This window comes from Microtus pennsylvanicus, chromosome 5 (assembly GCF_037038515.1).
Source record: "Microtus pennsylvanicus isolate mMicPen1 chromosome 5, mMicPen1.hap1, whole genome shotgun sequence".
In the NCBI taxonomy this organism is placed as follows: domain Eukaryota; kingdom Metazoa; phylum Chordata; class Mammalia; order Rodentia; family Cricetidae; genus Microtus; species Microtus pennsylvanicus.
In genome coordinates, this window is record NC_134583.1 from 71,355,547 (window position 1) to 71,499,725 (window position 144,179).

Consider the following 144,179-nt stretch of genomic DNA (forward strand, 5'->3'; position numbering starts at 1 on the left):
AGCATTTGGGTTCCCTGTAGGTTAAATATTTTCTCTGAAGCATTATTTATTTTTGCAGCTTTCATCGGCTTTTGAGAAAGTTGGCATGGGTTCAAATCTTCATGTAGCTGATAAGCAGAGATGAGTCTCAGGTTCATAGATGGTAAATGGGCACAACAGCCTCTGCCCCAAAGAATTAGTAAAATCAGATTAGGTAATACAGCATCAGGAAGTAACCACAGCCTAATGTCGCTAACCAAGACAAGCAGCCGCTGTCTAGTGTCTCGGTGCTGGAAGTTTTGGGGGAAGTTCCAAAGACAGTGAGGTCTGGGCAGTGAGAGAAAAATAGAGCTAGAGAAGAAATAGTCTATGGCTGAAAGAAGTGTCAGCTGAAGAGAGCTTCAGTTAGATACTGGCGCTCCAGCAAAATCGGCCACCTTCCTCAATCCTGAGACACCACCTGGAGCTTGGCTGGGCAGTGGAAACAGTAGCCATAGAATACCTTTCAAGTTGTCACACTTAAGATCACAGCCAGACTCCTCATGGAGAATATAAGGTCAACCTGTCTTCTTTGGCAGTCAAAGTTCTCCTCCGGGTGGACTAGAGAAGGCCATGGCATCCATGCTCTATAGATGGGGAACTCTTGTTCCAAGAAGTGTGAAAGGTTCTAGGCAGCCACATCCCTATGAACCATGAGATAGCAGTAGCAAGACTGGAAATGCCCATGACCACTGTGGGTCAAGCTAACTCACCAAAGGCAAGTGCACGCTGTCCCAAACAAAACAGTAGGAAGATTATGTTGTTTAGGATCCCTAATATGGTCTTCGTTGTTTTAAAGGGAAGAAGCTAAGTTCCTATTGGGCAGAATTTTGGGGCACTCTAGTGCAATTTTTATTTTTCTAGTTATCGTATACGTATTAGGCATCTAAAATGTTCAAGAACTTCTTGTAGACAGAGAGAAAGAGAGAGAGGTAGGAGTGGCGGGGGATGTGTGTGCCAAAGCAGGTAGAGGAGAGAAACAGACTTCCAACTAGTTGCAGATGGAACAGACTCATGAAAACAGTTTGTTACAGTTTAGTAAAGACCCAGAGATCATAGACAGACACTAGGAAAGACAGGCCAGAAAATGGCAGGTGCCTGTTCAACCGCTAGGCAGTGCTGGGCATGTGCCTTCGCCTTGACCATGATGATCCCTGGTTAGTTCTGGATGCCCCGGTGAAGAGGAAAAGAATCGAAGTTGCCCCTCTCTGAAGCTTCTCACATGGATGGGACTGTGTCCAGGACAGAGAGCTCCCCATAAGAGGCTGGGAACATGTTAAACACTAAACCACTGATGTGTTTTTAGTCACAATAGTCATGTTGTTGGTGTGTCTTTTTTTTTCTATTAAGATTTTTACCTAGGGTTGGAGGCAAGGGTTTAAACAAGCAAAGGAATTACTGGAGTTGTTGGTGTTGTTTAGGCATCTCTAAGGCAGAAAGCAAGCCACTGTTGTGGCCGCACAGAGACCTAGACACTCCTGAGGCACTGAGTGAATGAACTAAAGAAGGAATAAGCGAAGGAGATGCAAAGCCCTGACACCTCATGTGCTCAGGTACCCAGGCAGACATGGAGTTGCTTCTCAGTTGGCCTCTGAGAGTCCAGTGTGTAGCAAGGAGACAGAAAAGTTGGTCCCAGCCTTTTCCACAGACTCTGGGTGACAGTTTGGCTCATTCTACACAGCGGAGGACAGAGATTTGCAGGGGGATCCACACCATGACAGACGACAACAGAGGCAGGAGAACAGGCAGCAGCAAGAACCAGTCTCCTGAGGGCAGGGGCCACCAGGGGCAGCAGGGGCCCCGGAGAGAGATGGTTCTGGAATACGAAGAAGGTGAAGGGACTCAGAAAGGAGTTCTGCCCTTGGAGATCATGTGGTTTGGGAAGCTAAAACAAACTCTCCCACTTAGAGACTTGAGGCCTGAGCAAAAACAACATAAACACCAAAAACCAATGTCTAAACACCAATTGACCAAGAGCTGTGCCCAGTGCACATGTTCCCAGGACACAGAAAGATTCCAAATGCTATTTAGACAGAAAGGCATGCTACTACTCACTTACAGGGTCTCTACCTGGAAATCTCTGGGCTTGACAAACATCAGTTTGAATTGTTTCTAAGTTTCCTCCTGTATCCCTGGACACATCATTTGGAAGGGCTGATGTAGAAGGTTCAGTATGAAATCCAGAAATGGTATTGGAAAAGCTGCCCGGTGGGGGCTTTGTGTAGACAGACAGAGGGGAATGTTAGTGTCCCAGCAATGAAGAGCTTCTGAGGGCTTTCATGAGGGACAGCAAGGGCCAGATGGAAGACATGTCTAGGAAAAGTAGACGACAAAGGACCCCAAAGTCCAGCTGCCCATTAGACCACTCAGTACACCTGTTAAGAATGGAAATCCTAGCTTCTTCCCAGTGAGCGGGGCAGTTGTTCAGAGATGATGCAGGACCAATCTAGCTTTGTGCGGTGAAGACGTAAGTCATAAACAATGCCACACCAGTTTGGAATTATGATTAATAGGGTGGTATTTATTTAAAGGGGAAAAAAACTTACAGATCACTGTCAGCCCTCTGCATAACCAGGAAGGAAGTCTAGTCGGCCGGCGGAGCAGGAAGTGAAGAGAGAGAGGAGAGGGAAGTGGCCGCTTTTTTAAAGGGAGAGAGACCACGCCCCAATGGGCTGGTATCTTAGCGGTGATAGGCTGGAGGAGTGGGAGGACCTCCCGTAACAGTGCGGGTGCTGTAGTTGGCTTTGCAAGTGCCCTGCTTTCTGTCTGGAACAGGAAGGACTGGGATGGAAGGAGGGTGGCTTGAAGGTTAGACAATGAACTCTTGTTAATGTTGGGGTCAGCATCATCTAACGCCCCTCCAAGCTCTTAGTGCTCTGAGATTCAAAGCTGTAAGCGGGGGTGTGGGAGTGTGGGGGGGAAATCTGTGGTGATGGACAGAGCATATGGTTCTGGTACCTTCTTCCAAATCTAGAGTATAGTGTGTACTTACGGCACATTTTGACCCGTGTTAGCCACAGTCTTAATGCTGACGGGCCAGCTGGGACAGATGCAGACCATCCCTGGACCAAACCAGAAAGACTTTCCATTACTAAAGGAAACTTGATCAGTTTTCCTCCAGCACTGAAGCGACTTCCCGCTTCTTCAGCTGAACACCACAGTGAAGTATTATTAATAGATGACTCTCATTTAGGTCCAAGATGGAAAATTACCTTTAAACATCAGAACTGCTTATGAAGCAATACGTATATATGCTTTCTAGAGACACCCCTGGATCTGCTGGGGAGTGACGGAGCTTCCACCACGCCCCACATGCTCAGAATCCCCCGAGATTTAATGGGCAGGTTGCTCAGTGTGTATATAGAAATTAAATGCCTAGATTATACTCGTTTACCCTAAGTGTGTATCATAGCTTATTTTCTATTGCTGTGTAAGACACCATGGTGAAAAGCAACTTAAAAAGGTAAAGGGTTCCTTGCTCGTGCTCTCTCTCCTTCTGCTCCTGATTTGGACCTTGAGATTTCTGTCCAATCTGATGGCCAATGGAGGATCCTTCAATTGATGTCCTCTCTTCCTAGATGACAAAAACACTAAACCAGCATAGTGGGGGTGAAATTCCAGCTCAGACAGTTCAGTTGAGTGGCAGGACACCTTTGCAGACACTAAAGAAAATCCAAACCCACTCATATGCCAACCTAATTCTAAACAGTGTATAGGTTCTAGAGACTTTGGACAGCGTTCTAATCTGTTTGTCAAAAGTGTTTCACTTCCAAGAAAGGTAAAAGTTTAAAGGATAATTCCTCACCCCAAACACACTTTTTCAACCACTAAGAAGAAAGTTATCCTGGGGCAAGCTTTATGAAACACTTGACAAAGACAGGAAGAAAATCCGCTCGGGCCTGCAGTGTCTTGCCTGCCGGCGGCGGGCACACAGGAACGGCTGCAGCTGCACTCCGCACTCCGGTGACTCTGGCGTGTGGGGTTTCAATGGGCTAGGTCCACGCCTCTCCCCGAGGAAAGAAGCTGGCTTTGTGTTTCTGATTGCACTGCACCCTGTAAAAGCAGTGCCAAGAAGCAGAGTGCCAAACAAGAGAACATTTTGCTGGCTGAGACGCTGGGTCTCCTCCCACCTCTCTGGCCCCCTGTGACCTGCAGAGCAAGAACCTCCACCTGCTCAGGAGGTGCCGTTCTCTGAATCTGTGTGGCGACCCACAGTACTTTGCAGGGGAGTCTAGCCTGAGCTTTGTGGGATGGCCTCTAGTATCCCTAACCCCCACTGCCACTAAAGATCAGCCCACTGTCTCTGCTTGTGACAGCCCGAATTATCTCCAGACATTGCCGTGTCCCCTGGGGAACAAAATGATCCCCGTTAAGAACCTTTGGTCCAAGGAGGACCAGAGCAGCCTGTGCTTCCTATTTATGGGGTGAAGAGCTGTGGGGAATTCTCTCTGCTTTCTGAACCCCAAAACTTATTATCCAAAGCCTGAGTCTCTCCCAGCTTTTCCTTCTCTATGGCAGCAGAAGGACTGTTCAGTTTCGAAAAAGTGACGAAGAGCGTGAAACATCCTGGCTGTGGGATTTCTGAGCCAGATTTGGCCTTCCCGGCTTCAAAGATCATGAAACCTCTCATTTGTACTCCACAAAGCAGCAATTTCTCACAAGGGTACGGTTTTTTTTTTGACTCTTTTTAAAGTCAAGTACAGCTTGGTAACCACAGAGTACAGAAAATATAGGCTTTCTGCAAGAAGCCTATTCAAAACCCCAAACCAAAGACAAAAAAAAAATTAAAAGAGCATGTCGAATCATGTCAGTCAGAACACACAAGACAACTGGATTTCTTCACTCAGAAGTAACACACTGCTCCGGGTTGAGTTTCCCTCGTGACTTTGATTATCTCTTAGAGACTTCGGCCAAGCTGTCTTCAACAACCGCTGACAGTAGGTGGGTGACCTTTTCAGTAAAAACACGAAGGTCTAGGTAGGGTATGCGGGATTTTGCTTGAAATATTCCATGACCATTACATCCATAATTAGCCCCTGTACTGGAATGTACTAGAATCTGCCTCCCGGATCACTTACAGGGTCTGGAGAAGCCACAGAAAAACTGAAGACTTCAGCACTGGTAAGATATTTCTGGGCTGGCACGGGAAGACTCAGCTCATGGAATACAGATCAGCAACCGTACACTCTAATTTCCACCCTTCACATGGAGCTTGATTATCCACCCGAGCTGTGGAAGCATCAAGTCAAAACTCGAGGTTTGCTTGCCAGGAGGAAGCCAAACCTTCAATTCTGTGGCTAATGCCACCTAGGGATATAATTACACCAGCTAATATCATCTTTCTACTAGAAAGGAAGGAAACACATCCTCGTGGCCAGCATTCGTATAGCTTAACCATTTTCGGTTAAGAACAAATGCCTAAGATATTTGTATTTAGAAGCCCAAAAGGGAAAACTTAAGCTTCAGGATGCACAGAGGACATCTTCTCTTGCTTAGTAGATGTTCATTTCAGAAATGGTCTTGAAACACTGTATTCTTGTTATTAAAAGATTTTCGCTTAAAATAAACGAACTCCTTTTATCCCATTGTATATGCAGCAAGTTCGGGGAATGATCAAACATTTGGTAAATTATTTGTTCTCCTCATGAAGACTCGGGGATCAATAGCACTGTATTCAACTAGGCAGGCATGGAAATCATTTTTGTTAAAGGTTGAATGAGATATTTATTGAGAAAGATTTCTGAATGGGATAATTGCTTTCCAATTCAAAAACTAATCCCCCAAAGTAACTTGTACATCTAGAATAAGATCAGTGCATGAATGGTGTCAAAACAAAGATAATTAGAATCTGAAGAGAAGGGGGCTGGCAAGATGGCTCAGTGGGTAAACACACTTGCCACCAAGCCCAAGGACCTGAGTTTAAAACCTGCGAAACCACACTGTGGAGGGAAGGAAGTGATTCTGTGATTCCGTGAGTTATCCTCTGACTCCCTTACATATGCTGTGGAATGCATTAACACACACACACACACACACACACACACACACACAGACTCTCTCTCTCTCTCACACACACACACACACACAGACTCTCTCTCTCTCTCACACACACACACACAGACTCTCTCTCTCTCTCTCTCTCTCACACACACACACAGACAGACTCTCTCTCTCACACACACACACAAACTCTCTCTCTCTCTCTCTCTGTCTCTCTCACACACACACAGACTCTCTCTCTCTCTCTCTCTCTCTCACACACACACACACACACACACACACAGACTCTCTCTCTCTCTCTCACACACACACACAAACTCTGACATGCTGAGTGAACCCTTGCCCCATCAATGTGCAGTGCACAAACATTTGTAGACAGTGTCTTAAAAGCTAAGCAAAGTAACCATATTACTCAATAATCCGCCCCTGGCATGTGTGTTCGTGGAGACAAAAGCAAATATACATCTGTCTTAGTTAGGGGTTTCTGTTGCTTACGAAACGCCATGACCAAGGCAACTTGGGGAAGAGAGGGGTTTATTTCATCTTACAGTTCCAGGATACAGGCCACCAACTAACGAATAGAAAAATAAAATGTGGCATATATGCACAAGGAAATATAATTTAGCTATAAACAGGAACAAAGATCTGATCTACACTAATGCACACACAAACCTGTAAAATAATGTCTCCCATGTTATTAAAATGCTTTTGCTCCAAATAAACCATTTTATTGTAACCTTCATACATATAGCAGATTCCGGGAGCATTCAAATACCTAGTGAACAATTGGTTCTCCACTTGTGGACTCAAGGACTCAACATGAGGCTGTTTCACTGAAGGCCGGCATGGCAAGGGCTTTCGTTAGAAGGTGAAGCACAGCACGTAGAACCCAGATGTAAAAGGGCCATATACTGCACAGATGACGGAGAAAAGAAGCCAAGTGTTAACAGTTTTCCCAAGAGGGACTATTATAGAAAGAAGGGACAAAGTTGGGAAAGGGGAATAGAGAGTGGTGGGCAAGATAGGCTAGTTTGGGGTAGACAGAATCAAAGTTGGTCTATGAATGTGTGGGAACATCACAGTAAGGACCGCTAATTTTACAGTTAATATGAGTTAACATATATCACTTAAAAACCCACAACCAAAAAGATAACAATTTTCCTAAAATAGAGTTCATTCACCTATTTCTTCCTATTTAAGTGTAGTGCCAGGCCTAAGATCGTGGTTTAAACTCACTTCTTACCACACATTATTTCCTTGAGAACCACAGCGTATTTACCAGAATCTACACAACAAAATAGAGCTGTGCCGCACGGATGCCCCATAGGAAACTCCAAATGTTGCAACAAAAATACAAAAGAAGATGTTTCAAGAGATAGGAGCACCACTAACTACTGTATTCTGAGCCTTTGTTCCCAACCCTGACAACTCTCACCTTGGGACTCTTCTTGCACGCAAACCAAAGAAACATAGCATCCCAAAGACTTTCAGCATCATCAAAGAACCAAAAATAAATCCAAATTGCTCTGTAAGTGTGAAGTGTGCTTTTTTCCATTCTTGGTTGAAAAATGGCTGCCGAGATTGTACTCAGATTTTCCAAGCTATAAATCTCTCTTGAGCAAGGACTAGCAAGGACATTTTTAGCCCCAGAGAATATTTTTGTCAGAAAGATGTGACTGAAAAAAAAATCAAGGAGTCATGATGGCATCTATGTTCTCTGTTGGCTGCAGAGGTCACCACTGGAAGCCAGGTCATCACCAAAGGATCAAAAAACAAAAACAAAACAAAACAAAATTTTTTGATTGAATTGACTCAATTCAATTCAACTCAATAAAAATAGCATGCATCGGGAACTATAAAAGTGCCCATGTTCTTAGACTCACTCATCCTGTTTTTAGACACTCATCCTAAAGAAAAGCAAACCACAGTAACATGATACAAAACGTGAAGGAGCTCAGCACTGAAGAAGAAGACTTGATTAATCAAATTACCATACATCCATTTGCTGGAAGGTTACATCTCTGTAAAGACATGGAAGGCACTTGTGTGGTAATAGATTATGGCTTATGATATAACAGGGAGAGGATTAAAATGTAGACTATTATAACTATGCAAGCCAGTATGTCTGTGTGGAGAAGACTGTGTAAAAGTATAACTCTTGGTGGGCTGTATTAGTTACTTCTCGTTGCCATGACAAAAGTCCTGACAAAGAGTCACTCAACAGAGGTAGTGTTTGTTTGGGAAACGGCAAGAAAGTAGAGTGGTGGGAACATGAGATAGTATGTTGTGAGTCATCACCCATCAGGACGGTGCTCTGTCCCCTTCCTCCTCTTTCTTTCAGTCCAGGACCCCAGCCCATGGAATAGTGATGCCCATAGTCAGGGTAGGTTTTTCTTCCATAGGGAACAATCTCACAGACACACCTAGAAGTGTGCTTCCAAATGCAATCAAGTTGACAGTGAAGACAAGCTGTACATAGGCATGTTCATGTTTCCATGTTTGTAAAATGCAGAAATATTATCCATTGTGGAGTCTAGAAAAAAGTTAGACACCATACAAATTTTATGAGAAAGAATTCCACTAAGCAAGGTATGCTGTCACTGCCAACCACACTTGTGCTACTGATGGCAAAGCCATGGTCATCAGAGAGGCCCGGTCAAGAAGGAAGGAAGAAGACAAAGCTATAGTTAAACCAGAATGTGATTCTCTATGACATTCGCCATGAAAATAATATTTAATCAACAGAGATAACAGCAGAGGCTCCTAAATCCCATGCACAAACCCTAGATGCTGCTGCTAATTTCCTATTCTGTCTTCTGGGAAGAAGTTGCAGACAGATCGGAAGAGCCCTCTGTTCTAGTAGCCTATCTTGGCAAGTCACCCGTCACTAAGATGGCCAATCCTCAGTTCTTCGCTACACCCTCCCTGAGGATGACTGAGAGGGAGCCAGCCTGACTAACAAAGTGAGCCACAGTCTAGAGTGGTTAATTTCACGGGTCAACCTGGCTGGAATGTGCTACCCATTCATTTGGTCAAACGTTCTAGATGTTTCTAAGAAGATACCTTTTAAAATGAGATTAATACTTTCATCAACAGACTTCTAGTAAAGATGACTCTCCACAATATGAAGGGTATCACTCAAAATGGCACTAGCAGTAAAAAGACTGACCCCTGGGAGAAGAAGAATCCTGCCAACAGAGGGCCTTGGGCATGAGCTGAAGTACTGGCTCCAGTCTGATCCCAGCTTGTTGGTTTCTCTGCAGTTTGGCCTTGCCTGCTGCCAATTCCTTTAAAATCCATTAATTGGCCAGTCAACTAATGGTTTCACTCTCTGTCTTTTCTGTCTCTCTGAGTGTGTCTCTTTCTGTAATGTTACACATGCATATCACATGCATATATACACAGGACACATATATGCCTTAAACACACACACACACACCTTATATTTTCTTTCTTTTTCTCTAGAGAACCCTATCAAGACAAAGGCCTACATCCCTGGATGTGTGTGCACTAGCACCAGGCACAGAGGAGGTGCTGCCAGAAGACATCTGTCAAACGAGAAAGGGAGAGGTTCTAGAATGTTCTCTCAGGTCAGTTCTCATCCCTCCAGGAAACCCATATAAATTAAATTATCTGCAAAATCCTCAGCAGTAATAACTCACAGACAAGGAAAAAGGCACACTTGGTGGCTCATACCTGCATCTCCAGCACTAGGAAAGCTGAAACAGGAGGATTTCTGTGAGTTGAGGGCAGCCCAGGCTACACTGTGAGTTTTAGACCAGCCTAGGCTACAGAGTGAGGTTATAAGAGCTTTTCTCAAAAATCCAGGAAGGGAAGAGATAATGAATGTGAGAAAATATGTGGTATACATAAATTAAAAATTGCATAACAAGGTCCATTAATCTACACAATGAATATATGCTGAAAAAAACCACCAAAATATAAATTAAAGGAATTTCCCCCCCCAAAAAAAAGAAAAAAGAGATCACAGGTGGCGTTTCGTTCTCACACCTCTCACCTGCATCTGAAATTGCCAAGCACACACCTGAGCCCACTACTGAGGTCTCACTGTTGCAAATGGCTTGAGGACTTGCCATGGAGTCGCACTGCTCAAAGGACTGAACTGTTCCCGACCGCCACCTTCCCTGTGAACATTCACGGGTGGAAAACAGTGTGCCCACTGTTTTTGTATCTTACCATGAAGTGCTACAGACAAAGACCCACTATCCTGGGGGTGACGTTGTTAAGGAATTCTCACCTTTCTAGGCATGTATTGAACAAGACGCGAGGTTAATGCTCACCTGCAGTCCTAGTACTTTGTGGGCTGAGGCAGGAATACCACGGCAAATTCAAGGCCAGCCTGTGAGCTCCTGTCTCAGAGAAGCAAACAGAAAAGATACATATCTATCTGCATGTCTGAGTTACTAACTTGATTTTCTCGTCCCTATTTTTGTTTAAAGACTTCGAATCCTTTATTTAGTCCGAAGAGTGTTTTTAAATGTGTTAAATGTTTTCTTTTTAGGGGTTCACAAAAGGCCTGGTTTTAAAACCACCTTTTCCACAACTGTTTTAAATCAGTAGAAATGTTCTAGTTGTAGACTGGTTGGCTCTTCTAACACGTTTTTACTGAAATGGTTAATCTTTGACTTGTGCAATTAAATACCTGATGGGTTTAGTGTCCTAACACCAACCAGCTTCGTAACAGGCACGAACACTTTGGCCGCCAAGGGGGCAGCCATATAGGCTGGGAACTAAGGCCCCTCTTGAAGCTCAGAATGTGACTGCTTTCGCAGGCAGAAAATTAAAATCTCTGCTTTTTGACACTCCCCCCTCCCATTCTCTTTATTTCCTCTTCAGCAAAACTATCCTGGGACTCTGTCTTCAGGAGCAAGGTCAAGGGTCAGCCGGCTCTGAGACCCTTGCTGTGGGATGGAGCAAGGGAGAGCTGGTCTCGTTTACAGTTGTGTTCCATCTGTGCTTGGAGGAAGCCTGTCTGTTGAGGACAAGCAATAAGAAACAAATCCCTGGGGGGCTGGAGAGATGGCTCAGGGGTTAAGAGCATGGCCTGCTCTTCCAAAGGTCCTGAGTTCAATTCCCAGCAACCACATGTAATGGCTCACAACCATCTGTAATGGGGTCTGGTGCCCTCTTCTAGCCTGCAGGCAGACACACAGACAGAATATTGTACACAATAAATAAATAAATATTTAAAAACAAAAACAAAAGAAACAAATCCCTGAACCACGGAGCACAAAGTAGGTAACACCCACATCCATCCTCAGTTATTCTTACAACACATCCTTCTCAGGAGGCCTGAACTCCACTCAAGACATCAACCAGCTGTGCCCCACTACTGGATTTGCTTTGTTTCATCTGGACCTGAGAGCCTCACACATAGAGGGCAAGCTATACCCTCCGCCTTGTGCATGCATGTGCGTGTGTATGTATGTATGTGTTCTTGTGTATGTGTGTGTGTGCACATGCATTATAGACCAGAGGTCAACCTCAGCTGTTATTCCTTAGTCAGAGTCTCTTACAGGTTGTCAAGTAAGCAAGACTGGCTGATCACCATGTCCCAAGAGTTGGTCTGTCCCCTCCTCCCAAGTGTTGGTATAAGAAGCTTATGCCACTGTGCCTGGTTCTTCTCGGGTCTCATGTCCGTGTGACAAGTACTTTACCAAATGAGCCATCTCCCTGAGCACTGGCCTTCAGTCTTTTTAAATTTTTCCTTTAAGACAGAGTCACCATCACAAGTGACTGGGATGGCAGACATGAACCCTGACAGGCTTGTGGATCTTGATCCTAACTGCAGTCTGTCCAGTTAAAGTCAGAGAGGAGAAGGCTCGCATTCCAGATGCCGAAGCCCCACCCTGGACCAGTTAAAGCAGAATGGACAGGGCGGAGCCTGGGCTCCTTGTATTGAATCCGGTAGAGCGATTGCTCAGACTCACGGGACAGACAGGCTTCCTAAAGAGAGTTCTGAGAAACAGCCCTGAAAGCTGCCATTCAAAAGATTCCAGGCCATATGCCTCAGGCAATCGAGAGGCCCTAGGCTCCAGGGCTTCACTCAAAGAACGCTCACTTTTCTAAACCGACAAGCCCTCTAAGGCTCCCCAGAGATTCATGTGTCCAACAGTTGAATCTAGTTTGTGTTGGGGTTTCTCCCCCCACTGGAAACACATGTGTCCTTTTGTTCCATGGTCTCACTTGGCACTGAGTCCCCAATTCATGTGCCCATCAGATTAGCTTGAATTCCATGCTTTCTCTGCTCTGACAAGCTAATGCAGAGACCTACAATTACCTGTGGGCTGGTTTGAGCCCTAAATGGAACTAATGTCTGCCCTGACCGAATGCCTCAAGACCCGCTCTTTTTTCCCCTCCTGTAAATTGCTGTTTTAATAGGCTGCCTTCCAGAAGCAAAGCCCCAATACAAGGTGGAAATGTAAGCCTACTAGATTCTGCGCACACTGCTGTTGAGTCTTGGCCACTCACGCCCGTGTTCGAAAGCTTAGCAAAATGAACAGTATCATTCTTACAATGGGAGAGAGAATTACTACCTCAATATAACCTCATTTCCTATGTTCCAGAAGTGAGGAGAAACCACTAGTTCCCCTCGCCTTCCATAGGAAGGCTCTCTATATAGTTGGGCTTTAGGAAGATACACCCCTGCCTGTTGGTACCTGTATCCTGAAGCACTAAACTGTCTAACCAAGGAGAAAGAAACCTACTTAGCACTCACACTGAAAATACCAGCAATATTAGGAAATTTCAACTCCGGTTTTTCAAATGATGACATGGCACCCAAATTTGTCTCAAGTTTTGCAAACTTAGGAAGGGACAAAAAAAATGAATATATCTTAAGTCTCAGGTCTTACTTATGGGCTATTAAATTACCTTCCATATCCATCAGCAATGTGCTGTGTGTCAGTCCCGAGAGGGACAATCAGATAAAACCTTACCAAGTGTCTGTGGAATTTGCTGCTCTTGGCGTCAGGACTGAAAGGGCAAGGGGGAGCCAAGCAGAGCCAACTGTGCCTGGGGAGTGTGAGGGTGGGGTGTGTACACCTACCTGGCTTCAGGAGATGATAAGGTTCCCTTCCAGCTCAGGCCATCTGCTGTCATGAAGCCCAGTGAAGGCTCTCGGTAGTGAAAACGGAAGAAGTGGGAGCCACGGTCCTGCTCTTCCGTGATGCCGAATGTCCTTCTTTTGTAATGATCTAAGTGAAAGAATAGCCATTGCTTCCTCAGTAGTCAGAGTGGACTCCCATTTCCCTGGGCTCAGTCTTGTTCTCGAACCTTCCATTGTGGGTATATGCCCAAACGCTAGATTGCATAAAAATCAAATATCCCTTTGATTCTTGGGAGATAAGCACCTTTGTGCCACTTTGAGAGCATCCATTCCCCTCTCATTTAGAATTGCAGTGTACCTGATGGTCGCTCCCGATCTCCAGGGACCTATGTCCATAAATGTAGTCTGTGTTACATGACATTGCTTTCACCTCATAGACATGACTGCTTTTCAAATATGGGCGGATAGTGTTCCTAACAGCACCAGACAAATTCATGTAAAAGCACGTCTTAATTTAAAGTAGCTTCTTGGGCATTGCGCATGCTGTCATTTGACACTAAATACGCAATGACAGTCTCTAGAACTGTTGGGCATCATGAGTAAGTCCACCATGTTTGGAATCACTGAGCTAGGAGGTCATCCGAGTTCATTAACATCATCAAAGTCACTTTCAAGATCCCCCTAAATATGATTGTGAAAGTTTGAAAAACAAGATTCAAGATGCTGCAACTTTATTGCTCCCATTCCATGCATTGGAAGTGCTCTACCGTTAAGACAGCAGTGATAACACCTGGGACAGCATATAGAAACAGCGACAGCTGGCCCAGTGATGAGCAGATCCCCACCTGAGGAGCTCAGGTCTCCAGCCTTTCGAACACCCCTTCCAGCTCCACATTGTTCTGATAGGATCGAACTCAGCTTTGATTAAGAGCTAAGAAGGCAGATTATACCCACTTGAATTAATACCTCTCCCTCTCATAGCTGTGCCGTCTTCCTCAGCTAACCCTCTCTCAGCCTGAGGACACTGGCACAATAAAAAGGCCCCCAGTGAATTCCTGCTGTGAGACGGGGCGGGAGGCCAGGGCTCAGGGGTAGCTTAGCCTCAGAGCCTGACAATCACATTGGCTGTTCTTAAAATTCCAGCCCCTCTGCTGATCAGGTCCTTGCACATTCCGGCACAGGCCCGTTTGGAAACACCTGCTCCAAGTCAGGTACTGACCCAGAACACAGCTTCCAGAACCTTCCACATTTCAGTTTGTGTGTGTGTGTTCATGCATGTGTAGGTATATATGCATATGTGTATGCAAACATGCAGAGGCCAGAGAACCACAATCTTCCATGCTGCTCCTCAGGAACCACCCCCCTTGTCCTCTGAACAGGTTTCTCATTGCCAGGAGCTTGGAGAGTAGACTGGCCTGGCTGACCAGGGAGCCACATGTCTCCATTGCCCCAGTGCAGAGACTATAAATGTGTGCTGCAATGCCTGGATTTTTTTAAATGTGGCTTCTGGGAGTTGAACTTGGGTCCTCACGCTTACGTAGCAATCACATTACCAACTGAGTCGTCCCCCAGCCTTAAAAACAAACAAACAAACAAACAAAACCTATTTTTTGGGGGTATCCTCTATGTATTTCAGCTTAGTTACAGCCTTAGGGTCCTGATCTTTACATAGAAGCCCTTCCTCCTCCTGCCAGGTAGAAAATGGGGTATGTGTTCCCAAGTTCCCCATTAGACTGCACTTAGGCTTAATCATGCATACAAACACGTATAACACCTCCACACACACACACACAGAGACACACACACACAGAGACACACACACACTGACACACACACAGAGACACACACACACTGACACACACATACTGACACACACACACTGACACACACACACACACATCCTCATCATCACCACCACCGCCATCCAGGTACAACCACAGTCCTGTCATCAGGTGATTATCTTCCTGCTACCTTTGCTCTCCAGAGTTCCCTTCCTGTCCTTCATGCAGCTGCCCCTGACTCGGGGAGCCCCCGGGGCAGCAGATCTGCCCAGCCTTTCCATCCTGCCTCATCTTGCCCCTATAAAGACATGCTGCCCTGAGCTATACAATTTCCAGAACAAACATGCAAGCTGCTTTACAGCCCAGCCCAGTGTAGGAGCAGAAAACTGTCTCTCTGTTCCGATGACTGTCTTGGTAACTGGTATTTTATCAGCCCAGCAGGACTTGCCCGGACAAAGCGGGACTATTTTTACCCAGGCTGTCATTGCGCAGGTGTGGCCGACAATGCAGCTAGGGTCTCGGTCATGCCATACAGCACAGGATGCAGAGGACATTCAGGTGTGCTTAGCTGGGCGCAAACACCGGTGTGATGGCCACTGCCCCTCTCTGCTCCGTGTTCTTCATACCACAGGGGTGAGCGATCCTGGGCGGTTAGTAACCGAGCCAGCAGCAGAGGTTATGGGGTCAGGAGTCCTGGGAAGAGGGGACCATTAAAATGTGCACTTCCTGAGGATGGCAGAGGGAAAAGTAAGCTGGAGGGGACTAAGTGGTTCTGCAGAGCCGGGCCCATTCCCAAGGAGGGGCCTCTCTGGGTCACCAGGTCACTGTTCCCACTGCTAACCAAATTGTGCCAAGGTATTGGCCCCTGCGAGTCATCCTTCACTGTTTGCACATGGCTGGGTGTCTCCAAATGTGACCTTGCTGAGGGAAAGTATGTTCTCATTTGTCACTTTGGGAATAATAAACAATTTCAAAACGGGTGGGAGGGCACTGCAGCTATTTTGAAACAGATAAAATATTATACTAGAAATCATATTTTGACGAAAACAAGGAGGTGACTGTTTCCCTCTCTCTCCGTCCTCTTTCCCAGTCCTCAAAGAGCCAACCAAAGGAGCACAGCTATGTTTGTTTTTGTTTTTATTTTTCATGCTTTCAGAGATCTCCACTAAAAAGCTCAATGTGTGCTCGGGACAAACACACTCTTGTGGCTACTTATAGGAGAAACAAACTCCAGCACGAAAACACCAAGGCTCTTCTCTTTTCTTATGTAAATAAATCTCCAGATGGCTCATTTGTAGGGCTCTGTTTACCGATTCTTGTTTTCTTTCTAGACAATCTGTTCCCAGTAACCATCTTATTGTGAATACTCTGGAGGTAAGGCTTCCAAGTTCATTCAGTGGAACATCCTTCTGAAGACGCGGCCAACCTGAGTACCACATCAGTGGTGCCAATGCCACACAGACAGCGCGCATGTACCAGATACATACATCACACATACAGTACACACACACACCACACGGATATCACACACGCATACTACCACACACATGTGTACACACAACGCACATATACCTATCATCTATACATCACATACATAACTCACGGACATGTCACAGTTACACACATTGCACACACATAACACACATATCACACACAAATACCACACACGCTAAACACAAATCACATACATACCACACACATGCATATACTACACACAACATAGGCATGCATCACGTGTGTCGCAATAACCACATGTTACATGCAAATGAACATACAACATATACTACACATATCACATGCATCCCATCACACATCTGTCTTACACACACACACACACACACACACACACACACACACACACACGGTACCTAACAAAGGACTAAAACACTTGTGCTATTGTTGTTTGGGGACCTGCTTTATATTTAAATGTCAGACAATAATTTCATATTCATTTAAATATCAAAACCAGTAATAGGTGTGTCTAGTTTGGAAGTGGAAATGTGTGCTCCAATTTCTTTCCTCCCTCCCACCTAGCGCCCACTGAAGACATCACAGTCATGGATGTTATCCTTTCCATGTAGGATCATGGTGATCGCATGAGCGTTTCCAACAGCCTCAACCAAGTCACTCCCAATGGACCGCACTTGTGTGTGAGGTGACACACATCTGCCACCCCTGAGCCCTTTATTTTACCATGGAGTCACGGGAACTGGGATGGGAACGGTAGTGTCTGTGTCTCCCACCCACTTGAGAGCATTCATCATTATGGGACCTCACACAGGGGTCTCTGGTGTGAGAGGGGAAGCTATGTCTTCATTTTAACTGCTCTTGACTGTGGTTCTATAATGTGGCCTTTGTTTATGAAGTCAAGTGGCGTAGCACCAGAGTGTTATTATATCTGGCTTTGTCACCCATGGAAATCATGGTGCTTCCATGTAACATTCTGTTTTTGCAGGATTCTCAAAACTGTCACTTCTGCTTACTGCTAACTCTAAATTATAACAGCAACCAGGCCTGCAGCTCAGTCTTGTCTTTTGATGCATCAAGAACCTATGTTACTGCATCATAATTTAAAATAGTACTTTGCTAGTAAATGCATTTCAATAGATTTGATTTCCTTTGTAGGTCTACATCTTTCATTTACGTGCTTAAATCATCATCCTCAGAAGGGATCCAAAGACTGTGCTGCTTCACCAGATAGGATCTGTGGAACAAACATGCAAAGACTAAAGACCCCAAATAAGAGAAATTCAGGTCCTCTGAACTCATGCTCATTCTTCAGACACATAAATGGCCTTGCTGTAAGATCTGCCATCATAGACTAAGCCAACATTTACCTCCATGCTGATAAGAGATTTATTAATTTAAAAATTATTCATGTAAGAGATAAGACAAGAAGAAGATGCGGAGAAAGTCAGGTATATGAAGTGCAAAGAACAAATTCCTATGTTCTTATCCCCAAGGTCACTATTGGGATGAGTTTTGACGTACAGCTTTTACACACCGCACTCCTTACATAAAAAATAAACAAATACACCGGGTGGTGGTGGCGCACACTTTTAATCCCAGCACTCGGGAGGCAGAGACATGTCTGTGAGTTTGAGGCCAGCCTGATCTGCAAGAGCTAGCTAGTTCCAGGACAGGCTCCAAAGATACAGAGAAACCCTGTCTTGAAAAATTAAAAAACAAAACAAAAACTATTTATTTCCCTACAGCTAATATTTTTTTCACTTAATAAAATAGACTAGAATGTTACCATGGACATCCTTTATAAAAGTTTGCCACATTCTTTTTAGTGACTAAAATATTCCCACAGATGAAGATACCCCAATGCACCTATAGGAGAATCTCCTCAGGCATCACTTGACCAAAGCTCTAACAAAGAGGAGTCCTCACTGGGGCCTGAATATTAGACACTTGAACAGCTCTGGGCTGGACAACCACGGCTGAATCAGTGGCTGAGACGATCATTAGCAGAAGAGCTCCCCAACTCTCCAGACACAGGAAAGGTCTCTCTGTTCTGGGCAAGCAGATGTGGCCACTGCAGGGGTCACTGAACATTTGAGGACAGGCTAGAGCAGAAACAACAGGCTTGGAGCCCTATCTACTGACCCCTGAACCTGAGCAAGAGGGTTCTAGCCAAGAGTAAAGCCAGGCTCTGGTATTCACACAGCCTCTGGGCCCCTCCATTAGTGTTACTATTGATACTCTGTGGGACTAGCCACAAGCCTTTCAAGTCCTCCCAGACTCCACGGCATGGAAAGAATGCCTATCTGAACAGTGGGACCATTTCCCTCCATGCTCAGATCTATCCCTGCTATAGCTGGCACACCTCTGCTACAAACCCTTCTCCTTCAGAGTCACAACAGATGTGTAGCCACAATAGACATGTTCATGCACAGTGAAACATGTTCATATAAAGATGTACACACTCTGTGAAACACACAATCACATGTGAACATATATGTATATCGACAAGTACATGCACATACACAGACCATAAGTAACACATTCCCGTAAGTGTCTGGTCACATGCAGACACATATTAACATTATTGACCCACAGATACATCAGCACTCACACAGACACACATTCCCCTGTGCACACACAACAGAATTGCCAAAAATCAGAGTTTAAACTCTGACTCAACAGCCTAAACCTGTTGATATCACCATGCCCAGCACCGTTGCAGTTAAACATGAAAACTTGGGCAAGGCCAGCCTAAGGCCAGAGGCTCCAACTCAAAAGAACATAGGGAGATGAAGCAGCTGGTGGCAGGTCGAGCCTCCAAGAGAAGGCAGCTCTCCTGTCAGCATTGTATATACTGGGACACTGGAACCTCAGAGCTGGACTCCGAGAGCCAAGCACCAGTCACAGGGCCCCAGGCTCCTGTAACACCAGGTGGTAGCCCCTCCTGGGTCCTCCTCTCCCCACCCATCATGAGATTAAGGGTTGCATATGAGAAGCCTGCCCACTGCTCTTTGCTCCTCTGCTGTTTGTCTTTGAAGCCACAAACCCTCAGCCAGGCTGGCCGTATCCAAATGAAGCAGGATCAATGAAGAGCCTGGCTCCCCAAGAAAGAACTACCTCTCTTTCTTTTTGAGCTTCTGTACTACCTGAAACCCTCTCCCCGCTCCTAGCACAGAGGTCAGAAGGTCGGCCTCCCTCTCACGTACACGGTCCCCTTCACATCTTACTGTCTCCTTTCTGCTTTGGGTTTCAGCAATTTTCAGTTCCCTGGCTCCGAGTCAGCTCTTCTATCAGAACCACCAAGGCTCCAGACTTTTCTACCTCTGTGCCGTGCAGGAAAGAAAACAAAGCCGGGCTTGTTCCCAGTTTGATAGGCTGCAAGTTTAGGGAACTGGGGCTTCAAATGTTTCCACTATTTTGTTTTGGCACCAGAGTGTCTGTGTTTAGTTCCATGTCTCCTGCCAGACTTGGGAAGCCAAAGTGATAATATCAACATGTGGAGGGATGGAGAGCGCCACCCGCCATCATCTCCATTCCAGGTTGGCATGGAGTAAGGATGGGGAATCACAGAAGTGCACAGGCCTATGTTCGTACACAGGGAAACGTGTCCACATATAGACGCACACACTCTGTGAAACACAATCACGTGTGAATGTATATGCGTATGGACAAATACACGCTCATAAACAGGCCATGCAGAAACACATTTCCTTGTGTGTATGATCACATGCAAGACACATACTGACATTATTCTCCCATAGATACATCAGCACTCACGTGGACACACATTCCCGTATGCACACACTAGTATATTTCTTAGCCTATATACACAGTCAAATGTATGCGCAAACATATATTTGCTCATCTTCCTGGTTTTGTTTGTAGTATGATAATAAACATCATGATCAAAAACAACCTGGGGATGAAAGGATTTATTTGGCTTATAAATCCCACATCACAGTCTACTGCTAAGGGAAATCAGGGCAGGAGCTTAAGAGAGGAACCTGGAGGCAGGCACTGAAAGAATCCATGGAGGAACACTGCTGACTGGCTCTCTATGCCTTACTTAGCCTGCTTATACAACCCCGGACCACCTGCCTGGGGATGGTACCACCCACAGTGAGCCTCCCGTATCAACCATCAATCCAGAAAATGCTGGGTAAACATGTCCAGAGGCCAATATGAAGACAGCCAGTCCTCAGTTAATATTCTCTCTTCCTAGATAGGTCCAGGTTTGTGTCATGTTGACAAAACTAACCTACATACTCATGTATGCATAGACACCTTCCACATAAACACATATATTCACACCCAATACATATACACTCACATGTATACACGTGGGTGCATACACTAATACACGTATTCCCAACCACACATAGACACCCTGTCACACACTTTCACATAGAAGCAGGCACATGAACATTCTTGTATGCACACTGATGCACACACGTGGGGCCAAGGGAGGTGCACTCCCCGGCAGACTCTAAGCAGGCTGCAATGATATTAAACTATGAAAATGTCATAGAAAGCTTCCTCTTTTGTGCATTAACTAAAAGGTGTTTTAAATATATAAAAGATAATGGCTAGCTCATAGAATGGCTTCACCAAGTGGTTGATGCTCTCATAGTTTGTGATGTCCCGGCTATATGTCCCGTGAGGAGAACAGGTCCTACACTGAAGGAAGGGGGAGATCCAACACCCTCGGGAGAGGGTATGGGGAAAGGAAACCTGTCAGAATAGGATAATCCAGAAGCCACTTAAACGTCCTTCCTTGCAGGTTCCATATATAGAAATATAGGAAGAAGAGCGTTATGAATACATGAAGAATAAGCTTTGTGGACACAAGTCTCCTGACTTTTCTGAGCAAGGTTCAGTGCCAACAGACACACTGCTAGCCCTCCTGAATAATGCAGGCAATGAGCCCTATGAGGAAAGGGCAACTTCAACCTGCTCCCCTAACAGCCTCCACTGAGCTCTCCTCTGCCTAACAGTCTAATGGGCATCTGCTCTGATCTCTTGACGGCTCTCAGAACCTCATGGGAGTGGAGAGCTGCCCTGAACTCCAGCCTCCTGTGATCCTTGCTGTCAGGAATGCCAAACTGTTGAACAGGGTCTGCTTATCCAGAAAGTGGTGCCTAGCACTGATCCTGGGTTCTGGCCAACCCTTAACTAAATTCCACTCAAGCGTTTACTAGATAAAGACTGCAGGCAACTCCAGCATCACTACCAGCCTCAGTATCCTCATGTCTACAAAGGGGAAAATCAAAGAAAGTGATGTTGGAAAGATGCTGTGAGGACGTGACAGGGTGGCGCATGACCCGTTCTCTATAAACGTTCTCTATAAATTCATCAATTTGCTTGTGGTCCACCATTTTGCACAATATAGATGTGTGTGTGTGCGTATGTGTATGGTGTGCACATGTATGCACTGAGCTGGGTGAACAGACAGGAAACGAAAGGAATAAATAAAACTGATCCTAGCATCTTTCAATGACCCACAAGCCATAAACGCAGCCTATCCTTCACAGTGTCTGCATTCAAGACATAGCAATTGTTTAGTGGCGAGCACATTGCATTTTGTTCTAGGGAAGATCGGATTGGAATTTCTTCCAGGAGCACACTTTAAAGAAAATTATAAATACATCCCAGTCAGTGCCTTCTGATCAAAATGGAATTCAAACTCCCAGTCTCGCGGTGGTGACCTAGAGCTTATTAATCACAGTAAATTATTTTGACACCCAAGTGGAAAGCCCTCTGTAATGCTTTTAGGATCCCATTTTTATTCAACACTAATTAAAGGCTACTAAGTGTAAAGTATTAATGAAATCAAATTCCCAAAAGGAGCTCCCAGTACACAGACCCTAGCTAGCTCTGAATGAGATAGGGACCCAGAGAAAAACCACAGACCATAATGAGTTTTGAACCATGGAAATGCAATCAGCATGGCCATGATCAAGGGAGGGCTTTGCTGAAGAAGATAATAGATATTCCCAGTAATAAATTTTATGATCACCGTTAGCCTCTCTATAGCAGTTTGTGGCTATTATGGCTATTGAGCAAAAGCTTTCCTAATCAAACATCCTTGCAGAGTGGCCCTCTGTTTGATTGCCCCACAGACACTGGGCCAGGGTTTATGCTGAGCCTTGGGGTAGAGAAGTTAACCCTGTAGCTTCCAGGAGGGGACTCCGAGGCTAAGGCCACAGGTAATCCCTGGACAGAAGTGAAGGCTGCAGTTACCCCCTGAGATCATGTCCTGAAAAGAGAAGTCTGCACTTGTCTTCTTCCTTAGAATATTTATTAGCATATATTAACTCTACCTGATAATGGGTTTCATTCTGACCTCCTCATACATATATAGAAAATGTATTTTGATCAGATCCATCCTCATTACCCTCCCCATTTCCCTCCCACCTCCACTGCTGATTCCCCATCTCCCTCCCCATTAATTCCCCGTCTACTTTCAAGTCTTCTCCCCCACCCCACCCCACCCTATCCCTCGCCCTGACATGTGTGTTCATTAGAATTCTGGCAGGAGCACCGGGGAAGGGTTATTTCCAGGGGCATGGCAACTCACTGGTGGCTAAAGAAAATGCCTCTCCTCTGAAGAACCATGAACTCCCCACAGACGGTCAGGGAGGGCCAGGGACTCCTGAGACCCTCCCGCAGCTGCCCTGCCTCCCTTCTTTAAGAGACAGTGGCTGCCAGTTTTCCGCCATCTCCTTAAACTTGTCTTCAATCGGATGATGACAGCACCCACCCCTGGCTCACCCACTAGTGACTAGATGGAGAGAGAGCTGGTCTGCTTTGGTGGCCATTTCTGAGGTTATGTCATGGGGCCATTGTGGCAAAAATCACAGAACTGACAGAGAAACCTCTGGAGAAGTTGTGTGTAGAGGTTCAAGCGCATCTGCTCAGGTTTAGTGAACTCTAGAAAGGGCTAAGCTGTGATTTTCCCGAGTGTTGTCACCTTGAAAGGAGGCGGGACCTGGAAGAGTTGGGGCCGTGAGAATGAAGAGGTAATTGGGTCATTAGGGTTATAACTCAAGCTTTCTTCTACGTCATAGAGGTTGTCCGTGAACTCTTGACCCTCTAGCCTTTGCCTCCCGAGTACTGGGATTACTGACATGCACCTCCATACACAGCTCTGAGGTAGTTCTGCGGGACTCTGCGTTAGTGCCCCCCTGAGAACAAGTCTAGCCAGCCACCAGCCTGAGGTTCTTTCTTTCTAGGCCATAGTGTCTCCCTCTGTCCTCCACTCTTGTCATTGCGCTATCACCCATCGCAAGTTCCTACCACAGACAAGGTGGTGTTGGTGTGTCCTGGTACCTTCGGAGCTGGAAGCCACGCAAACCTCTCTCCTTTACAAAGTTAAACAGTCTTGGGTATTTCATTCGGGCCTCAGGAAATGAACTGACAATCTTCAACACAGTCATCCCAATACTTTCCCCGCCCTTCCCTTGGGTAACTGAATGGAACCCAGAGAGCTTTAGTCCATGTTTTATGATCTAGCTATGGTGGTGCATCTTAAAGCATTGCTTGCTTAGCAATTGTCTGCAATCCTAATGGTTTACTAAAACCAAAGTTGTTATAAAGCTAAGAGCCCCCAGCCTAACCTCACATTTAAATACGAGGAGTTGATTATCGTTGATAGTTCTCTTCAGCTATGGGAAACCCTCTCTCTTTGTGCCCTGGTAGCTTACCAGTCCTGTGATCATCTAGTCAAAAACAGTTTTAGACTTTCCATTCCAAATAGGGGCATTATCTGAACTAGAAGCAACCATCATCTAAAGACCAGTGTTTCATTTTAGCAGCTAACAACCTTCACCTGCAGCCCACAAAAGCCGGACACTTAGCTTTAGGGCCACCTCTAGAGCTGGGGAGGGACAGGATTCAGACATTCTAGACCTTGACACAAGATAAATCAGAATACAGTGGACAGTGAGTCATGTGTCAGCTGGAGAAGAAACAGACCTGGTCATTATTCCTGGAAGAAGGAAGGCTAGGAAAGCTAGTAAAAGTTGCAAAAGTCATCCAAAAGTCCCTGCACCCGCAGCATCACCCCCCAAACATTACAGTCTCTTTTCCATCATTGTCCCCTCCCCAAAGAACCATTTATTAAATGAGAAACCTCAAGAGACCATGAAGATTCTCCGTGTTCCACAGAGAGCTCTATCCACTTTGGTGGGCGAGGAGATTCCCCAGTATTGTGCTGGCAAGCTCAACCAGCTGAGTAGACAATAAAAATAAAGAGCAGATGGGTAACCCCATCTGCTAGCAGAAGCGATGACAGGCCGGGCTTGGGGGGGGGGGGATACCAAGTCACTTGAGATGGGATGCTGTGGTCACGTGACTAGTATTTTTACAAACCCATCAGGACTCATCCATCCAGATGAAGGCTGTTCTCGGTAAGATCACCTTAAAAGGAGGTGTAATTGCCCTTCTCTTCATAACCACTTAGAAATCCACTCAGTCGAGTCCGTTTCCAAGGGATTTGGTAACAAGGAATCTTGAAGACTAAAATGAGCGGATGAAACGAACTGGGCCTCAAACATACTTACCACGGCGCTAAGTGTACGATAAGCATGTAACGGGTGGTGATTTCTATCAGGGTTAGTTTCCCAAGTTCTTAAGATGTGGTTAGCTTCCCTTTCATGAGTAAATATCAGTCTCTGCGAGGAGAGACTGTCCGTCACCCAAATTATTTCTCATCTTTTTTTCCCACGAGGCACCAGGAGCACATGCTGAGCATGGAAGGATGAAACCACAATAACGCTGCTGTGATATGGAATACTGACCAGGCAAGCTAGGATCGATGTCTTCGGGTGCAAAATGGAAATTTCTAGTTCTGAAGTCTACTTGGCTGTACTAGGGCTCAATGTGTGGCTCCTGCCTCTGTTTCCCTGAAGCTTGAGGCAGTTACTGTGGCCCGGATAATTCATATTCTCGTCAAGCCTGTTCTTTCTTCCCTAATACGTGGGAAGACTGCATTCCCAACATCCTTTGCAGTTTGGTTGATACCATATCATTTCCAGTGCCATATCCTGTGTTCACACCCCTGCCCTGCTTCTTCTAGGCCATAAGCATAGACTTAGAGGTAAAATGGGAGGAAGGAGGAAGCATAGTGTGGCAATGAACACACACACTCACATAGACGTAACATAAGCATAATGTGGCAACGAACACACACACTCACGTAGACGTAAAATACGTATACTGTGACCATATTATTTTAACAAACAGACAAATAAAACTTTTTTTATGAACCTGTGTTAGTTGACCAACTTAAAAATCCCCGTGTAGGTAGACAGCAGAAGCCAGGGAAGCAAGCACACAGGTGGTCCCATTAAGGACCAGATTAGCAGCTGCTGTAAGAGGGAACAGAAACATAAGGACGGAAGAACTATACGGTTTTAGGGTGGAAGGATGGGGAAAAACAGATCTGGATCCATTGTAGAGAACAGTGAGAGACGAAACAGCTAGAGAAGCAGGGAAGGGAGCGGGGGAGTGGGGCCGGAAGCACTGCATCCAGAAACCATGGCTTTTGGAGCCTTGTTTGCTTTTACATTAGATGTTAGTTAGCCCCAATTTAAAAGGATTCTTGTAAAAGGCAGCCCAACAGCATTTGGAGATCAGGCTTTGAACTGCAAGAGCCCATTTTAGAAGTCTATGCCAAATCTTGGGACTCAAGCCTGTCAGAATGCATCCATCATGACAAGGCTCTTGAGTCAGAAACAGGGGGTGGGGGTGGGGAGGATCGTGAGAAATGAGTGGCACTCAGTCCCACCTCAGCGAGAACTGTCTCACTGCTTGTGTTGGGCACCTGGCATTACCGTGACTTTTACGGGATATCCCAAAAATCCGCAAACATAAACATAAAATGGGTCCCGGACCCTAGAGGCATGTATTCAAAAGGGAGAACTCACCAAGACGAAGTCAATCTTAGCCTGGTGAAGAACATGCGCAAGAAGGGCGTTTTCCAACATGTGGCCCTGGACCCGTGGAAAAAAACAGCCCTCCCCGACTATGGGCCCTCCAAATGTTAAGTATTTTCTTACCAACAAACCTCTCCGCTGACACAAATAATACCAATCAGACCAAATCAGACTGAATTAAGAGATACCCAGGTTTAATGGGTGCCAGTGCTCCAGGCGGTCTCAGGAAAACACAGAAGGGGGTAGAAAAACCGAACCGACCACCAGAGAGGAAAGAGGTGAAACCACCGGGAAGGGGGTCACCGTATGGCGGGCTTTCTTGGAGGTAGAGTTTGGACTGAGGCAACTCCCAGGGGATGGAGCTTATGCCAAAAGCTGGGGTGAAGCCCCCAGCTAACTATTCCAGACTTTTTATATAAAGGGGTGCCAGGGAACTGAGGTGATGCTTCTGCAAACATTGAACTCTGGTAATAGTGTTACCATATTGTGAACTTCACTGTTAAAAGGGCCTTGACAATAGTTTTTACTATTTTACCATTTTTTTATAAGTACAACATTTCTCACTTCCGTTTTTCCTGTAAGTCCTCATATACACCCCTCCACATTTTCCATCAAATTCAAGCCCTCTTTTTTCACTAATTGTTGTTGCATGAATATACATATATTAAAAAGTATGCATTCTTTAATATAACCTGTTTCAACCATATACTGTTACTCGCATGTATGTTTTCAGGGCTGATCGTTTGGTACTGAAGAGCCATTTGGCATGCTCCTCCTGGGGGAAGGCTACCCCTCCCACTCTCAGCTTTCCTCGGTTGCTGATAGTTCTTTGTGTAGGGTTAAGGTCTCATAGGATTTTCTCCATCCTCTTTGATATGTCCAACGGTGTCATCCGTATTCAGCTAATATTTGGGCAGTCATACTGGTGAGACTTTATGGGTGCAGATTCTGGCACTACTAGGTGGCACTATCTCACAGCAAACTCCCTGATCCTCTGGCTCTTACAGTCTTTCTGCCCCCTCTTCCACAATGTTCCCTGAGCCTTAGGTCCAGAAGTGTTTTGCAGATGTATCCATTGGGACTGGGCACCACAACTCTGCATTTTTGTTTGGTTGTGGTTTTCTGTAATAGTCTCTGTCTGTTACAGAGAGAAGTTCCCTTAATGAGGAATGAAGACTACAGTTACCTGTGGGTATAAGGATAAATGTTGATAGATTGCTATTAGGAATTATGCTGGTTTCCTAAATTAGTGGTTATAGAATTTCCTCCAGAAACCATGACTGCTCTAGCACTGAGTGGTTATCTAGGTTTCCAGTACCAGGCATGATCTCTCTCTTGTTGAGCGACTCATAAGTTTAATTGGAGAACCATTGGTTACTGCCAAGGTCTGTGTGCCATTAATGCTCCCTTAGGGTTATCATGCCATGCTGGTCATTGATACAGTTCATAGGCATCATAGCTGGGTAGGACTGTTGGCTGCCTCCCTCCTTTGGAAGCTTGCATGGTTCCTTCTGGTACCATGAACACTAGTCCTCTAGGAGGGGGCATTGGGGTGAGTCCCAGCTCAGGAGTCTTTGGGTCCTATTTCAGAAGCACTTGGTGTCTTCAGCCACAGGGACTTCTACCTCTTTGGACAACTAGAAGCAGTAGCAATAGGCTGTAAGTGTTGTGACTGTTTGTTTTTGTACTATGCTGAAACTTTTTAGTTTTATGGAGTTGAAAGGGCCTTGATTTGACATGGAACTAATAAGAATCATCTTAGGAAAAGAAAATGATGCTGTTATTCCATCTGTGGTGAGGTGAGTTCAAACACTGAGGTAAAGCAGACACTTTTCACGCTGTCTCTATGGAAATAATTAACATGTGACTCAATAATGGCTTGCAAAGAAGGCGATATTTTTCACTTATACATTCACAAGTAGTAGCTAGTGCAGGCATCCCACATCCTTGAGGAAACACTTCCTCTGTGCTAGAACAGGCAACACATACTGCAGAAAAAGGCACAGAAAAATCTGGTGTCCATCTCCACTTCATTTTTTAAAAACATATGTTTTTAGTTGAAATAGAATTACATAACTCCCCCTTCTTTTCCTTCCTCCAGCCCTTTCTAGGTGCTCCCTCTCAAACCCCTCTCATACACTCTTCTCCCATTAATAGAGCCTCTTTTCTTTACTCTACACACATACATGTACATATATATACATATATCCTGCTGAGTCTATTTGTGTTTATGTGGTTTCATCTCCCTGCATTGGACAACCAATAAGAGATTATCATTCAGCCAGGCAGTGGTGGTGCACACCTTTAATGCTAGCATTCAGAAGGCAGAGGCAGGCGGATCTCTATGAGCTCAAGGCCAGCTTGGTCTACAGAGCGAGTTTTCAGGACAGCCAGAGTTACACACAGAGAAACCCTGTCTCAGAGAGAGAGAGAGAGAGAGAGAGAGAGAGAGAGAGAGAGAGAGAGAGATTAATCAAAAAGAGGGGAAGGCACTCATTTTCCTTTTCTAGTTCCTTAGTTTGCCTAGGAATAGGACCCTGAGAACACTTTCTCTTTCCTTGTTTACAATGATATTGATTCAGTCTTGTTTTTGCAGCCATTTCTCAGAACAACTGTTTCATAGAAGACTCTCTGGTCTTCTGGAAGTGCATTGTAAGCAACTTCCAAAGTTCTACAAATGACAAAGACATCTCGCTGCCTGGACAGCCACCCAAAGTTCTTTTGTAACATTGGGGCAATCCAACTTCAGCCTACAGGCCCATAGTATCTGGCAGACTTTTCAGTGAAGCAGGATATTTGAAGATCTGTTCTGCCTTTTACTGACAAAGTTCATCAGTTGCTTACTTCCATGTCCTGCAGAATGTCTGGCAGTTTCTTCTGTGAAGCAGGAACCCTGAAGGACAATTCCATCGTTTAGAAAGTTCAACAGTCACTTTTCTGTGGGTCCTGCTTGTCCAGTTCATAAAGCATACCATCAACAGTCCAGGAAAGAGCAGTTTCTTGCCCAAATGGCTAACCTTGTTGCATTGAAGGCAAATTCCATAACGAGTTTCTTCAGTCCTCAACAACCTCTCTGAAGTAACTGATGCTGCCAGACACAGACATGTCTCACTATTGAGAATAGTATAGGTTCTTAAAACTTTTTAAATGCCATATTTTGTAGGTTTTTGAAATGTTGACGATTATCTAACCGAAATATATCTCTGTATATCTAGAAAACTTAACTAACATGATTAAAGTTTGGTTATTATAGATGACTGTCTATTAATCTGTAATTTTAATTATACATTACATTCTTAAATGAGCTGCATAAACATAATATCTCAAATAAGAATATATATAAACAAATTGACCTAAAATTTGTATCAATAGACCTTAATCCACACCGATGTGAAGTATTTATTTCCATATCATATTCCCCCTGTTTTTTTCTAAAGAGAGATTAATTGTGACCATTAACCATTTGTACCCAACCCCTTTTTAATAAAAACAAACATTTATAAACAACCATTTTGGGAGTTTGGGCATAGTTTTCCCCCAAACTACTTCTTGCTGTTTCTTGGGCAATGTATTTTTAAGGTTCATGGAAACCTTTTAGGAAAGTCTTGTTCCATCAAACCAAATTAGACTGGAAGGAATCCACATGTTCCCATCCACTGTGGAAACAAAAGCAGAACCTTTCCAAAGTAACATATCCTTAGATTCAAATTTTGAAGTCAAGATACCTTTAAAATATATATGTTGCTTTAGCTTAGCATCCCCCAGAATCAAATATCTCTCTGCATTTAAAAAACTCATAGAAAACACAACAATATAATCCAGACTCCTTGTGTATTTTTCTTTTTTTCATGGCCCATTATATTATTTTTAACTCTATTTTTAAGAACCTCAGTTTAATATCCTTAAATTATTTCTTTTTATCTATGGCTCTATCTATCTTTTATCCTCTCTCTGTCTTAAGCTCATGCACATTTATTAAACATCCTGTCGCCCATGTAGAGGCCTTTTTTAAAAATCTGAATCTGTCTTTTAATGTGTATCTGAAATCCTTTTCTGAGCAGTTTTTAAAATACTAAGCGGGCATGTCTAGGACTAACGCCGCAGCTTTGCCTGTTGGCTCTATGCTTTCAACATGGCAAAGGTATTTTTACTGCCTCTGTGAGCCATGCTCACTGTCCCAGCTCCAGGGACACAGCGGGTCTATGTTGCCATTAAGCAACGAGTAACACAAACCTCATTTAAGCCCTCTGAAGCAGGACCTCCCAAAAGAGCCACAGTGGTTCATGCTGCCAGCACAAACCAGGAAGTTGTCTCTAGGCTGAAGATGGATGCCCCAATGTTACAAAAGAACTTTGGGTGATTGTCCAGGCATCAAAATGTCTCTGTCACTTGTAGAACTTTGGAAGTTGCTTACAATGCACTTTCTGTTTCCTTATGTAATATTATATCCTTCTGGGGTCTTTGAATTGAAGAGTAGATAGTTACAATTATAGTTTTCCTTAGTTATGATAAAAGATAAATTAGATATAAAACTTTAGACTCACAAAGATAGAAGATAAAGTATTTTTCTTAAGTTGCCAAAATGCAAATGGCTAGACCTTGTTGATATATTTGTTTCTTGTTTATATTGTATATTGCTATTGTACTTACTGCAAACAGTTTTATTAGTTAGAACCTTCTCTTTTAGACAAAAAAGGAAAATGTAGTGATATTTCATTTGTATTTTAATAAATAAAGCTTGCCTGAAGAGTAAAATAGCCCCCCTGGTCAGCCTTGCCACCAGGCTGTGGTGACACACACCTTTAATCCCAGTAACCACACTAGTTTGCCACAGAAACCTTGCAGTAGTGGTGCACACTTTTCATCCCAGCCTTGGAGAGGAATTTAAGACGGGAGGAGACCGCTCTCACACACAGTCTCATTCTGAGATTCCTGGAGGCAGGATCACCAGTTTGGACTGAGGTAGAGGTAAGAGCCAGTGGCTGGCTGTTTTGCTTTTCTGACCTCCAGGTTGAACCCCAATATCTGTCTCTGGATTTTTATTAATCGTGCTACAGAGTGTGAGACCAGCTTGCCCCTGATTGTGTACTTGGCAGAGCTCAGCTCCAATCCACCAATAGCAGGAGACTGTTAACCCCGCAAATCTCATTTGCTCCACCTGACTCATTGTAGGGGAGCTAAATAATGATCTCCCCCAAAATAATGATACCCCCCAAAATCATGAGAGGATAACCTTCTGTTATTTAAGTCCCCCTGTTTGTGGTTATTTTTTGTAGTGGTTCTGGAAACAGATACAGGGGTCTTCTGGGAAAGAGAGTATCGAATACCTGTAAACATCCTCAAACCAGTCCAACACGGCCCCTCTCCCTCTCTGAGTCAGTAGGTATAGTGGCTGATCCTCATAGTCAACAGAACTAGATTTAGAGTCACCATGGAAACACAGCTTTGAGTATGTCTATATGGTGTCTCCAGAAAGGTTGCAAACCTACCCTGAATGTGGGTGGCACTATTCCACCAGCTGGAGTGCTGGACTGAATAACGGGGAGGAAGTGGGGTGCACACCAGCCTTCAGCCAGCCTCCCACCGACAGAGCAGTGACCTCACACTCCTGCCTCCCTTCTCCTCGGTGATGTACCTGATCTCCTCTTAGGCTGCAAACCGAGGGTCAGTTCTCACGACCCTCCCTCCCTATGTTCTGCGGAGTATTTGGTCACAGCTACAAGGAAAGGAAATCACTCACACTTAGAGACACTTTCCAACGACAGCTTACTTAACAGCTGATTGATTCACTCAACAAACAATCATTGGCAACGATGCCCCCTCCCTTCTAATGGGGAAGGGCGGGATTGAGAAAAAAAAAACAGAAGCACTCTATAGCACACTCATGGGGAAGACAGACTGTGTCCCTGTTTCCGGGGGTGCCTTTCAAAAAAGACGAGGCATGTGTTTGTCACCTGAAGTACAACTAGGAGGATTTTTGCAACCCAAGGGCACCAGGGTTGTGAGGGGTGTGGATCCTACATATTTCCCCCTTCTCTTTCCTCCTAGCCCCAGGCAGGACAAGAGGAAGTACCATTGGTCTCAGTGAGAGGCGAAGGCTCCTTCGACTCTCTCAGATTCTCTCTGAGTCAGGTTGAGACCACAGTTGCCACTGACACGGACATTAACACCTGCTCCCTTTCACACAGGGGAGGTATATTCAGTCTGATGATGTGGAGACCACGCACCATCAGAACAGGAGTCCATGAGAAACAACCCCCTGTCAGCAGCAGCCAGCCTGGTCCTCCCTCGGCGAAATACCCAGGCAAATAGCAAAAGAAAGAAAATCCAGAAAATCCACACATTCCACTTGAGTTTCTCTGAGATTGTAAAATGAAAGGTTTGTTATAATCTGCTAAAAATAACCTGCTGGGAGAATTTACAGAGTATAGGCATGGAAGGGCAAGCGCGACAGTCAAGGGAGCAGGGTGTTTAACCGGAAAGGAAAGGTTCACATCACAGAAAGCTCAGAACCCACTGAGTCTGCGCTTTCGTGACAGGAAGCCTCCGAGTTGAATGTTGGAAATGTTCATTCAGGAATCCAGCCTTGGTTTTTAATGGCTCAGATCCTTCAAAAATAACAGCAGGGGCCTGGAGAAGCAGAGGAGAGGGCGCAAGGCCGAGAGTACAGAGGATGTGGCCGTGGTGTGGGCAGATGCCCACATGACCTCCAGAGTCAGGGTCAAGAATGGCCTAGAGTCGGTGACCCCACTGAGATCGCACAAGTGGTCAGCAGCCCCTGACTAAAGCCAGTTCTGGGAAAGCAGCAATCTCCCTGGAATTGTTTATAACACACGCTGGCTCCGTCCTTTCCTGCTCTCCAAGGAGGACTGAATCCATTTTGCTCAACACAGCATTTTTAGACAATGTGGGTTTTATGGTTTTTGTGAAACAGAGGGAGGAATGAATTGCAAAACCAACTATAACTAGAAATGGCTTTGTAATTTTAAAATAAAATAAATGAAAACATTTCAGACCAAGGATCGCCCTCCAAGAATGGAAACCCAAACACAATCACTTTTTGCTGAAATATAGAAGCAACAGCAGAAATAAATCTAAGGGGACTGAGATCCAAAACTGAAACCCAATAAACTCAATGGCAGAAATTAAAGACAAATTATTAAAAAAAAAAATTGTACCAAGCCTCCAGGCGAAGAGTACATGCACAAAGAAATCTATTGTCCTTCCACGTTTTCCTGGGCAAGCATCAAATTTAGACTTTGAAAGCTTCCCGCTGCTTGGGGAATCCAGATATTTATGTTGTGATGGGCATGCCGATTTGAGTGCTCCTGTGTCTGGTAGCAAATGAAGCAAAGGGTTGACAAATGCTTTGTTAACTCCCCCACAAATACCAGCCTTAGCACTGTCTGCACCTTTGCTTCCAGAGGAAATGGGAGTAGAAGACTATTTTTCTATTTCCTCAACCTGTATGAAGGTCCAGGAGAACAGCCGGAAAAACACTGAATAGCCACTCAGGAGAATAAGAGACAGCCCCTCAGAAGACGGCCGAGGAGGCTGCATTGCATAACCGGGGCTTATTGTGTAATGTTTTCAAGTGCAGAGTGAGGTTTAAAAATCCATGTGCAGTCCTGGTAAAGCCATGCTAAGATGCACTGGGAAAGGAACCAAGCCGAAACGTTAATGGGAACTCTTGACGGGGGGATGGTACGTAGCTTGTACCATGAACAGCTTTGATTTTTCTCGCTGTTTTGTCTCATTTAAAATATGCAATTTTAATGACAAACGTAATGGGTAGCCAGGTAGATGACAGACACTTTTAAATGTCTAGAGCACATCCTTAAATTGTCCTAGTAGATGGCCCTTTTAAAATAAGAATGTCAGGCGGGAAGTGGAACAAGACAAACACAAAGGTCATTTCATTGCACCCTCCCTTGTTCTGGTCCCTAGGAGACAAATTTGGGGGAAACTAAGTGTCTAAGTGTCTCAAGCACTTTGGGCCTAAGGTACCTAGGAAGATTTTAGGTCAGTTGAAGGGCGGGGCTTACAAATCTTTAATAAAGAAGGTTCTCTTAACATTTTAAATATCATGATCAGGAAACAGTCTAGGGGGATATTTTCAATCCTCAGTTGATGGCTCCTTTGGTCACTTTAAACATGGGACAATAATGTGGCGTGGAGAGAGGCCAGCCTTTCAGATCTCCGTTTGAAGGCACAATGAATCACTCTCAGCTTCCGTTCATCTGAAATTCTGTATGTCTAATACCACGTTGAGCCAGGATTATACTTGCTGGTAACAGAAACCAGCAAGAGCCATCCTCAGTAAAAAGACTGGGAAGAACGGAGCCCACAGAACTGAAGAAGCTGGCGGCACAGTGGGCGCGAGGGTGGAAGAGTCTGGGAAGCAGGAAGTGAGACCAACTTCCTTGATGGGCAACCGCTACACAGAGTCAACACAGATGGCTTCCATCCTCAAGGTCTGAGGCCAGGTTTCCGGGAGAGGTCATTCCAACTGGCCTCATGTGGTCAGGAGCTCCTCCGTTGAGCCAAAAGGGAGCAGGGCATCTTGATTGACAGCGCATGGAGACTACACAAATGTAGCAAAGAGGACCCTTAACATGAAAGAAAGAAGCAGATGCCAAGAGAGAAGATGACTGACAGCCCCTCGTCTGCCCAGCCCAGGAGCACGCACTCCAAGTACGGTGTGCTCTGAAGGTAACCACTGCTGTGCTGATCAGGCTGTTCGACCGGGCTGGAGCGCACACCACCATAGCTCACAGCCTTAGAAGAACCAAAGAGAAAATGCTTAACAAAGACAGTGGCTTTGCAGTTCTAAGTCCAAAGCCAATGAGGCAAACAGGGGAGGCAAGGCCGTTTTTCAGAGTAAAATGCATTAAACAGTCAAATTAACAACAGAAACCTCATTGCGCCACAAGCCTCTTCTATTGATTTATTTTCTGACTCCAATTCTGAACACAAGGAAAGCTGTATGTTTTTTAAAAAATAAAACAAATATTGTTTTTCCTTTCCCAATACTACACAGAAACCTCCCAGGCAAAGCAAAATAAAGCTTCATTATACCAGATTCCACTCATTCCAGAATTATAATAATTTGGCCTGGGCTGCATTGAAGCCTGCCTGCCTTTGTACTCTTTCTGAGGAGTGGTTTTCCTAAACAAATCAATATCACACGCCAGATTGCTGGAAGTCCTGGGGAGGACTGAGCAAGGGAGGGAAGTTCAGCACACAGCTTACCACCAGCGACATCACTCTGAAGATGGGTCTTAATTATGGTCAAACAAAGCTCCACTGGAAGACCTGGTGGCAGCCAGCCCCCATCTCTCGAGGCCCCTGTATTTCTCTTAAAATCTGCACCCGAAAACTTCCACCCATCGCCATGGGTCTCCATCCTGTTGGTCCCATCCCATGTGGTTTGAGCTGAGCATGTTCGTACACACAGTCAGCCGCTCAGAAACATGGCAAGTGTATGCTATGTAGAGAGTCTCTGTCTAAAACAGTCATTTGCCCAGGCCCAATCCAAAGAGAGAGCATGTAGAACCTTGTTTGCCTCTTGGTCTTGGAAGAGAAAGAGGTGAAGGAGGGGGAAGAGGAGCAGGAGTGGGAGGAGGGAGGGAGGGAGGGAAGGAGGAGGGGGAAGGGATGGAGGGGAAAGGTTGGGGAGATAGCATCATTGGTAAAATGCTTGCTATGCCAGCTGGAAGACCTTGGTTAAATCCCAGAACCCATATAAAAAACTAGGCGTGGTGGCTTGCGATGTCAGCGCTGGGGTGGGAGGCAGAGACAGCAGGTTCCCTGGGGCTCACTGGAACAACTAGCCTCAGCTATCTGGGGACTTCCAGTTCACTGAGAAGCCCTGTTTCAAAAAGCAAGGCTAACCACTGAAGTATAGGCAACCTACCACTTCCTCGAAGAAAACTGAATTCCCTCACCCCCGCGGGGGTGGGGGGCTGGGCTGGGAGGAGTTAGAGAGAAGGAAGTAAGAGATTGATTGATCACAATATAAATTGTACTTTTTTCAAATTATACATACATATATTTTTTCAAAGCAAATTATATATATATATATATATATGAGGGGAGTAAGCAGTGGGTAGAAATAATGGTAGCAAGTGACTAAAATGAGTTCCAAGGTTGACTTCTGATGTGGACATATGCATACATACGTGCATACTCACACGTGCGCACGCGCACACACATGTGGGGGGATAATGGGGAGGATCTTGGAAGTTGTTTTTACTTCAGATAGAGACAATATTAGAAACAGTGAATTATATAAAAACAGCAACTCTATCTGAATAAGCCCATCTTGGATGGACTGCAGAAACAATACGATCCTGCTACATACAGCATAACTCACAATGTTCTTTAACATGTAACCTCATTTGAATATCATGGTTCGTTCGCACAGAGACCCATGAGGTAAAACCAGGAAGGAAATCAAAACCAGGAAGCAATCCGTGAACTTCCCTGGCATTTCCCAGCACCCCCTGCAGGACCTGTAGTGTGAGCGGCAGATAACAACAGGAGGTGCGCTGCCTCCACCTCCACATGTGTTCCTGTATGAGCTACAGATCCCGGGGAAGACAGCAATCATTAAAGTAAGGGTGCTCACCCAGAGCGACTTTCTGGAAGATGGGCTCTAGAGAACAATACCAGCTTGGAAGACTCAAGAGTGAAGTAGACAAGTTGTGCCCGAGGGGGAGATTAGGCACGGTGACTAAACTAAGAAGACTTAGAACTGACCACTTTGCGGTGTAGCTCAGCCTACTCGGGTGATACGCCACCTAGGACTTCCCATCTCAAGGTTGAAGGCCATGCTGAGAGTTAAGTGTCAGGCTTCAAGCTCTCTGAACCCAGTGAGCTTTCCCTCAAATCTGAGTTGTTTTCTGGGTGCACATGGCTAGTTGATTTTCAGTAACCATCTATGCAGCAAAACCAGAAGAAACACCGCTCCCGATCGCTTGCCTTCTGCAAAGAGTCGTGGTGCGCTGCAGCCCAGCGCAGGCTCCAGCCCTCTGCCGAGCTGTATCCTTCTCATAATGGCTGCTTCACGGAATCAAAAGAGTATTGTGAGAGGCGTGAGCAGTGAGAACAGACTCGGGAACCAGAAAAAAATGTAAATACAAGTCCAACTTTTCATTCTGCCAAATTCAAACAAACATCATTTTAATGGCCTGGCAGCCCCCACAAAGTCAGCAGCCACCAGTTAAAGAAAAGACCATTCATTTAAGAAGAGAAGTGTCAACACAGGCATTTAACATAAGTCAGGTTTCCACAGCAGAGGGACCCTATATACGGTGACAAGCAAATGCGGACTGGAATTAGCCAAACAACATCATCACCCAAAATAAATGCAAGGGGCATGTTGAAGGCCCCTTTCCCACTCCTGGACCCGTCTTCTATTAACAAAGCTTCATGGGACTTCTAAAGGTCCTCACAATTCATCATTCAGGGAGGCCGCCCTCCATCAGAGCTCACAGGTAATAAAAGTACCAACTACCAACTTGTCTCGGTATGAAGTTCAAACTGTACTAGCTGTAGAGAACAATCCAGCATATGTCTCATAAAAATACAGAACTCATGGGAAAAGGCTTGCAAATGCATCCTTATGACCCTGGGGGAGGCAGAGATCAGAGAGGACCCAGAAAGCCATGGACATCAAAGAGGGGAATAATTGTTGGGCAAACTCAAATATTTACCTTTTTGCTTGTTGCTAGCTAGATACTGCAGAATAAGGAAGCTAAGAAAGCCCCAGATGTGAATAGACCATTGGCCGCACGTACAGCTGGGAAGGCTTGATTCTAGAATGCGTAAGAATCCCTACAAATCAATGGCAGAAAAACAAACAACCCAATAAAAAATGGGAGCGAAAGATTTAAACAGACATTTACCGAAGAAAATATCCATATGTTCAACAAGTATAGGAAAGTGCAATTGTCATCAGTAGTCCCTGGGGAGATGGAAATTAAAACTAAAACAAGGGGCTGAGTAGAATGCTCGGTCAGTAAAGTGTTTACCATGCAAGATTGAGGACCCAAGTTCACACCCCTACATCCCACATGAAAAAGTTCAGATTAGTGGTGCAAGCCTCTACCTCAGCACTGTGAAGAGGGAGACAAGGGGAATCTCTGGGGCTCGCTAGCCAGCCGCCTAGCTGGATCAGTAAACACCAGGTTCAAGGAGGGACCTTGTCCCCCCCCCAAAAAAAAACAGTGTGGAGAGAAGTGTAAGCCGACACTTGACAATCCCTGCCCCCATCAGAACACATGTAGAAACGACACTGGGACACGGCCGCACACCCGCCAGGACGACTGAAATGAAAAGACTTGGTGACACCGCGTGTTGGAGGGACCATGTACTGGTGGCACTCTCCTACCCTGTCAGCCGGAGTGTGGTGTTTAGAAACAGTTTTATTAGACAGGTTTACCTTTCTTAAACTTAAATTTGGAAGTTGGGGTTTCAGAATTGTTTTGGATTAGATGTGTTCAGCCAAAGTCTGTGCAAATGGTAAAACAAACAAACAAACAAAAACCCCAACCCCCCCCCAAATCTGAAACACAGCTGGCCCCAAGCCTCTCAGATAAGGGATAGGCTGAGCCTCCATCCCTCCTAGGACCAGCGCTTTCCCAGGTACAGGGAAACGGGAAGGCATCTCCAGGAAAACAAAGATTTGCTCATAGCAGCTTTATTCAGACCGGCACAAGCTGGACACCACCCAAGTGTCAGTCAGCAGTAATAAGGAAGTAAATTGGGCTAGGGTCATACAATAGAGTACCACACAGCAGCAGAAAGGTTCAGATTGCAGGGGCACGAGAGAATGTGGGTTTCTAAGACAGAATGCTGAGTGCTGAAGGGAAATATCATACTGGATGTAACCAGACACAGAACGGTGTGTATCAGGTCATTCCATCTGTATATTTAGACATAGCTTCCACATTAGAAAATTAATATATGGTGATAGAAATCAGACTAGTGTCCCTATTAATAGACACACATACACACACACACACACACACACACACACACACACACACGCATGCTCGCGAGATGGGGGAGGGAAGGACACTGAATTGGTGATTGCCTGAGAAGAAGCAGGCAGGACACCTCTTGGGGTGGTTAACCTACTCTGTGCCTTGCTGGAGTGTGGGTTCTGCAGTGGTATGCATTTGTCAAAACTAATGAAACAAAACCCTTGAAAACCTGTAATTTTACTGTATGTAAAGTATATGTCAGTTTTTAGAAAGTGCTGAGGAAGTATCTTCTAAATTAAGGACAGAACTGTAGGAATTTACCGGAAACATCAGAATGCAGAGACTCCCCGACACACACCAGAAAATCAGGATCTCTTCCAGACCAGGCGAGGTGGCAGGGTGTTTATGTTCAGTCAGTTTGAAGTCTCGGGGAAGGCAGGCTGTTTCGGTGACAGTAAGTACATCTGATGGTATTCATTAGAGCGAGGGGAGTGTCAAACACTCCTGTACACGGGTAACTTCAGATCTTTTCTGTCACACGCCTCCTCCAGACTCCCCTTTGACAGGCCTGCTTGGTCTGGCCTCACTCAAGGGCAGCCTGACCTAACCCCGACCTCTCACCTCCTGCCCTGGAGCGTCTCTGATGCCCTGGTGTGAGATGCAATTGATCCACAGATAGCCAAAATGTCCGTGAGTTGGGGTCCGATGCAGGAGGGAGCTGGTGGGTCTGTCTAGTCATCCGCATCAGCAGATGCCCTCCCGATGTCCCCTTCCTAAGGCTCCCGGGAGCTCTCTGGGGATGGAGCACAGTCACCTGCCTGGTGATCAGCTCAGTGACAAATCCCTCTGCCCCTCTGCTGGCCTCTCCCTCCTCTGTGTTCCTTCTATCACTGTCTCTTTTTCTGGGACCATTTTTCAAATAAAGCATTTCCATGCAAACCGTGTCTTTTTTTTTGTTGTTTTTGTTGTTGTTGTTTTGATACAGGGTTTCTCTGTGGTTTTGGAGCCTGTCCTGGAACTAGCTCTTGTAGACCAGGCTGGTCTCGAACTCACAGAGATCCGCCTGCCTCTGCCTCCCGAGTGCTGGGATTAAAGGTGTGCGCCACCACCGCCTGGCTGCAAACCGTGTCTTAAGCTCTGCTTTCAGAAGAGATGACGCTGGGGCAGGAGGCAGTTGCGGATCTATCCATACACAGTGGTGTGCGTCTGCATACAGATGTTTTCCTGAATCTGGAAACTTTATACAACACAGATCCCTGCTCAACTGGCTGCCAGCCTGGTTGCTATCGCTTGTATAAAAGTGGAAGAGACTGATGGCCTCCTGCTACCAGAGTCGGCTCCGGCTAAGGGAAACCCCTTGACGGGAAACATAGCTACGCAACTTCAAATCCCCTCAAGATCCACTGCTTTCTGTGTCAATAAGGAGCCTGTCACTAAACTGAGTTCAGTCCCAGGAGCATCATGTGCTTTCAGGCTACCCTATGAACTCCGTTCTCAGTAAGTAGTCACCGAGAGACAGGTCAGAGAGTGTCACCTGCCTTAGAAAAGACAAATCAATGATAAAAGTCACATTCACGTGGAATGACTATTACCTTACACTTGGTGAATTATGGTGGAATGACAAAATAACATGGAAAGAACACGAGCCGGTGTGTGAGCACTGCTGTGTCTGTTGTGATTTTATTTCTGGGCTCTGTGATCTGGCTGATCCTCAACCACTTGAGCGCTGCTGACAGACAGGGAAATCTGTACTCCAGGCTCACGCGTCCTTCTGGAATAGTCTTTGAGTTCAGGGCCTTGATCCTGTGTGACCTTCTTTGGAATCTGAAGGGTGGCGTTGGAAACTGCTTATTTCCTAATGACTCCCAGATCCTTCAGGGTCTGTCCATTTCTTCCTGTCTCTCTTCTGTTTACACAGCAAGACTCACTCAGAGACAGAGCATTTACCTCCAGCAAAATGCAGAGGTAAGAGAGAAGGACCAGGTAGAGAGGCAAGAACAGAGTTTAGAAATACCTTCCCTCCTGTGTGAAGAAATGGGCTGCTATTCGGCAACATGACAAACTACGCTCCTTGAAGTCAACAACAGAGGAGGTGTCCATCACAGCTTTGGCTTGACAAACTCCCAAAGGCAATGGGAGCTGTCTCCCAGCAGGCTTCAGGATGGGGTCTAGCTAGCTGTGCACCCCACAGTGAGAGAGCTATAACAGCCAGAAAAAGGTGGAGTCTAACAGTTTGGGAAGGATACGTGCGGACAAACTAGCTAATTTTAGCTTCAGGTACGGCTGGGCTGACCACTAAACTGTGACCTCACGTAGCGCCTGTCACCGAGAAACCACAATTATCCTTTTGAGCGTGTTTATGAAAGCACAGGGAACTCGTGGCATTGTGGGTTAAGACAGGTAAATGGAACCACAGCTGAGGATCGCCACGTGTGGATTCCTGCAGAGACAGGAAAGGTAAGCCTGCTGGAGCGTGCCAGCCCTGACTGGAAGGGGACAGCAGAAAGAAAGCAGAAACAAAATGGAAGTTCAAAGATGAATAGCAGAAGGAAGCCCACGTCAGTCACTAACTTCTTTACACTGGTTGGTCACTGAGGCCTTTTCCCCTCCCTCCCAACCTCTCCGTCTCTCTTCCTCCCTCCCTCTCTCTGTTCTCCCACCAGTTAATTTCGCGTCACCTTGGCACAAGCTAGAGTCATCTGGGAAGAGGGACCCTCAATAGAGAAAATGCCTCCATTAGATTGGCCTGGAGGCATGTCTGTGGGGCATTCTTTGGAGAGATGATTGATGTTAGAGGGTCCAGACCACTGTGACAGATGCCACCTCCTGGGCAGGTGCAGAGTTGGGGCAGGCAAGCTGAGCAAGCCCTGAAAAGCGAGCCAGTGGGCAGCATTCCTCCACGGATTCTTTCAGTTCCTGCCTCCAAGTTCCTACCGTAAGTTTCTGCCCCGACTTCCCTCAATGACAAACTGTAACCTGGAATTGCAAAATGAAATCAGCTGTTTCCTCCCCGAGTTGATTTTGGTGAGAGTTTCACCACAGCAAAAGAGGACACACAGGAAAAGCTTCCCCCGAGCTAATCTGATTCTCCCCTCCCTTCCCAACTTCTAAGCCTCGGGCCGGAACACCTGCAATTTTATCTATAGCCGGATCCAATATTCAACTGAAACTTCAGAATATGCTTTCCCGACTCTTGCTCCAATGTTTCGGATTGTTAGAGATGCTGAATAATTTACATTCTATAAATTCTTTTCAAACTTCTCCAAAAGAATAATTCATGGGGACAGACTCCAGTTTGGGAAGCCGCTGAGCACACCCCCTGCGTCTGGTGGTCCCCAGTTGCTCCCCATTCCAGGTTTAGAAAGATGGTTGGGAAGTGATAGGCACTCTGTCACTTTCTCCATTGTGCGTGGCCTTGCCTCTCATCTTCCCATTTAGAAACAAATCCTGGTAAGATTTTGCCTTGATCATAAATGCAATTCAGAAGCAGTTTTTAATGACCGAGGATTGATACTCCAAGACACTGGTTTGTTTTGTGCAACCTGGACAGATTTGTATTTAAAGTGTGTTTGAGGGATAGCAAAAGATCCTGGTGACGGCGTCTATAAATGAAGCCAGATATTAAATCTATATACTGTCAGACATTTTAAAAAAAATGTCATGTTTGGTTGATATCCCTGGGAGGCCTGCTCTTTACTGAGGGACAGCAGAGAGGGAGCGTGGATGAGACAGAGAGAGAGAATGAGGGGAGGCGAAGGAGGGGAAACTGTGGTCAGGATGTAATAGATGAGAGAAAGATAAAAAGCAAAAAACAAAACTCGCTAACTAGAAGATAGGTAAATTGTAAGAATGGGCTGTGAGAATGTATCCTAGAAAGTCAGCTGGTCTGCAGAACACGAGCGATTTCTTCTGAGGAGGGAGGTGTGGAACGAAGCAGGAGAAAGAAGCACAGAGAAGCTGGGATGTGAAGTCACAGACTCGGGAGAGAATGAAGCAGAGGGCTGCAGCGGTAGCCAGGGGGAGTTTCCTGCCTATGTTGAGAGGCCCAAGGTTCAAGTCCTCAGCGTTTCCCAACCTCCCCTGCCCCCACGGAAAAGAGATAGAGAAAATGAGGCAACACCAACACCAGGTCCTAGAGCAAGATGCCTCAAGCAAGCACAACAGTGGCCTCTCCCTTACTTAGGTTCTATTTACTTCTAGAGAATTCTGCTCCAGGGAATAAGACTCCTCTTGCAGCACAAGGTCCAAGAAGCCAAGGGAATTCACTTGTATGGTAATTTCCTTTTCTATTCTATAAGTCTTGGGATGCCTGGGTTCTCATTTAAGACAACAAAATTTAGCTAGCTTTCTGCTATCCCTCTGAATACAGTCTAAGATACACAGTAAATGGCTGAACCCGCACACAGTGCCAATCCTACCTATAATCTGTTTTTCCTTTGTATAGTTTAATTTGCAAATTATGTGCTCTAAGGGATTAGTAACAGTAGCCAGTAACAAAATTAATCAATTACTACAATAAACAATAATAGAAGTTATATGTATCTAGCCCCCCTCTCTCATGGTGCTACAGACCTCAGCAACTTCTACGTATAGTTTTCCCCCTTTCCTCATAACAGAACCCCTTTATGGCTTCTTTCCCAACGTACCCACACTGCTTTGTGCTTCCTAAAAAATGAGAGTGGCCCGAACGCACAGCACTATGACACCGTGACAGCTGATCTGATATCCCAGGCAGCTTTTAGGTGACTCATGGGGCAGCAGTGTATGAGGCATGGACACACTACACAATGGGAGGATGTGCGTCCTGGGCACGGAGAGGGATACTGTGAGATTTCATCATGGGACTCAGAAGGACGTGCGATTTACAAGCTCACAGAGCGCTTCTAGAACTTTCATTTCATCTTTTCAGATCATGAACTCAGGTAACAGAAACCACAAATGGGTAAATGGGGGGGGGGAATAACTACTGAATTGTTCTTAAGATGTTTTCTCTCTTAAATGGGACAAGAGAAATAAAGCATGCCAACTTTGATCCCTCTTCCCTTTTCTCAGCTGACAAAGCCCCTCGTGTTTCTCATCCTCTGTCACTGGTGCTGAGGATGCTTTCCCAGGGCCTGCATGCAGCAGAATCACCCAGGAATCTGTTGAATATACATTCCCAGGGCTCTCCCTACCCATGCTCAACCCAATCAGGAGTTCTGCAGCTAGGACAGCAGTATACACCATGAGCCCTCTCAATGTTCTGACACTTGAAACAAGCGAGAGGACCACTGACCTGGCTGACCCCTTCCCGTGGGGCTGACTGCCCCACTATCCCTAGACAAAGGCAGAGAAGATGCCGGGCTTGCCTCTCAACAGCTAGCTGCCCTTGTTCAGACCACAGGGTCGTTTTTTTTCCTTCCTATGTGTTGGATGGGTATGTGTTTAACTTACAAGACTGTTGCTCTCCAAACAGCATGAACATCGTGGAGTTGTTTTTATTTTATTTTATTTCAGCCATTTCAGGTAAAATTCCCCACATGGCCTGTAACCCCCAGAACTCTGGTGAATGTTCGGATTGTTTTGCAGACAGGAAGTGACTGCGGCATTAACGCTATCCAGAAATGAGCGCTGATAAACTCTGGTGTGGCTACAGAAAGGAGAAACCAGGCCCAGAGATGCAGACACTCAAAGGCTGTGCACTAGAGAGGAAAAACCCACACAAACTCAAAACAAAGCCAGTTCAAATAAACCTCGTCCTTGCCATCTATAAACACAGGGAGTTCAAGAGAGAATCTTTTGGCCCCAACATGAAGCGAGGAGCGAGATAAGATGTGTTCTTTTATTTTTGTGTGCGGGCTACAGGGGAGCCCCATTATAAAGGCATTTCAAATATCTGTTAATGATTTAATTGACTGAGTCTCGTTCTCCCCATATTGGGTTTATCTGGGCAGAGTTTCCTGCTATTATCTGCGTCTGTGGGGGCTTAATGAAGGCTGTGTGTCAGCAAACACTGTTTAAAAAAAGAAAGAAAGAAAGAAGCCCGCGAGGATAAACTAACTAGGAGCTGACATTCTATTAGATATGGAGGGGTCAGTCGTGCCCCGACTTGACTTGGATTCTGACACAGCTGCATCAAGGAGTCTGCGTGGCTGGAGGCTATGGAGCTGTTAGACCGTGTGCGTGGCAGCCATCCTTCCGGCTTGAAACACAATCTAGCTAATGAATTTACCTTGTTCGTACCCCAGGTCCATGTCAACATACCCCAACCTGAAAGCTTCATGCCCTAATGTTTTCAAATCCACATCCTATCAAATTCCTGCAGGAAGTCAACGCTAGGTTTTGTTTCTCTTTGAAAGGGCATGCTTGCTTCCAGTGTATTGTGAGAGAGCTGAGCGGAGCTGTGAGACCTGGCTGTGCTTTCCAGAACAATCACTGGAATTCACTCTAAACCAACCAAACCCCTTTTAACGAGTTCAGGAGAATCTGTGTGTTTGTATTGGCCTGCCTGGCTTTCGAGGCTCACAGAGCTAGCTGGCCAGCTTAGGCCCCATCGGCCGCTGCGGAACGCATTAGTCTCCCCAACATTGCTACCCTGCAAGCACCGTAGCCAAAGGCGGTGCCAGGGAGTTCAAGCGATTACTTGCTTTAGGGAAACAAAAGCCGGCAGCCCGAGAATCAACGTCCCCTGGAAAAGGTCAATAATCCACTGTACTGCAATGGATGTAACAAATATTTAAACAAGGATAAAGTGAAAATGTGTTCAGTCATTTTGATTTATTTCCAATCACTTGGCTTTCGTGCTACTAAGTCGTTCACAAATTCGGGCTTGATTTCTGCTGACTTGTTCAGCCACACCGCTTAGATTTTCCTTTCTTCCATGTGCCTTTCAATCACAGCTCACAGTCTCTTCCAAAACGGACCGCAGAGTCTAGCACCAGAGATAGTCTCCGTCCGTCAAGTGGCTACATACCGTGTGGTTTCTGCAGCAGGAGCGCCGAGCCAAGCTTCCGTATAACGCAGGGAGAAAGCCAAGCCCTGGGACAGACAAATCTGAAGCCTTAGAGAAAGGCCAGCCCTGGTTGATTCCTCACCCTCAGAGTGGTTTCTTCCGTTTCCGGAGCATGAGGACCGTGATGGTGGAGAAGGGAGAAGAACTACCGTGACTTTAGAAGCAAATGCTTTCATTGGAGCAGCCACCAGTATTTACTACGGCAGGCCCAGGAAGCAGAGGCTGGAGCAGAGGGAGTGGGCTACCCAAGATTCTAAACAAGTCAATGTGGGGAGACAAAATACAGAAGGAAGAGACCTGGCTCGGAATGTTCCTTCTCTCCTCGCCTACAGGGCTGGGCCCAAGTGTGCTCACGGACAGAGAGACGCTGCTAAGGCCCCTGTTGGGACCAGTGAACTCCATGTTCTTTCTACATAGAGTGATATGTGTAGGGCGGGAGGGGAGGCCCCAAAGAGAAGTCTGAGCTTCAGACGTGGAGTTGTGCCTACCTCCACTTCAGTACCCAGTCTCTTCCTCGGGATATCAACGCCCACATGTACTTTTCTCCTAATATCTTCTTCAGGTTTGCTGGTATCCCCCTTCCAAGGTCACAGCCCTTTATTCTCTGGGCATGCTATATGCCAGGAAGTACAGAACTCTAGATTTCCCACGACTGAGCTTGGTACCATTTATCGAGTAAATTTTATAACTCCTCTACAGAGCGTTCTATGTTACTGCGCCACATTTATATTCAGCTTTTCAATTTACTTTAAAATTGCATAGAGATTGCATGTTTCACTGTGGACTTGACCTTGCCCCTCTTATCGACAGCACTATTCCCTGCGCCTATAAAGGGCACCTCACACTGAGAACCTACTTCACCAACACTTAGTGGGTAAGAAGAAGCCTCCGGTGGAGGAACTTTATCTTAGGTAAATGGATTCATCTCTTCAAGGCCGTTCAACTAATTAGAAGAAAAGTTGTCCTTCCAACACAGACATTCATTTTGTAAATATGATTAGACTCAAAAAATGGCCTTATGCTAAGGGGACTAGGAACTCTCAAGATTCTGTAAGGAGTCTAGCAAAGGTCGGGAGAGCACACAGGTTTGCTCCACCACGCCCTCTGACCTCCTTGGCCCTTGAGACGTCACAAAGCTTTAAGTTCTTGCTAGAGGGAGCATTTTACCTTCATGGTCTATTTCAGCTATTTTGGGAAGCAGCAACTTGCTGAGCAACCACATCTACTACACACTTGGCACAGCAGAGGCGGAAGCAGCTCCAAACCCACAGGAAGAATGCTGGGTTCTTCCGAGACACTCGGCCCCATGACAACAAGTTCCACAGGCACCCGCAACGGTGGTGAGGTGAGCAATCAGGAAGTCTGCCCAGGACCTAGAATTACAACCTTCCACAGTAGTGTTATGGTTAGACATGTTGATATAACAGAAATTGATGAGGGAGGGAAATAAAGACTGCTTGGGGAACGGTTAATAGGCTTTGAGTTCATGAACATTTATGGAAGAAAGGATGTTTTCCAGATGTAGTGTCTTCACGGGACCAAGTCTTAACTGGAACTGAGCTCTGCAGCGTGGAGAGCATAGGGTTGCAGTAAAGTAAAAGCTCCCCCTCCAGGGACCACATTGCGTGGTGGGGAGGGGATGGGCATTACATCCCAGAATTATAGGAAAACAAAGCCAATCCACCAAGAAGCTGTGTCTACACTAGCGGCAGACATTAAATGAGCTAGCTCATCGTAGGCACAAGCAATTTTTTTTTTAATTTAGGAGAGGTTTATCCTTCTGAAGACAAAGTCTCTGGAATTCATATAATCTACTTTATACTGTGCTAAAAAATAAAATCTAATTTAAGGGATCTAACAGACTCTTAATGAAAAAGAATAAATCTTCAGAAGTTATTACCTGCAAACCCTGGACATTGTCTGTGGAGCTGGTTACCTGTGACAACCTATATTTGCCAGCTGGGATTGCCAGGGGGTCAGATATCAGCCCATAAAGTTGCTACCATAATTGATCAGCCCAACGGGAAGCAAAGCATCAATCAGAGTTAGCAGTCAGCGCAGGCACCACACAGGTGGGGGTGGGGGTGCGGGCTCGGAAGCCCTGATTCTGAAAACAGACCTTGTCCCTGGAATTTTCCTGTAGGCTACAATGGGAGGGCCGAGCAAAGCCAGGTGTTCGGAGCAGGTGACGAGCACCAGCCTGGACTCCTTCCTGTGAAGGACACAGACAGCCCGCTTCCTCCGAGTTGCAGCAGCCAGAAACAGAATGCTTTGTTTCAACAGGAACTCCAAAGTTTAGAAACCTCTTGGTGCAAGTTGTTCGTGTTTGGTGGCAAACACTGGAATGTGTATGGACAGACTGTAGAAGCTGTGTTCTGCCTGATGTTGAGGATTCCAGAGGCAGGGGATTTAGCCTATTCCTGGGCTCATTCATGGCCCAATGCCATCATCAGGCAGGCGATCGGATTGACCTCCTTGCCCCTCACAATCCACACAGGCCTAACACACTTAATATAGAGCCTGAAATTTGTAGGCATTCCCATAAAAACATGATTTTGTGGATATGCTTATATTCTAATTTACATTGGTGGCCTTGAACTGAAACTCTATTTTTTTTTCTCTTAATTTCCTAATTTTGTTATCTCTCTGTGCCTATGTCTATGTACAGGCATATGCGTGCCACAGTCCACATCTGGAGGTCAAAGAACAACCTTGGGGGGCGGTCCTCGCCTTCCGTTTGAGCCAGGGTCTTTGGCTCAGTGCTGCATGTGCCAGGCTAGCAGGCCCATGAGCTCCTGGAGGTTTTCCAGCCTCCACCTCCCATCTTGCCAAAGGCTGACTACAGCCACCTTCTACAGCAGGACCATCTTTAAATAGATCCTGGGAGCCCAAATCCAGGTCCTTATGCTCCTGCGGCTAGTGCCTTACCCATAGGTCCACATTCTCCCCTCTTCCACATTCATCTTCATGAACCAGTTTCCTCCTTCTACCTCATGGGTCCCGAGCAGCAAACTCAAGTTTGGTGGCAAGCCCTCTTACTTGCTGAGCCATCTCCCCGACTCCATCAATGGCTTATTTAACCATGTTCTCTCTGATGGAAACACATGACTCCATTTCTTCATAGCACAGGTGGTAGGCAGCAAGCATTTGCATCCGTGCTCTCCTTTAAACCAAAGGCTCTTCTGAGATTGTACACAAGCAGGGTTCTTAGATAACCCTGGCCCAGTTATTCCCCCTTGATGCTGAATCAATTCCTTCCCCCCACAAAGTACAAAAGGCTCCTGTTAGCCAAACACACCGCCGGCCCCCTGGATAGAAATTAGATATAATTTTGTCAGTTGAAGTATGTAGAGAATTTTTTCTCGTTCCTGTTTAATTTGACCCTCTCTGAACATTGCTGAGTTTGGGAACCTCGTCATTGGGTGTGTGGCCGTTCACATTTCTCTCCTGTGAGCTGTTATCCATAGCGTTTGTCCGTAATTGTCTAGAAGCCGTTTCTTTTTATCGACTTCTGGCAGAATCCTTAGCATACTAGTTATTTGGTCTTTGATGGCTTTCATCTGGGAGTATGATTGTTGGTTGTTGGTGTTTTTGTTTTCAGTGAAGCAGGTTTTACTATACAGCCCAGACTTGTTTCTACTTGCTGTCCCCCTGCCTCAGCTTTCTGAACACTGGGTTGACAGGCCTGCTTTATTCTCAGATCTTACACTGGCCCAGGAAATTGCCAAGTGCTTCCCCAGGCCCTCAGCTATGTGATAACTTTATTTTCATTGCCATTTGTATGTTCGTGTGTGCTTGTGTCAGTGTGTGAAAGCATGCTGGCCGAAGGCATCCTGATTGAGTAGGCTGGCTGTCCAGCAAGCCCCAGGGGTCTGCCTGTTTCTGCCTCAGTCCTGGCATTGCAAGTTTGTCCCATACCTGTTTTTTTTTATGTGGGCTCTGGGACAGGAGTTCAAGTCCTCATACCTGTACAGTGAACACTTTACTATCTCTCCAGACTGTCTTTTTACAAACAGCTGTAGTATGTATATCACAACCGTCAGTCACTGTTTGCACGTAGAGGGAAGAGGTCAGCATTGAGAGATGTCTTCAATTGTCTCCCCCTTATTTGGGGGGAGAGGGTCTCTAATCCTGGAGTTCACTGATTTATCTACGTCACCAGGCCAGCAGGTTTAGGTCACCTGGTGTTCTGCTAAAGAAGCCAGTCTTAGCTCCAGGTCCGCTCTTCCCTCTTGGCGTTCCAGACTGATTTTCCATCCATCCAAGGTCACTTCGTACATGGTGTAAGCCATGGCTTGGGTTTCTTCTCCTCTCTATAGTGAGTGGGTCCATCTTCTCAACACTTTCAGTTAAGTCATCCCCCCCTCCCCATTATCCGTTGACCTTTGATCAAGTTATTTAAAGACTAAGTCTCTCAGTTGTTTCTGTTCCATGGGCTTATTTCTGGTTTTATAACAAGATATCTTTTTTCTTTCTGTAGTTCTGTACTGTTTTAGTACAGATCTGGGTTCTGGGAGTGGAAGGTTGATTTTTTTTCCCACCTTATGTCAAGGTAATAGAGCTATTCCTGAACCTATACTTTTTGTATATTGACTAACTTTTCCATGTTCTTCCAAAGGTATCCACTGTTGTTTTTTTTTAATCCACCAAAATTGTGAATTTGTTTTGAAGCTAATTAAATTTTTTTAAATGCCAAAGCCTCCCTTTCACAAGCATGGAGTGGCTCTCAGCTTGCTGCTGTTTTCTTAAAATCCTCTCCTCACGGAGGCATAGCAGCAAGGACCCTCTGTGAAGCCTCGACAGTGTTTGAAGTTTTCTTGCCATCACTATGGCGCCGTGTTTTACACTGTGGTTTCTGCTTTCTCTGGTGGTGTTGGGAGATGCGACTGGGTTTTCAGAGTTGGGCTGTCTCCTGCAAATTCCCTGAGCTCCTTGTGCCAATCTTCTGTTGATTAAGCCAGGTCTGTGTTTATGTCACGGCATCAGCAAATGCCCCCCTCTCAATCACCAAACCGTCATTGTTTATTTTGCTTTCATCCCACGGAGCTGACCAGGCCCTTCTTAAACATGTTCGCAGTGGCGGCAATGGCGGCAGCAACATATGTTTCTTAAGGGAAACTAGTCCAAAGCCAAATTCTTCTTGTCTGCTGTAAGCTGGGGACATAAATCTTCATCTTTACCCCATTAGAAGGACATGAATTTCTATAAGATTTTATTTTGCGAAGTTGGCATCAAACTTTACAAAATGCTTTTCAAACATCTTCTTGTGAGTGTGTAGTATATGTGTGTTTTATATGTGTGTATATGTACCTGTGGATGACCTGTGTGTTTGTATGTGTGTGCATGCATGTGGAGGAAAGAGATCAACATTGGGAGATCTCTCCAATCTGCCTCCATCTTATTATTTGAAGGAGGGTCTCTCCCTAATCCCAGAGTTCACTGGTTTGGTTAGGCTGCCTAGCTGGTAGGTACAGGGACCCTCCAGTCTCTGCCTCCCAAGCTTGCTGGCATTAAACCTCCAGTCTCTGCCTCCCAAGCTTGCTGGCATTAAAGAAGTGTTCCCCATGTTTATTTGGGTGCTGGGGATACAAACACAGGTCTTCATATTTGTATATTGAACACTTTACTAACTACTGTTGCCCTAGCTCCATTTTCAAACTTCTCCTAAGACAATCTGCTGACTTTTTCTTTTTGAATTAATAGTAATACGTTCTCTGGGGTTAGACCATCTTTTCTTTTCTAGGCTGGACTGTCTAGGATCATCTATTCCTTTCACATGTATATGTATCTATGTATGTAGCTAGGTAGGTGTGATGTATGTAGCTAATATTTCCAAGATGCCTTTATCTGACTGCCCCTAACAGAACTCGGAATCAGCAACAGGTTTTACAGAACGACTTCTAAAGTTTTCACCATTTGGATGTCCCAGAGTTGTCTGTTTTTTAATGCATTTACTTTTATCTTGTATATATGAGTGATTTGTCTGCGTGTATGCTGTGCCCCTGGTGCCTTCAGATGGTAGAAGAGGGCATTGGATCCCTTGGAACTGGAGTTATCAAGTATCTTTGTGTTTGTCATGACTAGACATTATTATTACATTGCTATGTATGGGACACAGCTCTTTAACCCTATGTGAGTTTTGATTTGATTTTATCAGATAAGAATATTGCTATTCCAGCTTCCTTTGGTTCAAGTTTGCCTGCTATGTATTTTTTGTCCTTTTGTTAATATCCCAGTGGAATTCTTATCTACCGTCACTCTTATCTTTCTAACAAGATGTTGCTGGTTCTTATCTTCTGTATCCCATCTGGGTTCTCCTGTCTCGATGGTGATGTAAATATATTATAATTACAGTTACTTCAGGATTTATTTCTGCTCTTTTGTTTTACTCTCTTTTTTTTTTTGCCATCTGTTAAACTTTTGTGACTTTCTTCTCTTCTCCTGTCTTCCAATGGATTAGCCAAACTCATTGCTTGCTTGACGCTTACATATTGTGCTTTTGTTTTCTGATAGTTGGTCTTAACTTATCAAGATCCCTAATTATGTTCCTGCCCCACCGACTTCACAGATTTATGAGTACTCACACTTCACTCTGAACAAACACCTCGACGTGCCCTCACTCGCCTCCTCTCACATCAGCGTTCCCCATTGGCTCCTCGCTAGAGCCATTCTGTCTCGGCGTTCTTGCTTGTTATGTACATCAGTGATGAGGACACGCATGGGTTTCCCTTCTGGAGGTGGAAGACTTTGAAGAGGCTTCTCCGGGCTGCTCCTTCTTGAAACAAATAAACTTGAAAGCATGCAGGCCAGGGAGTAAACTGCTTTCTCCTTGTAGAGTTGTTGACTCACAGGCAATTAACAAATATAAAGTTACCACATGAATGGACATCAAATCATCACAAACAGCATTAGCCTTGGAAGCCTCCTGGGTGAGAAGAGAGAATCTCACCATTCCCAGGAGACAAATATTCCACTGCTCCGCTTCAGCTAAAGGTGTTCATGTGACCAAGTCCCAAACTGTGACCTTCTGAACACCCAGCACCTGTGTTCACAGAGGGTCCCCAGGGAAGGTGCCCATAAAGCAAATGTACCTAAGCACAAATGCACCCATCACCAAAGACATCAGGCTATGGGAAAGGGCATGATTGGGAAAGCATGGTCCAGATGCAGCCCAACCCTGTTTCTTGGTTTAGACCCGGCTCGAGCATTGTCTGTACAAGTGACTATTCTTTTTGTTTTGTTTTGTTTTGTTTTGGGGTTTTTTTGGTAGTTTTTTTGTTGTTTTTTTTTTGTTGTTGTTTTTTTACAGGTGACTATTCTTGTTCCTCCCTTTCTCTGAAAACTTTGTGTATTCCTTTTTTCAAGATTTGTTTTTATTGATGTGTATGTGTATATGTCATTGTGAGCATGGGTAATTGCAGAGGCCAGAAGAGGGCATCAGATTGACCGTAGCTGGCAATTGTGAACTGCCCAAGGTGGGTGTTGGGAACAGAATTCCAGTCCTCTGGAAGAGCAGTACACTCTTTTATCCCACTAATCCATCTCTCCAGTCACAAATTAAGGGTATTCTGAGATACGCATTTTAGTCAACAAATATTTCTAAAGCTCTATCATCAGATAGGAAGGGGTTCCCTGAGATAGAAGCATCTGTATTCTTTAGTAACAGCTTACTTGTTGGCTTTCAAAGCTGCAGTACTCTTTAGAGCTGCCCAAAGGTATTCTGATTTGCCTCCTCTTAGGTACCCAAGGGATTGTCCCTCGCCTTCCTCATGATAGTAGCTACTATGACTTTGTGTCCTCCTTTGGCCAATGAAGCGTATGAGAGTGTGATGAACCCTGCTTGGGAAACGTTTGCATCCATGAGGGTCAGCAGCAGTCACTCCACTCTGCCATGAAGATGGCAGCATGCCATCATGGAGTTCCCAGTAATCAGAGAGCAGTGTCATCTCTCCCCGCAGGACATGGGACATGAATGGGAAGTAAGTTGGTCATATCTTTATCTACTGAGACATAAGGGTTATTTGTTACCATGGCATGACATTGCCCATCCTGACTGATACAAAGAAAGAGATGCACAGGAATGTTTCAGCTGCTATCTTGTACAACTCCAGGTAGAGACATTCATGCTACGTTTTTATTCTGTGGAGTTTGCATGCACAGAGAATAGCCATTCACTCTGTGGGTTGTGTCGCTCAATTTGGGCAGCACTTTGATTTAAAATTAACAGAAAATACTTCCTGCATTATATGTCAAGGTTAACTCATGAATAGGGGCATTCTTACTGTGGTATAATAATTTCGTGTTTAAAATAAAAATATTTTAACCTACTCTAGATGTGTGGTTTTTTTTTTAAGAATTTCAAAGTACTATGGTTACCAATAAGGTAGTAGTTCTCAACCAGCACGGAGGTAGAAGAAATCCCCCGCCACACACACACACACACACACACACACACACACACACACACCACTCCAGAGGACACCTGGAAATGTCTAGAGACACTTTGAGCTGCCGTCATTAACAGAAGTTGCTTCAGGCTCATGGTATACGGGGACCATGGATACAGGATGCTGAGCAAAGTACAGGTGGCCCTGTGACAGTGGCTCACCTGTTCAAAAGTCTCAGTGGTGTCACTGTGGAGAAGACTTGCCTGAAGGAAAAGGAACAGTCCTCCTCGGTAGCTCATCCTCGTTTACATGGACCATTGTGAAGAGAAGGGAAGGGTGACGGTTAATATTGATCGCAGATTGGCAGGATCTGGAATTACCACAGTCAAGCTGCTGGGTGTGTGTGGGAGGAGGGGCAGCCCCCACAGGCTGGGGACCCAGTCTGCATGAGGAAGAAAAAGCTAGCAGCGCCAGCATGCGCCAGCATGTCTATTTCCTGACTGGATGCAACACAACCAGCTGCTGCCTTACCTGTCCTGCTAAGATGGACTGTGGCCCCTTGAACTACAAGCTGAAATAAAGACTTCTTTCCTGGCCTGCTGAGTGTTAAATCTCAACTTGACAGAGTCTAGAATCACCAGGGAAATGGGCCTATGCACCTGCTTACGGGAGATTGTCTTAATTATACTAATAATGTGGGAAGACATATCTGAATTGGAGGCCACGCCATTCCCTGGGCAAGAGGGTCCTGGACTGTAGAATATGGAGAAAGCAAGTTGGGTGCTACCCTGAATGCAGCCCTCCCAGTTTCTGGTCCAAGGGTGTGATGTGACCAGCGGCTTAAAGTTCCTGCTCTTGTGAAGGGTTTGTAAGCTTGAACTGTGGCTAAAATAAACTTCTCCTTCAAGCTGCTGCTGTCAGAGGAGTTTGCCATAGCAACAGAAAGAAACCAAGAAACATCCCTACGTTGCTTCTTACCAGACACGCAGGCACAGCAACAAGAGCAACACAGACAACCAGTACAGGATAGGGAAAGCTAAATGAGGAGCTATCACCCTGTGGGGTCACGACCCTTTCACAGGGGTAACCTGAGACCATCAGAAAACATAGATGTTTGCATTATGATTCATAACTGTAGCACAATTGCAGTTATGAGGTAGCAATGAAATAATTTTATGGTTGGGGTCACCACAGCATGAGGAACAGTATTGAAGGATTGCAGCGTTAGGAAGGTTGAGGACCACTGCTCTCATGACACAGAGCTCAAGACGTCAGAACATACTTAGGCAAGGTTGACTGTGCTTCCTGACTGCCTTCCGTGGGGTGAAATGGGAAAAGAGCCACCAGCTTCACGGTGGCAAAGGCTGACACACATTGCTCATTCAGGACACGTGGTTAACATCAAAAGTGACCAATCATGTGGGAAGAATGATACGATATGAAAGGCAGTTCATCTCCTCAGGAAGAAAAGGCCAAGAGTAAGATAATCCACAAGGTGCCCTGATGCTATCTATCCCTTCGTGCTGCCAAAGTCATCCAAAATAAGGGAAGTCTGAGGGCCATCTCAGCAAAGGTAAGCCAGAGACGTCTCGGCTAACTGGCCTCCTGGATGGGACCTGAACAGGAAATATAAGACGACAGGTAGGAATTAAAGGATTAGGCATATAAGATAGATTTTTCTCAATATTAATATATCAACACAGACTGCCCCATTGTGGCAAATGTACTGCATTAATATAAGATGTTATTAACAGGAAGGAATGGGTATGGGAATATAAAAACACCGTGAATTTTTGCAATGCTTGGGAAACAGGAAAATAGCATGAAATGAGATTCTATTTGTCCTTGTTTGTTTTTGAGTCAGGGTCTCTAGCCCAGGCTGACCTGGAACTCCTTATACAGTCAAGATGACCTTGAATTTCTGATCTTTCTGCTTCCACCTCCCGAGTACTAAGATTACAGGCAGGTAGGTGGAGAGCTGATCTTCCCCAGGAAAGAGTACACCAACTGATTGCCCAGTGTTAAACAATCAGCCCTGAAAATATACACAGGAGTAACATTATATGAATTCAACAGGTTATATTTGGGAATAAATATGTACATAGATATCCATATACGTATGCAATAACCAATGATGACAAAAGAGGCCTTGAATTTGAAGGTGAATGGGGAGGGGGGAGGGGTATAGGAGCATTTGGAGGGAAGAAAGGGAAGAGTGAAAAGTTGTAATTAAAATGCAATCTCAAAAATAAAGACAAAAAAGTTACAAGCATGTATGACTGCACCCCTTTCTGCAGTGCTGGGGATCAAACACAGGGTTTTTGGCAGGCTAGTCATGCATTCTCTAAACTGAGCTACCTTTCCAGCCTACAGAAAGATGGAATGGCTAATGCAGGAGAGCGAGGATGGATTTTCTAGCAGTTACAAAGGTCCCAATGTAATTGCTCATAAGGAGACATTACAGAATTGCATAAGGAGCCGGGCAACTGGTCATTCATCTCGCTCAATATGCAGCCATTCTTTCTGAAGACAAGACAGACAATAAGCCTCTCGTGTTAATCCGACTTCCATTGCCGTGATAAAATATCTGAACAAGACAACGTACAGGAGGAAAGGCTTCTTTGGGCCCAGAGTTTTGAGGGTTCAGTTCATTATAACTGGAATGTAGGGTATGGCAAGACATAGCATCTGAAGGAGGCCAGGAAACAGATAGGATGTTTTCTTCTTTGTTCCTTTGTACTAGATCAGGGATCCTTACATAGGGAATGAGGTCACCATATTCAGAGAGGATCTTCCTCCCATAGTTGACTCTCTCTCTGTAGACATCCTCAAACACACACCCAGAGGAGGAGTTTATAAATAAATCTCCTAGGCATTTCTCAATCCAATCACATTAACAAAATATACCATCACACTTGATTGACCAATACACTATAACATGAAGAAGAGGTTACCTAACCTCTCTGCAGCTCAGAGAGGAGGGCCCAAGGATCTCCCTGGGAAGGGGAAATAGAAGGGATCTCCTGGGTGGAGTGGGGTGGGTAGAGATGGGAACTTGAGGGATTGGGCTGGAAAGTGGGTGGAGGGGGAGAGTGCTGAGAGAAAGGACTGGAAAGGGGGAGAGCATCTTGGTAGAAACCAATGCAAGGATGACCCCAGCTAAGACTCCCAGCAATAGCAGCTACATGGCCTGAACTGGCCATCTCCTGTGATCAGATTGGTGGCTCTCCCAATTGTCATCAGAAAGCCTTCATCCAGTAACTGAGAGAAACAGAGTAGACACCCACAGCCAAACATTAGAGCGAACTCGGGGAATCCTGCTGAAGAGAAAAAGGACGGATTGTAGGAGCCAGAGGGGTCAAGTATGTCACAAGAAAACCCACAGAAACAACTAACCTGGCTCATGGGAACTCACAGAGTCTGAACCAACAACCAGGAAGCCAGCTTGGGACCGACCTAGGCCCTCTACATATATATGACAGTTGTATAGTTTGGTCTACTTGTGGGGCTCCTAGCCATGGGAGCAGGGGCTGTCCCTAATGACTGGCTCTTGGGGCCCTTTTCCTCATACCGGTTTGCCTTGCCCATCTTTAATACAAGGGGAGGTGGTTAGCCTTACTGCGACTTGATGCGACACACTTTGTTGCCATTCACGGGAGGCCTGCCCCTTTCTGAACAGAAAAAGAGGAGGAGTGGATGGAGGCGGGGGGGGGGGATGGGAAGAGAGGAGGGAGGAGAAACTAAGATCAGGAAGTAAAGTAAATAAATAGTAACAACAACAAAGAAATGTGGGCTGTAAGAAGATGGCAATCTACTTGAACACTGACGCAACAGGACTGAATAAAGCCAAATGATAAAATAGTGTTGCTGGACGGTGGTTTCCAAGTTGCCTTCTGTTGAATTAATGGTCCAAAAAGTCTGGACTGTATGGGTTTACATCTATCTCAGGTGGTTTCTAAGCTATGATTAAAAAGTAAAACAATCTTTTAAGTCTCCTTAAAGTCGTGCATACCAGAGGCTGGGTGGTTCAGTGGTTAGAGCAGAGGACAACCGTCGGATTCCCCAAGCTAATTATTAAGGCTAGATTAGCCATATTGGCAAGCTCTGAGTTTGGTTGAAAGACCTGCCTCAGTATATAAAGTCAAAGAGCAATTGAGGAAGATTCCCAACACCAACCTTCAGGCCTCTGCATATACATACACATACACAAATATACACACACCTACACACATGTACACGCGCGCTCACATACATGGAAACATTCAGATACATGCACACCAGCCACACATGTGAAAACGGTCAAAGGAAAACTGTTTTGAATGCAACACAAAGGATACCAATAACACAAACGATCACGCAAAGTTTCAGAGCAGAGTCTCCCACCGTTTGTGAACATGTGAACAGTACAGAAAGCAGCATTCATGGGGAAGGAGGGAGTTTCAGGCTTGCCTTTTGCAGATGCCCATGGCTATGTGTGCCGTACAAGTGAGCAGATACACAAACACCTTTCTCTCACAGTTGCTTTACTGTGTGGTAGGGGGAGCACGGGTAGTGGTGGGGGCGTGGATTCTGGTGATGGGGGCATGAGTGGGGAGTGGGGGCGTGGGTAGTGGTGGGGGCGTGGGTAGTGGTGGGGGCGTGGGTAGTGGTGGGGGCGTGGGTAGTGGTGGGGGCGTGGGTAGTGGTGGGGGCGTGGGTGGTAGGGGTTACTGGTGGGAGGGCGTGGGTAGTGGTGGCACAGTGGGTTGTAGTGGGGACATCAGTGGTGGTGGGGGCAGTGCGCCAGGGGTCACAGATGGTGGTGGGGACATGGTGCGGGGGCCATGGGTCAGAGCATTTGGGAAGGTTAGGATGCGGCCTGGCACCTGGCAGGTTCTATGGATGTGTGTCTAATGCGTTTTGTTTCATAGGGTCTGTTTCTCCATGGTACTAGCTCCAGCTTGTCTGTCTCACCAACCTTACAAGATGATTCATCCCAGAAACAACCCAGGCTGTCATCTCTTCTAGATGCTCATCCTCCTCCACACTTTTTACTTCAGGAAACTTCTACACCTGTCCCCTCCAGCACATCAAATGGGGGATGAATCTTTATTCGTGCCCCCAAGGTCTTAACCACATGTGTCTCACAATGTTCATTAAGCCATGAGTAATTGTTGTTGTTGTTTCACTGAAGTATTTTTATTGGGGCAAAATTGACACTGAACATGAATCATTTCAGATGTATCATTCAGTCCCACTAAGTACATTCGCGAGACTGGTCCTCCATTGCCACGAATTCTAGAATATTTCACCTCTCCTAAAGGATACCCTGTTGCCTCTCAGCGGTCCCTCCCCCTTCCCCCATGCCTTCTTCCCTGGGTAATTTCAACCTGTGGATTTGCCCATGCACGATATTTTGTGTAAAGAAAGCCATCCCGTTTGTAGCTGGTTGTTGTCTGGCTTCTTTCAACACACTGTAGCGAGTGTTGGTGCCGTATCTTCTCTTTGGTGAAGTGATACTCCACTTGGCTATGCCGCATCTTCTTCCACTCATCTCTTGGTGGGTGTTTGTCTATTGTATATAGTGCCACTATCAGAGAGAGAGAGAGAATGAGAGAGAGAGAGAGAGAGAGAGAGAGAGAGAGAGAGAGAGAGAGAGAATATTTTCAGTTCTTCAGATAGATCCAGAGGAGAGCTGATAGGTCACATGCCAATTCTAGGTTTTGCTTTTGAAAGAGCCTTCATATTTTTTTCCATGGTGGCTGCACTATTTTTCATCCTCATGAACAGTACATGAGGGTTTTAATTTCTTCATATCCTTGTCAACATACGTCATTTTCTACTTATATTGTTGTGGTTGTTGTTATTATTACAGCCCTCAGAGTGGGTATGTAGTGGTTTCTAGTGTGCTTTTGATTAGCATTTCTTTAATGATTAAATATGTTGTACATCTGTGTGTGTGTGTGTATGTGTGTGTGTGTGCATGCGTGTATGTGTGCGTTATTTATATACCTTCTTTGGGAAAAAGATGTTGGCATTGGGTGTTCTGGTCATCTTGCCCTCCAGATGTCAGTTCAGGGTAGTATAAAATGTTCCTCCTATTTGGGTCTCCAGTGCAAACATCAGTCTTAATGTAGGTGTGACCTCAAGGTATGAGTAAAGAAAATGTCAGAGGGACCTGCTAAGGGTATGTATGTGAGTGTGTATGTGTGTGCGTTTGTGTGTGCGCACGCGCTAACTTAAAAATTAATTTTAAGACTTTTTCTCTAGATTAAAAAGAAGTTCCCCAAACCTGGAACAAAATGTACTGAGCAGAATTTGCTGCTGAGTGCACATCCATCCCCAGTTGCGTCTCTATTTGCTCACGGGTGCAGTGACCAGGTCCTGAGCTCACTCACTAGGATGCCCACTAGACACCTGGGAACGCTGCTGTGTACTGGGATGAGGGTGCCAGCCTCAGAGACCTCACACCTTTCTCAGGCTCCCACCTGGAGCTGCTCAGACTCCGGTGGTGTCTCTCCTCCCTTCCCCTCTCCTCCTCTTCCTCCTTCTTCTCTGTTCCCCCCGCCCCCGTGAGACTAACGGGACTCTAACATGTGGAAATGAAAACAATATGGGAGTCTCACAAGATTCTCCTATGAGATTCTAAACATCAGATGTCCGCCTGCGGAGGATGGCTCTTCTCTCTCTTTTTCCTTGCCTTTGGTTACACTTGGCCTCCCACCATCTTCCACAGCCAGTCCCCAAGACGTGGGGCTGAAACAGTCACCGACTCCACCTTTTTCCTCTGATTGGTTAATGAAATAGCCACAGGGACCTTTTTAAAGCCTCTTGGGGTCCGGTATAATGACAGTGAGCCTCAGATCGGGGCTATCAATAAAAGCACCCAGTCATATTTCATGCATGTGTCACATTACAGGGCCTTTCACAGAGGTGATCTCTTTCCATGAGGTGTGCAAAACCAACTCTAGTATACAGACAGTGAATGAGGGGACACGGAGTGAGATGAGCGGTGGGGAGGGGGGGCGGGATCCCTGGCCTCATATGAAGACTGGAGTTTGAACCCCCAGAGCTTACAAAAATGACGCGGGGCTAAGGAAACAGCAAGAGACAGCAAGCTGAGTACGGGATCAGCAAGGGAATCTGCCTTAACACATAAGATGGAAAGTGATGAAGAAAGACATCCTGCTTTAACCTCAGGCCTCCATAACACGAGGGTGCACACACACACACACACACACACACACACGAACACAGAGACACTCATACAAGCATCCCACATAGAGATACATACATACATACATATCCAAAAAAGAAGAAAAATGTCTTGCCCAAGTTCACATCACTTCGAAGTAACGAAGCCAAGACTGCATCTTAGCCCTTTGATCTTGAAAGCTGCCCAAGCATTCACTCACACGAAATCATAATATGAGACCAAATTTTGGACTACAAACAAGAGCAAGTCGCTCGGTTTCGCTAGTCTTTAACAGGTTAGAAATAGTTAAATTTCGCTGAATGAAACGCCCTGCCTTAGTTTCCAATACTTTCAACATATTTCATGTTTAATTTTAGACTTCAATTTCTTGGCAACTAGTCCAAACAAAATTTCAAACCCAAGCTGCACCCTTGATGAAATGCCTCTTCCCTTCCCCCCACCCCAAAGAGTCCGTGGGCGAATTGTTCCACGTTGTGCTCTATGACCGGGGACCCAGCTGGCAGAAGGCACCACAGAAAGTTTTTCTATTTGTCAGGATGGTTTTCTGCTTGATCCTCGTGGATGGCTCTTAATAACTCAGTCACGCACTGCTCGGCAGTGTATTGCTTCCACAATGCTAATTTAAACCATGTCAGTGTGCTTGCATTGGGACTGACAATGGCCAAACAACAGGGGGAAGAAAAAAGTTCATTCTTCAAATTAAATATGCGCTATTCATCTGAAAACCTCCTGCTTGAGCTGCTAGTTAAAATTTTTCTTTGTCCTGTCTCTTTCTCTCCTTCTTTTCCTCCCTCCCTACTTTCCTCCTTCCCCTCTCATTTCCTCTGTGTCTCTGTGTCTCTGTCTCTGTGTCTCTGTCTCTCCCTCTCTCTCTCTCTCTCTCTGTGTCTCTCTCTCCACATGTTGGATAATTTCCAAGCATCTAACGTACACTTTACTGAAACAGGCTGCATAGACCACACACATACGCAAATGGCCTGAATAAGTCGGGCGCATAAGCAACAGCCACTCGAGTGCAGAGAATGTTTAAACTTGAGAGAAAAAAACAATAAATTCGAGCAGAGCCTTTCTTCTCAAGTGATTCCTTATTGAGGCTTCTGCTCTGAATTAGAAGTTTGTGTCAGGGTGGTGGTGGACGTATCTGGGGCCCACCCTGCACTCTCTCTTTCTCCTGAACAAGTGACGCCATGGGAAGGGACAGCCCTGGGAACAGCCTGCCAGGGTTGTGCAACGAAAGAAAGGGTCGGAGTTTAGCCTAGATCATCTTCCAGCTTTCCAGAGCGGCCTTTAAGTCCTTTGAGAAAGGCGAAACTCTGGGGCTTAAGGTTGAAAGGTTTGCAGCCTACATCTTACAGGTTTTCAAAGGAGATCGCTCTTCTGGCATTACCTGCCAGCACGAAATCCCAGACGTGGCAAATTCTCTGCCATTTTGGCCTTGTGTCCTGCAAGGTCCACATGGTCAGGAGCCTGCCTGGGTCCCCGAGGCTCCTCCCCTGCCCCTAAGCTCCAGCCACCCTTGCTTTCTGCTTCATCTACCCCAACTCCACCCCTGACATCCCCAGATGTGCCCAGTCCAGCTGGGTGCCGCCTGCCACTCTTCCTCCAATCACTCTCTCTGTTCAGACCTCAGCTTAAATGTCACCTCCTCTCCTTAGCGTGTAGTCCTACCCCCAACCCCAAACCAGCTCTCTAGGTAGCCTTGATTGCTTATCTCAGTCCTTGTTCCCTGGCAACAGGATTACACGTCCACACCCTTGCCTGGTGTCTTTGCAGGCCTCTCACTGTGAGCAGACACGTCCTTCTGTTGACACCGCTCATCTGATTCTCCTTGGCTGGAGATACATGGGTGTTGGTGGCAGGAGACCAGGCCTAAGTTGAAGCTCCAAGAGCAATGGCCTGTTTACACTCACCCTCTTGCTCTGTTGAGATCCAGCAAGAGATGTCCGTGCTGAGAGGATCACCCATTACCATGGGTCCAAAGCAAACAACAAAGCCACAATAAAAAGGAGCTCTCAAACAAGTCTGTTTTCCTGAGCCCCTGATCTTTAAACATGGCTTGTTACCCAACAAAAAGCTAATATACTTCACAATTAATAACACCCCCAGGATCAGCCATGTCATCTTGATTTCATTATGACCCTCTTATTCCTAATATATAATTTCTGATATATTCACTCATTATTTATTTCTCCCCACCATAATGTGAGTTTCATGCAGTCACTATATCTCCAGTCTCTTAAGCACAGGCTCATAGTAGATACTTAAAAAATAATTGTTAATGAGTCGGATCCTACTTCTAATCCTCAGAAGGATTTGTACGGCTTTCCAGTCTGCAAAATCAAAGAAATCCCCAGTGTCCTGAAGAAAAACACTTTTTCTAGAATTAAAAAAAAAAATAGGGGTCAGCAAGTGGCTCAGCTGATAGAGGTGTTTGTGGGACAGGCCTGGGGGACCTGAGTCCAGGCCTCAGAATACACAGAAATATAGGAGAGAGATGATTCCACCTCCACACACGACGGCAGCCCACAAGGCTACGCACACATCACATGCTTGTACATACACAATCATGAAAAGACAAAATTAATAAAGCTGGATGTGGTCGTTCATTACCCGTCATCGTAGCACATCGTGACCTGAGGTGGAGGATTGCTGCCAGTCCCAAGCCAGCCCGGCTACAAAGTGTGAAGTAAGCCCAATAAAATTCGTTGGTTTGCCAAGTTGGACTTCGGTGATTTCCTTATTTTGATCTGTTGTTGTTTGCCTATCTGGGGTAAATGGATGTTTACTCATGTCTCCCCACGGTAGATGTGGTAAGGAGAATGACAGTAAGGGGGTACGGAGGTGGTAGAAATGGTTGTGGAGGTGACTGTGGTAATTGTCAGTGGCAATGGTAATACTGGTGGTGAAGGCGGTAATAATGATAATGGTGATGATGTTGAAGGTGGTGGTGGTGAGTTTGGTTGAAAGCATCACCTCAGCTCCCTGGCACCCCTTTATACAAAGAGTATGGATTGTTTAGTTGGGGGGCTTCACCCCAGCCCCCTGGCATCCATCCTAAAATGTTGGGTGGGAAGCTCTATCTCAAAGCTCCCTCCGCTGGGAGTTGCCTCAGTCCAAACTTCACCAAATGGTAACCCCTTCCCAGGGAAGGTCAAGACCATTTCCACAGGCTATTTAAACTGCCCCCCAGAGAATGAACACGTGGTCTCCCAGTTTTTCATGGTCTTTTGGTTCTCTGTGTTTTCCCAGGGGGGCACTGGAGAGTGTTGCCATCCATTAAACCTGGGCATCTTCTAATTTGATCTAATTTGGTCTGACTGGGATTATTTGTGCTGGCAGAGAGGTTTGTCAGCTAAGGAAAAAACTTAACAGTGATGATGAAGCTGATAGATTTGGTGATGGTGCTGATACTGAAGTAGTGATGATAATGATGAAGATGGTAGAATTGGTGATGGTACTGAAGTAGTGATGATAATGATGAAGATGATAGAATTGGGGATGGTGCTGATGCTGAAGTAGTGACGATAATGATGTAGATGACAGAATTGGTGATGGTTGGTGTGGGACAATAGCCTGTATTCTGTCAATTATATTTTAAATAAACACTGATTGGCCAGTAACCAGGCAGAAAGTATAGGCAGGACAACCAGACAAGAAGTAGAGGTAGGTCAATGAGAACAGAAGAATTCTGGGAGGAAGGAAGTCCTTTTCTGGAGTCCTGACCCTGCCACAGAAGAAGCAAGATATGACCTGCCCTGCTGAATAAGGAAGTGAGCCATGTGGCTAACACAGATAAGAATAATGGGCTAATGTAAGTTATAAGAGTTAATAAGACCTGAGCTAATGGGCCAATCAGTTTATAACTAATGTAGACCTCTGTGTGATTTCTTTGGGACTTAATAATTGTGGGAACTGGCAGGACAGAAAACCTCACTCAACAGATGGTGCTGATGCTGAAGTAGTGGTAATAATGGTGCTGCTGATTCTGAAGGTAAAGCGAGTGACAGAAATGGATATGAAGATCATAATGGTGGTGATAATAATGGAGGCTATAGTGTTGGTAATGACAGCTGGGACCAGCATCTCCAACCAGGTTTCTGGTACGGACGCTATCATGCCCTCCAAAACATGCAGGGAAATTGATATCCACTGCCTGCTCTAGCGGAGTGCCTGTAGTCAATCTAAAATACCAGTTCCCATGCTGACAGTGAGAGAGGAGCAGGAAGAGCCCTTGGGCCATGGGCTAGCAGGAGACAGAGAGAGTAAAGATACAAGCAGCCATTTCTGACTGTAGCCATGAGGCCTCCTGTGTGGCAGCATTGTGCTGTGAGTCTGGAGGAAGGGATTCAGCTTGGACAAAAAGGGGCCTGCACAGCACTGAGAAATGGAACTGACTACAGGGGCGTGACTCAGCCAACCAGCTGAGAAACGCAGAGACTGCCAATGGAAGGAGCAGGTACAGGAAGGTGGTGTGCTGAGCTGAAAAGGGAGCATCCTGGGCTGAGTGATGAGAGCATGGGAGAGGATGGTTACTGCAGAGATGAAACCACGAAGAAGAGAAGGGGAGAGCTCACCAGAGCCCTACAAGGAGGGAGCATCTGGGACATCAAGGAAGGACTTTCACTTATTTCTAAATGAGACATCCACTCAGGTCCAAGCTCAGTCTCCAGGCTGGGGAAGAGCAGAACAAAGTCCCTTCCCCCTGTCAGAGGTGCTTGCTGATCAAATAAAGTGTTCAAAGGCAGAACTGGCTCAAGTCATAATGGTGTGGAGTACTGAATGAGCTCGTGCACCAGTAAAAACGGTTCCCTCCTAGGGTCGAGATTTGGGAGAACAGCAATGGGCAAGAGGAAGTAGAAAAAGCCACGTGTGCCTTCAGTACATCTCAGGCGGTTCCTTAAGGGCTCTTTCCCATCCTCTGGAGAGGTCATTTCCCAGGTTCCGGTGTGAGCACAACGTGGAGAGATAAAGGACAGCTGCCACTGGGGGCTGTCCTGAGTGGGGCCAACGAGGTGCTGACTCCAGACTTCTCCAAGCTGTTCAATAGGAACTGTCTCCTCACTCCAGGTCACCTGGGCACCTTCATAATTCCGAAGGAAGTGAAGTTCTGCACCGGGTAAGCAGGTGCCAGGATGCTGCAGGACTCTGTTCTCCATCCTCCACTATAGGTCACCCCAACAAGAGAAACCATTGATTATTCTTCTCTGGTAGGAGAGGCTAAAACCAACAACTAAGTGTGTTTCCAAAGAGAGGGACCAGTGGAACCAGGGAGACAAGCAGGAGCTGCCAGTTCCACCTCCTTTGTGACCCTTTGTAAAATGTGGACAACTAGCTAAGCCAAGTCGATCTGTCTCAGTGACTCTTGCTGTGCCCTTTGGTTGGCTTATGACCAACTGACTGCCTCTCCCAAGGACACCGCCACAAGCTCCATGAAGACAAGCAGAGTCTTGTCTTACTCGCAAACAGATTTTCAGGACAGAGATGCCATAGGTATTTAGGTCAAAGGAACAAAGGAACAACTAGGTCCTTTGGAAGCATTAATCCTATTTCACAGGATTAATTTGTAGCTGCACTCCGAGGCTGGGAGAAATGAATGGCTTCGTCAAGGTCATGCTCAGAAGGATAGAGAGCAGAGATTCAAACCAAGCCCACAGGCTCTCCAGGACACTTCTCACAGGCCAAGAGGAAAAGCTGGAGCCTGAATGTCCGTGACAGGTACAGCCTCTCCCCCTCCGGGAATAAAGAAATTCATGCTCCAACATGGCCTGCAAGATTCTGTTTGTGTCACCATTACCTCCCTCTCCAAGTCACTGCATACCCAGTTCTTCACCCTAAGTCAAATCAGCCACATTTGACCTTTGTTCCCTTCTGCACAAAATTCACTGCAACGCAGGGCCTTTGCAATTGCTCTTTCCTGGGCCTCCAGCACTCTCTAGGGTCTTCCTGAAGGTGCTGTTTGCTTATCCCTGGGATCTAAGTGCAAAGGGCAGGTGGGAGGGACCCGGCAGGTCAGAAGCTGTAGCTGAGAGCCCATCCTCTGAGTCTCTTATCTCCACCTGTCCCCTTGAGTCATTCGCTAGTTCCCCACCTGTTCTAGCTTCTTTGCAGTTGTTTATCAAGTCCTGCACTTATCTATTTGTCTCCACGTGTTCTGGTCTGCGACTGCTGCCCCGGAGAGAAGTCAGGCTCCTTAGAAGCCAGCATGTCCGCCTCAGGGAGCAGCAGCTGTCAGTCAGACTTCGGCCTTAGTCACTGTGTGCACAGCACATATCATGGCCCTGCCATGACTATTCAGGCCAAATCCCGCACTAGAGTAAAGGAGACAAGATTCTCGTTCTCTCTTGTTCTCTCTCTCTCTCTCTCTCTCCTCTCTCTCTCCTCTCTCTCTAAGGTCTCTCTATTCATCTCTAGCTAGCCTGGAACTCACTATGTCAGTAGTTCTTAACCAGTGGGTCACAAATCCTTCGGGGGGGGGGGGTGTCAAATGACCCTTTTATCTAAGACCATCGAAAACACTTTTTATAGCAGTAGCAAAATTACAGCTATAAAGTAGCAACAAAAATAATTTTATGGTGGAAGGGAATCGCAATCATGAGGAACTACAGGCAGATGTTAAAGGGTTGCAGCATTTGAAAGGTTAGGAACCACTGCACTAGGTAGATTGGCTGGCCTTGAACTCATAAAGATCTACCCACTCTGTCTGAGTGCTGGAGTTAAAGGCTTATGCCACCATACCTGGGGGCTCTTTCTTTTTTCAGATGCAGTCACTCCAACTAGAAACAAGGATGCATTGACCCAACATGTTGTTACAAGAACTCAAAGGAAACAACAGTACATTGCATGTTTCTCCAAAATCCAGATGTAAACAACATCCGTCTGTGGTTTTATTTTTAATTATTATTAATTTCTTGTACACTCCCTATGACGTGGAATCTAGACCGTAGCAGTGAGGTGACAATTCTCGACCTCGGACACTAGGGAGTCAAGTTCAGACAGCCACGCTTCAGCTTCATTGTAAGCACGAGATGACAAGCCAGCATAGTGAGTACATGCTAGGCCAGCACAGCTCTGGACCCCTAAAGCTAAGGCAGGAACCAGGGAAGGTAAGGACACTTAAGCTGACCACAACATGGAGAGGCAGAAAAGGTCCCTTCAGCCAAGGGACACCAGTATGAGGTGGAGAATACAAATGGACTTAGGGGTCCAGCAAACAAAATTTAGGTGGCCACCAAAGCCGAACCCAGGAACGACAGCACGGTTCTTGCTCTGTGGAGCGATCTGGGAATCGGTCACTAGCTCCACTTTGGCTAAAGACGTGAGTACAGAGCCATTCTTCTCTACTCTCTAAAGAGCAACAGTGCTGTAAGAAATTGCACAACCTCAGAGGCAGGAAGCCAACAGGTAACGGTGAAGACTGTGGACAACTCCAGGCCCTGGGGAGAGATAGTGTTGAGAGCATTTTTGCGATTTCAAGAGAAGATAGAAATTCAGGTTTTTGTTTTGGTTTGGTTTTAAAGCAGAGTCTCTTTATTGTGTCAAATCGTAAGTTAAACGATCTATAAATTAAGTAAAGTACCCAAGGAGGGTCAGGCCCGTGCATTCATAAAATGCAACGGCTCCAACAGAAACGAAGACGTCTACATCTGCTCATTGTAAATATAGCAGAACGCATGCCATGTGAAATTATCATTCATCTTATAAGTGCCCACCAGGCAGTCATAACAGTAACTACTGAGCAGGTTAAAGGGTGGAATTCCACTAAACGCTTTAGAGAGAAACATCACGTTGGTGATCTGGGTCTCTTGCAAAGTCCTCCAGTGCAGGATCAGAGACTGAAGCTGCCGTTTAGAAGACTTCAAGAGCAGAGCACATGTCTCCAGGTTTCTCACTACGGAGGTGGGCATCTGGAGGAAAACACCTCCGCAAAGGCTGTGGGCATCAGGAGAGCATCGTATAGTTAAATACACTCTGGAACACCTTCAAGTCAACACTGAAGGCCCCACCCTTCCTTCTTGGAATGGGGTGCTCTTTTCCTTTTCTTCCTTGCCCCCTCTGTTTCGCAAGATGAATTCCACGAAGCAAGTGACTTTTATTTAGCCTTCTAACCCCAGCACCGCTGCTGTCCCTCAACAAAAGTTTTATTTAGAAGTTCCCAAAGAAGGCAAGTGGGGAACTCGGGTTCTTAAAGAGCTCCATTAATACAGCTGCTGGGCCGGCAAAGTCAACAGAACTCGATAATGTGTTTTATTTGGACCTGTTCTGCTTAGCGCACAATGATAAGGAGGCCCTTGGAGCTCACACACTCACTGTACTGTGCTCACTCGGCCCCTTATTGATTCTGAAACAATGCATGCTTTCAGATCACACCCACGTCGGTGAGTAAGAACAAGGCCAGACAGGGAAGCAGCGAGAACCCGATAGAGTGCTCAGAGGTGGCACCCAGGGATTGAGCTTCAAGGGCTGCCCCCTCCTTGTGCAGAGTTTTTGCGTGTTTATGGGTCTTCACTCTAGCCTTGGTTCTCTTTGCAAAATAGGGCTGAGCCAGGCTCTGATATGAGAGAGCCAAGCATGATGGCCAAGGCCTTTAATGCCAGCACTCAGGGGGCAGAGGCAGGCCAGTCTCCGTGAGTTCCAGGTCAGCTAGGCCTAAAAAGTAAGACTTAGTCTCAAATGACAAAAACAAACTGCAAAAATAGGGCAGGGGCATCTCCTGGAAGTCATACAACTTAAAAAAAAATACCTCATTGAGTATGATTGACCTCAAAATCATTGCATATATGTAATGTATATAACTTAGTAAGTTCATGCATAAGAATATATCATGGTCAGATGTCATGTTGCATGCCTGTAACACCAGTGCTGCAAAGGAGCATCACAAGTTAAAGGTCAACCTAATCTAGATAGAGAGACCCTAAACTATACCAATAATAGCATCAAAGAAATCACGAAACCACTACTAGCCATCAAGGCTATAAATATATCCATCACTTCCCACCCTTGAAGCATCCTCCAGTCCCCAACTGACATTATCATCATTATCCCTATCCATCCCCTAACGAACTCCCTGCAAGTCTTCAGATCCCAGTGAGCAGAAATCTTGGTGGTCATAATCAACACGACCTTTGTGGGTATCACCAGAGTCTCCCAGGCAGATTTAGAAGGGATCCTAGCAACCTTGGGTCCTACCTCCACAGCAGCAGCCAGTAGAGTCCATTGTTCTGCCTCATCTATCCCATTCCATCCAACCCTTCTGTAGCCATAGCAGGCTTCTGTGATCCTGAAAACTCCTACCTTTGCTATTCCCTGTGTATGGAAGGCTACCGTCTTAGATGTCACGGGGTTTAGCTCCATTTCACTCTCCGTGGCTTCCCCTGGCCATACCAGGCAATGTCCTTCCCGTTCCCATCCATAACATCATCTTTTACAGTTTTTCTAGAAACATTTCTCAGGAATTACCTTGGAAATTATCTGTGGAGATGTTCGGCTTCAGTCTGTCCTAGCAAGAAAGCTTCATAAGGGTGAGGGTGTTGGCCTGTGCTGTTGCCTCCCATGACATATCCTCACTGCTTGGAGGGGTGTGATGCAAGATCTCTAATGCATTTAGGAGCTAGGCAGAAAGCAGCCATAGTGAGAAGGACTGGATATTCCACAGGGGGGAATATCATGATCTCTGAGTCTACGTTCAATTCAAGCTAAGCGCAAGGCTGACTCAGCGAAAACACCCAGGGGTAAAGGCCCCCTGTGTCCTCAGCTCCAGCCCAGACAAGCTCAACCCCAGATGGAGCTTCTGCTAAGTTCATGAAGAGACTAGTGAGCCAGGGCAGGAGCCAGAGCAACCTTAGGCTTTAGGTTTGGGGGTCTCATTCTGTTTTCAGGTTCTCCAAGAACAAATACATTCAACCAACAGAACATTTGGGTTGTTTTCAAACTTGCCCCATCTCAAACTTGCCCCAAATGTGGCTACCTTCTTTCAGAAATGCCAGCAGAATTATAAATCAAATTTTAATCAAGAGAACAAAGGAGTTGGAACGTAAAGAGGCTCAAGAATAGCAGTCTATTAAAAATAAATCAGTGGCGAGAGGCAGAGAATATATTGCCTGCTTTGCCCTTCGACATGATTTATCCTCCGAGTCCCTCTTGGGTTAGGCTTTCAGTATCGAGAAATTTCTTTCCTAAGTCTGTGAACATGCACTGACAAACGTGCCACTCGGACGCACAAGAAACTGTGTCGCCTGGGATTAGCACATTCTGCTCTAGGTCACCCCAATCAGGGCAGTCGCCATGGAGATCTCCAAAATAAACTTGAATACTCACCAGGTGAACACATTCAAAAGGGAATTGGGGGAGGAAGGATGGGGGAAGATGGCATTTAAACTGAGACCACAAGGACGAGGTAGGAAAGGTTTCTGCGGGCACAAGAGGCACAGACAAAAGTGCCAAGGTCAGTACTGGGGAGGGCCAAGTACAGAGCAAAGAATTATACATTCTGTTAAGCATGTGGCCCTGTGTTTCTACTTTTCAAAAACCTCCATGTATATGCGCATGCACACATGTTCATATACATGTGTGAGTGCGGGTATAAGCGTGTCATGAACACGTGTGGTGGGAAGAGGACAGCCTCCGGTGTTGGGCCTCATCTTTCACCTTGTCTCTAATGTTAGACACTTTGTACAGGACTGCTGGCTTACAAGATCCTGGGGATCTTTCTGTCTCTGCCTCCTATCGCCTCATAGGGCATTGCGATCACGGATCTACTCCGCCACCCTCAGCTTATGTGGGACGGGGTCTGGGAGTTGGAGTTCAAGCCCTCTCACTTGTTCAGTAAGCCCTGGGCTCACTGAGCCCTCTTCCTGGTCCTCTACCCCCACTTCTGATATAGACAAGCAGACAAAATGGAAAGATAAGAAATGTGTCGTCCTCGGGTGGGGCTCTCAAACTTTGAACAGATCTGAATGGAGATGTTCTTTCAAGGTTGGAAAATTTCTCTAGGTTGGGGGGGAAAAACTGAGAAGCAGAAGGATACGTCATCAGGAAGACTGTTTGCTCAAGGTTTTCTGTTTAGCCTAAACCCCCCAAAAGTTATGGAAACACATCAGAAACAGGACTATATGTCTCCTTCCAATTTCCACTGCGGTCCGGCCCTGTTTTGCAGACACAGACCTTCAAAGTCTTGAGGTCTGTGTGTTAAGCCTCCCCGGCTCTCCCACTGCCAACCAGTATAACTCACAAGTGGAATTCATCTTGCGCTTGGGTTTTCCACATTTCTCAAATCAGAAATGAATGTGGAAGGAGCAAAGCTAACTCACCACAAACGCAAACACCAACAGCCTAACAGGAAGGCCCGCCCTCCCCAGCCCTGTCTGGTGGAGAGAGACTCAGGGTCAGCTCTTTTGTCAGAATGAGGGATGACCTGGGTAGTTTTGATCTTTGTGCTTCTGTCTGCTTCAGAGTGACGCCGTTCAGAGCCTGCTCTGGCCACTGGGCATAGGCAGGGCTTTCAAACATCTGAAGGAATCAGAAGCCCCTGGGATCAGGGCCACCACTTGCTGGCAAAGCCATCAACCCATTTCATGGGGCCTAACATGGATCAGTCTACAAGAAGCCTCCCCCTACCCCCACCCCCACCCTCGGCACCGCAACAACTTCCTTCCATCTGGAAACAAGGCTTTAAGTAGGAATGCAAAATCCTTGGGAGAGCTGCTTAAATTTTGGCCTCCTTAGAATTCCATTGTTTGGCCCAATTTGGAGAGGTCAGAGGAGGAGGGTTTAGAGGGGCACAGGGGCACAGGGCTCAGAGTTACAAAGCCCTTGGCCCCATTGTTTCCAGGGCTGGCTCCCTCCCTGCTCTCCTCTGAAGTGGCCAATCAGTCAGTCCCCCTCGAGGCCTCTTGGTCTCTGAAAGACTTGGCAGCCACTCCACATAATGCAGTAGGAGGAATATTTAGGTTTCCTGACACAATGGTCCAAACAGTTTCTCTCCAGGACTGGACATCAGACAAGAAAGGGGACCAGCATGCCCCAAAGCCCTCTTCCCAGCAGCAGACCTTTAAATAAAGTCCTCTGGTGTCCCTAGGACTTTGCACTTGTTTGGTCAAATGGGTTAAACATTAGTGGTATCTTTATTATGGCCTTAGGCTATCCTAAAGAGCCCCCTGTGGTGGGGCGGCGTGGGGGAGGTTGGGGTAGAGAAATACGCACTGCATAATTCACTTTACCTCTTGGTGGTAGAAAAGGACAAGGGGAGGAAGGGGGAGAGGGCAGCATTGTCCTCATTGTCACTTAGAGGTTTATAAGAGAGTGGGGGGAAGAGGGCTTTGAATGGAGTGAACCAGCCAATAGGAGACAAACCAGTGCAAGGCTATAAGCTTTTCTATGGGGCATAGGTCACATCTAGGGGTCTCTGTGGAAGGAGCTTCTTGAAGATTTATGGTGGGTTTTGGGGCCATGTTGGGAGTTGGATTGAGTCTTTGCAAATTTTAAGATTGGAAAGAGTTTCTAAATCTTCAAAGCTTACCGGCCTCCATTGCAAACCATGAAGGAATGTTGAGCTTTTCTCTGCCAAGGGAGGGTTGCATACAGGGAAGCCTGTATCTGCACGCACAGTCCCCAACCTAGGATGGCTCAAACGAACAACTTTGCAGCTTTATACCAGTGCCCATCAGTGAGCGCCACCATGGCAAGAGGACCCAAAAGCTCCTTTGGAGAGCCCTGCCGTATTGCCGGGGTGGTTAGCAATTTAGAGGTAGTCAGCTCATGTTTGGGTTGACATTTCAAGCTTATGGTGTGCGTTATCAGAACGTCATCCCAGGTTGAAGGTCAAAGGCTAAGAACCATATACATCAAATTACAAAATTCCCACCACACAGGAAGAAATATTATCATTTGACTGATTAGACCGAAAACTAAGGGGTCAGGTAAGAGCCCATGGCGGGTCCCATTAAAGACATTTACTCCCTTGCTGGAATTGCCAACTCTTTGCCTTATTTGGAATAAATTCTTAAGACTGTCCTGAGGTACATTGTCCAGGGGTGGGGGCCACAAGTGACCCAGAGGCAGACAAAGTCCTGAGGGGCCTTTACTATGCCTTCCTTGACAGAGATGTTGAATGTGAATGGTCCCTGGTGCCCAGGTATGGCAGCAGCTAGATGGTAAAGAGAGCCAGGTCAAGAGGAGCCTGTGGCACCTCGGCTGCCAGGACGCCCCTGAAACTGAGCTGTGAGCCTGTGGATTGGGTACAGAGACTCAGTTCAACAGGAGAGATGTCAGGTGGGAGAGATCAAAGGCGGGAGGGCTTTGTGCCACAGGACCCCAGTAAAACAATCTGAAATTCTGACCAGAACCAGGAGCCCCGGGGTATCTAAGAGTCAAGATTTGCATGCAGCTGGAATCTGAGAGGCAGCCCACAAAGATGGAGTGCCCCTCCAGTGGCCGCGTTTGCAGTCTGCCAAAGGACAATGGCTTTGTTAAAAAAAAAAAAAAAATCCACATGGATGTGTCGCTTTTAATACAAGAACCATCATGAAAATATAACCTCTTTGAGTCTTTCCAGGATTTCCGCATTAACCCTACATTTTTAAATACCGCAACATTACGGTGAGGCAGGCGTTTGAATTATGGAAGTTGACCCCGTGAAGCAAACATTTATTTTATTTTGAACTATCTGATTATCTCAGGTTCTCTAGAAGGGGCAAGGTGGGGGAGGGATCGTGTGTGGGAAAACCAAGAGCCCTCACTCCCTCAGGACAGTTAAGGTTGACCCTGTTTGTAGCCAGGCCGCCACTTCCGGGGCAACAAGCTCACTCAGCCATGTGAGATGAATTAACTGTTTACTGCAAGGAACATGATACTGTTAGTTTCTTCTCACACCAAAGTGGGCTGTCAAATTGGAGTCAAGAGCAAGGCAATGGTCCATGTAATTTAGAGATGAGGGGGCGGATGGCTTGGATATATATTTATGCCTAAATACCAAAGGAAGGCTACTGACCAAGGCAGCCTGAGGCAGTGCTACTCGGAAAGATAATGATGTCTTGAAGGAAAACCTAATCTGTTGACTGTAGACATCAGCACTTGAAAATGTTGACTCAGCCTGCTAATTTTAAGACCATAATCCATTTCTGGGAAGACAAACAGGTCTTCCCTTCCTTGGGAACACTGTTGTCCTTAAAAAGCAACCCAAGGAGAAGTCAGTCGTTTCTCAATGTCATAAAGACAGCACTCTGGAAGCAGAATGTGAAGTATGTAGACACAGGCACCTGGATCCCTCTACGAGGTGGGCTGGCTCGCGCGCCATATTCTAACCTACACGATCTGGTACTGCCCTTTGGTATGTCTTAGCTAGCAAGAGGAACTGCTGCAGGCTGCCTCTCCATGGGATGAGGCCCATGTGACTCTCCCTGTAAGTTTCGGGGCTGCTATCCTTTGAACATCTTTCTAGACTAGTTCTGTTATCTCTTTCTACACATAATGATGGATACCCTGCTCATTACAGCTCTTTCTGCTAACAAAACAGGCTATTTTATCTCTCCTGACCTCGGTTTCCTCATTTGTTAAATGGAGACTATGCTTCATAAAAAGATACAAAAAATCCGCATGGAAGAGAAAAATTAGTGCCCAGTGTGTATCACCCATAGGTCTCCATAAATTATAAGCTGATTGGCCCATTAGCTCTAGCCTCTCATTGGCTAACTTTCTTGATTAACCTATTTTTTTTTGGATCTATGTTAGCCATGTGGCTCAGTACCTTTTTCAGTGGGGCAGATCACATCCTGCTGCTTTGGTGGTCTGGACAGGAGTGGGAGAAATCAACTTCCTTCTTCCCAGAATTCTCCTGTTCTCATTACATCATTTCTACTTCCTGTCTGGTTTTCCCGCCTATATTTCCTGCCTGGCCAATCAGCGTTTATTTATAACATGATTGACAGAATACAGACAATTCTCCCGCACCATTTCTGCTAACAAAACAGGCTATTTTATCTTTCCTGACCTCGGTTTCCTCATTTGTTAAATGGAGACTATGCTTCATAAAAAGATACAAAAAATCCGCATGGAAGAGAAAAATTAGTGCCCAGTGGGTATATGATAAACACAGTTCCTTCTTCCCTTCTATCTATGTTGTCTTTTATAAAATGTATAAGGTTGATGTGGTGTGTGTGGGTGTGTGTGTGTATTTGTGTGTGTAAGAGAGAGAGATACAGAGACAGAGACAAAGACAGAGGAAGAAAAACAGACAGGGACAGAGATGCACCAGGTAGCCCAGACTGGTCTTGAACTGACAAACCTGCCTCTCCTCCCCAAGTGCTGGGATTCCAGGAATACACCACTATATTCAGGTTAGAATGTGTATTTTGCTGTGTTGTTTTACCTGTTCCTCAACATCAGTTACTGTCTCAGGGAAACTCCTTATTCACTTTTGTAGCAACAGAACCCAGCACAAAGCCTAGAAGAGAGGAGGACATACAGCTCAATGAAGGATCTACAAAATGATACTGACTTAAAAGACCAATGAATATTTATCTGACAGTTACCATGTCCTAGACAGTTTCCAAGGTATTGGTCGTACAGAGTGAATCAGAACCCTCAGGAACGCTTTAGTCTAGATGACATGTTGGACTGTGGGTAAAAGGAAGAAACCAGCCAGTACTCCATGGTGCTTTCATTTGGGGAGGCCATGATCATATACAGTGCTCAGAGACAGGTGGTGGTAGGTCCATGGGTTGACTCACAGATAGCAAATAGGAATTTTTTTAAACAAACCTACCAAGAGGCCCATGTCATCAAGGAAACACTAAAAACTAAAAAGGAAACACTAAAAGTCAAGTCTTTTCTTGCCACTTACTGATACTTATTGACCCCTTCACTTGGCTGTCTTTGAAGACTTGAGGTTCCCTTAGGAAACAGCAAAAGGCATCCAGTGTGACAGACAGCCTACTTCCCTGATTGTCCTATTGTTGACTAGAGGACTAATCTCCTACCTGCCTAGCCTTGAAGTGGCCTTCTGCGTGTCCATAGGTTTGGAGAGGAAAGGAGAGGAGGAGAGAGGAGAGCAGAGGAGAGCAGAGGAGAGGAGGTCCCCAGTGAATATGTATCATTGATACAGCCCAACCATGGGAAGGACCCCAATACCTCATACCCACAGAAAGGGCAAAGCCCTTCCCCTGGTCCAAGGCCCAGTGTTGACAAATGATGGCCTTTCATTAAAAAGGGCATACACAGAAATCATCAACCACAGCCTGCTCCTCCTGGTGAGAGCAATCTAAACCTGCTCCCTGACAAATGCTTCCTATTGAGATGAACTGAACCTTCTTCCTCATTCAGCTATATACAATAAACCCACTCCCTCACTCAGCAGTAGGTATTTAAAAAAGTGCTGAGTTTCCCAGCTGCTGGTGTGTGTTCATCAGATCATAAGGCCCACCCCATTCCCGCTTTTCCATATGCATGTCTGCCGTTTCTTTATTCCCCGTCACCTCAGATAGGTCAACACCTAAGCCGTTCAGGTTGTGGCAACTGGCCGCTCCTTCCTACTCTCCTTGCTCAGGCATCCCTCTTGCTCTTCATCCAGGACCTTTGCTGGTCTTCCGTGTGCATCATCCCCCTATCCAGTGTGAAGGATACAGCTGACACTCCATCCACACAGAAGAGGCTTAAGATGAACGTCTCTGGGTGCGAATGTAGCTCTCCCCTGTTTGGCGCAAAGTCACGAGGACACCGGAGAACGCACTACCAGGGAATTGTCTGTTTCTCTCAAGTCCCCACAGAATCACAACCCCAAATAAAATGAGAAGGGCTTTGCTTTATTTTTTAAATAAAAGAAGCGCCTTTAAGTCCAAGATTTCCAAGTGCTCTTAGAAGGTGTCATATTTATCCCTCCATGTAAGGATTTTGTTGTTGTGATGGGTGGACAAGAAAAGCAAAGTGTCCCGACCAGGAGGACAGCTGGTGTCCTTAACAGATGCAGGAAAAGAAGTAAGACTCAGGGTGTCCCACTCAGTACAGAAAGGCCCGGGTCCCACTTGGTCCCTCCCAGAGCCTCCCTGCTTTGCCGCCCCATCTCACTCTCTCGCTGTGGTCTCCTGACCCACTCTACTCTCGGAAAATGCCCTGAATTCAAGGAGTTGCCAGCATGCCTGCAGCAGCCCCCTGTCTCCATCCAGACTCCCTGTTCCTTGAATCATCAATGTTTCCCCTTATGGGCGCAGGGTGAGCCCTCTCCCATCTCTGCTTAATACAGAGCCAACTATCTGCCTTTCAAGGATCAAGTGCACGCTCATTTCTTTTCTGTGAAGTCTTCTCGGATCTTTCTGGCACTCAAACGTATTTGCTCTGTAGGTAGCGTTTGCTACTAATTATAGCCCACGTCCTATTTGTTTTGTGTCCGTGCCACTGACCTCTGCTCCCTGAGTCCTCAGTAACAACCCCCTATCATAAAGTCTCATCCAGCCTTTGTGGGGACAGAATACAGAGGTGGGGCCTTGCACAGCAATATTTACCCAATGAATGAATGAGTGAGTGAGTTAATGATTCCTTGTTTAGCAAGGGCTGCTTTTCAACACAAATTCTCTTCCATCACAGACACAGTAACTGCAGAGGTGAGCGAGTTAAGTTTTTCATCTTTGTGGTTTAATCCTTAGGCACTCAAACTAGATGTTTCTATTAAAATGCCCTTCAAAGGTCCCCTAGGTTTTGTTAATAAGGCTAATGGAGATTTCATTTCCACCATTGCTACCTTCTAATGGAATTTTCTAGAGGTGCTTTTCTTTCCTTCGCCACTTCTTTAGGCAATGGTCTTTTCTTTCAAGTCAATAACTTTGAGCGTGCAGGAACCCTGATTCTAATGCATAGCCCAAGCCAAAAGAGTCATTTAAGAAATCTTAAATCTTCAAGATAGTAAGAGAAAGGGGATTAATGCCACCTCCCTATGATTAGGATATTTCCAGTGAGTAAGCTGCCTGGCAGCTCTTCTGGAGATGTGTGGATAGGCTTTGCTGCTGAAAATTGAGGCCAGGTGAGCTGAGCATTAGTTCACATTTGGATTTTAATGCCCAGAAACTTTCTCATGCCAACATTGCAGTCAATAATTCATGCCTTCATGAGATGGGAAATTAAAGAACCAGAGAAGTTTTTGTCTTCTGTTTTTTTTTTTTTAAAAAAAATAAAGATGAACTTCTGGCAACAACAAACAAATCACAGCATGGACCCTGGGAAAAGTCATTTTGTTAAACAATCCCACTACCCTATTGCAGCAATGGCGCTTCTGGCTGTTTTAAAAAGTATATTTTGAAAAACTTTGATCTTATTCTGTTAGGAAGTCTCTTCGGGGGAGGTGAACTTCTAGGGGAACATGCGTTACCTCTAATTGATCCAGATGAGTAAATGTCATCAGGATACCTGAGAAGTGGCTGTTAGCTGCTAGTCCCAATGTGCTGATAGTCTCTCATTTCCCAAAAGAGCATGCTCTTCCTGATAGCCTTGACCAATAAGCTGATACGGATGACGTGCCCATGAGCACCATACTACCTCTCTCTGGTCCCCTCAGCAGTCATATAAAAGAGCGTCATTACTTCCTATTTTTGTTTGTCTTCGTGACTTAGATTTGTTTTGTTTTTGTGTTTTTTTTCATTGATACAAAATTCAAAAACATCATGTTTACCATTTTGATCAATTTAAATCACCAAATTCAGTGGCATTTGGTACGTCCCCACCGACCTGCCACTGTAGACTACTGATCTATTTTCCAGCTCTATGGTTACCTCTTAGGATATTTCAAACAAATGGGATAATACAATATACAAGCCATTTGGCCTGATTTGTTTCTCTTAGCACACTACTTCCAAGTTTGCCTACCCTTTTGTGGCTGAATGGTATTCCATGGTGGGGGGAAATCATATTTGTATTTGTAGGATCTAGGAGACCACATTTTGGGGACATTATTGGTTTAGGAAATTATAACAGGAACATAGAAACTGTATTCTTGTAGTTAATCAAGCTCACGGATAGGAAAAATCACCTAAGAAGTAGCAAGTGAATCTTAGATCCCAGCAATTCAATGCTGGAGGCCTGAAGCCTATTTATAATATGAGTAACTACTCATATAGGGACACAAGCGTATGAAATGACAGGTGGATGCAAACCTTACATTCCAACCTGCTTAACCCATGGTGATTCATTTTAGCGAAAGTGTCTAAGTACCTTGAAAGTAGCGAACCTTCTGGATTGAACTCTTTGTAGCATTTAAAAGACAATTCTTAGGAAAGACGCAATGTTCACAACACTTAATTAAAACATAAAGCATCATGAATACTTAGGTATTCCTTTATTTATTTATTTTACATGAATGAGCATTTTGCACCCATGTATGTCTGTGCAGACCAGAAGAGGGCATTGGATCCTCCTAGAGGTGCTATGAGATACCATGTGGGTGCTGGAAATCAATTCTGGGTCTTCTGGAGAAGCAGTTAATGCTCTTAACTGCCTAATCGTCTCTCCAGCCCAAATTTAAGTACTCTTAACCCATTTTCTTCTTTTAAAGTATGTATAAATGCTACACTAACAAGGGGCCCTTCAGAACAGCATCATTATTAAATAGCCTCTTTTCAAAGATAATTTTCTGAATTTTTCCATCTTTGTATTTTAGGATTAAATAAAGACACTTGGCAGTGATAGCACATGGCTTTAATCCCAGCACTCAGAAGGTAGACACAGGTGGATCTCTGTGAGTTTGAAGCCAGCTTGATCTACAGAGCGGGTTCCAAGACGTGCTCCAAAGCTACACAGAGAAACCCTGTCCCGAAAAACAAAACTAAAACTAAAACAAAAAGTCAATAGATTAGGTAAAGCTATAAATACGTAGCTACTAAACCGTTCCTCCGTCCACCACCCAAAGCATGCTCACTGACAACTGGAGAGTCTCAACTGCTGAGACCTGGGTATCATAGCTACAGCAGTCAATCCTTTTCTACTTTCTTCTTCATTTATCGGTGATTCTCCTTCCTAGGCAATGTAGCCAAGACCTGACCAAAATGGTGGAACTGAGGCACACGGAGCCAGATATAATCCCCGGTTTCTCATATAGATCTTTGGTAAGGCAGGGGTTCAATGAAGGATTCTGCCTAAAAGTCTCAAGAAAAGGCATTTAGTTCTAGGGTCTGAATGAGACAAGAGTCTGAAATCCATGTGACTGAAGGGATTCCTTGACTTGTGTGGACATGGCAGATACCTCGCTGAGGTGGGGAAGTACAGATGGACCAAACTGAAACAGGTCTGCTGTCAATCTTCCAGAGAACCGGCTCCAACACATCTTGTTCCTCTGGAGCCGCTCCAGCGCGGTCAGTGGTAGACACAGAATTAGTGCGTCAGTGAGACAAAAACCCCGCCTACACACTTCGAAAAGTGATTTAGATCAGCAGGAGGCTTGAGACTCCTGTTTGGGTTCTTTATTAAATTGCCTTAAGGATATTTGATTTTCCAAAGCGGAGTCAACGCCTTCACCAGAACTGAAAGGAGCCCCTACTCTTTCTCATGAAGGACTGGAAATGTCATCACAATTAATCTCATCTCCTGACTCAAGCACACTCTGGCTGGCCCACCTTCTCTCCTTCCACCTCTGGTCCTGGCTGAAGTCAAGACCTTCAGCAGGTCAGGCTGATTCTACATCACAGACTACGTCACATCCTTCCCTCTCTTTGCCTTGATCCACTTCGTCTTCGGGAATCGTTTAAACATCACTTCTATGGACAGGGAGTGGGGCTCCCCACACATTTCCCAACCTGAAGAGCTAAGTGCGGTTCCTTGGTTCTGTTCCAACTGAACATCTTAGGCTTCAATTTCAGAGCAGTTTCCACCGTCTAAAGTGAAATGCTGGCATGATTATTTGTTTGAAGCTTATCCCCTCAACTGGGATGTAAAGCTTGCAAAATCTGGAAACAAGACTCTCCTGTTCATCCTAGGAGGTAGCTTAGTCATAGACAACCAAGGACAGCTTTCCATCCCTGGACTCAAACACGACTCTGGGACCTGTGCTGGTGTCTCACTTTCTGACCATTTTCATGGCCTCCCCTGCCCATTTAAAACTTAGCCCACCTTGATCTGGCGCTGCTGGGACTCTCGCATGTTTACCAGGAAGCTCTGAGCCATGCAGACAGCGAAACCCCTATTACTATGCTTTCCACATTCCCAGAAGAAAAAAATATGATCACCCGGAACGGTGTCCTGCATGTGTCCTGTGTGTGTCTGCTGGAGCAGAAATCCTCCCTGTGGAGTCTGTTTATTTCCTGAATTTTATGGTTCTTTTGGAAATTCAAATGAGCAGCAAAATGAACGTGGAAACGGCTGAACCCACTGGCTTCCACCAGAGGAGACACAACTGCACCACACGGAAGACCAATCAAAGCCTTGATTGTCACTAGAAGACGAAAATGGCGGTCACAGGAAAGGTCAAACTGGAGCTATCAGAAGCCAGGTATAAAATGAGATTTAAAAAAAAAAATAAAAAGTTTGGTTTCTTGCCTCCAATAATTCCCTACGTCTCCAGTAAGTAATTCCTTCCCATCTGCTGCTGATAGTTCAATGTCCCCTCTGATAATGCTCTCGGGTGTCAGCTGATAAAGTATGGCTGCTTTGATCTCAAAGCCCTGATTGTCGTCAGTTGCCCAGGCTTTGGACACGTTCCCCTTGGAAGCCCATCCAACAAATTTCAGCAGTTACGGGACTAGTATTTCAAATGCGGTCAGACTCTAAGGGCCCTGCCTAAAAATGGGCCTGAATGGCCTCCACTGAATAATGCTAGATTCCTGACCAAAATAACAACAACAACAACCACCACCACCGCCACCACCCACCCCCAGCTGCTGTTTGCCCTAGTCCCTCTTTAATCTGTACTCCTATCCCTTAAGAAAAAAAAATGTTCTAAGCACTGCCAAGGTCTTTCAAGAACCAGTCCAAGGAGCCTTGGACAGCCTGTCTCTCTAAAAGGATACCATTGTAATGTCAAGCGCTCATATTACAGCGACACACATACATGTCTCACAGAAACCAAGGTTTATGTGTTTCAGGATTTCTCCTTAGTTAACCACAATTGCAGGGAAATGGTACCACATTCGTCGAGGTAAATGTGGTAGCAATTACTTTGCTGGCAAAGGAGAAGGAGGGGCTTGATGGCCCGCGTTCTACGAGTCAGGATTAAATAACCGTGTCTTTCAGAGTTACACTGATAACTTGGAACGCGCCCCTCACGCTTGCAACTTCTGAGAAGCCAGTGTTTCTCACAGACAAGCCCATTTGGACCTAGCCAGGAGGCACGTCAGACAACTTCAAGAGGAAAAAAATATCAAAGAAAAAAAATTAATACATATGTGCGCATGCGCACCAGCACAGGCGCGTGCCCAGACACACGGACAAAGCCACTCTTGAGTTTGCGGGTTATTAAATGCTTTTAGATACCAGGAAATAACTTGAAAATTGCTTTCCTGTATCATATTGACTAAAACAGTTCTACGGCATGCTTTAGGGAAAGAAAGATAGGGGTCGGGTAACCTGAGCATTGTTTAATGGTCACTGATTTTACTAATGGCCAGCCAGCCTTTTGGATTTCATTAGAACGCAAGAATTTGATAAGATTCCTGGGAGCACGCTAAACCTAGGGGCCCTTTTCAAATGCAATATAGTTTATGTTTAGGATCCCAACTTCACTTAGAACAGAAAATGATTCCCTTTCTGCCATTGGCTAGAATGCCACAAATGGTTCAGATCTAGAGTTCTGTAAGTCACACATAAACATAAGTACAGACCCAGGTCTATCTCTTCTCCCACTAAAGTGTGTCAGCTCCCAGACTGAGAAGCGGAAGCTCTCAACACAACCCAGCACACCAGCAGGTCAGGGACAGAGGGCTTTCCTGGCATGAGAAACAATGGAATCAGATGTTTTCTTCTCATTGGAAATTGCGCCGATACCAAGCAAGTTCAGAAATCCAATAATCTGCAGACTCACCAGGGTGTCTCACGGCTCTGGGCTAGCCAGCTCAGTTACTAAGAAAAACACCCAAAGGAATTGGAATTCGATGAGGTGTCTCTAAAGGTAGGAGGCAGAGCAAATTTCTCTAAGAAAAGACATTTCCTTAAAAGAGCAAGATAGATTTGAATGGAGGGAGGGAGAAACGAATAATAAATGGAGAGGGTCAACCAATGAATACATAGGTAATCAGGCAATGGGTGGCTGGTATATAGATAGTAACGTATCTATTGACTTAGGTAGAGAGAAAAAAAGACCTAAAGCAAAAACCTAAGCTTGATCCCCTGCCATTTTATAATAAACGTGGCTAGAAATGTGTTTCTTCTCTGCAGAGAGACTAGCTCTTTTTCTAAAAAAACAAACAACAAAAACAAAAAATCCTTTTCTTCAAATCTCTTTGAAGAACAAATGGCAACAACCAACTCAAACATTGATTGAATAAGAGAACATAGAACATAGAAGGCAAATGTAGCAAGTCTTTAAAAAAAAAAAAAAAAGCAAAACCACCATGTCTTTTTGATGCAATCTAGTGCATCAGAGGTGGGCCCAAATTCACTATCAATCTGGTGCATCAGAGGTGGGCCCAAATTCACAATCTATCTAGTGCATCAGAGGTGGGCCCGAATTCACTATCTAGCTTAAGATGACCTTGATATTCTCCTCGCATCTCCACCTCCAACGTACTACGATTATAGGGATACACCAACAAACCCAGTTTACGGAGTGCTGGGGTTGAACTCAAGGCTTCCTGCATGCTAGCAAGACCTTAACCAATTGAATAGCATATAAATATATTTTTAAAAATTATATATATAAATATATAAAGCAAGGTAACAAGTTAAGTAAAATGTGCAGTCCTCCCTCTAGGGTGATGTGAAGGACCAGAGTGTCAAGGAAGAGCCAGCTCCAGTCTGCAACCTGACTCACTTTCCCCCGCACCCCATCACTCTGTATGCCACAGTGGCCCCCGGGAACAATTCATTTGATCTTCTAGCCTAAGCATCCCACTTCTGCTCAAGCCACTGCACCATAGGTCCCCATTAGGAATTAATACCTCCAGGTCCAGGTCCTGAGGAGAGTTTGGGGACCTATTGGCAGAGATCCCAGCGAGGTAAGTAAATGCCCTATGGACGGCACCAAGCAACACAGGCTGCACAGTCGTTAGTCCAGGAGAGAGAGGCCAGAGTAAGCACAGGAAAGCACAGGCGGGGCGTGCCATGCCTGAGTCTAAGGCTGATGCCTCCAGCAGCTGTATTCCTGATTAGCCACTGTAGATATTAAAGAGAAAGAAGATCACGGCCCTGCTGAAAATGGAACTAAGTTACCGTGTGATTTATCAAACTATCCCAAATCTTGGCAGGCTAAAACAGCAAACATCATTCTAATATTCAGTTTCACTAGACCAGCAGCAGGGAGCAGCTTAGCAGGGGGTGGAGGTTGGTGGGGAGGTCTCAGGGTAAGGTCTCTCCTGAAGTTTCTGTCCCTGTGAAAGATTGGAGGAAGAGCCTACCTCAAGCCCCACCCATGTGACTGTTGATAGGCCTAAATCTCACAAAAGATCTTAGCGGGAAGCTATTCCTCACCACATGGGCCTCCCTCTTCACAGAATGAAGGACTGGGAGGAAATACGTCTGCCTTTTACGCTTCGTTGAAGCTGGGGTATATTTGAACTTAGAATTTTTCCCGCTTCCCTGAACGTTCTCATGACATAAGCAGAGTTTCCCCCTCCCACACACACTCCCAATTTCCTACACTGAACTCAGAAAGCAATCCCCAGGGAGTAAGAATACACCCAAGTCCTTTCATAACCAAATCTCAGAGGCAACAGAACATCCCTCCTGCCACAACAGCTGATTGGTCACACCTTGGTACAGAGGTAGAGGAGACTACACCCAGGAGTGAACCAGAAAGGTGGAGGGGCGGGGGGCAAGGAGGGTTCTTCCCTGTGAAAGGCTAGAGTGCTATTTTCCAAGGATCCTTCTACATCTCTTTTTGGAGATCAAGTGGCCATGACTAACTTTAACATCTGTATGACCTAGAACCAAGGTCAAACAGCGGTTCATATGCCATAAGTCTAAATATTTTGTAGTGTTGGAGTCATCCACAGAGCCTCACACTTGCGAAAGGTCTACCATTGAGCACCGCCCCCTAACCCCATGAGTCTAAATATTTAAAAGCTATCAATCACAATAAATAATTGTGTCTTTCATTCACGTGAAGCAAGCATGTGACATAGCCAGCTTCAGTCCAGAGATGTCCCCAATAAGTAGTAGCGATGGAAGAAAGTCAGGGGTGAGCGCAGGAATGACTAAGAACGAGGGTAAACAGGGAGTGGTGGAATTCATCTATTTTCCTGGAGGACCAAGTGACTCTTTCCTCTGCCTCACTGTAATAAACCTAGGTCTAGCCCTTAGAGATGCAATGTCTTTTTTTTTTCAACTCTTCATTGGCATCCTTCAAACTGCCACATATCAACAAGCAATACCCAGAAGGCCAAACCCCAGTTACAATGACTCTATGTGGCCCTCCCAGAGTCTACTGGAATCATTTTTGTTTAGCTCCAAGACTCGGCTCTGGGAGATGGCAGAGCGCTTTTGCGCAGGATGGTGTTCCCACAAGTCCCATCCTCACCATGAGCACACTCTCCACACACCATTCCCTGGGGCCCCCACCTTCTCTTCCCTGTGTTGTGCAAGGCCAGACCCCCAGAACACTTTCTTATCTGCCTGTTCCTGAGCCCAGCTCCCCTAGTCCAGGGTACCCAAATCTCTTGAGGGACTCCTGTTGAAAACAAAACCCACCCTGCCCCAGACAGTGCCTTGGGGATTTCAGCCTCGAGAGGGAAAGAGAAACTGTCTCCCGACTCTTCCCTCTGTGGTCCCACATCCGTCTTGCTAGGTCACCCTTGAACACTGCTTGGAACTTTGCGGCAGTTACACAGAGGATGCTCGTTTGGATCAAAAGTCACACACTAACTCTATACTGCAGTAATGTCACAAGAGTTAACACGAACACACAGAAGTCACTTTAAGACATGCTTCTTTTTGCTATGGCCTTTAAAAATACGATTACTTAAAAGTCCTTCTTGCTCTCCTAAAAGGATCATTCTCCTCCCCCGGGGAAGGGACCGGACCATGGGAACATAAGGCGTCTCCTATACTGTGCAGAACAAACGGCTAAGACGTTTATTGATTCTCCACTTAAGTCCCTATTTCATTATGTCCATAAAATCCGTTATAATTTTTAGTATGATAAATTTCAGACAACTTATAACTCTGTCTGATGACTTAGCAGTTAGTAAATCATTTCTTATTTCTAAGGAGCACTCAAGCTACCCATTAAATAGGAGCGGAACTGTGTACAGGAGCGAAGCCGAGACAAGCTAGAGCAGGGGCTGTGTCTAGGTCCCCGCCCATCAACTGCGGAATGCAGACTTCTGAGAGCCCTGCCACATCTGGTTCAGGTTGCTGATGGCCCGCAGTGGCCTGCGTTCATTACCATCTAATAACCACCTGGCCGCTGTCAAGGCCGCCTAGAGTGGAGGCTGGAGCCCAACACCCGCATCTGCTGCGGATCTCTGCATCCCCGAGTCCCCATCCTTGTGACCTCCATGCCGGCTGCCACAGTGTCAAGGGCATAGTAAGTCCAGCTGCCCATACAATGCGTGCCTTAGAGTCAGAGATGTTGGTTCCAAAAGACAGCCTGTAGATCACACAGCATGTTCTTACCCAAAGCATGGGGGACAGGAGAAGCTACGTCTGGAAACAATTGCAAAGAGTCAGTGAGTTTTTATTTGCGACACCCTCATAATATATCCTGGCACCTTGGAGGTGGCACAGCTCTTTGAATGAAAGAGTAAAAGTTCTTTAAATATAATAGTGAGTCCAAATTTTCTTTTTTTTTTTGCTAAAGTTAAGGAATCACATGTTTGTTTGTTTGTTTGCTTCTACTTATTTTTCATTTTTGAGACAATGTAGCCCCAACTGGCCTGAAACTTACAATGTAACCCAGGCAGACCTTAGAGTCCCAGTTATCACTGTTCCTGGTTCAATCTCTAAATAAAATAACACACAGGCGTGCACACACTCATTTATCTCTTCTGATAGACATTCAGTGATGTACATATTACAATAGCATTTGCCCCACCTCCCCAGATGAAGGTTCACACCTCCAGCTATAACAGGTTTTCTGAGCAGTTGGGATGGTTCTTCTAGGCAGCCTCTGCATCAGGCTCATGAGCAAGATGCTTCCTCACTGTCAATCAAACCTGCAAGTGCTGAGGACACAGGCTAAGCCTAGCAGGCAGGAGGTAGGTTGTGCAGAGGCTATGACCTAGCCGGCTCAGGGGAACGTTCTGAAGCAAATAGTTCCTTCCCCTAGAAGACAATTGTCTCTGCAGTCCCATGACATCGCTAAGAGGACATGGCTTTGCTGGGGATGCCTGGGAACAAATAGGAATGAGGAGCGTCTCCATTCCTACGTCAGTCTGTCGCTTCAGGACAAGGGTTCTCTGGCTAGGACAGTCGTCACAGAACGTCCAAAGAATTGGTAAGCTTAGAAAGGGTTTTGGGGCCTGGGAGGGAGGGGCTTTACTTTCAGAGCTGGAACGCGCAGAACCTAAAGAAAACAGTGCATTGTCCTCCCCACGTGCCTGAGTGGATGAGGGACAAACAGTTATAATTTAAAAGTTTTTTTTTTTTTTTTTAATGAGGAAAGGTTTCACTACAGGTAGTCTGGAGACCAGTTATGTAGACCAGGCTGGCCTCAAACTCACAAAGATCCCCCTGCCTCTGCGATCTAAAGTATGTGCCACTATGCTTGACTTGTTAAAAGTTTTTCAAAAAGTCCAGGGGGAGGGGTCCTTTGCTCCTTTCTAAGAGATTGTTCATTCCTTCCTCAGCACCCTTCAGCCATTGGTTCCATCCGCCGTCTTTTGCAACAGAATGCAAGGTCATCACTTAGGATCTTTCTAAACAGGCCTAATTCTGATAGCAACTGTGCACTCAGTGGGTTTCTTAATCCCCGGGAAGAGCAGGAGGCAAATGCTAGGTTCCTTACTCACACTCTTGTGGGGACTCTCACTGACTCCACTGGTGAGACTTTTTGGATTGTGGTGATCCCTGCTACAGACCACCCAATATGAAAATAAACTTACTGCTAAATTCTTCCAGCACACAGCCAAGTGCAACAAAACCAACGGGAACGGGCAGGCGGGCCACCCGTTGCAAGGAGCCACGTGTGGAAAGATCACACAGGGAGTGTTGTGCTGTGGCAAGCTGCTGGGGGAGGGAGGTCTAACAGAGGTTTGCACCACCACGGGAGAGATGTGGATAGGTCACACAGTGGGAACTTTGCACCACCGTGGGGCGATGGGGAGGGGCACTGTGGGAGGCTCGTACCTTAGAAGATGTACAGGGGTCCTACAGTGAGATTTGCACTACAGGGGGATTTGTCTGAGGAGCACAGTGGGGTTGCCCTGCAGGAAAGTTGTGTGGTGGGGCTCACACAGTGGGAGAGGATAACTCCCACTCTCTGCAGTTCAAGAGAGATGAGACAGCCACACTGCAGGGGTTACCCAGTGGGTGTGTCCCACAGTGAGGGGTTTGCTGCCAACAAAGGCCTTTCCTAGCGGCAGCAGAAGAACCCAGTGCACTTAAGCCTTCATCTTGGACCCGTGAGGATCAGCTTCATCTTTTATGCATCATTTATTTGGAAACTCGCTCCATCTCACATGGCAAATATTTTCGAGCACTGAAGTAGACCAAAGTAAAGACAAAAATGAAGATAAAGAAATGAGCAATCTCTTGTTTTATAAAGTCCCCAGTCTAAGGGCGCTGTCGCCGGTGAAACCACAGACACCTGCCAGGGCGTGGTTCTGAAGGACACTGTCGTCAGAGACCTAGGCAAAGGGTATGTGGCAGTCCCTCCGAGAACTGACATAAGAACACTCAGACACAAGGACAAGGAAAGACTCATTCAAAGGAGAAGTGGAAGGAGAACATTCTAGAAAGAGGAACAGACCTAAGCATGCCTCAGACCTCACAGAGGTTGGTTAAAACACCTGTGATCTACAATCAGCAAACACCTGCTTCTCTTTTCACCCAGGAAGTAGTCAGGGTTCCAACATTTAAAAAACTGGGAACATGGGCTGGCAAGATGGCTCTGTGGGCAAGGGAGCTCGGTGGCTGCCACGCCTAAGGATTTGAGATCAGGGCCAAGAACCCACTTGGTAGAAGAAGAGAATCAGCTGCAAGTTATCTTCTGATGCCAGCATGTGTGGTGTGACACACATATTCCCCCATCCTGACACACATACATACACATGCACACACACACAAATAGATATACATATAGATAGATGAGAGAGAGAGAGAGAGAGAGAGAGAGAGAGAGAGAGAGAGAGAGAGAGAGAATGAAATATAATAAAAAATACATCTGGACTGAATGTAGACCACAGGAGGTAAGCGTGCAGCCTCCAGAGGACACTTTCATGGCTGTTCTGTCAGACAAACTTGAACCAGACCGTGGGATAAAGCACAATTCCTCACATACCCAACATGCTACTTTCAAATAAGCTTCCTTAGGATAATTAGAAGGTAAGATTTTTTAAGTGTGTGTGTGTGCATGTGTGTGTATGTGTGTTCATGCACATGTGTACATGTGCATGTGTGTGTGTGTCTGTGTCCAAGTATGCATGTGGAGGTCAGAGGCCAACTTATGGAGAAGACTTCACACTCTGAGCCATCTCATTGGTCCTCTGGGAAAATAGGATTTTAAAAGAAAATGTAATTAAAAGTAGGAGGCTGAGACAGGATTGTTGCAAGTCCAACACTAGACTGGGTTATATAGTAAATTACCTTCAGCCACATTTAAAATAAGCAGCTAGAGCTGATGGGGGAGTGTCATATATCAATCTGTTGATTTCATTGGTTAAGCAATAAATAAACTGCCTTGGCCCTGATAGGTTAAAACATAGGTGGGTGGAGTAAACAGAACAGAATGCTGGGAGGAAGAGGAAGTGAGTTCAGATTTGACAGCTCTGCTCTCTGGAGCAGAGATGCCATGCTCCCCACTCCCGGGCAGACACACATGATGAAGCTCTGACCCAGGATGGACGTAGGCTAGAATCTTCCCAGTAAGTGCACCTCGGTGCTACACATTATTAGAAATGGGCTAGTCCAGGTGTGAGAGTTAGCCTAGAAGAGGCTAGATATAATGGGCCAAGCAGTGTTTAAAAGAATAGAGTGTCAGTGTAATTATTTCGGGGCATAAGCTAGCAGGCAGCCGGGGTTCTGGGGACGCAGCCCCGCCACTCCTATTACTACATAGAGCAAAGCTGGGATAGCAGGGATAGGAGAACACTTGAGGTAAAAGTCAAAGAAAAACGCAGAGTTTTGCTTACCCTAAAAGAAATAGTGTGTTCTATTCTGCTATTTTATTATTTTAAAAATTACTAACTCCCAGGCCCACAGACCTCCCTATTGGGATGGGCAGCACCTGTCCCTCAATCAGTTCTTGCTAGCCATCAGGTTCTCTAAAAAGGGACGATGACAAAAGGAGTCAGGCAACCCCCAAGACCAGAATTACAGCCATGGTCAAGCAGGTCCTGTGGGAAGCCCAAAGAGAGCTGGGAATCAGACCCGCAGGGAACCATGACTGGTACAGGGGATTGCACTGAGGGCCAGGTGCTTGGAGAATGAGAAGGAAATGGAGAATGTGCATGAGTGAGCCTTATTGTGTGAGACGTGTGCCTGGCACAGGCAGGACCGTGGGCCTCCTGCCCACAGGCATGGGGGGGGTGGTCTTCCCTTCCCAACAAGGAACAACCATCCTGCCGCTTTGATCAAACTTTGAAATGAATCCAAGCAACTCTGAGGATGAGAATGTATCCCTAGGTTCTTCCTGTGTGACTCAGCTCTGATTTGACCTTGTTCCCTGGTCTGGGCAAAGCCTGCCAGAACGCACTCTTCTCACCAGAGCTCCCGAACGCTTCTTGTGAAATCAAGGACCTGCTTGAAAACCCCATGTGAATCACCCTGGAACTTGAGGTCTACTTCCTGGAGCCTCATCTGAGGTGCTCCCTGAAGGTGAACCTCAGGCTCCCCACTCCCTTCGGTCTCCAGCAGTGTCAAGGCCGTCATCAGCCTCAGCCGACTCCCACTTTGGCTCACCGGAATCCTTAACCTATGTTATTGATGTATGGACACCTGGCCTGTATGCTGCTTTTGTTTTGAAGGGAACCCCAGAACTGATACATGGATAGGGTCTATTAAAGCAATAGGGCGAAACTTAACTGAGCACCGTGTGCCCGTTCATCTTTACAAGGTACCTGACTTAATGTTCACGCCATCATGCGGAACTTGGGAGTATCATTGCCCAGTCTATAAAGGAAGAGACTGAAGCTAAATGGAGTTACAAATAAAGCCCCAGGGTCACACGATTTGCAAACCGGAGGGCAAGGACCTAATGGGCTTCTCCTGGTACCATTCACTACACTTCGTACTGAAGGAATCACAGGTTTAGTTCAAAAAACTATGTCCAGTTTAGTTCATCCCACATCCTGGGCACTATTAACAGGAGAAACTGGGGCCCATGAGGTCATTGGAAAGGCACAAATGTTTTTAGAACATCATCATCATAATTGTCCTGTGCCATCAAGAAATGGTTTTCTGAGACAGGGTCTCAAACATGATGTTTGAAAGGATGACCTGAAATTCTCATCTTCCTGCCTCCATCTTCAGCGTGTGGGGATTATAGGCATGCACTATCCTGCCAGACTTGGGCAGTGCTGAAATTGAACCCAGAGCATCGTGAACGCTAGGCAAGCACACTACCAACTGAGTTACATTCGTAACCCAAATGGGACAATTCTAAAATAATTTTCCAACAAGAATTGAAACGCTGAAGCCAGGCCTTGGTTGTGAATGCAGGGGTTCCAGCTCTCGGGAGGCTGAAACAAAAGGGTTCCAAGTTTGAGGCCAGGCTCAAGATATTGCCTTAGCATACAACCAAAAGACACATACATACATACATACATACATACATACGTATTAAAAGTTTGAAGGCCTTCAGTATGACTCTTAGACTAGATGACCAAACACCACTTCAAAGCCTTCACAGCAGCCATTTGGGTACACTGGGCACATCTGTGTAAGTAACCTTCACATACCAGCCAGCAAGGTATGTTCTGTCTCCAAACAAGGGCTTTGCCCTCACTGTGAATACTCCAGCTGGAGCATGCAAAATGGGTCCCCAGAGTTTGAGCACAGAGGATGTCCTGGACATGGTGAGATGTGAAGTGAACGGTCTTCATGCCTGGGGTCTAGAACACAGAGTCTAGAACTTCATCCCAGGCAGGAGTGTGGTTCTCCTTAGTGGAATCCTGAAGCAGCCTGGAGGCTGGGAGAGAGAGAGAACATTTAGCTCAGAGGCTGCCATGCAGGAAGAGACTTGAGAGGGGTAACACCCCATACATCCAGTCTTCTTAGTTTTGAACAAACGGATGCTGTGGGCAGAGGATCATAAGCCTAGGGCTCTCAGACAGGGTTGTGTCAGAACATCTGCCTTTCAGCATCTGTCTTTCTCACTTTTTCTCTTGTTGGTGGTGTTTTTGCGGCTGGAGGATTTATGAAGGGCTCTTCTCTCAGATTTTGGGATATCTGGGAGTCTTTATGATGTGGAGGTTTCTGGGACTTCTATCCAGTTGGCTTTCAGAAAAACTCCTCAAATCCCAATGCTCTTGAAGTTCTTAAAAAATAGCTCTTTAAGGTCTCAGTATATAAAAGAGCTTGTCAACAAGTCTAAGGGCCTGAGTTCAGTCACCCATGGAGCATACATGGTAAAAGAGAATCAACTCCCACAAATGGTTCTGGTTTTTATGCTGGGCCATAGTATATGTGTGCACACGTGCGTGCACACACACACACACACACACACACACACACACACACACACACACCGAGATCTACACTGAATAGGTATTAGTTTTACTAAAAGTTACTTCTCCCATCAGAGGCTACCTGCTGGAGGAATCTCACCCATTACTGAGTGGAAACGAGTCTTCTCCTACCCTGGTTTGTCCTGTGGAACTACGGACAATGAAGACATCTGGTCTCTCTCTTGGGGGAGTGGCTCCTGATCTTTCTCTCCCATGATGTGGTCTGACCAGTTGGGTGTGGAAGAACTGTGGTTCCGAGTAGATATAAAGAGCAATTTACAAATAAACTACTGAGGAAGGAAAAACATTCACTCACCTACCACAAATCAGTCATCCTAGCGCCTGCTAGAAACCAGACCCCTGAAAGCCTTGGGGAAGCCTTATCTCCCAAATCCAACAGCTTAAGTTCTGTGGGAGGCATCAGCACATTCCTTAGAAGGTTAGAATGTCAGAGTCTGGCTTCCAGGAAAGGGAGACTGAGGCCTAGGTGTCTTCCCTGCTCAGCGGGTCCACATGCGTGACAAGGTGAGGGGGCTTGGGGAGGGGATGAGCGCCATTTGATCCTGGAGTTTTAATAAACAGGAATAAATGTGGCTTTACATGGCAGGGTGAAGACCATGAATTCTGCCTTCCTGCAAACCCCAGAGAACTGAATGCAAGAGCTGATAAGCACAACCCAGGGTGAGTTAACTAAAAGCAAGAGTCAGCTCCTGAGCCTGCTTCCTACTTGCTTTCCTTGCCGTGTCCTTGTGCACCGAATGCCATTCTCGCCTCCATCCAGGGCGCATGCAGGCTGGGAGATTTAGATCAAGTGCCATCGAAGAAAGCTTTCGTAAATCTATATGGGTTTATTTTCTCTTGGCTTTGTCCTTTTGAAGCCATGTGAGGAAGAACAAACGGTTTTCTCATTTCTAAACTGAGAGTATTAATTGTTAAGAATTAAATTAGTAGGAATAGGGAGATGGCTCAGTTGGTAGAGTATTTTCCGTACAAGCATGAGGACCCAGGTTCAATTCCAAGCACCCACTTAAAAGCCAGGCATGGTAGCAAATACCTAAAATTCCAGTTCTGTGGAGGCAGAGACAAGAGAATCCACGAGGCTAGCTGGCCAGCCAGTCTAATCAAATCATCAGGCTGTAGGTTCAGTTAAAGACCCTGTGTCAAAGAGATAGATAGATAGACAGACAGACAGACAGACAGGAACCCAGTGGTAAACTCTGACCTTCAAACATACATGCACATATGTACACACATACACATACACACACACATGAATATTTACATCACATAAAATTAAATTAGCTGCTTGGGACCGTGACACACACCTGTAATCCCAGCACTCAGAGGCAGACGCAGAAGGTTTGCTACGAGTTAGAACCCAGTCTTGGCTTTATAAGTTCAGGTCTGCATGGACTATGGTGTGAGTCTTTATCTCAAAAACAGGAATGATTAATTAATTTTAAAAAAGTAAGCCATCAATCCAATATTTGTTTAGAATACATCATAATTCCTTTCCATTAAGATTTTCTTCCTTAGTTACCAGTATACATTGACCACACCAGATGTTGGTGGCTGCTTTAGTTTTCCAGCTATTTATTTGCAAATTGGGTTTATAATTTCTCCTTCCACACAGATAGCTCAGGAAAGATAATGGATAGGAAGACAAAACTTAGGAGGTGAGAGCAGGAAAAAACAAGAGTTCAAGATTAGCCTCAGCTACCTAAGTTCAAGACCAACCAAGGCCAGCTACATAAAAACTGTGTCTTAGTTTTTTAAAAGTTGAGGAAAGAGAGTAACAAAGCAAAAAATGAATAAATAAAATAAATCTCTACGTTCCCAGTGCCTGGCACAAAAGAAGTACTAAATAAATGGGAATGTAGTGCTCCAAATGTCATCGTCGTCGTCGTCATCATCATCACCATCAGTGCATTAGTGGACTAAGAACTGAACATTAAATGTGCAATTCAGAAGGGGAACACAGGGACAGACGCAGACAGGACCAGAGAAAAGAGGGTTCCTCGATCTGAAACTAGGAAGCTGGGGAGGGAAGGAGGAGGTGGAAAGTAGATCCTGGAAGCATTATCACATGGGGTGTAGGCCCATATTTCTATATGGTGTGGCACCCAGGTTCTGAAGCCATAGGCCCCACCTGAGGTGGTCACGTAGCCCTGCAGACAGGCTGTCACTGCCTAATAAAGGGTCAGGATGTTGTTGCTCCTTTCTTTGTAATTTGGAGGATGCCTTATAGAGAAGCTGATTCAAGCCTATGTGACAGCTAGCATACACAGCAGACAGGTAGATGTGGACGTGACAAAACGCCATTCACCTGGTTACCTAGGAGACAGGTCTGGTGTATTTTCCCGCTCAGTTTATGTGTTGGTATAAAAGCTGTTCGGATAATAAACGCGGGGAGATCTTCAGGAGAAGACAACCCTGAGATGCCCTTCCGTGATGACCATGTAAGCTTTTCTGGTTATTCCTTGCGGCTCCATACCAGTCCAGTTAGGGAAAATAGTTATCTATGTTGGGGCCCACGGGCTCTAACAATGGGGATAAAGTAGAAGGAAAATACATTCGGGACAGGCCTATGGATGTATGGTCCAGCTATCCAAGGCCCTGAGCACAGAAGGCAGCCGCTTGGCTGAAGTCTCTACGTTCACCATCTTAAAGTCCTTACTACTTTTGAACAAGAGACCACTCCTCCCCCTCATTTTCCTCTTACCCTGGGCCCTGAAGATGATGTAAACGGTTCTGAATCTACAACGCTGCTTTTTCCACTCGCTCGACAAGGCATCTATGAATTCAAATGTGTCATGTCTGTATACAACCTCACAGCCCTCTGGACAGAGTAAACCGAAGGAATGTTGGGAAATGAAACAGTCGCTGGGAAGGCTGATGGACAAGAGGCCTTTCAAAGCAGCTGGATGCTGATTTTTTTTTTCCTGGAAAGGGGCCTGTCTGCAGGAAACTGGCTTGCTCCAGGTGACAACCGGCCTATTTATTCTAAGCCAGGATAAGGCAAAACTCCCTGCCACGGATTTCAAGCCATAGGGTTCACAATTTGCTGATATTCTGAGAAACCATAGAAGGAATATCATTCCAAGGAGCAGCACGTGAGGAGTTAACTTTTTTTTTCCACACCGGAGAGTAGGGTCTCAAAGAGATTTTTACATTGAACAAATATCTATATACAACCTGACAGCTGAGGGGATGGGGGCCTTTCAAGTCAGTATAAACAGTGGGGCTGACTTCAGAGTGGGAGAGCTCAAACTTCTGAAAACGGTTTTTATTTCCAAATGGCATCCTCCCCACCCCCACCAAGAGGTCACTTCTTTAAACAAGCAGCGAGGGTAACAGTATGACGAACAAATTTCACTTCTTGTTCAGCTTTTCCATCCCCACCACGGCCTCCGTGAGGCCAGATGGTACCGGAGTCATCGCTCGTAAGTCAATACATCTGGCGACATTCCTGAAATGACAGACCTGACAGAGCAGCGGCAGGCTCCCACACAAAGCCCCTTTTCAGAGCGCCTGCACTGGGACTTGTCTGCCATAAGCAGAACCTAATGTGTGAAAACAAAGTAAAACCGAGCTCTTTCACGGGCCCTCGCCGGTGGGTTTAGTTTTCGCTCTTCTTGCTAATGCAGTTCGCACTCCTTGCCCCGATTCTGCACCTCAGCCTCAGCTCTGCCTGATACCGAAAGGGCCTCAGAGCCCTGACCGTGTTGGAGCTGCTGAGGGTGCAAAGCCAGCTGCCATCAGCCCAGCCAGTCACGTTGTGACATCCAGGTTACAGAGCCCCTGGGGACTTGCTATCTATCCCTCAAAGGAGAGAAGGTTGAGTCTGGGAGGCATGGGGACCAGCCCTAACAACAACCTTTTCCCGGGAGGGTTTATGAAGCAGGCCCCCTCAGTAACCTCTGACCTGCCACTAGACAACAGTCCTTCAGAGAGCTGCTTGGCATAGCCATAAAAGCTCATGAGATATAGCCATAGTGGGGGGGGGGAGAGGAAGACGGGGAAGAACTGAAATTTAGGTGTTTATTAAAGTCGAAGGTCACTTCCCCAAAATGGCTTGGGTGGGTGTGCTCTGAATCATTCGGCTGACTCTTCAAAATACCATGTTCCAATGAGATCTCTGGCAGTGGGGACACTATCCCCTCACATTCTTGAGCCAACATTTGCCGTCTTAATTCCAGTCAACTAAAATGTCAAGCTGAAGGTCAAGGAATTCCTCATCAGGAGAGAGTCAGCGGTCACGCAGTTTCGGGGTCTATGCTTGGAGACTTACTTCCCTGTAGTACCGCACGCAGAGCAATGTCCTCTGGTGGAAGACATCTAACAGACGGACAGTTGAGCTGGACTCGCTTGTTCCAGTGTGGATAGGCACAACGACGAAAAGAAATAAGTGGGCACGACAGAGTAAAGGACTTGCGGTGGCTTTGGGTGGGCAAGTTTTGGCAGGGACCAACAGATACGATGGGGACAGCCATGCAAAGCCAGAGCAAATAGGCCTCCTTGCTAAGCTGCTTGTGTCTCCAGCGAATCTCTGAGGAGGAGATGAACTTGACTCAAAGAACAGGAATAGGATGAGCCTGGGGAGACTGTAGCAGCAGGGGCTTTATTAACTCAGAAAGATTCTAGATATTGATGGAGTCAGTGTCTTAACAGCAACACCTTTGGTTGTCATGATCAGAGAGGAGGCCATGCTCTGGTTTCTAGTTGAGCAGAGACCAAGGATACACCACCATCTTAGAATGCAGCCCCCGACAGGTCAATAGTGGCCCACACTGTCAACAGTGCTGGTGTTCCAAAATTCTTCTCAAAGTGCAGCGGGGAACAATGAGAGGCCAGGTTTGAGGAGAAATGAGCCAATTTAACAAAAAGAATATACTGGAAAGGAAAGCAAGTTGCGAAATCTGTGATCACTGGTGCGTGACCTTTTCAGGGGAGAGGCTGAGCAAACACCAGCTGACCCACGGCAAGACACCAAGGACTCCCCAAAGGGACAGTGCCCCCCCCATGTCCAGCTTGGTGAACCAGTGAGTTTACTAGGCTCATTTGCAACAGCATGAATAAGGGAGGTTACTTTCTAGGGGGGCTGGGGACCCCCAAACAGCCTCATCAACAAAAAGCCCTCCCCTGACACAGACGATGACCTCCCCACAGATGGAGTTCCCACTTAACCTTCCACTACCTATATATATTCAACCACCTACCATGCTGGCTAACCTTTGGTGTCAACTTGTCTGCATCTAGAATTAATTACAACCCAAGCAGCTGGGCACACCTATGAGGGATTTCCTTGGTGGGATTGTTGGAGGTAGAAGATCCACCCTAAATCTTGGCCACACCTTGTGGTCGGGTGGCAGCCCACATAAAGGACAGGGAAGAAGGAAGACTGCTTGCCCTCACTCTTGCTGGCAAGATCATCTATGCTGAGCCATCTCTTCACTGATGTTAGAACAGCATCCGGACTCCCACGTTAGCTGGAAGCAGGCAGCTCTCTAGGATCGCTCCTGGGATTGCTGAGTCATCCAGCCTTGCTGACTAACCATCTACCTGATGCTTGGTCTTTCAGTGAGGAGATAACCACTGGGAGACTGCTCAGATCATAACCTGTGAGCCACGCCAATAGATCTCTGTTAATCTATGAGTGTATCACTTCATTCTGTGCTGTCCCTTTGGAGAACTCGCAGACACTTACAGAGACCATGTAGCTCAGGCAGAAGTACACACGGCTGGTAGAGGGTCCTGGAGGGAGCGGCTGGACTCTCAGGTGACAGTCCCTCCTTCTCGAAGGGGATGTCAACAGGCCCAGCTTTATCCAGGGTTTCCTACAAGGAGTCATGGTGGCTCTCTTTCACCCCTCCAAGGTTTAGACAACGTGGAGGAAGAGTGGGACAGGGAGAGGTGCTGTGAACCACCATCTTCATCTTCCGGACGTGACGTGGCCATCACCCTCAGCAACTCACAGCAGCTGTGGCAAGCTGCATGAGACTGGGCCCATCAATATTCCATCATGGATGGGAAGTGGGCTTCTGAGGCCCCACCCAGCCCCAGGAGCTAAAAGCAGTTACTAGTTTACTGGAGGGGAGATCATAGTCCTCCGGGGTGTGACCAGTTGCTTTAGGAAATGTCCCCACCCATGCTCATACTCCTAATCAAACCTGGAACACACACACACACGTACATTAAAGTGAGGGGGCACTGTTGAGAAAAGAAGGGGTTTGTCAAGAGTGAAAGAGAGGTATGGGAAGACAATAGCAGAAGATATGGTCAAGGAACTCTACATATGTATATAACATTGTGAAAGAAATTTGGGGGAAATATGGTTATTAGCTGTAACTCTCTCTCTCTCTGAGTGTTACACAGCAATTACCCTGATACATCAACTTGCTGGTGAATGTGTTTGCCCTCCCTCAAAGGAAAACCTACAAACGTCCAAGTCCTACATTCTCACACCCAATTGTCCCCCAAAATAGGCACCACCGAAGCTCTAACTTCCCAGGCCAGCAACCAGATGGGCACGGCTGTGTGTCTTGAACTGAGTGGCCACTGTGGCAAAGGCAGCTTTGCTTCCTTCCCATCCCATGTGGCCCTCGAGCTCCCCACAGGGTTGACTAAGAGCCTTGATGAGCAAATGGCTGCCATCCTTTCAGGTTTGGGACCTGGTCCTAATAACGGGTTCACTGTCCCTAGGTACTAATTCACAAGCAGACGGTTGTCTCCTAGGGAGAAAGGCAAAGGGAAAGGTCTGACTGTGGCCAGCCATAGAATCCGCACTGTGGAAGGCAGCGGAGAGTGCCTTCTAAATGTTCGTGCCCCAAAACACCTGTGGAGCTGTTCCGTTTCCTCAGGAACACGGGGGTATAGACTCACTCAATATCACCAGGGCTTACTCATCGAAGAAGAATAAAATTTCAAATGGCATTCCTATGATCCCATTGGTATTGCCTTCTACAGCTGTAGATTTTCGACAAGATCCTTCCAAGATAATTCTATTCTGCTATTTCCTATCAGAAAACACAGGCGCTGTCTTGCTATATGCTCACTGAAGCATCGTTTGGAAGTCGTCGCCTAACCCATGGTGAGATTCTGAATTCCTTAATAGTCGAAACAGTATCTGGGTGTTCTTAAAAAAAAAAAAAAAAAACTACCCGTGAAGCCAGACCCACACCCCACTCTGTGCCTCTTCCTTCATCTGTAAAAGGGTTAAACTCTTTGAAATGGTCCAGATTTGATTCATTAATATGAAGCACTTTTCTCTTTGATGTCAAACACTGAAAGACCTGAACAAAGCATGTGGGATATTTAGCATCTTAGAAAGAAATGAAAAACATATTTAAAAACCAAACCAAGTGAAGATTGGGTTTATAGGCCAAGCAAAATTGAAGCCACAATATATTTAAAAAAAAAATAGGGGCATGCAGTATATTTGGTGATGTTAAGAGGATATTTGGAAGTCAACACACAAAATTTGTAATGTTTCTGTTCAATTTTTACTAAGAGCATGTGTTTTAGCTTGGTCTTTGATTTCTCCAGAAAATATTGAAGGCCATTTTGGAATGACACTAAACTCACTGTCCAAAGGACACAGGAACAGTAATGTAGAGAAACATTTGTCAGTACCTGACAAGTCCAAGATGAAATCGCTTGTACATTCTGCACCCTAGGAAACCCACGTCTGTAGTTTCGCGTGTGTGTTGTTATAGCAGAGATAGAAACAACTGTCCCTCATGTTGCATGCGTGGATATAACCTGTGTCTCAGTCATTTGACAAAACGTCATTTCACCGGTAAAATAAACTAAGAATTGCCTCTATCAACTTTATTTGATCCAACGTGTTTTTAAATTTACTATTTATGAACACACATATACACACTCATGGTTTAAAATGTATAAAAATGAGCTGGCTGTGGTGGCATGTGTCATCCCAGCACAGAAGGTTGAGGCAGGAGGATGGTTGCAAGTTAAAGACAAGCCTGAGCTACAGAATAAGATTCTGTCCTAAAATTACCAAAACTAAGTCCTATAAAAACACGCATCAGATTCAGGAGGCCGAGACGACCAGCAGGCACTGCGTGACAGTGATGAAATGTGGTACTGGGGACCAAACTCAGGGCCTCCTGAATGCTGGGCAAACTTCCTACCACTAGGCTATATCCTTCATCCTCTGTCACGTGTTCTTTATTTCTTTTTAACGGTCTCTGAAACTAATCTGATACTGATTATTTTTATGATAGCATGTAAGCAACTATTGTTATCCATGCTGCTATTTTTGGATAAAGTTTGCAAGTTTTGAAACTAAAGCTGGAGCAAATTTTAATAATTAGATTTTGAATTTGGCTCCCAAGACAGGATTTTGCAATATATCCCAGATTGACCTTAAACTGGTGACAATCCTCCTGCCTCGGTTTCTTCTTCTTCTTTTTTTAACTGTCGTTTTTTTATTTAAAGAAAGTTTTCCTCATATAATACATGATGACCATGCCTCTCCCCTCCTGCAGCTCCTCCTAGATCCTCTCTATCCACCTAACACCCCCATTCTCGCCCTAAAAAAAACCCCACAAGACCATAACCAAAATATGCAAGCAAAAGACCAATAAGACAAAAAACAATGCCCAAACAAAGCAATATGAGATTTTTAGAAGTCTACGAAAAACTACCACTGAATTTATTTTGGATTGGTCAACTACTCCTGGATCTGAGGCCTGTTCTGAAGTGTATTTAATACGCCAAGTATTAAATTGTATTTAATATAAACACAATTATAAATATAAAAGTATTGGAGAGAAAAGGAGAGAATTGATACCTTTGCAAGCAGGTATCAATCACAAAAAGCTTCCTGCTTAGGGGTAGGATTCTACTTCTCTTAGCACTGGGATCCTATTTTGCTTGTGCCTACGCAGGCCCTGGGCACACTGACTCAGTCTCTTGTGTCCATATGTACATCAGTTCTCTTGTGTCTGGAAGACATCTATCACCTCTGGCTCTTAAAATATTTCACCTCCTCTTCCATACAGACCCGGAGCCCTAAGCCAAGAGGTTTAATGAAGACGTCCACTTAGGACCAAGCGTTCCCGGGTCTCTCACGCTCTGTACACCGTCCAGTTGTGGGTCTCTGTTCGTTCCCATCTACTGCAAGAAGCTTCTCTGTTTGATGGCTGACGCGTGTAAGTTCATTATACCTGCCAGGTGGAGCTGACCATCAATCCCCAAGGATCCCCATCTGCCCCTCAGTGCAGGGATTGCAAGTCCGTGCCACCACACCCAGCTTTTCACATGGGTTCCGAACAGAATTTGAACCCTCATTCTCGTACAGCAAGCACTTTCCCCACTGAGCCTTCTCCCCAGGTTCGAGACTTCATAAGTTTCATCACAAAATCCACAGTCAACTATTGAGAAAAACATCTTTCTGAACAGTTTTGGTCCCCGCTGGCTCTCTAAGAATGCAAAAAAAAAAAAAAAATGTTACTCTTTAGACCCTCAAGAAAAACGGAACAGAAAAAGAGTGCCATTTACACGGAGCTTGTACTTTCTGCTTAAGAAAGGTACAGGTGGGTACGGCTGGGCGCTCTGCTCTCTGGAGCCAGACAGTCGATATAGAGGGAAGCTGATTCATGAAGCTGTCTGCCAGAAGTGTGGTCCAGCACTTCGCTCCAGACCCCAAGTGTGGGAAGTACGATGCTGGGTGAACGACGACACATCGCCTTCACACCCGGGTCTGGAATCTCCCTTTCTTGGTGCAGGACTTTTAGAGGCACTGTGGATGCCAGTTGGTCTCAGGGAAGCATTGCTACAGTTTGCTGAGCTCTAGTCTCAGAACGAGGCAACACTGTGTCAAGTCTCATTCCCAACAGCGTGGCCCACCAGGATTTCTCCTAGGAAAATGCTGACCATCACCCGCAAGGCGCTCTCTGTCTCACTGGGGGCCTGGGTGAGCTGGAAGATGACCCCCATGGCTCTCCCGGGAATTAAAGCGTTATGGACCACCCTGCCCTAGAAAGTCAGAAGGACTGGGCAGAGTGTGGCCATTGGCACTTGTCATAACAGCAGCGAGTCCAGTTCCCTACTCTAAACACTTTTGAAATGAGTGTCTCAGGCTGGGCAGTGGTGGTGAGCACCTTTAATCCCAGTGCTTGGGATACAGAGTCAGGCTGATCTCTGTGAGTTCAAGGCCAGCCTGGTCTGTAGAGCGAGTTCCAGGACAACCAGGGTTAAAAGGAAAATTGTTTCCTTGCCATTTTCTCATGTCCCTAAGCGAGGTACTGGGTTACTATGTGACAGAATCTTTAGCTGTATTCAAGCCATGAAATCTTTTTATTGTGCCCCAAATAGGCTCCAGGTGAGGCTTCTTAATGAGAACGTTGTTCTGGAGAGAGAATTCACTGACAGCTCAGTCATCCAGAGCTGCAATATTTGCTCCTAAATCTCCATGGAAACTGTTTCCTTCCCAGAAAAGTAAACATGTAACAAATGCTATAATAAATGCATAGGGCTGCTTGAGTCTCTCATCTCCCTGGAGTTATGTTCCTAGCATTTGTGAAGCCTGCCTGACTTCACACTGCCAAGTCCAAAGAGAAGCCCAGCAATCCGCTTCAGCTCTTCCGGACATCAAATTAAATGTCTGCCCTGCAGGAGGAATGATAAAATGTGCAGGGATCCTCCTGCCAATGCTTCGGAGGGAGGGTGTGGAGTGCCACATGTAGCAGTCACTTGAATCTGTCTCTTCCTGGGTCACTTTGCCTCTTCCAGAAGAAGTCTGGAGTTCAAAGATGCGTGGTTTTAGAATGACCCGATACATAAGCCAGCTTGATGTCACAAGGTGCAAAGGCAGCAATGGTAAGAGCTCCCAAAGACAAAGGTCATGTGCCCCCCCCCCGCCCCCAGTGAGGCTTATTGAAATGGCACCATGCTGTCATGCTTTGATTTCATGTACTTATTTGCCTGTGGTGTAACATTATGACCTGTTTGGTTCTGAGTGCTAACTTGACATCGTCCTAAGGCCCCCCAGAAGGGACTGTGAATCGAGGGATTTCCTGGATCAGCTTGGCCTGTAGACATGTCAGTGATTCAGTATCTTATCTTGATTATTAATTGACATATGATGGCCTGGCCCACCATGAGCAACGCCATTCCCTGAGAAGGAGCACTTGAGCTGTTTAAGAAAGAAGCTACCTCCGCATGAGCCAAAGAACAAGCCAGCAAGCAGCACGCCTTCATCTTTTCTGCCTGGACTTCTCTCAAAGACGGACTGTGACCTAAAGGCAAACCAAATAAACCCTTTGCCCTTCTGAGTTGCTTTTTGACAGAGTGTCTTATCAGAGCCAATAGAAAGGAGACAAACACCTTGCCCTCACTTACTTCTGAGCGCATTCTCTTAGTCATTTGACTCTACCCCTATACCTTGAGACCCTAGAGCCCAGAAATGTGTTATCCGCCCTGGGTCTTCTCTAGGAAGCAGCATCCGAAGGCACTGAGCACTGCGTGCCTCAGCCTGAACGCAGGGATCAAAGACATAATCACTCCACATCAAACTATAATGTTCCTTAGCTCATCTTGTCTGAACACATAGTCCTCCAAAAATACCCGAAGCCAAATGCATTCCCAGCTACAAGATATCCACCCTTGGATTAATTTACCAACTTTCTAAAATTTCCAAATCAATCCTTTCCCCCCTCCGCACCCCACTACTGTATCAAGAACTACAGCTTCTCCACAAATACAAAGAGCCTTGCACCGAGGTTTCGAACAGCAGTTTTGAACTTACTTTCAAACTAGATTCTCATCTATCTGCCACCTGCCTTTAAAACAGCGTGTCCTCATTTAGCTCAGGCTGCTGGCCTGAAAGCAAAGCAAAGCAAATATCAATAACAATGAAACATACACTACGTTAATTGCAAAAGGAAATGAGTTTCTGAACACAGCAAACGCTGCAGGCCATGGGCTGCCCCCGCTGTGGCAGTGTTCTGAGCATTTCAAAGGACAGAAAGGAAAACCGGGAAAGATCAATATCGAGACAGCAGTGATCTGCAAGAGTAATAAGTAAAGATGTCCGTCAAGGCCCATTAACTGCTAATCACACTTTGGACCAAAACTAGCAGAACAGCTCCACCCGCTAACACAGCGGCTGCCTTTGGGTCATCCTAAAACCCAGCTAGGGCTGCCCTGGGTTTGTTGCTGATGGGGGGTGGGGACGGAGGGCCTTACAGGGAGTCTCAGCTTGAAGGTGTAAGTGACAACAGGGACCACAAGAAGAAATCTTGTTCTAGTCACAGAATGGATTGTCCCTAGGAGTGGCTCCATGCTGAGGAGTTGGATTCCAAAGACTTGAGCTGGCCTCTTGGGCCAGGCCTTCTTTAGATGGAGGCAGGAGAGGGTTAAAAAAACAAACAGAAAAAAAAAGTGTGGTTTTAACACTTTGCATACAGCTTAGAAATCTCTAAGACATACGCCAGGGACTGCATTTTTTTGGGCAAATCACACATTATTTAAATCACCCTAATTGCACAGCATGCCCTTTAGGTGTTTTTTTCAATAATTATAACATTTCTATTTACAAAAGCAATAAACAATTCAAGTTCCTGGTACTTTTTTAATGTTTGGTACTTCGTAAAATATTTTCCTCTATGAAGAGGAACCAAATAAAATTTACGTACGTATGTAGATTCGCTCCTTTTTCCGTGGGCAGCACAAATTCTGCAGGCTCTTGTAGGAAATGTTGTCTTTCCCCTCACTGGAATACATGTAGGTTCATGCTGCATCGTATCACATGACCTCCTTCTGTGTGGATCTTTACGAAGGTGCTCTCCTTGCACCCCCAGGGGAATGGTTGGACAGATTTGTCTCTGGTTCCCACCCTTCATTATCATGTTACCCAGTCTCTCACCACCAAGGCAGAAACTGTTTAGACTTCAGTCTTGCTTGTGGATTGAGGGCGTTGTACACTCAAAATGAATTGAACCGTCCACAGATTATAAGGTACGGCACCACATCTCTTGGTCCATTTCACCGTTTTCTTTAGAATGGAACAACACAAAAGGAACTGATCTGCATGGTCAACGTCCTTTATGCTGGGCATCACATTCCTTGGTGCCGGTGAGTTCTATAATATTCTCTCCTGCTTTTCTGTTTTTGTTTTTGTTTTTTTCCTGTAGTTGAGACAGAAACGTCATGGATCATTGATATCATTTGGACAACCCGCTTGCCTTTCTCTGCTAGAAGAACATCACATTTTCTGGAAAATATTTTGCCACTTTCTTCATTCATGCTTTCATTTTCAAATTTCATGTTAAGCGTCTACTCTCTAATAGTCCCACTGACTACTTTTCTTCTACAGCTGCAATTCAGCAGATGTAGCATTGCAATAATTATCCCGGTAAATATGGCGTCCTTTGCAAAGATGGGGTCCAAGGACTCATCTCCAGACTGCAGATACACCGGGGTCACTCTTGCACACCATCCCAACAGGTGAAACGCGTGTTATTTTTGCTGGGTTGTACATGCAAAATTTTAAACTTCCTCTCTTTGGAATCATTTCTTCGACCAAAGACAACCATTGCTTTGGTTTGTAGATTGTTCAAAATTTATGCAGGAAAGGATCCAGCAGAGTTTGGATCTTGAAAAGTGTCCCCAGTGACTTTCCATTTTGACTTTATCACTGAAACGCCGGAATGTTCATGTTTGCTCAAATCGACAGTAGAAATATAGGGGTACATAGCAAAGGACCTGTTGACCAACTGTCTTCCAAGCTATCTTTTCTTATTGGAGCCACAAGGATAAAATTAGGCCAAGGAATTCTCGATGTCCTTCTGTTTAAGTGGAGATCACTTTAGTGTTCTAGATGGTGTTTCATTACAGTTCGATTGTGATCGTTGGACAGCTCTTGGCACATCATCTCAAATAATTCATCACCAGGAAAACAGATTAAATTCATCACCAAAAAAGAAACTGGTCACAATCTCTTGAGAGTACAGAGTCACACTGAGATGGAAATGTAGTGACCCCAGCATGACCTTCAAAGATCTGTGAGCGTGGTGGTATGTCAATTTCAGACCAACAATTATTAGAGCCTCGTCAGTGTTGGAATCTCTTGAAAGCACTGCCACCTTGCACTTCCTTACAGGTCTAATAATTTCCCTGACGGTAGAATCATCTCCAAAATCATCAAAACAGTAGTCCGCACCTTCGGTCTCAGATCTCACTAGGAGTATCTGGGAAACCATTGTGACGTACTTCAGGAGGTGCATCCGTTCGGCTGCTTTCCCTCCTTTTTCTGAGAGGGGGCATTTCTAAAAGCACCAGGAACTATTCCAGTGACCAAACACAACCCAACCACAGTGCTTTATGGGGTTGTGCACTTATATAGTTAGTCGTAGATTAACCTGCACGGTTTCTGCCCGTGAGATCGCTTCATTCAATGTGGACAAGACAACGTATGGACATCTAAGATCCATAACAGATGGAGAGCGAGAAAAATAATAAAGCCTGCGAGTGGTCCATAACACAGAGAAACCCAAATTTAAATCAGATTTAGTTTAGTTTAGGAACGGTCTGCCTGTGTGGATGTGCACCCCAGGTGCAGAGTGCCTTACGGAGGCCATAGAGGGGACCAGGGTGCTTGGAGCTAGAGTTAGAGGCAGTTGTGAGCTGCCCAGCCTGGGTGCTGGGAACCCAGTTCTGCAAGAGTAGCAAGTACTCTCACAGATGAATCATCTCTCCAGCCCCATATGTACCATCTTTAAAGAACCTGTTTAAGGAAAGCCCTCCAGTCTCAGGTAACCATTCGTGGAGAATATAGTTGATGCAGTACAGCCAGTGCATCCACAGACTTGATTTCCAGAATGATCCAGCCCTGCTCTCCAAGGTGGATCTGCAGCCGAAATGTGGCTGCTGGGGCCCTCCCTCAGCCCCACTGGCTCATGTGGGAATCACATTGTATGGGGAGACTGAGGGAAGAGAAGGACCCTGAGATTGAGGCCAGTCTGGGCTACATAGCAAGACCCTACTGGGGCAGAGGGGGCGGGGGACTAACAGAGAGTAGGGGAACTTACTGGCAGGGGTTGCTGATTGACAGTCACAACCTTCCAGATATTGAGTGTCTGTGAGGTGGAGACAACGGTTTCTGTTTTCTCTAATTGCCTGGAGGACGTTAAGTCCTGAACCTGCAAGAATGACCTAACTGAACACTCAATATAATCACCGAAACTCCACCTGGCCTCCCTAATTTGATGAAGGAGGAAGCAGAAAGAGATTAGAGGATTGAGAAGGGCTTAGAGAGCACTGCCTCGCAAGTGCTGGGTCAACTTTTCTTTCCTTAAAAGAAAAGTTCGGTGTATCTTTCTGGTCACAGCACTCGGCGTAGAGACTCAGCGTGGGTTACAGAAAAAGGTCCTTTGCTCCTCGTCTCAGGTGATTACCCTCTTTGACTCAGTACCTCATGCATACAGAAACATATTTATCTGCTCTCTCTGAGAAGCTCTTTATATCAGAAGCCTAAGGTGTCCTCCAGTTCAAAGAACATCACTTCCTCGTGGCCACGCGCCTTGTCTGGAGCCCTTGAAGGTGGGCACTGTGGATTACTGACAGTCGCTGGCTGTGTATTGGAGTAGCAGAGCCCTGTGCAATTGCTTCTAAATAACGGATGATGTACTGGACCTTCATATGGATCCCAGGAGACAGCGAGAGCCACGGTTCCTTTCCAAATCCCTGCCCTACCTAGCAATCCAACCTGAGGGGAGGTGGGCTTAATCTTGGCACAGGAGGAAACTTGGTCTCTCTGATTTACATCTACAGCCAATAAAGGAGAGCTTCATAGATCTGGATCCATGGGAGTCAAAAAGAAGATTTTTAAAAGCATGTAATAATTGTTATATAAAGTCATCAGCAAAACTGGAAAAAATATTTACTATGTATACCATAGACAAAGGACTATTATCATCAATATATATAGAAGTCTAATCTGTGTGGCAAGGGATAAAATACAGTAGAAAAATGGAAAGGAGCACAAATTCATAATTTGAGAAACCAAATCTGCCACTGATGGTTGGACAAATATAAAAAGATTCAAACTCAGTAATAACTAGAAAAATTCAAATATTCCCAAGACACCACTCTCCTCTATGAGATCAGCAACTTTCAAAACATGACCACATATTCTCTTTGTCTGCCTGTGGGGAGACAGACTCTAGGATGCTTCTGAGGGGAATGAAAATTGATAGGACCCTATAGGGAGAAATGTGTTGCTAGCCAATAAAAATCATTATGTACGCATGCATTTATGCTCAGCCATTCAACCTCTAGGAATCTCTCCTGAAGATACCTGATACCTCTCCAGCAATACAGCAACATACCTGTGCTGACAGTCCCCCCTCTGACAACATCTTACATATACACAATATATCTTGATCATATTTACCCCCAACCTCTCCCCTACTCTTCTCAGAGTCCTCTGACACATCTCCCTTCCACAGCCATGTCTTATGTTATAGTCTGACCAGTGTTGCCCATATGCACAGCAACTACAACCTCCCTCATGACCCCTCCCTCCCTAGCAGCCATCAACGACTAATATTTCCTCAACTAGTGATGGGGAACTCATGACCCCTCCCCCACTCACACTGGACTGCTGACTGGCTTTGAGATACCCCACTTACGCTGAAATGCTGACCGGCTTGAGATACCCCATTCATGCTGGACTGCAGATGCGCTTGAGATACCCCATTCACGCTGAACTGCTGACTGGCTTGAGATCCAGCATCCATGCTGGAAAGCTGACTGGCTTGACCTCACGCCGGTCTTGTGTAGACAGCAGCCGTGAGATCCTGAGTGTAGCCACCACGTCTAGAAGACAGCATGTTACCACTCTCCTCCTCATCTTGCATCCTTTCTACCTCTTCTTATGTAATGTTTCCGAGTCTTGGGTGGGGTTCGATATACAGATCCCACTTAGGGCTCACTGCCATAGTAACAGAGGAAGAAGGTACACTCATGTACTTGGGCAACTGGAATAAAGGACTACAGCCAGGCAGCTTAAGTAACAATAGTTATTGTCTCGCGCTTCTGGAGGCTGAAAGTCCAAGATTGAGGTGCTGGCACTCCTCAGGCCTTACACACACACACACACACACACAGGAGTAAACACTTCATTAGTTAAATTACTATAAAGTACTTAGATCTAGTATCTGTTACCTGATATCTGACTCTGCCCACCACCAGCCCCGTCCCCCAACATGATTTATTCCCCACCATGCTTCTGTAAGAATGATCATGAACACAGCCAACCGAAAAGCTTATTGGTGAGGGATGCTGGTCTTGATGTCTCCAACTTGAGTTTTCTGTACTAATAAAACTTTATTGCTCAAATTCATCCCCTCCAGGTTTCCCATACAGGAGGAAAGGACACAGATTCCCAGCACATTCAGTAACCTTTCACCCCAGGAAGAGCATCCTACCCAGATAGGTTTGTTTTCTATCCCTTGCTCCCGAGCCTCCCACACTTTTGTTTGAGGCATGGTTCCCTTTCCTTACTCTTTCAGTCCCAGGAAGATTTTCCTTGTGAAACCCTTTCCTCGAAGCCTGCAGGCAGAGCTCACCTCCTCTGATGCCTGTTTCCCATAGTTCTGGGAGAACGTCGTTTGTGATGACCTGGTAACAGTTAGCCATGGTGTGCTCTCCATCTCTGCTTGTCCACCCCCAACGAGGCCGAGCTCTCTGGAGGCTAGCCGTGTGGTCAGATACACCTGAGTTGTGACAGGACATGCCTGTGTTTTCTGGCCAGCCATGGAGCAAGAGTCTTTATATCAGGGAAGGCACTGGGCTCACCAGGTATATGGGTTCTATGGCTAAAGCTGGATTTTCATGCCCCCCCCCCACAGCATCTTTACTCTATCAAGTCCCATCTGCTTCTTAGTCCGAGCTTTGCAAAGTTTCAAGTCTATATTGCAGTAGTTCCCACTTCTTTTCAGGATTAAAATCCCAGCTCCAAGCCTTAGATAAACGAATCACACTCCTATTTTCTTATGAGCAAGGATTTATGACACCTAGGTACCCTCACCTCTCAGGACTAGCTGCGCCGCAAGCCCTTCCCATCCCCCACTGCCTACCACCACAGCCTCCCATCCCCCATTCTGAATTAAACTCAATATAGAAATCAGGTTTTAGTATGCAAGTCTTCCTGATGCAACAGTTCCAAAGAATAAGAAAGAGAACCTGACAGTTTTAAATTGGCGTGATTGTAAATATTGGTGCAATCCAAAGCTGTATTTCAATATTAATTCACGTGACCAGGAATAATCATGGTGATGTCCCGAATAAGGAAGTCCTATGCTTGCACAACTCGGTTATCTTATAAGAAAATCAGCCAGGGCCAATAGACTACAGATTTTCTCTCCTTCCTCTGCCCCCTCTGGGCTCTGTAGCTGTTACAGTACCCATGAGAACCCAGAGGAGGGAACCAGAAATACCACAAGAGAAAATGCATCTCTAAGGGTGCTCCTAGGCAGCCACAGCTCTGTATGAATGAGTTAAGTCAGGGGTGTTCCTCCTGAACCCTGGCTGAGCGAGACTGTCTGTGCCAAGGGAGCTTGAGTCTGAGTATGAGATGAGAAATGAGCGCAATAGCTTCGGTTCTGAGATCATCTGAGAGGCCAGAGCAGACCGCATTAAATGCCACCGTTGGGAGTAAGTGATTACTGCAGCATTGAATAGACCGACAGAGAAATACCCAAGGGGGTTTGCCTCATGGGGGGCTTAACAGACTGCCAATGAACTTGGGGAAGCCCTTCAGCCTGAAAACCATTAAAATATTCATCTCAAGTGTAACATCAAAATGCATCCTGGCCCATGAGCCAGATCTCTTGACACTAGAAAGATGGAAAGTCCAGAATTTGCAACAAGCCTCACTCAAAGGCCACAGGATCACGAAATTTGAATCAGGAAAAAAAATAAGGAGGGATGGTCTTTATCCAATGATTCTCAACCTGAGGAAGAGATTTGTGTTTAATGTGAGGAAAATCACAATTCCCTTTTGAAATATTATCTCTTGACTAAAACAAAAAGGTTTTCCACAAGACAGGCAGCCTGACAACATTTCACCTTGGGTAGGGGAGTGGTGTGGGAAGTCCTTCTGTATCTGTGTTGCTTTTATTGGTTAATAAAGAAGCTGCTTTTGGCCAATGGCTTAACAAAATATAGCCAGGCTGGAAAAGATATATCAAGAGAGTAGGCAGAGTCAGTGAGAAGCCATGTAGCCCCACAGGAGAAAGACGACAGATGGAACTTTAACCCATAAGCCACGGTCAAGTAACAATACACAGATTAATAGAAATGGGTTAATTTAAAATGTAAGAGCTAGCTAGAAATACACTTAAACTATTGGTCAAACAATATTGCAATTAATACAGATTTCTGTGTGATTATTTTGGGACTAGGTGGTCAGGAACAAACGAGCAGCCTCCAGCAACAAGGGAGGGGCTCATAAGACTTCAACCCTCCCTGAGGGGCCATGGACAATTAAAGATTGCAAGGGGGAGTCATATTCCATAGCTGTGTGCCCACTGGTACATGGAAAAAGTCCCCCACATTTATTATCATGTTAGCAAAATAGGTAGGTCACCAGTCTCCCTATGACACCCACCCATGATCATACAAGCTATACTAATTGTGCACAGTAGGGCACACATACACAAGAAATAAAAGATATGAAAGTAGGCGGGGAACTTGGGAATAAAAAGAGTGTGAGAGGGAAGGGGAAATAAAAATGATAAAATTATGAATTTTACATATGAATTATATGTATGAACATAAGATTATATAGTAAAAATTACCATTTGAAGTGTGATAAAATATTGTTACTAATTCAGAAACTGAGTCAGCTCATGCATTTAATCCTGTAACATCTATGTACATGTGTGTGCGAGTTTGGTGTGCATATAGAATCAAAGACAGAAGCCCCTCTGTCGCTGTCTCCAGAGTGTCATATGTCTGCCAAGCACTCACGCGGGAGAACTCATCCAGGAAATTCAGAGAAGGAGGTATGATCTCATCAACTCATCTCTGGTCCTGCATACAAAGCTAGCAGGTAACGTTCATGGGAAGAAAATATGAAGAACACGCATCCTAGGCTTTGCCCTCTGTGAGGGGGGTCCAGGTCCAGGGTGGTTTCATTTGAGGCCGGCCCAGAGGAAAAGAGAATTACCTGATGTGAATTCTCCACAGCTTTTGAGCCTAGGCGCAGAAAATAAACCGCTGACGCCCTGAGACTGTAACCTCTGCTTCATTCTCCCTCTGAGACTTTCCCATTTCCTATTAGCTATGCGGTTTGACCCACGAGGCACACAGGTATTCCTTTTCTAGACAGGGATATGATGCCCCCTCGAGTGTCTGACCCCTGGCCCATGTGGCCCATGTAAGGCAGTGTGGCCCTGTTCTTGGGGCCCATGGTCACCAATCTTGTCAAAACAAATGCTTTGGACATTTTGCTCAAGACAAGGACAGAGACACTGGTAACCTGAGGTAGAGGCCTGAAGAGAAGCCTCGGCCTCACCTGCAGGGCCCGTGACCAAGCCCTGGGTGTCTTCCCTAAGCCATCATGAGCACACAGACATGCTTTCCTTCTTACTCACGCTGTGACTGTTCTTTTGTGTTTAATATTTGATTTTTTCATGTTTTTTCTTTAAAAGGACAGAAAGAGCCACAAGAGTATCATAACCAAGAAAGGAGATGGTGTGTCTAAATGGGAACGTAATTGCACAAGGCCACAGTCAGTTAAACCCAGTAAATCACGATGAGCAAAAGTGATTCTGAAAGCTGCTGCCTGCTTTGTTCAGATATCAAAGAGCTGGCGCTCGCAGATGGGCGAGGTTTGGGACTGTGTGATGATACTTCAGGCAGGCTGGCGGACTGATCCGAGGTGACCGAAAGCTAGATTTGAGTCCTTATTCTATACCTCATTTCCTCTGCTCCAATGGTCTGATAAGGATATCTTTACCATCGATTGCCTACAAAAGATGAAATTATACAAGCATGGAAATGAGCAAGTATGCATGGGAAATACACAGTAATTGATAACTTATTATCAGGCTACAGGCGAGTTCTCAGCAGGGAGGAAGCTGGTTCATTGCTGCTCTTGTCGCCAGCAACTGTGTGCGATGTATGTGTGTGTGTGTGGGGGGGTGCCCACACCCACCTGTGCAGCGTGCCTATATGGATACTAGAGGTCCTCACCAAGTGTCTTCCTCCATTGCTCTTTTTTTTTCTTTAAAAATTTTTTGTATTTATTTACTTATTTTATGCATATCAGTGTGTCTTGGTCAGTGTTCTCTTGCTGTGAACAGACACTATGATCACAGCAACTCCTATAAAGGAAAGCATTTAATTGAAGCTAGCTTACAGGTTCAGCGGTTTAGTCCATTATTGCCAGGGTGGGAAGCAGGCTAGCATGAAAGCAAACACTGTGCTGGAGAAATAGCTGTGGGTTCTACATTGTATCGGCAGGCAGCGGAGAGACTAACACTGGCCTAGCCTGAGCTTCTGAAATCTCAGAGCCAACCCCCTCCAGCAAGGCCATAGCTACTCCAACAAGGTCACATCTCTAACAAAGACACTCCCTAGGAGTCTATGGGGGCCATTTTTCATTCAAACCACCACAGCATGTTTTGCCTTATGTATATGTAAGAGTGCCATGTGGATATATGGCCCAGAAGAGGGTGGTAAAACTTCCAAAACTGTAATTGCCAACAATTGTGAGCTGCCATGTAGGAAGTAGGAACTGGACCCAGGTTCTCTGCAAGAGTAACTGTAGGCGAAGACTGTTCGTTTGTTCCTGGCCTCCCCGACCCAAAATAATCACACAGAAACTATATTACTCACAATACTGTTTGGTCAAGAACTTATGCATATGTCTAGCTAGCTCTTACATCTTAAATTAACACATTCCTATTATTTTATATTTTACCATGAGATTCGTGGTTTACCATTAAGGTTCCAGGACATCTGTCTCCTTTGGCAACTACATGGCATCTCCCTGACTCCACCTTCTTTTCTCCTCTATCTCTGCTTGGATTTCCCACCTTGCTCTATTCTGCCCTGCTATAGGCCAAAGCAACTTCTTTATTCATTAACCAATAAAAGCAACACATAGACAGACCTTCCCACACCAAGTAGCAAGTGTTCTTAATCAGTGAGTCAGCCCTGCAGCCTACCAGCTTTCTACACATACCTTACTCCTTAGACAGCTTCTCTCTCTGAATCTGGAGCTCATTGCTAGGCTGGCTCCTGGGAGCTCCTGTCTCTGCCTTCCTATACTGAAATCATGGGCATGCAATCCATGTGGTGCTATACCCAGTGCTTTATAAAGATGCTGGGGTTATGATTCATGTCCTCATGTTTGCACAGCCGCACTTCATCCACTGAGCCATCTTAGCTGTCTCTGTGGAACTCACCACGTAGACCATGTTGGTCTTGAACTGAGAGCAGTCCTCCTGCCTCAAGCTTCAGAGTGTTGGGATTACAAAGCCTGAATCACCTTGAATGGCTATGGTTTTTATTTTTAAGCTCTGACATAGAGTTACTAATGAACACTGGTTCCTAGAGTCAAGATCCAACCATGTATATTGGCTTAAAACTGCTCGGATTTACTCTCGTGTCTGCAGCAGGCGAAACTTGTAAAACAATAGTTACCTTGGCACTAAGTGTCAGGCAGTGGGGAACACTGATCCCTGAGAGACAGAAAGCAAACAAAGTGAATCCTTCGGTTCCCCGGAGAGAATTTTCTGGGTGTGCCGCAAAGAGGGGGAAACTGAGGCAGAACTTTACAGACCTCCTAAGTTGAGGTCTAAGGTATAAGCCGAGAATCTGTAAAAAAGCAAGGCAACTGGAGTTCATAGAAGAGAACACCAGAGAAGAATGAGGGGCCTAGAGAGAAGAGCCTGGCGGTCTATAGAGAGCCTCTTCAAAGCCTGAACAAGGATAAGGCCATTAACGATGCCAGGAAAAGATCCGCATGAGGCTTCAGGCAAAGGATGCCGGGTGTGCACACGGAGCCACACTAGTTCCCACCAGCCAGCCCGAAAACTCAGCATTCATGAAGCATTGTGTAGGGCACTCAGGAAGGTCTTGCTTCAGTGATGGGGAATAATCAGCCCGAGAGAGGGCTGTGCTCTGGCCCAGCCTAACTAATCACACACAGAAGACTCAAAGAATGACACTGTTTCCAAGGAACTTAACTGCAGCCCAGAACAAAGCTCAAGAGTGTTTATAGTAACGCAGAAACAGCACCTACCACGGGCAAATCACAAAGTGTGCCATCCAACCAAAGATCACCAGGCATGCGTAGAGACAAAGAAGACAGAGTCCACAGTGAGAAGAATAGTCAGCCAATGGAAACTCACCCCCAGCTGACTCACACGCTAAATTTAGCAGAGAAGACATTAAGTGCGTACTTCGAATTTTTTTAAATTTTATTTCACTTTTATTGATTTATTTCAGTTGTGCGCAGGTGTATATGGTACATGCATGCATGGGAAGGCTCCATGGCGCATGCATGGAAGTCAAAGGGCGTCACGTGGGTCCCAGGGTTAAAACTCAGGTCATCAGGCTTGCCAGCAAGCACCTTTACCCACGGGGTCATCTCACACGCCTGGTTAGTAGAACTTTTGGAACATAGGAAATATAGTTAAATGGAGTCCCATCTACAGATCAAAATCTGCTAGATGGGACTCCTGGCCAAATAAACAGGGAGATGAAAATAGGTAAGCTTGAAGGTGAAGGAGTGGGGAGCTGTCCAAAATAAAATATGCCGTCAAAGTGGCCAAGCAAACAAGGCAGCAACACGTTAGGACCTGGAGGGACAATCCCACATCAGCTCCCAAGGGAGAAGACACAGGCGGCAGAAGGGCTCTTGAAGAAGTACCAACAGAAGTGTATTAACAACAAAAACTACAGACCAGTAATTCAAGGAACTCAGCAACACCCAAGGGGAAGAGAGACGCAGAAAGCTGCAATGAGGCAATCAAATGCAAATCCATAAACGTGATTGATAAAGATGAAGCCGTAAGAGGAGCCAGAGAACTGGATGTGTCCCGCACAGAAGAATTGAAAAAAGAACTAAGAACGCCACCAGCCTTGGAGCTGGCAGCAACGCAGTCAAGGAGACGGTGAAGCAATGTCCTTACAAGGGCCAGTGTTCTTACAAAACACCTGTTAGTACTGAATTCAATACCTGGGACGGGGGGCGGGGGACAACAACTTTCACAATGAAGCTAGTAACAAAATAAATAGCACAGGTGGGATTTTAAAGTGCGGGAAAACACACACGAAGCCATCCTGATGTAAACAATGTTCAGGTAAACACGTGAGGCTGAAAGACAAATTCTCCATCAGGCAGTTCCTGAATGATTCTATAGCAGTGGCACTGTCAGGGAAACGCAGGTCTACTCTTCCTCCTGAGTGTGGGGGACAGGGTAACTTCTAGAGTACAGTGTGGAAGAGAGCAAAGAGGACGATGGCCGCCACGGACAAACCTGGCAAGCACAAGCTCCAGCAAGTACCGAGGCTGCACAATTCATGGGGATGGGACCTGACCTAGACGTGGTGGGGTGACAACGACGCTTAACCTCTAAGAGCTTTGGAGTTCCTCCTAAACTCCCCAATTCTAGTCTAATCATGAGGACAACATCAGAAAGGGTGGAGGAGAAAGTACCAAGGAACTGGAGAGATGGCTCAGCAGCTAAAAGCTCTTCCAAAGGACTGGGGTACAATTCCCAGCACCCACATGGCAGCTCATAACTGTCTGTAACTCCAGTTCCAGGGGAGCTGACACCTTCATGCAGGCATACATGCAGGAAAAAAGTGAATGTCCAGGAAATAAAAGTAAATAAATTATATATTTAAAAGTACTGTATTTCAGGGCATCCTACAAAATGAGCATTCCTCAAAACTTTCTCAGATCTGAGTTGTCCTTGATGATCTGTCTATCTCTGTCAGGTGGAGCCTCCACAGTGCTACCCTGGACAGATTTCTAGAGCCCAGAAAAGGTATTAGTTTAGAGCAAATAAAGGAAATGCCAATAAAGTGTAGACCCAATCACCAGAATCAATACTGGTTCTTTGTTTGAAAGCTGCTGGGAAATTGGACGCCTTTTCTATTAACTTGGTGATTTTTCAGACTTAGACTCATCTGAAACAGAATTTCCTAGAAACAAAATGAGGGTAACACAAAATCCCTCGCCTACGCTCTACACAGGTGAGGTTAAATGATGTCCTCCAGGTGAATGGCAGTGGACCCCACATGCATGTGGAAATTCATGAACAGTTGCTACATGCTTAAACACATGGCTGTCGTTTTATTTGGATCCTCTTAGAAGATAATTGGCTGCTAGGATGCGGTGGTGCCCACCTGTAACCACAACATGGGAGACGCTGAGCCAGGGGAGTCGCTCTTTCAAAGCAAGCCTGGGTTATAGGCTGCAAGATCCTGTCTCAACAAAACAAGGTATGGTGGTGCACATCTTTAATCCCAGCGCTCTGGAGGAAGAGGCAAGTGGATCTCTATTGAGTTCCAGGCCAGCCTGGGCTATATAGTGAGACCCTGTCTGCAACAACACCAATAGCACAAACTAGATCCTTGACTCTCGGTGGACGGTCACCTCCAAGCTCCCTGGTACAGCCCGAGGTCTTGTGTATAACTCAAACAAAGCAAGCCCAACTCAAGCAGAAGAAAGGCAATACAAGCACAGAAATCAAAATGATCTACCTCGGGAAAACAATAAAAAGCCACAGAAACAGAAAGCCAATTTTGTTACTGTCTCTATGCTGGGAGTTGAACCCAAAGACCCAGGACCTTCTACTTCTCAGACAAACGCTGCATCATTGGGCTAGTTCTTTTTTTAAAAAAAAAAATAAGAAAAATTAAAATATACATCAAAAAGGAGCTAAAAGGTAATGTGGCAGAGCCATTGCAAAGAAAATATGGGAAACAACCGCTTTATGACCCGAGAGTTGACAACTGAGGAAAATGGAACAGTGCCCTGAAAAGGAGAAGACCCAGCTCCTCAGAAAGCAGCCTGCGATATACTAGGCCTACAACATATCAAACCAAAGCAAGACATCTACCAGAACGGCTGTGATTTAAAAACCGTGACAGCACCATATGAAAGCAAGAATCCAAGAAACCAGACCATTCACACACTCCCAGTAGATATGAAAAAGGGTAGAGTCACTCAGGAAGACAGTTCCTGGCTTTATAAAATGAAACACTCAACTCTCATGTGGCTAGCACTTGCCGCCTCAGGCATGCATCCCAGAAAAGCGAAAACATATACTTATATAAAAATTTGCACATTATCTAGTGTGTGAATTGTTAAACTGTGGTATGTCCATTTCATGGAATATTATTTAGCAATAAAAAGAAACAGACCATTGATGCACACAATGACTTAGATAAATCTCCAGGCAATCATGCGTTAATAATTTTTTAAAAGCTGGTATTTAAAGGTAATATTGTGTGTGTGTGTGTGTGTGTGTGTGTGTGTGTGTGTGTGTGTGTGTGTGTGTATGCTCATTTCTAAGACATTATTGAGATGAGAAACTTATAGAGATAGAGAACAAATTGGTGGGCAGAGCAGCATATGAACAATAGAAGCTTATGTCTCTCGGTTCTGGAGGCAAGCAAGTCCGAGATCAGGCACTAGCAGATTCCGTGTCTCAAGACAGCTCACTCCCCAGAGAGCCATCTCTTCACTATGACCTCAGAGCAAGAAGGAGAGGATAAACCACCAGGACGGTGGTTCTCAACCTTTGGGTCATGACCCCCAGAGGATAGAACATTCGATATTTACATTATAATTCCTAACAGTAGTAAAATTACAATGATGAAGTAGCAACAAAATATTTTTATGGTTGGGGGTCACCACAACATGAGGAACTGTGTTTAAGGGTCACAGCATTAGCAAGATTGAGAACCACTGTTCTAAAGTTTTTGCGTGGGGCGATGAATCCCATCCATGAAGTCTGTGCCCTGTAACCTAGCAGCCTCCCAAAGTGCCCACCACCTTGAGGGCTGGGATTTTAACATCCGAAATTAGGGTGAACATAAACACTGTTGAACCTTGAGTTAGGCGAGCAAACATTTTGTTTGGTTGGTTTGGAGGGTACTGTTATTTTGAGATTTGAACTTGCTAGTTCTCAGAGCCTTGGATCCCTGATCCTCTTGCCTCTACTTCCCAATGGGGTTACATTGAATACCATTATGCCTGGCTAGACAAATGTTCCTAACCTTAGACAGCAAAAGGTGCAACCCGTGAAGAACAAGACAAAAATTGGGTTTCACCAAAAATAAAACTTATTCTCTTCATAGAATGAAAAACAAGATCTCTCAGAAAGAAATTTTTTTCCAGACCTCTGTGGTCTGTGGACTGTGGAGCCTACCTGTCTACCTTGTGGACCATGGAGCCTACCTACCTACCCTGTAGGCCAAAAGCCTACCTATCCTGTGGCTATGTCTCACCTGGTTCCCATAAGTCACTCCCCGTAACTGCTCCAGACAAAGCAATCAATGCCTTGGGGCACCCAGCCTGTCCACCCAGACACTGCCGCCAGTGTGCTCAGCCTTCAGCACTGAAGGTCGTCTATCCCCTTCCCGGGAGCTGTGTTAGGAAATGTCTGTACTAAACGCACTGGGTGCCATGGATAACACCACATAGCCATCTCTAGGAGAGGAAATTATGAGAGAGGCAAGCTTGGCTTTATGAAAACTCACTGTAACTGTAACCAGTGATGATCTAAGAAGGAAAAGCAAAAGCAGGCTGAGATAGGAAAATGGGTCTGTCTGCCTCAGGGAAAGCACTCTATACATCACCTTCATTCTGAAGCCAGCAACAGGAGGAGGCTCAGTTCAGTACACACCCTGGACCAGTGTATTAAAACAAACGCTGATTTTCCTGTATTTCAGAGGAAGGCCCGGGATGAGAGGAGAGGAGAGGAGAGGAGAGGAGAGGAGAGGAGAGGAGAGGAGAGGAGAGGAGAGGAGAGGAGAGGAGAGGAGAGGAGAGGAGAGGAGAGGACAAGTAGGGTCAACAGTACCCCAAGTCAATGAGAATGGCAGATGGGGACAACTTAGCTTCAGAACTGTGCCTCCCAAACAGTAGTCTTGGCAGGAAGTGGCAGCAGCATCCCCTAGAAACTGGAGACATCAGCCCTCAGTCCCTGCAGAACCTGAGCCCAAGGGTAGGCCCACCCCATGCGTCTCTCCGGCCTTCTGGTTACTGTAGGGGCGTGTGAAGGGGGCCTTGGCCTTGAGTGTACATTGGACTCATGTGGGGGCACTTTCAAAACCAAGGCCAAGATGGAGACCTCTTCCCAGAGATCTTGATTTTAGTGATTGACTTGTTCCACCTGGGATCAGGCCTGGGAACTGACATTCCACCCCAGGGACATGTCGGGTCCCTGGGGACAATCAGGAAAGGTCACTGCTGATGCTCACAGATGCAGCCTCTCCAGAGGAAGCGGAACATGCCTGCTCAAACAGGCGTCCCACACCCAGGTCATTCCAATGGTCCTGTTTTACCGTCAGGTGTTCTTAGCATTGCCTAACAGGGCTAAGCCTCTAACCCGGGACCCCATTCAAGCAACAACTTGGTCAGCAGACAGCATCATTCACGTGCCAGCTCCGCTCCGTGTGCTCATCTAAAAGATAAAAAATGAAGCAAGGGGACTCTGCTGTGGCCACATGTGATCACGATGGTGTCCGCACAGGGACAATAAAATAAGAAAGGGGATGGACAGGGAAGAAACGGAAGGGTTACTCTCTTAAAGTACATTTCAGCTAAGAAAGAAGGTGAGTCAGTCAAGAACTCTTTGGAAATACCCAGGAAGGTCTGCCCACGGAACAGTCAACATGCTTCCCTTCCCACGCTACCCCTGGCCCACTTATTCCTAGGGAGGTTAAACAAACAATTTGTTTTGTCTCTTGAAAAAGGGGTGTAGACATCCATCACCAGGGAAGAAAAATTAAACAGCACCAAGGCCAGCTGAGATGCTTCCAAGAGAGATAAAGGCCAGAAACAGAGTAAACTAGGAGGGAGAGAAGGGCGATGAGGGAGATTAACCCGTGCACAGACTGTACAACCTGCCAGCTGGAGTGGCTAGGGCCAGGAGGGCGAGGCCTGCAGACAGTTGCCAGGGCCAGGGCTGAGCTGGCTCTCCGGGTGCTAAGTCAACAGCTCCAAAGCATTGTTGTGGATGGAGCCTTGGGCTCTCACCAGTCTGCTAAATGGACGTATTGTAATTCCTTGTTTACGAGCCGCTCTCCTCCTCTATAGAAGGGCTCCCAAGGAGCTGAGTTGACTGTCACCTAGCCCTTGACTCCTGGCAGCTGGCACAAACCACCTGGCACGAACCACCTGGCAAGTGACCCTACGAGACATTTTCTGTGGCCTTACATAAATAGCCTATTCTTTAGAGGGGATTGCGAATGTTACATAAGAGCCCGGCTAATTTCCCATGTACCCGGTTAGCGAAAGGGAACAGGGGCCGTCGTTATCTGAAGGTCCACCAGAGCTGCATGTTGGATTGAATGTTGTGTCCCCTCACCCCACTAATGTCCAGGAGGGCCTCAGAAGAGGACCTTGTAGAGACAGGGTCCTTGAGTTTAATAGCTGTAGAGGTGGAGATGTGAACACCCTAGGATAGACTGGCCCCTAGGTCCGAAGAGATGGGAAAAAAACCACACAAAGAGAGGAGTCACAGGTGATAGAGGGAGGCATATTGGCACATGCCACAAAGCGCCCGGTGCTTAAGGGCTGGAAGAGATTTTCCCTTTAGCCTTTAGAGGGATCGTGGCTCAACCAATGCCTTGATTTCAGATTTCTGAGCTTCTAGACTGGGTGACATGTTAGACATTTTGAATGTCTGAAGCCAAACCAAGCCAGCAACAGTTTGTTCTGAAGGCAAGGACAGGAACGCAGGCAGTAAGGGCACTGGGGTTTCATCCTCACAACGGCCTTGGATGGACGTGGCCCTGGACATGACTAAAGAGGACTTTTTAGCGGGGAGAGGCACTGGGAGGAGCTCAGAGTGTCACTCAGTCGACACAGCTAAGGGCACAAATCAAAGGTCCTTGCTTTTCCACTCCAGTCAAGAACAGTTCCAAAGGAAGGGATGTGAAACAGTGAACATAGCCAGGACGGACCGACAGACAGACTGACAAAGCACACCCACACCAAGGCCAGAGCCCCACAGATACCACCAGTTCCGGCCAGGCAGCCCCATCCTGCTCCTGGGAACAACGCTGCCCCCACATCTCAGCAGAGCTCCCGTTGATGAGGAACACATCACCTTTTCAACTACAAAGACCTACTGTAACAGGCATTCTTTGGGCCACCAACCAACTCCTAAATCATGGCATGGAGATTTGTTATTAGTAATGAAAGTTCAGCCTTCTCTCATTTCTTGCTAGCTCTTTATAACTTAAATTAACCTGTTTCTTATCTACATTTTGCCTTGGGGCTTTTTACGTTTCTTTTATTCTGTACATCCTATTCCATGTCTGGCTGGCAGCTGCCTGGCCCTGGGTATCTCCTTCTCTTTTCCCATCTCTCTTAAGCCTAGACTTATTCTCTCTGCCCTCCAGCCCCACCTATCCTTCTACTTCCTAGCAATTGGCCATTCAGCTTTTTATTTGACCAATCAGGTACCTTAGGCAGGCAAAGCAATGCATCTTTACATCACGGTTGCATAAACAAATGACCTCCTTGCCCTGATGTAGGCTCTAAAGATTTTAAAGCTCCTGAAATAGAGTGGATTAAAAATAAAAACAAAATAACCCCAGTTGTCAAAGAATGTGCTCCCTGGCCTCCCGACCCATGGGGGAAACTGGAGAACCTCCTGCTTATATGTCAGCAGACAAAAGCGCTCATGGTGCTTCCTGGGAATTGAGACGGGGTCTCTCTGTGTAGCCTTAGCTGTCCTAGAACTCACTCTGTAGAGCAGGCTGTCCTCAAACTCACAGGGATCTGCCTGCCTCTGCCTCCTGGTTGCTGGGATTAAATGGCACGTGCCACCACTGCCTGGCTTTTCAAAGGACTTTTAAACTATTTGATAATTTTTCAGTCTGCATATTCCACACATTCCTCCCCCTCAGTGTCCACCGACTCCCATCTCTTAGACACAGCCTTTCCTAGATGGAGAGCAGGCAGAATAAATCGATCCTATGAACAGAAGAGAAAGGGCACGCCTGGGAGAAGATTTAGCAAGCGGAAATACAAGGCACCTACTCAAGCTGAACTCCATAGACTACACAGCAAATATTTGTAAACATAAATAAATCCCAAATGATTCTTGGAACATTTGTGCTTCAAAAAAACAAAGTTGTTTGTCTGAAATTCAAATTTAACAGCTTTTGTTTGTTAGTTTTAAGTCGGGGATTCAGGCAGCCCAAGCTGGTCTCAAAACTTGCTATTTAGCTGAGGGTGACCTTGAATTTCGGATCCACCTCCTGAATCCTGCAATTACAGACAGGCACCATGCGCCCAGTTTCTGGGATGCTGGGGATCAAACCCAGGGTTTTCAGACTTAACCACACCCCAGCCTTCCACCTGTATTCTTATTTACTAAATTTGCAAGCCTCCTTGGAAGAGCGAGGTCTGGATTTGCATGGCGATTCAGCTCTCTCTCTTCTCTTCTCTTCTCTTCTCTTCTCTTCTCTTCTCTTCTCTTCTCTTCTCTTCTTTCTACACACACACACACACTCCAAAAACAGCTGACATAGTATAAAAAGGATGGTGTTTGTTAAGAAGGGGTTGCAATATTCCAGAAAAGAAGTGTTACTAAAGATGGGAACAATTACTCTTTACTTCATCCAGTTGATTCCAGAAAGCTCAGCCTTTTTTAAAGAAACCAGAGTGGAGGGGCCAACAGCTCCAAGTTTTCCAGCTCCAGACTCGATGTCCTTGCAGACACAGCCTTTGTTTTCCTCTGGGGAGGCAGCATTCCCAGTCTGCAGACCTTCCGCCGAGATGGCTCTCCTGTACTGAGTGGCTGGTGCCTGGACGAGGTTCTGTCGTCTCCAGTGCTCACAGCTGGTCCCGGCCACAGCAATCATGAAAATGAGGAGCTCACCACGGAGGCTGTAGCAGGTCCAGCAGCCTTGTGGCTACTGCTTGGAACTTGGACCCACTGTCAACTCAAAGAAGAGGAGAAGAACGTGATGGAGAAGGACCAAGACTCCACGACATCATCCAAGCCCTGGGTCCAGTTTTAACTGAAACTTAAATTTCCCACCTTTCACACCAGTGTAACTTTCTGGGTTTAATCACTTGCAACCAAAATGCTCCTTATTAAGATAAGAAATCTCTTCAATGTGATAAATGGTAGCTTGCTGCAATTATCACAATTATTGGCATACCATTGATTAATAACCAAGGGGTGGATCCAGGTGTCAAGACACGCTTTCCCTGAACCTCCGAGTCAACTCTTCTTTCAGAGAGTTAGTCACTCTCCCTTGACTTGTTTTTCACAAATTAATAATTGTTTGCTAAGAATGCATTGAGCCACAAGTATCAGAATATCTAACAGAAAGTAGGTTACATCATTCGCCTCAAACAACAGCTGAACTAGAGGTTAGTCATGGGAGTTTGATTAACCACCTCAACACTTCCCACTGATCATCCAAGACTTCGGACTTTTTCATCTTTCTGTTACGCCGCCCTCACACTCTAAAGAGAAGGAAAGCAGCGGGGGCAAAGGGGTTTTTCTTTTTTTCTTTTTTTTTAAATTTATTTATTTATTAAGGATTTCTGCCTCCTCCCCGCAACCGCCTCCCATTTCCCTCCCCCTCCCCCGATCAAGTCACCCTCCCTCATCTGCTCGAAGAGCAATCAGGGTTCCCTGACCTGTGGGAAGCCCAAGGACCGCCCACCTCTATCCAGGTCTCCTAAGGTGAGCATCCAAACTGCCTAGGCTCCCCCAAAGCCAGTACGTGCAGTAGGATCAAAAACCCACTGCGATTGTTCTTGAGTTTTCATCTTTATAGTACACACCACCCATTGTCAGAAAGGGAAAAATGGGCCCGAAAGTGTTCCACACTCCACATTGTTGGCCAAGCCTTTGTTATAGGCTCCCTCATAAAATCACCTCCCAGAAAGAAAGTGGGGTGTGGGGCAGGGGTGGGGAGTGTCCATGACTAGCTTAGACCAGCTAAACGTTGAGATTTTTTCAGGCAGAGTGGTTGTCTGTAGGGAGATGTCTATCAAAATGGTTTCATTCACCTACCGTTTTTTTGGAATCAGGACATATAAAAAGAAAAAGCGCTTGGCACATGAATCCCAACTTTACAGACGTCACACACGGCGTTTATCTTTTTCCATAAAGTAAAATCATAATGAGCCAAAGGGAAAGGCACCTATGTGGAAACTACTTCAGATGCCCTGGAGCTAGAGGAGATGAACCAAAGCCAGTGGGCGGGGCCAGACCTACACCTAGCTTTGCCTGCCTTTGGCAATGAATTCTAAAAATACAGACCTTTGACAGCATCTATTTTAAATAGCACAGGCTATGTATAGGGCCTCTACTCCTTCTCAGCTAGTTCCTAATTTTTCGTGGTAAAGAAGGAGCGAGAGCAGGTTGGACTTAGCAGAACAGGTAAAGGTGGCCTTTTGAATCTTGGGGTTAGTATTTTTTGACTGTGCAGCTCTTTCTCTGAGCACCGATGTCCTCATCTGTGAAGACATTAATAATACCTACCTGGGGAATCTAGAAAGATGGCTCAGCAGTGAAAAGCATTGTTTTCACAGAGGACCCAGGGTTTGGGTCCCGGCCCCATCATGGTGGCTCACAACTATCTGTAACTCCACTCCCCGGGAATCCAATGCAACCTTCTGACCTGTGTGGGCACCACCCACACACATGGTGTGCAAACAAAAATGAAGGCAAAATACATACATGTATATATGTAATGAATAAGTCTAAAAGATAATGTGTTAAAATAAATATTCACCAACCAGTAAAGGTGCTTGTTGCCAAGACTGACAGCCTGAGTTCAATCCCCCTAGAAGCCACATGGAAGAAAAAAAAACCAATATCTGCCAATTGTCAAGTGCTGACATCAGACAGCTTGGCATGTGTAGGCCCAAACACACACACACACACACACACACACACACACACACACACACAAATACCCTACTACCACCACCAAATAAATAAATGCAATAAAATTTTCAGTAATAACAACAATAATATCACCTCGTAGGTGCCAGTTGCAAATACACACAAACCAATTTAGTTTACTCCCTGTAAATGGCCTCCAACCCTGAGGCTCAACTGGGGCCCGACACCCACCTCCCCTCCACTCCTGCTTTTGGAGTCTGATGAAAGTTGCTCTCAGAGTTCGGCCTCTGCATTGAACACTGATTAGCAAGCTGACAGAAAAACAGCTGTGCGACCTCGTCTGTAGAGCCCAGCAGCACTCAGCTCTCTCCACTCGGGAATTCGGCTTCCCCTGTGGAAAATAGCACCCTTGGTGTCCCCAGTACACTAGCCCAGCTTCAGATGCGGGCATCAAGGAGCCTTCAAGGGCTCCAGAGATGGCTCAGTCAGTGAACTGTCTGCTTTGTAAGAATGAGGCCCTGTGTTCAATTCCCAGAACCCAGTTTTTGGGACAGGTGGGTGTTATGGTGCCTCTTAAAACTCCAGTGATGAGAAGCAGAGACGGGAAGGCTCCAGGGCATCCCTGGCTAGCCAGTCTAGCCTACTCAGTGAGTGCCAGGCCTGTCTGAAGAACAACATTCAAGGTTATCGTCTGCCCTTCAGGCACAGGTACACACACACACACTCGCGCACACACGCATGCACGTGCACACACGCGCGCGCACACACACATACACACGCATGCATGCATGCACTCGCCATTCATCTGCCCTCTTCCCTTCCCGCCATGTCCAGCTCCATCTCCATGGACCGTTGCTACCTGCATCCCATCTTCCCAGTCCACCTTCCCCACGCTGCCTACTAATGGCATAGCTTGAAGCCCCTGGTCCAAAGCTTCTCGTGGCTCCCACTACCTCCTGAGTTTGTCCTAACTCCTCCTGTTACCACATTCCATATGAAGTGAGTGTCTTGAGGAGAGGGAAGCTAATAGGGATAAGCCATTAAACAGCAAATCCCCCTCTTGCTTTAGTTCATTTAGGAGATAGATGTTTGCATATTGGGGTGTGACCATTTGTTTATTCAGTCGATACAGAACCCTGATCAATCAAAGACACTCAGAAGTAGGGCTGTCTCTTGGAGAGACCATGTGACCTCACTTTTCCATATTATCTGGAAGGTGGAGAGGCTATTCCTTCAGCACTCCTAAGGCCAAACCATTGCAACCCTACCCTCAAAGCAAAGGTGCCTGATAAGGGAGGGGCTTTCTCACTGAACCAGCGAGACTGACGAGTGGAATTATACTTTCAGGCCTAAGATTTTAATTCGGGTCTAGTCTTTTAAAATGCAAGACATATGGAGTGTTCACAGAGTGCCAAAGGAGGCAGCATCGCTCCCTTTTCCAGTAATCTTCACCAGTCACAAGACGGATGACCCCTTGACCCCTGTTGATCCAGTTACCCGAGGTCAGCTCACACATCATTAAAAAGAGTCAGTTCGAGCCATGGGCACTTTCCCCTGAAGTCCAGTGATACTTGTCTCTAGCACGGTGTTTTGTTCAGAATCCTCTGGGCTTACTGGAATTTCTCTGCTGCATTTGATTCCCTGGGATTCATGTTAAAAGAGAATTTTAAATAACATCCTTCAAGAGGCAGTGACCTGTAGGTGACTTTCCTACCCCCAGCCCAAGTCATAGCAACCAAAAAAACAGCCTGACCTGCCATCTTGAAGCAGGCTGTCAACTCCTATCTGACAACAGGCAACCAGATCAGGGCCTCCCTGCCCCAGCTTGCCTCACATCAAAGCCAGGGAGCAACTGGTTGGATTATTTGTGCCAGTCATGATGGAACTGGGAAACACACAGTCTGCAGGTCTCTTCCTAAGGCTGCGTCCAGTGACATCACTTGGGTAGCTGGAAGTCAGCCCTAGCAGGAGTAGTTCCATAATGGAAGTCTGTAAACCCACAAGTCCCAAAGTCTCATGCCCTCCATTCTTACATCCGTCTTCCTCAGCACTTACCAGCATGCATTGCTTTACTGCAATGCTCGTTCTGAGGCTTCATCAACACCAGTCAGCGCCAATCAGTACATCCCCATGATTTTGTAAAACTTCCCTAAATTCCAGCAAATTAAGGAAGCTTGACACCTCTCGGTGATAGCTTGGGCCTGTCCCATTATCAAACTTTCTTCTAAAATTATCTCTCATTCATCCGCTAAGATGCTTCCTAAGCCTTCCCCGCCCCCCAAACCTGCTGCCTTCTCTGGGCTTCCCTGAAATCACCTTTTTCCAGCCTGCTTAGAGGAAGCCTAGAAGAAGGGCAGCAGGTTAGATCCGGTTTCCCTCTGTTTTCTTTTGAAGCCTTTCGCAGACTTACACTGAGAATTGCCTTGCTCTCCGAGGCTTAGGAAGCTTCAGACTTGTGCAAAGGTTCACGGCTGGCCAGGAACTTACACTGCTGGATGCCTCCCCAGCCTCTGTGGGTCTCTGTCTCTGTCTCCTTTCATCGCCTGATGAAGGTTAATATTCAGGAGGATGCCTATATGTTTTTCTTTGGGTTCTCCTTCTTATTTAGCTTCTCTAGGATCAGAGACCTACATTGGAGCACCGGACAGAAATCTCAAGGTCCAAATCAGGAGCAGAAGGAGAGAGAGCACAAGCAAAGAACTTAGGACCGCGAGGGGTACACCCACACACTGAGACAATGGGGATGTTCTATCGGGAACTCACCAAGGCCAGCTGGCCCAGGTCTGAAAAAGCATGGGATAAAACCGGACTCGCTGAACATAGTGGACAATGAGGACTACTGAGAACTCAAGAACAATGGCAATGGGTTTTTGATCCTACTGCACGTACTGGTTTTGTGGGAGCCTAGGCAGTTTGGATGCTCACCTTACTAGACCTGGATGGAGGTGGGTGGTCCTTGGACTTCCCACAGGGCCGGGAACCCTGATTGCTCTTTGGGCTGACGAGGGAGGGGGACTTGATTGGGGGAGGGGGAGGGAAATGGGAGGCAGTGGCGGGGAAGAGACAGAAACCTTTAATAAATAAATAAATTAATTAATTAAAAAAAAACCAAGGGCACTTGGACAGGCTCAAGGTTGTTCTTACACTCACGGCCTATGCCTCAGCTTAGGCCAATGTGATTTAGGGGCCTTTGTTCTTGCCACAGAGAAACAGGAGCACCTCCTGGTTATCAGGTAGGAAGGTAGGCCTGAAGAAGGTTCTGAGCCAGGTAAAAGTCTTTAGCACCCCTGTGCTTCCTGTGATCAGAGGCTGCAGGCCCCTCGACCTCACATAGATCGGCACATTCAGCCTCTAGAGGAACAGTTTTGGCCTATAATCAATCAGTGTTTCTCCCGAAGCCGGTCATCCCCTTTACCCTGCTATGTCTTCCACAGAGCTGACCTGAGTGTACTCCCCAGAAATCACATGGTGGTTGGAGAGAACTAACTCCCACGGTGCTGCCCTCACACTTTCCCATGTGCACACATGCTCGAGCATACACACACACACACACACACACACACACACACACACACACACATACTTTTTAAATTTTAAAACAAGAAGCAAAGTCCCCACAACAACCGCCTCTACCCTCTCCCAGACTCTTGCTTTCTCCCCTCTGCTGCTCCCTGCCCCAACCCCACTTCTGGAAACTCCTCATTGATTTTCACTAAAGATCAGACCACGAAAGCTAGTGACCAAAGAGCCTTAGAAGTCCAGGAACAGAGCTCAGGAAGTTGCTCCTAGTTGCTGGACAGGAAGGTAGACACAGAAAGGGAGAGAGATTTAAAAGCCTGGGACCTCCCCACACCTAAACTGTGCCCCAGAAGTGCCCACCTCCAGCTCCACCCGTGCCTCACCCCTGGTAGGAGATGCCACACGGAAACAATCAATCATTTAAGTCCTAACAGCAGGGGAAACAGAGCATGTGCCCCTACCCATCAGAACTGCCACTCCAGCATTCTTTGAGTTCAAAAGGAAACCCACAGGATCAGCTTTTCCCACCCTCTCCAGCCATCGGGTGTGAAGCAGGCCATCTTTGATCTAATTTTCGGTCGATATGCAGAAGTGGCCAGGGAGGAGAGGGGAAAGGCAGCTGAATCTGTGTGGAGCGGGTGCACATGCGTACACGTGCAAGGGTGTGCTCCGGCACTTAGGCCGGAGCTCGTGAACGGGCATGAGCCAATTGTGGTTGAGCTGATGGGCGGATGAAAAGAGACAAAGATGGTGGCTCACTCCCCAGTGAATCATCAGAAGTGGCTCCAACTGCGTCACCAGCTAAGAGAGGTTAGAAACCTCGTATTCAGTGAAAGCCGCAGCGAGATGATCCTGAGCTTCCTGGTAACCGGCTTTTCAGTAAAACCTCGCGATAGTGTTATTCTTGCGTCTCTGAACGCTGTCCAGACCCGCAGAGCTTTCCATTCAAAGAATTTTCAAATCCGTTTCCTTCAACAAACATCATTTGAATGGGGACCTCAAGTTTGTAATCTGTGGTACAGGGCCTGGTGGATAATGTTGTGTGTACGTTGTGTGTGTGTGTGTGTGTGTGTGTGTGTGTGTGTGTGTGTGTGTGTGTGTAAAACATCAAGATGATGCCTGGCCTTTTGCTATGCCTGAAGCAACCTTTTACGGGCATAAGCACATAAGCCAAGATTCAATTTGGCAGCCCCAGGGAACAGCTTAGCACCATGATGTACCCACCCAGCTCAATTTTGCACAACCAGGAAAGAAAGAAGCTCTGTGACTCCACACTGTGCTCTGAGATGAAAGCAGGAATTTCCTGGCCCACAGAACAACTCAGAACCACGGAGGGAAGTGTGGGGGAGAAAGCAGATAGAGAAACTTGGTCACTCATTCTCTGTTATTTAAAAAAAGAGAGAAAAAAATTACATTTCTGATAGCTACAAAAACTACCCAGGCCTTACAAGCCAGTTCTTGTCACACTGCTCCTCAAAATGCTTGAGGAGGGCAGGATTCAGTTTTCAACAGCTTCAGCTCAGGACCTGGACGATCCCCTGACCTTAGTGGTCAGATGCAGGGTCAGAAACTATGAACCCTAGAGGTTGCTCCTGGGGAAAGAAGGGAACACTTGAGAGTAGATGGCAGGAGCTCAAAGTGACCTGGGTAGTGTTGAATCCTACAAAGCCTTGTGTCTGCTTGCTGGAAATCCCTAAGTTCTGTAAAAATTCCTCCTTCTGTGTTATTTTAAAATTGTTTTCAGAGAACATTTAGCCCCATTTCTTCTGCTGTGGGTTAAACTCCGTTCCTCCTCAAATCCGTCCCTAGACATCATGGCAGCCAGCATGACTGTGTGTGTAGATGAGGCCCTGTCACAGTCCATCTGGGGTGAATCAGCAGGACACCTCAGACTGGGTAGCTATCAAAACTGAAATATGTTGCCTTACAGTTATGAATGCCACGAAGTCCAAGATCAGATGGCTTCACTGTCTGACAAAGTGGCCTTTCTGCTGTGGGAACAGTCCCTCTTGCTGCAGCCTCACACTGTCGAAGGTACTAGAAGATTCCTTCAGACTTGCTTTACAAGGGTACTGAGCCCACTCCTGAGAGTTCAGTCCCCATAATCCAAGTTGTTACTTTTAAAGACCTCACCTAGGCTTCAAGATATAAAATCTGAGGCTCACAAAATGGCTCAGTGGTAACGATGTCTATAGCCAAGACCCATGACCTGAGTTCAATTTCTGGGACCCAAACAATAGAAGGAAAGAACTGACTCCCACAAGTTGTCTCTGACTTCCACACACATGCCATGGTGCACATGCACACACAAATAAAAAAGAAGACATAACGTGTGGTTTCGCACAAACACTCAAGCATTCAGACAAGAGCGGGTCTTTAAGAAGAAGTTAAGGTTGAATGTGAGGGAGCCCTGATCCAGAGGGTAAGTATTCCCATGAGAGCAGCATTCAAGAGAACTTTCTCTTTGCACATGCTCAGAGGAAAGGACAGAGCAGCTGTGTTCAAGCCCTGCCCTCACCAGAAACTACCCAAAGCATTGGTCAAAGCCACTCAGCTTGAGGGGTCCTATTCTCACTGCCCGAGGAGACTGAAGACATCACTTTCGGGAAACTGAGTCCCACACCATTAAGTTGAGGGAGCAGATGGTGCATGAAGCATCTTCATTATCAAATTTGTTCTCTGCCCAGCACAACATTAGTATTATGCCTAAGTGTTGAGTGGATTTGCTGAATATCTCTAAATGGATGTGAAACTATCATTAAGGAGTATGTCCCATGCTTCTTATTGCTCATGGATACACACACACACACACACACACACACACACACACACCTATAAACCCAGCTGATTGTTTCTTGGCACAACTGGGAAGGCATAAGGTCTGTGCTTGACTTTATGCTCTTCTAGTTCACCCTGTCTCTCCTCTTACGCTTCCCATCAGCTGGAAGCACCTCTTTGTGAGGTCTTGTGGTGCCTGCATTGTTCCACTCCCCACTAGCTTCTCTGGGTACCCTCCTGCCCTGGAGAGGAAGCTGCTCACACCAGTCCAGTGGCTCCTTGACCAGCCAAGGCCTGTCCACTTCTCGGAGTGAGAGAAGAGGGTGACTGGAGGAAAGGAAGGGGCTCAATGAAGTGGCAAATCAATGATTTGGAGCGTAGGTTACCAAGGTGAACAAAACAGTATCAAGGCTAAAGGTGTAAAATGTCTATGTTGACAGACCACGGGGACACTTCTCAAAGATCCTACCAGCTGTAAGAATAAGGAAGCCCAATACAGATTGCTTAAAAAAGGAAAACCACGAGGAGGATGGGGTGCAAATAGGAGGAGCTGGCTGACCCACAAAACCCTCCCAGAGCCCAGGAAGAGGTGAGCTAGACACACCATTGGCTCTGGGCAAGAAAGAGGGTCAAATGGGATTAACAGTCAATTCCTCTTCTCCACCTGGGATTTCTTAAAATGACTTCATTCCCAGACACCTCTCTTCAACAGGGAAGCCAGGCTAGAGGCACTGAAATAACTACTTTAGCCATGTGAGATTATAATGTGTAACCGTAAAACTGTGCCTTCCCAGAGAAGAGTTCTGCTCTGGGCTAGACAGCTTCGTGCCCCTGTTCACTCAAGAGAAACAGTGGCATTTCATTAATAAGTAAAGTTTGTCTGGAGAGCAGAAAGTAAAACAGCCCCACTGGTCAGCCTTACAGACCAGGCAATTGTAATACACACCTTTAATCCCAGTAGCCACACTAGTTGCCATAGAAACCTGGTGGTGCATGCCTTTAATCCCAGTGGTACACACCTTTAATTCCCAGAAAGAGAGAGGATTATAAAACAGGAAGAGACAGCTCTCAGGCACAGTCTCATTCTGAGATTCCTGGAGGCAGGATCGCCATTTTCAGACTGAGGTTGAAAGAGCCAATGGCTGGCTATTTTGCTTTTCTGACCTTCAGGTTGAACCCCAATTTCTCCCTCTGAGTTTTTATCGACTGTGCTTCAAAGAAAGGCTTGTTAATGTATAGTGTGGAAGAAAGCTGACTGTCATGTGACATTTGCAGTCTCTTCTGGTCAATATTCTTGTGAGGATACCCTGGTTAGACTCGCTTGAGCAGGTGGCAGTGCTTAGGAATGTCACCCAGGCTGAAGAAATTCTCAACAGAATCTATAAACTGACCTTCTCATTCACATTTGGGGAGATGGCTCTAGTCCCTTGAAATGTCAATAAGACAGAATCCAGAAATTCATATCTGACCTCCATAGAGCAAAAGACCAAGGACCCAATTTTGGCCTGGGTTCCAACAGTGAAATTCAGCTTCCATTTTAACATTTGATATTGCTCTTTCTTCTTTCTGAGACTTTTTTCCCCAAGAAATCTGCAAAATTTTCCATTTATAAATCTTTGCCAAGGTTAGAGGGTTGAACTAGCAAACTGAACTTGATCTTGTGAGGATGAGCAGGTTTGAGTCCAAATTCAGCAGTCCTATATACCTATCAAGATTTATTGCCTATTTATGGCCACGTTTGCAGGGACAGAGGTTTAACAGCCCGTTTTACCAGAAACCATGCAGACCCAAATAGTGTGGTTTTGACAATGTTTATATTGAAAAGAGATATGTGATTCTTCGATGCTGCTCTGGAATGGAGTGACCACATGTGAATGTGTTTCTCATAAGCTTAGAGACTGCTAAATGTGACAAGGGGGTTGTTGGTTGGCAAATGAGGAGCAAGGTTGAGGTCACACCTAGTCAATAGCAAAGGGCAGCCAGAGTCTTGGCTCAGAGCACCTTGCACTAATGCCAACCCCACCCAGGACAGGGAGCACAAAGGGTGATGTGTCCAGGGGATGCGTACTGCACATCAGCCATGCTCACAGCTGGTGGAAACTGAGGAGAATTATAGAGTTTGGTGTAGATGGAAGTTTCTGTCCCACCTGATCCCTTAGCCATTCAGTCCCAAGGAAACACACAGAGGCTTATATTAATTATAAACTGTTTAGCTTATTGTTCAGGCTTATTACTAACTAGCTCTTACAACTTAAATTAACTCACAATTCTTATCCATGTTTAACCACATGACTTAGTACCTTTTCTCAATAATATGTTACCACCTTGTTTCCTCTGCATGTGACTGGTGACTGCCTCTCTGCGTTCCTTTTCCCAGAATTCTCCTAGTCTGATTGCCCCACCTATACTTCCTGACTGGCTATTGGCCAATCAGTGTTTTATTAAACCAATACAAGTGACAAATCTTTACAGTGTACAAGAGCATCATCCCACAGCAGTTTGGGCACATCCCATGCCCTCTCCTCATCTGTATTCTCTAACCTCACAGGGAGTATCAGTAGTTATACCAAGAAGAACTGGTCAGCATCCTGCCAGTTACCTTTCTTATGAGACACGTCTAGCATGATGTATTGCTACTCAATACCCATTGGTACTCAACACCCATTCTACCCTTCTTCTTATACACCTGCTTGAGTTGTAGGGCCTAGAACTATATTCAGTTGCCTGAATGCCCCGGCAACTACGTCTTCATATACATGTTCATCTTGCCCAATCAGATTCAAGCACGATGACGAGGAAGGTAGAAGGAATGCCTTGTTGACTCTCCCTTCTGATGAACTTGGCCTTGAAGGCATTTAGCTTCTGCACACCAACTTCAGTGTCTTGGCTTCATGGGTGTCAGGAATAGGAGACATCCACATGGCTAGTGTTTGTCACAGTGGATGTGGTTGCTCTCTGGTGTTGGTGGGGACCCTGGTGTCTTTGGATTGCAGGAGTCCGTGGCTCCCATCAGCACTTGTCAACTTAGAGCCTGCTTCTTCGGCCTTCTCAATAATTCTCTAAAACATTTTGACATTTGGGGAAGTAAAGAAAACTGTACTCATTTAAATAGTGTGCAACTCTGCTCTCTGTGAATAAGACTTGAGTGGATGACCCTACAAAGGTCAGATAAGAATAACACATGTGTTGATCACTCACTGTGAGTTAGAAAGTAGAATTGGCGATCTACGTGACTCCCTCACTTTAATCTTTAGGGGATGGGGGGGGGGGGTTGGGTAACTTCTTCAGGCCCTGCAGCAGTGAGAGCCTAGTACAAAAGAATGATAAATCTTTGATGTCCAACGTGCTTCCAGAAGTGCTTCTTTAGGACACGAACACACTGAGTGAAAGCTGACAGAACAATTCTTTCCATTTTCAAGAAGCTCGCAGGTACAATATTGTGGTTTTGGCCAGCCAAAGGTCATGGAGTGAACTTAGAAGATTATGCTCTTTGACATTGGTATGACAAAAACAAGGTGTTTACAACATCAAAGGCAGATGTCATCAGACAGAGTCACCCCCATTTCAGTTCTTCTCAGTCTCATTTCAATTCTTAAGCTACCCATGTGGCTGAGCCACTGCATTCAAAGAAACCTTGAAGGACATTTATACTTGAAGTTGACTTGGGCCCCTCAGACTCAGTGCCCAGGAGCAGATGGGGGGGAAAAGTGCCCGTGAGCACCTGTTCATCTCCACCTTGATCCCATAGCTGTATCAGAAGTGAGACCACTACCCTTGGGAGGAGCTCTGAGCTGTAGGTGGACAGCCCTCCCAAGCCTGCCATCTTGAATTTTTGACCTTTCGTTTCCACAGACCTCATTCTCCACTCCCAAGGAGTTACCTGGTATCTAGACAGGCAATGCCTCTCGTGCTTATAATACAGTCACAGATTGGGACACAATTTCAGAACACAGCCGTTCTTCCTTCCTCGTGCCTCCTCATGGCTCTCCTCGGGCCTCCCTGTCCACTGTTCGCTTGCCCTGGTTTCCACCCTTTTTCCCCCTTGCTTCTTTTTCCTGCATTGTCAGCTTAGGTTCAGCAGTTGATTCAAACATTCTCCTATAGCATTCTAAATCCCATTTTTCTTCCATTGCTGTCATGGCAGAGGCAACATAAATACCAAATATATCCCATGGTCTGTCTTCTTCACTACATGATTCTGACTTTCCTAAGCATCAGAATTCATGTCTACACTGAAAGGTTGCCATCATGCAACCCCCTCCCCTCCCCACACAGCACCCGCTTCCCTCACCACACGGCACCCCCTTCCCTCACCACACGGCACTCTCATTTTGCCTGCCCACTATGTCTCCTCACTGAGTTCAAACTTCTGTTCACCACAGAGATTAAGTCTCACATTCTACTCAAGATCTCCCTATTTCTACTCTTCTTGCTCTCCGCAGGTGACAGAGAAGCAGAAGCCTGGTTGGAAGGGAATGCTGATTGGACCTTCTTTCCTTCATGTTCAAAAGGGGGAGCCTGGGGTTGGAAGGAAGGCTCACTGGTTAAGAGCACTCGTAGCTCTTGTGGAGGACTGGAGTTCAAACCCTAGCACCTAGTAGGAAAAAACCATTCTCAACCAAGGAATCGAACAGAAACAAGATGAGTCCTGTCCTTGCTATGGGATAAAGATCACCAGGCTAAGAAAAAGAGAATCTAAGGGCGAGTTAACTTAGATAATCGTGTGTGGCTGGAATCCTCTACCACCCACAACCCCACTCCAATCACACCCCTCTGGGGTGGGGGGCACCACACTGACATGAGGTAGGCAGGCCTTCAGGCATTTGGGAAAGTCCTCTCCTGTCTTGGTGTCACCTTGGGGTCTTACCGAACGGAATGAGGACAGCTCAGCAGCAACCTTTGTTGCCCAGAAGGTTAGTACACAATTTGACAGACATTAGCCTGCTCTCTGGGGCTTGGCCTGCCACCTCTCTAAGTTTGCTGCCTCATGGGCCATGCCTCATGGGTCCTTGGGAAAGAAGAGTCTCCTATGTTTATGAAGAGTTGGTTTCTGCCCTTCCTTGTTTAAAATAGACATTGAATTAAGAAAGAAGCTAAATAAAGTAATTGTCCATTTTGGATGCTGGAGTGGATGACCGATATCCAGAAGACTGTGGTGATACCCACGTAGTAGACAAAGGACGTAGACTCCCATAAAAGACTACACTAGTCTGGAACTTTATTTTTGTCTGGATACATAAGAACTGCCTTAAATCTACAGGAAGGGTTAGTACTTAGTGCTGGAGGAATACCTTGTTGTACCAAGTCAGGCTTCCTACTATTTGGGTATCAGAGTTGTACATGGTTGGGAGGGGAGCAGGACCAAAAATAACAAGGTCAAGTCTGAGAAAGTAAATCCAGAAAGGTGAGCAGGAAGGATGCCTCTAAGGTATACTCTGGCCTCAGTCATACTTGAAGAAATCTTCCTTACTCTGAACTTGTGCCTTCCAACCAGAAGACGCCCTAATCCCTCAACCCATAGCCAATGTAAGAGCATAGTGCCGTATAAAAAGAAAGAAAAAAGCGTCTGTCACAAGTTCAGGATGCTGACCCGACCATTTAAACTTTGATTCTTTTCTTAGTTTGATTTTCTATTGCCACAATGAAAATACCCTGGCGGAAACAACTGAAGGGAGGAAGGGCTGACCTGGCCCACAGTTCCAGGTTATGGCCCAGGACTTTCTGGAAATTCACTCCACAGGAACTTGAAGCAGCTAGTCACATGCACTCAAGAGCAGAGACAAAGCGAAAGCATGCCCACTGGTACTGGGCTCACTTTCTCTGCTCTTCCAGAGTTCAGGACCCCCTGCTTAGAGATTGATGTCACCCACTGTGGGGAGGTCGTTCCATCTCAATTCATACAGACAAGCTGATCCTCCATGGACACACCCATAGGACAGCCCGGTCCAGACAATCTCTCACTGAAACATCCTTCCCAAGACATCCTAGACTCTGTCAAGCTGACAGTCAGAACCAGCCATCACCCCTCACCAGCAGGCCACTTACTCAGTGCTCAGGTGACTCACTGCAATGGAAGAACCAGGGACCAGGTAAGGCAGGAGAATAGGGTCTCGGTGTTCAGCCACATTCCTCTGGGCCAGCAACCTACCTCCTGGTCTCCCTTTTTTTCTGGACTTCTGCAGACTGGGGAAGTCAGAGATGGAAGAGGATCGATGAGATTCCTTAAAGCTAAAACGCTGCTTTTTATTTCGTACACAGCCTAGCTGCAGAGGAAGAGGAGCTTGACCCCTCCTCTGCCTCCAAGTAATCCCAGTGATGATGGCCCCAGCCTCTTGTCCCATGGAACACTGTTCCTTTCTGTTCTCTTCTCAGCCATCTAGATTTCTCCCACCCCCTTCCTACTCTTGCTGGTAAGATGCTTGCAGAATAGGCCCTAATGTCCTCTGGTTTCAGAGGGCGCACCCACAAAGGCTCTATTTCTTCTGTGAAATTAATGGACATTTAAGCAAAATCACACAAGGTCTAAGTCGTGTGGTCCCATTTCGTGAAAACAGTTCCCCCTGGCAAACCGTTTGCTCTTCCTGTCAGCATCCAGGTAACACAGGTCCACACCCCTGGCCTTGGTAATTCATCTACAGACCTGCAGAGCCTGTGGCCCCCGGGCGTTCTCCACAGAGCTCTAAAAAAAATCGAAAAGGAATCAGCAAGTCAAGCTAAAGGCTGCCTTGGCAAAGAGCTACGTATTAGTGAGGCTTATCACTAACTGAGTGAGCCCTAAACACAATACTTGTTCTAACCGCAAACCCTGCAAGGCATGGCCACTCCCAGATACTTCCTTTTCTTTCTTCCCCGCAGTCTCTCCTCCTCCTCCACCAACATTTTTTTTTAAGTATTGCACTTGGAATTTTTTGCTCCTATTATAGTTTGGAATTTTTTTTCCCCTATCCTTCAGACTGCAACTGTAACAAAACTTCACACAAGCTCCAGGCTTCTTTTTGCCCAGGCAGCGTAATGGTTCCATTCCAACCGACTCAAGACTCAATCTACTCAGCTGCTATCTGAAATGGTCTGACACCCACTTCATTAGCATCAAGGGCTAATTTCGTTTGAAAGGAGTTGAAAGCAGCCAGGACTTAGATTCTGGGGTTAATTGGTCTGTTTGCCACTGTTTGTCAGAACTCAATTGAAAGAACATCTTCAAAGCCCGCCTGTGATACTGGCTCCCACACTGTCTGAAATGCTTCAGATGTCTTTATCAATGCCAAAAATGCAGCGAGTGAAACGGCCTTTTTCCTCAATTATTTCTGCAAACCGAAGAGGGGAATCCATGTAGATAGATAATGAGAATTGACACAGTCAAATTAAAATGCATGCTCAGACAAGAGCTCCGCTCTTCCAACAGTGAGCATTGCGAGATTCCACCTGTCCTAGCTCGCTGCCCTCAGCCCACGGTATTAAGCAGTCCTGGAAGCTTCCTGTCTTCTTGTCTCCCAGAATCCTTTCTACCCTAGAACCCCAGACGATTGGAGTCCACCGGTTACTTAGCAACCCCAGGACCAATTGGATTTGGTTTTAAAATATCAACCTCTGCATTGTGTTCAAAGTTATTTTTTTTAATTCAAAATTTTATGTCTGGAGACAGGGAAAGGAACGTGTGCGTATTTAAAAACAAAATTGCAGTTCCTGGTAGAGCTTCCTCCTAGCCGCAGCCCTCAGGTGAGCCGTAGACTCCGTGGCTGCTGTTCAGAAACCCAAATCTACACTCGTAGTTCCCTTTTCTTCTGGACATAGAGAGAAGTAGAAAGGGGGAAGAAACGTGGGTCATTCACCTAGGAATCCAGCAGAAAAGGAAAATAAAATCCCACTTTACAACAAATAGGAGTGCTTTGGGCCAAACAGAAGGTCTATCTCAGCCTCCATTTTATTAAAAACTACAATTATGGATCTGGGCTTATACGCGCCAGAGGGGCAGCCAGCAGAAGTGAATGGGCTACCATTCTGTGCTGGGTTATTCTGCCTACACCAAGGTATCATGGCTATTGCCGGGCAGTGGTGGTGTACACCTTTAATCTCTGTGGATCTCTGTAAGTTCGAGGCCAGCCTGATCTACAGAGCGAGTTCCAGGACAGCCAGGGCTACACAGAGAAACCCTGTCTTGAAAAACAAACAAAGATTTTGTGGCCACTCTTTCCTCACATCTCCCCAAACCAAACTACAACTCCCAAATGAAACTGGACAAGTCAGCTGGCAGAGAAACCTAATAAAGTTAACTTTATATTGTCTACAAGTAGCTCACCTTTTAAGGCCTTTGGTCCCCACTACACGAAAGCCTCTCTCCCCGGGGTGGTGTATTGGGCCTGCTATGCTTTGGGAATCAGGGCATGGAGTTCTTGCCACTGTTAAAAACTCCCTGGTGCCAATCTGTTTGTGTGCTGTTTTGGGGGGAAGTGAAACAGAAACCCCCACAGGGAAATCAGATTTGGAAAGCTCACCAGCAAAGGCAGCCCCAGCCTAGCACCTTTCTGTAAGACATCCAAACGGGCTGCAGACCGATGCTATCACGCCACTGGCCTCTGCTGAAATGAACACATTAGCTCGCCTCCCTTCCATTCTAGAGGTCAGATTACCTGCCGGAGAGGAAAGGAAACACTAAATCACGGTATGTAAGGAAAACTAGCCAAGAGGGAGCTAAGCAAGGGGGGCAATAGAGACTCGCCATCTAGGGTAGGGTCTCCTGTCTTGAAGGAGTGTGAAGTGTGTTAGCTAAAAAGAACTGCAGGACGGAAAAGGGGCCAGAAACAAAAACACATCAGCACATTTGACTCACCACTCAGCAGAACACCCAGGCCTTGGTGAGGCTCAGGCCATTCCTTTCTTGCCCAGAGCAGAGACCTGATTCCTGTTATCTTCGCTTCCACAACTACAAATGTTATCGTTACTTCCCCACTGATAGGGCTCTGTTTTACCCACACACAATAGAAGACTGTACCACACTTGCC